The following is a 126654-nucleotide window of genomic DNA, read 5'->3' as shown; positions in this document are numbered from 1 at the left end:
ACTGGCCAAGATGATTCTGCGTTCCTGTCCCTTCCACATTAATGCGGCTGGAAAAGTAGTTCCTTGGCATTTAATACGGCAGTTGTGGTTGCCCCCCTTCCTGAACGTCACACACTGTTCCTTCGTATTAGGTGACCTTTCGCCAGGTATGGAGTGCGAATTGGACACTTAATTGGCGAGTCCGAGGAGGTACTCCTCCTCGGACGCCCCTAAGCAGGCCCGGCCCATCATGGTTGGGATGGGATATCCTACGCCCATGCCTTTTCTTCTTATCGTGGCTGGGCTTGGCACATGAACTACGGCCCAACATCAGCTGACAGATTTTACCCTCCACATATACATTTTTAAAAGGTAAACAAGACAATAAATGATGTTCCCTTAAAAAGTTTGACTTTTCAAACAGGATAAAAAAAGTGGGACGGAGTGAGTACTTAATAATATAAAATTTACAAAAGAAAAAAAAGTGAAAAAAATTTACTCAGTACTTGATTTCTTGAAAATAAAGTACTGTAAAAAAAAAAAATATATATATATATATATATAAAGATAAATCATTCTAGTTCACAATCTAAATACTAATTACTATCTTAAATATTTATAATTTACTTAATAATAAAAAATTTACAAAAGAAAAAAAAGTGAAAAAAAAAAAATTTACCCAGTACCTAATTTATAGAAAATAAAGTACCATACAAAAAGAAAAAGAAAAAAAAAGGATAAAGATAAATCACTCCACGTTCCCCACTCTATATATTAATTACTATCTTAAATATTTATAATTCACTTAATAATATAAAATTTACAAAAGAGAAAAAAAAAAGTGAAAAAAAAAAGAATTTACCCAGTATTTGATTTTTTAAAAATAAAGTACCATAAAAAAAAAAAAAAGATAAATCATTCTATAGTCCACAATCTAAATATAATTACTATCTTAAATATTTATAATCCACTTAATAATATAAAATTTACAAATGAAAAAAAAATTTACTTAGTACTTGATTTCTTGAAAATAAAGTCCTATACAAAAAGAAAAAGAAAAAGAAAAAAAGATAAATTACTCCACAGTTCACAATCTAAATATTAATTACTATCTTAAATATTTATAATCTACTTAATAATATCCAATTTAAAAAAAAAAAAAAAAGTGAAAAACAAATTACCCAGTACTTGATTTATTGAAATTAAAGTACCATACAAAAAGAAAAAAAGAAAAGAAAAATTACTTTGTAGTGACTTTAATAACTGAAAGTAACTTTAATTCATGAATTGATCAATAACTGAAAGTAACCAATCTAATGCCAAATACTTTTAGCATTTAAAATTCATAGTAACCAATCTCACACATAGTAACTTTAATTCATGCATTGATCAATAACTGAAAAAGTAACCAATCTGATGCCAAATACTTTTAGCACTTAAAATTTTATATAATTAAAATACCAATTTTTTAAGGGAAAATTTATGTAAAAAACACAATTGGCAATTTGTGGAACCTAATCGAGCGCCGATTTGGGAGTTTCCTGATTTCTTCTTGAATCAAAGATGAATTCCAATCCTTTAGTCTGCCTTAATGGGCTTTTTTAAAGGCATTGGGCCTATTTCCACAAATATCATTAAAATAAAATTTTTAAACATCACTTTTTCACTTACTAATAACCGCTTACCATATTAGTCATTTGTAAATTTTTTATAAAAAAATTTGTATTCCTAGCATTTCCCTATTAGAGTTATTGAGGAATAAAGAGGGATTTTTGTTTGGTGATGGGTGGCTAGATTTGTGGGAGCGGTTGTTTTGTGATGCTCTTTAGAGAATTTCGTGGGTATTTTGTGGGTATTCTTGCTGCAAGGCTGTTGTTGGCTAGTTGGGGTTTGGCCTGGCATGGTGGCATTACTTTTGCAGTGCATGGCATTGGAAGAAATTGCTAGGAATTAGGAAAATTGATAGTTGATTTCGAGGACAACAAGCCTCCAAGAACAGGGGAAAAGTGAGAATAGAGAAATATAGAGAATAGAGAGAAGAATTCTAGTAAAAACATCAATCAAGTTCATCCCCTTTCCATACACATCTCCCTAGTCTAATACCCCTCAGTAACTAACTCCAAGCCAGCTGTGTAACCACCTTGCTAGCCAATTCCCTCCAACACTTCCTAACTAACTAATTATATTAACAAACTCTAATGCCACACAAGGCTGGTGTAGACATATCACCAATACAAGTAATACAAGTATTTCTATAATAAAATACAAGTATACAATGCCAACTAAGCAAATACAACATTATCTATAGCACAGACACATTATACACTCTGGCCGCACTGGCACATGCACACCTCATCAGCTATGCACGCATGCCTTATCAACAGCAAACACACCCCTCATCAGCAACCCATGCACACCCTGCAGCATCTCACCATGCAGCAACACACACATGCCTCATCAGCACCACACGTACTCCCCATCAGCACCCCACACACACATACAACTACACACTCCTAACAAAAACAAAATCACTATAATTACCCCAAATTTAGATTGTGTGCAATTTGAACTTTGGCCCAGACAAGAGATATTGGAATTTTTGCATCACATAGGCTTTTTTTTCTCTTTTATTTTAATTTATTAATTTGAGGTGAGGGGATTTGAATTCCATATTTATATGTCTCTATTAAAAACATTAGAATATATCAATTAAGCTACATGGTTTTTGGAATTTGCATCACATGTATTTCAGTTTTGGGGAGATGTAATCTAATCAACATCTACAATTTGATATGACATTAAATATGATGTTATCACTTTTACAACATGATAAATAGATTTATAAATTATTTTCGTTTTCTATTTTAAAAATTAATGCATCAATTATTTTATGAAAATAGCAAAATTTATAGTCGGTATGGTTTCAAGTGTTCCATGAAACTAAAAATGCTTTAAAGAGTGCATTATTTGACTTTATATATTATTTGAGAAAGTGCAAGATTTAGGTACAGTACTAGGTGTTATTTCTTAGATTCCCTTCTTAAGATTCTGTCATGTGAATTTTTCTTCATATGATTGAAGTGTATTTTTTAGTGAAGTAGCCACATGGCTCAATCTTAAGTAGGGAACTTAAGGAACAGCACCTAAGGTATTGTACCTAAGTTTTGTCATTTAAGAAAAGTTAATGGATGAGCTAAAGGCATTTTTTATGGAAAAAGAGAAAAAGTAATTAATGTTTTCACAGTTTTTTCTATTTCTAATTAAAATAATACCAAAATTTTCTTAAAATGGTTTATTAATAATTGCCCCAACATGACTCATATTACGTCTATAATGATATACTGATTACTGAGTATTATCTTTCTCAAAAAAGAAAAAAGAAAAAAAAGAAGAGATTACTGAGTATTACAAAGGTAGTAACAACTGCACTACTGATCATTAGAAGGTAAAATTCATGCAATTACAAATTATTGTTTGGTATGTCTTAGCAAAAAACACAAAAAACAAAAAACTCAAGAAACCTTTAATTTTTTTTTTTATTTGTTTGATAATTAACTGAGAAATGAAGAGTCAATCTCACACCTTCTCAGAGAATTCCCATTTGCAGTACAAACCTGGAGAAATATTGGAATCCTAGTGCCTCTTGAAGCATCATTTAGGCTAGATTTATTGCAATGGCTTAAAGTAAACTGCTTGAGCAAGCCTGATTCGATTTCTAATGGAATTCCATGGAAAACTGTGTTCACTTTCACCATCTGGGCTTTATGGAAACACAGAAACAAGGTAGTCTTTGAAAACACTACTCTTAATGCCAAGCTTCACAGTATAAGCACAAGGCAAGCAATTGACTATTTCTTTTATACTGAAAAATCTTTGAGAACCAGAAGATTTAGGACAAATGAAGGTTAAGTGGAGTATGCCCAGAGAGGGATAGTGTAAGCTAAATACGGATGGTGCTTCTCTAAGGAACTCGGGGAAAGCTGGGGGAGGAGGATTAATTCGTGATCACAGGGACCATGGTTGAAAGGTTTCAGTCGAGGCATTGGCTTTACTACAGGTGTAATGGCTGAGTTTTGGGCCCTTAGAGATGGCTTGCTATTGGCAGTCCAGATGGGGATCCCTTATTTAGAAGTTGAACTTGATGCAAGATTTGTTGTGGATATTATTCTATCTAGCTCAATGCCAAATAGAGCTTACTCACCCTTTCTAAATGATTGCATGTCCTTACTCACCAGGTTCCAGCAAGTGCAAGTGAACCATATTTTTCGAGAAGCGAATAGTTGCACAGATGCGTTGGCTAAGAGGGGATGCTTGTAGCAGGAAACTTTTGTGTTGTTTAACAACCCCCATTACCTGATATTTCTTCTTTTGTATCTAATAATGTCAATGGTGTGTACTATGCAAGGCGCTATGCCAATGCTATACCTTTACTGGCTTTGTAGCCTTTTTCTTTAATGAAGCTCCTTTTCACCCAAAAAAAAGAACCTAGTACGTCTATTCAAATATAATAAGTGTATCCTTTCCCAGTGGCGACGCCACGTTGAGGCCAGGGTGTTCCCAAGAACACCCTGACCTTAAAAAAAACAAAATTTTATATATAAAAATTTAAATTTTTTTATTTGTTTACTCTTTAAAATTTAAATCAGGAACACCCTCAAGAAAAATCAGGAACACTCTCAAAATTTTTATGCCAAACAAATTTTGAACTAAAAAAAATTGTAATAAAGAATCTAAAAAAAAAAATTGTAGCAGAGCAAACCCCAAAAAAAAGCCCAACATCAATCCTAAACAAACTAACCAGATTTTTAAATCAAAATAATTATTAACTAAATACCAACAGCCCAACCCAAACATATTCTCAAAAAAATAAAAATAAAAAAAACCAACCAAAACCCAATAGGAATACGCGTCCACCGATTCATCAATCATCAAATGGTAAAGCTAAAGCAAAACCTAAACTAAGAAACCTTACCTAACCTAAAGAAAAAAACCACATCAACGACAACGCCTTACGCCTCCGCCTGAAACCTCATCACTGAGCACAACCCATTTTGGGAGAAAAAGAGAGGCAGAGATTGGAGAGGCCAAAGCTTAGCACGCAAAACGCAGCACCGACTAGGGGTAAACGACATTGTAATGTTGAGGAAGAGAGGAGGGTGGAGAAGGACGAGGTCGCTCTGGATCTGGAACAGAGCGTAGATACCATATTTTGGTTTTGTTGTTGTGTCGTTTTTTATTCTGTTGGGTTAAAGTCCTTTGCTTTGCTTTGATTGATGCTATCGTTGTGGAATTCACAGAGAGAGGCAAATTGCCAGCTCTAGAAGGTACTAATTGTGCTGATGTTGTTTGATTGCGCCACGTAAGAATGAAAGTTTGATCATACAGTGGCCATGTTTCCAGTTGGATTGATATTTTAGTAGTTAGCAAAAATAAAAAATAAAAAATAAAGCAACTAAACGCCAATAATTAATAATTTAATTAACCAATACATTATAGTTAGTTTTGACCCTTCTTGTTGCAGTAGCAATAGTAGAAAAAAGTTTTTCAACAATGAAATATATAAAGAATGAACAGCGTAATCAAATGAGAGATTAGTGGACAAATGATTGCTTGATTGTGTATATTGAATAAGATATAGCTTGTAGGATTGATAATAAGACTATTATACAACAATTTCAAAATATGAAAACTCGTAAAAGACAATTGTAAATTTTATGTATTTATGTGTTTTTTTTATTATTGTTGTTGTCGTCAATATATGAATTTCTCTTTTTATTAGATTGTGTAATTTATATTTTTTAAGGAACACCCTGAGAAAAATTCCTGGAGTCGCCACTGTCCTTTCCTACACACAAAACCAACTCTAACCCATAACATCCAGAACATTGCAGCATCACAAAGTGTATCAAGAACCCATGTGCCTCCTTAAACGCAATGCACAAACTATCAATTTTTGGTAACAAAAGACCTTTACATTTTAAAATTTTAGCAATTGAACCCATGTATCCTTTTTTTTTTTTTTGGGTAGGTGGGGTGTTTTCAATGGACATGCTATGCATCAGTTAAATCCCTCTCTCCACACATTGGGTTAAGGAAGGAGAATTATCTAAGGTCTTTGTTACAGCCCTAAGAGTGTATAAATACTGGCACCTTCTACAAAAAATCTATATCTATCAATAAACATACTCAAACTCTTATAACCAAGAGTCTTATAGCTCAATGACATCACCCACTCTTCTTTAAGAGAATCAGGTTCGAATCCCCCCCCCCCCCCCCCCCCCCCGCCCCCCCCCCACACAAACTATCAAGTAATTAAAATATATATTGGAGATTTTATAACTTATACATTCATTCCTATGAAAATCATCAACAATATTCATGTCTAGTGTGTGGATCATAATATGTGACGTGATTAAGTGAGCAGACACACGCAAGTCTTACTTTAGTTCATGTGTTTTGAGCAAAAAACAAATGCATAAATGCGACTAATAAAGCTGCAAAACTTTTTAAATCGTAAGCATTCAGTAAACAACAGAAGGCTAAAGTTAAATGCCATTGTATAACAGAGGGGCTGAGCATGAATTTTCTGTGGTTAATTCATGCCAATTCAGCAATATGTTTTGGACTAGATACAGTATCACTCAATTCACAGCCCTTGGTTTCAAAAGGGAATGGCACTAAACAAATACATGAAAAGATTAAAATCTCAAAAAGAACCATGGATGCTGTTTAATGACAATCATGTACAAAAACCCACTGCCACAAGAGGACATAACATACCACCAATTCTTGCAGCTGAGATTGCAATTCTGATGCCTGTCGTTCGAACTGAGGTTGGGTATATCTACATTTCAGTGAAATAATATAAACATTAAATTCTTGCCACTAATTGAAACACTTTCAAGGATAAACATGATAAGTAACACTAACAAACAAGAGTAAAGATACAAAGAATCTAACATATTTTTCAACTGCCCATGACTCAATTTTCATAAGAATGTCACTTCCATAGGTTAAAACAATGAGATAAGACAAATTAAAAGTTAAAAAGTTGTGAAGACCTTAAAGCATCTGGATGATATTGGATCCAAATGAAGATTTCAGATGCAATCATCAGAATTCCACAAACAAAAGTAGATGAAAAGAGGTAACTTAATGAGATCCATAACAAAAAGAGTGATGTAAGGGCTACTTGATTTAGAGGAAATGGTAATATGCAGTGTTATGCAGGCAGAGACAACATAAAAGATAAACATTTGTTGTGCCATATAGCAAGGAAAGCAAAGATAAACATTTCCCATGAATATCTTTAAAGATTGTTATTATAAAAATAAAAATAAAGAAATAAGTGAAAAGAATATGCTCCTTGTTCCACATTTGACTGGATGTATTATATTTCCCTCATATTATAATGGGATTTTACCATTTTCACAATTTTGACTATGCGTCATTCAGTCAAGTCAACCGTCTCCATCCACTCTCCATCAAGCAGCTTAGGTGTTCTCAAAACATAAGTATCCCAAGGCACGCAAACGTAGAAGTTGAGTTCGTTAGAGTCGGCTCCCATTATAAAACGTTCGTAAGTCCTCACAAAGTATTTCGTGGGCTTATCTTCTTCTGATTTTGCTATTTCCATGGAAATAAGATACTTGCTCCTGAAAGCGCCAAGGAAAGTCCAAGTGGCCCCAACAACCCTCACAAGTTTGTAACACAAATCAAACTGCAAAACAACAATTATATTTCTAAGAAACACATAATAAATAAAATTAACCAACCAACCAACATGTTAGAGATATATATTAGACATATTAACCCAATATAATAGGCCCAAGCTCCACGTCAGCCCTAGTCCACCGGACCGACCCGACCCGGACCACCCGGATCTGACCCGTAAGGCTGAACCACGTAACCCTCGTGTTCTCAGTGTTCCTCCTCTATGCTTCCTCTTCCGCATCTACTCTAGCATACACAACATAGTATAACACATCGCGTTGCTAATATTTAACATGGTATCAGAGCCAAACTTCATTCTTGGCATCAAACAAATATCTCTACACAATAAAGAAGAATATCACATGCACACCACCATCAGAAGTCACGCATGCTTCTTTGCTGGATCTAGACTCCACGGCATCTCGCAGCCACCGTGGCGCAGTGCTGTGTCCAAGATCCACAAATTCAAGCAAACCCGTGACATCAATCTCAGATCTATGCAACTTCAAGTTTCGCCTGATGAAACCAACACCACAGACGTGCTCCAAGATCTCCTGCGACCAAAACCCAGAAATCCGGTCACCCGAAGCCTTGCCACGCGCCTCCACGCGCCTCCGTAGCCTCTGGAAAATCTCCCACGCGCCGCCATAGAATCCTTACTTCTAGATCGTCTTCTGAGCGCACGCACCGCCCTGTCGGCCTCCTCGTCCGCCGATCTACGAAACCTACGATTCCGGCCCTCATCTGAGATAACACGCGCTCTCACGCGCTTCCAGGATTTCTGGCTTCTCCTCCACGCGTCGGTAACCCTATCACGTGCATTCCACGCGCCAGAAAACTATTGCTGATGTCATCTGACGTCATCGGATGACGTCATCACTCCACGTCAGCAACCACGCAAGCACGTCCACGTCAGCGACACGTCATCAGCCACGTCAGCAGTGTCGTCTCGTTAGCACCACGTCACCTAGCTGACCGTTGACCGGACCGACCCGACCCGGACCACCCGGATCTGACCCGTGAGCACTTTGACTGTTGACTTTGACTCTGGACCAGTTGACTTTGACTTTTTGCGTTGACCTTTGACCAAAAGTCAAAATTTCCAAAAGGGCCTATCTTGCTCAGTTTTTCGCGTAGATTCCGATTTTGGCCTCCGTTTCTTCATTTGAAGCTTCGAAATTGGACAATTGGCACATTCTTCATTGTGGTTTCTTCAAAGGCATTCTACAAGGCATCTTCAAGTGATCTTCTCATGCTTATCCAACCTCAAGTCTTCATCAAGCTTCCGCCTTGAGTTTGAGGGAGGGTGTTAGAGATATATATTAGACATATTAGCCCAATATAATAGGCCCAAGCCCATTCCTGTTTGTACTAGTAGTCTAGGGTTTAGTCGCCTATATATACTCATGTTAGGGTTCATTGTAACACAGGAGGTTATTGTACTACACTCTCATACAATAAAGATGTAGCCCTTAAGGGATTCCTCCGTAGATGTAAGCCGTAAGGCTGAACCACGTAACCCTCGTGTTCTCAGTGTTCCTCCTCTATGCTTCCTCTTCCGCATCTACTCTAGCATACACAACATAGTATAACACATCGCGTTGCTAATATTTAACACAACAGAACAGAACAGCAACCCTAACAAAAACTAAATAAACCTGAATAAACTAATTAGAATATAACAAATTAATTAGAATATAAGAAAAGAGAGAAGAATTCAATTACATTACCTTGTTATTCCAATAATCGAGAGTGGATTGAGCCACTATTCGAGTGTTTGGGTGGTTAGTAGCCCCAAATGTCAATTTACCTCCAATCGGATGTCCAAAACAAGCCTCCAAGAGTTTATGACCTTCGTCGTCAACCATGTCCATCGGCGTCGCCCACATGTGCCGACCTTTGATGTGAGTCGTCGTCCCCATGTGGAGACCTTCGACGTCAGCCGTCGCCCACAGGTGGCCACCTTCGTCTTCAACAGTCACCAACGGCATCGGCGCCGCCCACATCTTCTCTCAATTCTCGCTCTCTTCTTCTCTCTCCGATTCTCTTCAAACCCTAATCTGTAGATTCTCTTTCTCCCTAATATTTTGTATCTGTTTCTGTTTATATATCGCATATGATTTTGCGGAAAGAAAAGTCGGTTCGCTTGGGTTGGGCTTTAGTCATTTTAAATGGATTTATTTATTTATTTATTTTTTGATGTGATTAAATGGATTTTTTAATTGGGCTGGGTTTGGCTTTTTTGTCTTTTGAGTGAAATTCCAAGGTCAAATTAATTTAATTGGTCGGCCTCGGTGGACCCCCTTTTTTTTTTTTTAATGTTAAAGACGAAGGTAGCATTTTTATTATTATTTTATTTTATATATTTTAAATATTAAAGACGAAGGTAGCTGCACAATGGATGGAGGCGTTGACTGAGTTCAAAAGGCCATCTTTAGACAAAAGTTCAATGAACCTTGGAAGCCCAATTAATATTGGGTAATCAATGGATCAATCGAAGGACTTTGTTTCTTCTATTTCGAAACTTGTGGATTAACCAAGTTCTATTTATTGGTTATATCTACTAGGTGTTCGGCAAAATGCCTCTAAGAGCAGCTGGTATTTTTGCATCTACGTAACTTAAAAGTCTATACATGTGTTGGGATAAAAGTATAGATGAACTGTTATAAACTATTTAATGATTACTTACTAAATTATGTATTTACGTCTAATATCTTAAATGTTGCCTTCTGCTTTATGCAAATTGGGATGTGTTGACTTGGGTTTGAATTTTGAAAATTTAATTACTATAATATTTGACAATTAATTTGTCTAATAAACCTTAATAATAAAATGTTGTGGAAGTTTTCTAATAATTATGGTTGCTATTTAATCAAATGGGCTGGAGTTACATGTACTATTGGGTCAGAGTGCTTTTCGGATTGGGCTCATGACCCACAATCCTCTTTACTTCTCAAAATAGGCTCACAACCCTTATATTTTTCTTATCATGTAATGATCTTTTTTTTTTTTTTTTTTTTTTTTTTTTTTTTTTTTTCTTTTTTGCTGAATTATCATGTAATGATCTCATACCTTGAATTATTTCTTCACCTCATGAATTAGGCTCATGCCATATTATTATCAAAATCAAAACCCCTATTTCTTATGGGAGTTGAACTTGTGCAAAAGTAAAACTCTAAACCCTCACTAGAATGAGAAATTATACAGTTCTCATGGTGAACTGCGTTACCTGTCCACCATTTCACTAAAAGACTCATATTTGTTTAAAATTGCCGAGTCAGTAATTAGTTTCTGTTTTAAAAAAATTTATGACTCAGTAATTTTAAATAGGTGAGAGTCTTTTAGTGAAATGGTGGACCACGTCACTTATCCACCATGAAGACCTTATAATTTCTCCACTAAAACCTTCCTCAAGATATAGATATTATGGGGCCAGAGAACTTATGACCCGGCCCACTTTCCATTAGGACCCAAGGCCCGTGCCGAGGAGAGTAGTTGCTGAGGACGAGTGGTGAAAGACCAAATAGCCTAGAGGTGCAGCCGAGGATGACTCTGTCCTCGACATCCCGAGACTTCAAAGGGAAGAGAGGCATGTCATCCAAGGCAGCCTCCGAAGCGCCCCCAGAAGAAAAGGCGAGTAGAATGGGACTTACAAGGGGGTACGAAGTGGGAGGGGTTCAAGGAAAAGACGTCACTTCCGCATTGAATGCGCCCACAAACATTCTGGCCATATTAATGGGAAAAGACTCCTGAACAGTGTGATTTCAGTTATTGCAACTAACAGAAAGTAGGGAGAGGCGGCTGATGGGACAGGTACTCGAATAGGTACCTGCCTGATCAACAGATGGAGGCTCAGGATCAACCGTGAAGGGCTATATAATATAAAAGCTTAGGCACCAAAGAGAGGCGGGATGGGCAAGATCCACGGGCAACCATGGCTCGTCCCTGCGTGTCCACCACGAATACCATGACTAACCACCGTCCGGTGACCAAGGCCTAGCCTTTCAAGCCCACGCTCTACAAATCATATTGTTTGGGCCCTTAACGTGCGAACCCAACATCATTTTGGGGTCGTTACAAATTGAGTCCTTACAATTGGCATCGTCTGTGGGAAGGGCTTGTGCGTTGGCACAGGCGGTGGATCGAGAAAGTCCCTTCATCACTTCCAGCAGCCCGTCGTAGTGACCTAACATAAAGTTCCATCAGGGGCTACGCTTCTCCATTAGGGGCTACGCTTCGAAGCGTCAGTAGCGTGGATGGTTCTAGGGGCTTGGCCGAGGGGCTAATCCCTCCAACTACTTACAAAGCTAAGTTTTGGACAGAACCAAGGTATTGTATGGTCCTCGGACTCAAACCTATGGGGAAACCAACTACTTAAAGAAAATATCTAAATTTTGGACAGAACCAAGGTATTGCATGGTCCTCGGATTCAAACCTTTGGACAGAACCAATGTATTGTACGGTCCTCAGACTCAAACCTATGGGGAAACCAACTACTTAAAGAAAATATCTAAGTTTTGGACAGAACCAAGGTATTGCATGGTCCTCGGACTCAAACCTATGGGGAAACCAACTACTTAAAGAAAATATCTAAGTTTTGGACAGAACCAAGGTATTGCATGGTCCTCGGATTCAAATCTTTGGACAGAACCAAGGTATTGTATGCATGACATCTCGGACAATGCCTATATCTCCCCAGAAGTGTGTTCAGGTTCAAATTCAACGTCCTATGGGTGTGGGTAAGGTAGAATTCCGGGATATGATCCTAAATATATCATATGCACGACCATTCATACATGTTAAGATAACTAGTTCAAAAATCAGGAAATCCGCAATAATAGTAAGCAACAGCAAGGGCAACTAACATACAATTTAAAGGAAGAAAAGAATTTTATATATGTGGTTAATAAGTTCAAACTGCAGTTAACTATAAAATTTTCAAAACTGAAGGGAAATTAGTTAAAAAGTTGAACTGGAAACAAATACGAAGATTGGCCAGGGCTACTACTTCTTCAATGTCGTTTTGCCCACATCCTCTGAAGGCAGAGCAGGACTAGCCTCGGGGCCCTGGGAGACGTCCCCTTCTTGGGAAGGCTGAGCAGGGTCGGTTTCGATACTCTTGGGGATCTCAGTAAGGGGAATTGCCTGTAGGGGCTGAACAAGAATGGCTGGCTCCTCGGCATTAGGGATCAGAGCACTGACCGTAGGCTCGACACCCTCTTTGGGCATCTCGGGATTCATACTTCCAGGTGCTTCTGTCGCATCGTGAGGCTCTCCTCCTTCAATCAACTAGCCAGGAGGGACGATGATTTGTGCAGCTTCTGACTTAGTAACCCCTGCCTCGTGTTGATCGCTCATAGTCTCGGAGCTGGCGGGAGCGGTCTCACAGGTGGCTAGAGGATAAAATATGCTCTTCGCCTTCCACAAGTCAGACGAAGCATCCACCCCAACTCATTTTAAGGCCTCTTCCCAAACCTGGGAGCAGTATAGTCTGCATACTCCAGGAATTTGAGCTTTAAGGGAGGCCTGGGTTTCAACCATCCTCATCTCGTAACCCTCCTCTTCGGCCTTGTCCCTAGCAGCTTCGGCCTTGTTTCTGGCAAACTCAACCTCCTGCTTAGCCTTCACGGCTTCATCCCGGGCAAACTCCACCACGCCCTTAGCATTCTCTGCCATGATCAGTTTCTTCTTCAAATCACTGATCTGCTCCTTGGCTATCTGCAATTGATCCTCGGCATCGAGTAGGCGCTTTGTTTGCTCCTCGGCATGCTTTTGGGCACCAGTTAAACCTGCCAGGGCGCTATCCCTATCTCGGGTAGCCTCCTTTAAGTTCTCCCTAGCCTTTGCGAGGTTAGCCTCGGAAGCCATGAGGGTTTGCGTAGCATTTATGCGTTTGGTGCGTTCATCCTCGGCGGCCTTACTCTGCCCCTTCACTTCATCCTCCATCCTATAGGTGGCCTGGATAGCCTGCCAATAGAGACAAGTATATTATGAATGAAAGTCTGGGAGCCAGAATTGATAGAGCCTTAGGTTTCAAGAGTCTTACCATACCCAGGTACCTCTTCACGCTAAGGTAAACCTTCTGCATCCTCATGTTCTTTAACTCTTCCACATCAGTGGGGAGCAGCATGGTTCTCCCTAATGTGTCGGCCACATAACCGCCATCACCATCTCCAAGTTCCCTCATGGACGCGGTTTCTAGCAATGGCTCTCCGTGGAGCATTGGGGCGGGAAGCCAAGCGCTCGGCACAGATTGGGTTTCGATCCCCTTCCCCTTGCTTTGGGCGGATTGGGCTTCGATTCCTTTACCCTTACTTTGGTGCCCAATCTTTAATTGTTTTTTAACTCATGGGGCTTCATCCATTTCCTAAGAGGATTAGGATTTTCCCCCATCCATGGGTTCCTTCCCCTTAGGACTCCTCTTTCTCTTTGAGTCAGTGGGTTTCGGCCGAGGAGACAGAGCTGATTGAGGAGGAGCAGGAAGTTTGGGGCGGGGAGATTGTGGCTGCGACTTAATGGAGGATGACCTAGTTTGGACGGGCTGGGGCTGAGGTAGTGGAAACGGAGCATTGGATTGTGGTCTTCCCTGTGCACCCTTCCCCGGCTGGCCCTCAATGAGGTCGAACAGGCTAGTTGGTGGCTTTCTCTTAAGACCCATCTCGGCTCGGGAGGATGTTCCCACTGACAACAGTTTCGCTTCGGACAAGGCTGGGTCACCTAGATCACTAGAAGGATCCTCGGATGGGTCGGCTTGGTCAAATGCCTCAAAACCCTCCTCGGACAGACCCAAATTACCTTTGTCCTCCGCTGTGTGATGAGACGACGAAGAGCCTACCAATGGGATGCCCTCTGGAACAGGAGATCTTTCGGAGACCAAAAACCCTTGTTCAACCACGGTAATTTTTGAAAGTCGAGGACGGTTGGCGCTAATCACGTGCTTTGGGTCGGCAAATGACTTTTGAACGGGAGTGTACCCTAAGATTTTGTGAGCGGCTCTGACTTGACCATCCTCTTCATTTACAAAAACTGTCGCTTGAAGAACAGTTTCCAAATCAACCCGATTAACCAGATGAAAGTGTCGGTGAAAGGCGTTTGGATTTGCAAAAAAAAAAAAAAAAAAGACATGTACATGGTTAGTAACTGAACCGCACCAAATTAAAAAGGCGCAAAGGATTGGCACCCTTCTACTCTCCATACCCCACCTGGTTCTCCCTCCACCATCAGGCATGGAAGGCCATCATGCCATTCCCCGGAGACGATAAGAAAGCCCTTGTTCAACCCTTGTTGGAGTCGGGGAGGCACTGGATTAGCCGGACCCTATCGTCTCTCGCTTTCATGTAGTAGGATTTGCCCTTCAAATTTTGGAGATTGTAGCACCAATTTACATCATGAAGGGTTAGTCTTAACCCTATTTTCTCGTTTAAGGCATCCACACAACCCAGAATCTTAAACACATTGGCAGCGCACTGGGTGGGAGCTAATTGGAAATGCCTAAGGTAACTCTTCATTACTGGTCCCATGGGGATTCTCATCCCCCCCTCTACGAAGGCAAGAATGAGAATTACCACCTCGCCCGTTCTTCTCAGAAGATGCCACTTCCCCATCTTACAGTGCCTCAAACTTACGTTGGGGGGAATCCTATAATCGGCGATGAACTTTTCCATCGCCTCTTCAGTGTCAACCAATTTTCTCAATCTCAATTTAACCATCTCTAAGAGTTGCTAAGCAAACTCAGTGGATGACGGGAGAAGGAAAGGAACAAGATAAAAATAAACCTAGAAAAGAAAAAGCACGAGTTAATGAAGGTAGAGAACTTACAGAAAAGAGGAAAGGTGCCTCGGACAGGCTTTTTGTTCTGGAGATAGACTTGAATTTGGATGAAAGTTTGGATGAACCCAGGGTATATACGCTAGAACTCTTAAGTGCAAAAGTGAAGAGACAAATCAGTTCCAAAAATCATTTATACCTCCCATCGAAAATAACTGCACGACTTTTCCCGCCCATAAAGGCAAGGAAATCTCCACCGTTAGATCACCATCGCGCCGTTGAACGTGGGAAGCACGGAGCCGCCTGCATTTAATGAGGACACGTTTCACCTTCCAAAGGCTCTAGGAACGTGTCTCGGGCAGACGAAGAGTCTCGAGAACCGATAGGTGACAAGGATTGACAAGTTTTGACAGAGGCCTGATGTCATCAAAACCCTCCTATTCGGTCGAGGATTCGGACAGCAGGATTTTGAGAGGTTATTGTGGGGCTAGAGAACTTATGACCCGGCCCACTTTCCATTAGGACCCAGGGCCCGTGCCGAGGAGAGTAGTTGCCGAGGACGAGTGGTGAAAGACCAAACAGCCTAGAGGTGCAGCCGAGGATGACTCTGTCCTCAGCATCCCGAGACTTCAAAGGGAAGAGAGGCATGTCGTCCAAGGCAGCCTCCGAAGCGTCCCCAGAAGAAAAGGCGAGTATAATGGGACTCATAAAGGGGTACAAAATGGGAGGGGTTTAAGGAAAAGACGTCACCTCCGCATTGAATGTGCCCACAAACGTTCTGGCCATATTAATGGGAAAGGACTCCTGAACAGTGTGATTTCGGTTATTGCAACTAACAGAAAATAGGGGGAGGTGGTTGATGGGACAGGTACTCGAATAGGTACCTGCCTGATCAACAGATGGAGGATCAGGATCAACCGTGAAGGGCTATATAATGTAAAAGCTTAGGCACCAAAGAGAGGCGGGATGGGCAAGATCCACGGGCAACCATGACTCGTCCCTGCGTGTCCACCACGAATACCATGACTAACCACTGTCCGGTGACCAAGGCCTAACCTTTCAAGCCCACGCTCTACAAATCATATTGTTTGGGTCCTTAACGTGCGAACCTAACATCATTTTGGGGTCGTTATAAATTGAGTCCTTACAGATAGACATATATATATATATATATATATATATATTTTATTTGTGCTTCAAAAAAATAAAATAAAAGAATTAGAAGTACAAAGAACTTTCCCGTGGAAGATTAAAGAAATACTTTTAAAAAATTGTATTAAATTGCTGCATGTTGCACATTTCACAAAAATTCTATGTACAACTTGAGGGGAATGTAGGAAAGTATAATTTACTTTTTATATCATTGAAGACCAAAAATCAAGTTAATGATTGCCAAATAAGATAAAAATAACGTGAATAGTTGCTGGCAAAAGAGTTGTGAGATTGATGTAACTAATTAAATTATAATTTAAAAATCAAAATATCATTGTCTTTTTGTTAGTAATCCACGTTATAAACATATATTCCATTTTAATGTATCATCACATAAAAAAAATTGAGGTCAAGATTCTTACAGCTCAATCAGGGACGGACCCACTAAGGGGCAAGAGGGGTCATTACCCACCCCCCCCCCAAAAAAAAAAAAACCATTTCTTTGAAAAAATTTATTATATTAGAAGACTCATATTTTAGAGTTTATAGTTGGCCCCCCTCAAATTTTTGGATTGATCCAAATAGCTCAAAAGAAATTAATCACCTAACCCTTTCTTTGGGCCATGAGTACTTGAAAACAATACTTCTACAATTCAATGTTGAAATTTTATTTTATTTAATAAGTACAAACATTTTTAATTTTAATTTAATTGAAATAAAACTACAAATGTTGAAAATTTATTGAAGAATTTATTAAGAAATTTCTTTAATCTCATCTTTAGTCTATACAAAAAGTGCGAATAATGGGCAGTTTTGTCGAGTAAGGCGGTTTTGTCAAGCATGTACATGATGTACTATGTAGAATAAAAAAATTATGTAGTTTTTGTGAGTGGTTCTATAAGTACCTGGTTTTTCCATTTTCTTTTTTGTAGTTGTTTTAGTTAGGATTGGGAAAAAAAAAAAAAAAAGATCTTGTCCAATTGGAGCAAATTAAGCTTTAAAAAAATGTTTGGGGTATTTGGTATTTTCAATTGTTTTGCAAGGTTAGCCATAGTAAATCTGAAAGAGAAGCAACAATAGTACACACTTGACAAGTTTTAATGGAAGTATATGTTAGTACTCACACACTCACAGTCAAGTATTTTAATTTGTTGGTCTATTTCTGATACTATCTGTAAATCCTAGAACTTAAGAATATGATTTCTAATACTATTGAATCATGTAGCCCATACTATGGCTAAATACTCCTCAGGTGTTATTATAGGGGTATCAATTCGGGTTAACGTGTCGGGTTTGTGTCGTGTCGAGGTAGGGGTATTCGACTAAATAGCTCAACCCTAACCTGACCCATTTAATAATCACGTCATGATTCTTCAACCTTAACCTGACCTGTTAATAAGACGGGTTGATCTGACTCAACTCATTTGACACGCTTAATAAACAAGTCGTGTTGGGTTGATATGAATGTAATACAACTCATTTCAACCTGCATAATATTAAATATAACATCCATCTAAAAATAATTTAGGGTTTGTAGAGTTTAAAGATTTAGGGTTTGTAAAGTTTCAATTTCCAATTATATCCCTTGTAAGTTTTTATAATTACTCACTTTTCTTTTTAAATTTAAAATATATGTTAGATATAAAAGGTATTTGACAAATCTAAAATAAAATAAATATTTATTTGTTATACGAGTTAAACGAGTTGTGTTAAGTGAGTCATTTCAGGTTGACACAAATAAATTGGCGTGTCAAACGTGTCTATTATGGGTTACGCAAGTTAACTCGCTTATGACACGTTTTTTATCGTGTTACTTTTGGGTCGACCCATTTATGACCCAAACCCATTAAGGCCCAACCCTAACCTGGAAAAACCCGTGTCAGGTTCGCGGGTTGGGTCGAACATTAACACCCATAGTTATTAATAGGCCTTATGGTTGTAATATGTATCTTTCATCTCAGCTGCTGTAGGAAATCTTAGAAGATAGATTTTGCTGCTTGTTCTTCTTTTTATGCTTAATGAATTTAGAGTTTAGCCAAAAAAAAAAAAAAAAGTTGACAAGGTTTTACATATCCTCCTTTCACCGGTGGAAACCCAACACCTTATCTTCAAAAATAATCTTTTTTCATCCCCTAGTTAGTTTCTAGGCAATCAATACTTTAAAAGTAAGAACAAAAAAATTAAAAGAAATTAAATCTCTCTCTCTCTTCCCCCCCCCCCCCCACATCCTCTCTCACATATTCAAACTCTCCTCTTTTTTTTTTTTTTTCTCTCTCATTTGTGTCCAACTTATTTGATGAGCTTTTAATTTTTACTTTTTATGAATAGTTTTTAAAAACTTAATTTTTCTTATTTTTTAAAGTATAAGTATATTTTAAAACAATTTCAAAAAAAATAATTAATAAAAAGTTAAATAAGCTGATCTCTCTCTTTGAGATTCAAAACTCTCTAGAAGCTAGAACATGTTAGGTGAAACTAACATCCAGTATTTATCATGAGATCTATATTTCCCTTGCCCATACAGTGAAATCTAAACCTAAGTCTACTACCTTTTTTTATTTTATTTTTTATTTTTTTTATAAATGAAATCTAGTCTACTAATCTTGGAATAGAATTAGTCATTTATCAATCTAATTGGATTTCTTGCGTAGGCTTCTCACACATAAATTGTTACTATATGTTTGTTGAAATAGCAAGAAATCAAAGAGGTGAGACAAATCACTAAAAATGGCAATAAATCGCTAAAATACATCATTGTTATAGGGAGGCAAACAAATATGCTGACGCCCTTACTAGGCAAGGTGCCTTACTTTCCCAATATTTTGTAATTTTCCATTCCCCCTAGCTGATGTTTTCCTTTTGATTAATCTTGATGTTGTTGGGACTATGTATGAGCGTAAATGCTCTTTTGTTTGATGTTTCTTAGTTTATGAATTTATCATGGTTACCAAAAAAAAAAAAAATCACTAAATAATGACCTCAATAAGTTAACTCTTGCTAGAAAAACTTAGAATCATTGGAACATCTTAATCCAATAAAATCAACAATTAATAATTCATGATATGGACCACAAGAGTTAAAAAGTTGGCTTCTGATAGCTTATATGTATGATATAAAACAAAAGGTAAAATTTGACTTATTTTTTTAAAAATTGAAATTGAAATTACTTCAAATAAAATTGATAAAAAAATATTATGAAAACCACAAACAATAAATAATTAAGGGGAAAAAACTAACTTAGTTTTTATTTTTTTATTTTATTTACAAGATATAAATTCTATTTTAGCATAATCTAAGTGTATATGTGTGTGAAACTCCTTTTTGAAGATTTGAACCCCAACCTTGCCTCCTATACCCCACAAGTACTTATACTTATGAAGTGACCATCGTACCAAGAATGTGCAGTGATAAAAACTAACTTAGTTGATTCTTCTAACTTACGAGTCACAACATCTTATTAAATATATGCTCTTTTTTTTTTTTTTTTTTTTTTTTTTGTGAGATAAATATATGCTCTTTTAAATGTGTGGTGTTAAAAGTTAAAACAGTGACAAGTCAACAACCAAAAAAAAAACAGTGACAAGTCCTAATAAATTCGACAAGCCAAGACAAGTACTGTAGGGTATGGTCTTAAAAGGAGAAAAAGACCCTTACATTACATCTAAAAATAAACTGATTTAGGTACTTTTAAGGACGATCACACATGATCTCCCTCTGCCACTCGTAATAACTACAAGTATTACATCATTTTATGCAGAAAACCTTACTACCATTGAAGAGAATCCAAATTTATTAATTTACTGATCTTGGCAATTTTTTTTTTTTTTTCATCAGTAATAAGTTGCAAGTGAGTTAAATGAAGCTGAAAGTAAGATGTCAGTGAAGATAAAAGTGTAAAATTGCCAAGCTGTTGAAGAAAGCTACAAATGGCTGACACATAATCAATTGTGTTTCAATTTTCAACTCTGAAATCGTTGCAAGGGTTTTATCTGATTTCTAAAACAAATCTCACAAATTTATTGTTTCTTTGTATCATTATTTATTGGGTTGTGTTAACGGGTACTGTAAGATTTCTGTCAACAACAACTTACGGTGTCCGTTAACAACAAGCTTTTTGCACATTTGTTTTCACTTTTTACAGCTTTTTATTTTTATAAATAATTTTTTAGCAATTTTTTTTATCCTTTTAGGCAATTTTTTGAATAACTTTTTGTCCTTTTTGTTAATACAGCCCGGGAAATCTTAACAAGCACTAACATTTCCCTTATTTATATTGTTCCAATCCTTTTTGCTTGTCCACAGGCACAATGACAACAGTCTTGCAAATAGAAAGCTAAAACTTTATTAGTGCAAAAGCAGCATGTCATATTGTGCCCTTATAGGAGGCCTACTTCCTAACATCCATCTTGAACTATACTATTCATCTTCGGCCAACTACTTTTAACTGACATATTTATTATTAAAGGTAGATCATTCTGCAACATAAACAGATGATCCAATATTTGTTTGGTTCCTGTTCTGCATTATTTTGTTAATTTTTTTTTTCTAGAGTTTACTTATATTTTTATTTTATATAATCACTTTTAAAAACACTTATACCATATTATTTATTTTATACTTTATTTTATTAAAATATTAGTACTTTTTCCATTTGTTTATTATTCTCTCAAAGCATTTCTCTCTTTCCCGTATGCAAGCAAATAAGTATTAGAAAATAGATTTAAGTTGTTACTATAACAACATTTCTGATAGGTCAAAAACGTATTGACCGCTTGTGATAAATAAATTAATTAATTAATAAAATTTATTAATTAATCAAATTAACATGCAAAATGCGTGGTAGCACAAACAAATCACCAACTAAAATTAAATGCAACGGAAAATAAATTTGACATGAGTGGTTTGTTTATGAATGGGGAAAACTATCGAGGCAAAACCCCACCGGGTGATTTTAAGGTTACCACTCCTGAAATTTCATTATTATCACAACAAGTGATTACAAGTAAAGGAATCCGAGTAGCTTATACCAACCTACAATTAAACCCTTACCCCAATATCCAATTGGATTTGTTCTGTAGTGATAATTTCTCCTTTTGATGCATAGCTCCCAAGTACGTGACTAACCAATTTGATATGCGGATCCCAGTACGCGGCTTACTCCTTTGCACGAATCCAAGTACTCAACTAACTCCACAACAACCTTTTGATTGTTGTAGTTGATTTGCAGCAGCTTCACATAGAAACACCAATAAGATCTTCAATGTTGGTGCAAGAGACTTTGCTTGGTTATAGAACCTAAAGGCGTACAAGAAACGCAACAAGAACTCTTTCTTCTGTAGGAGGAGGGTAGGGTTTCAAAAAGAAAACTTGATGAAGCTCTCTAGGGTTAGGTTTTTCTTTTTCCACCTCCTTTAAATAGGAGCTTAATAGGCTCTCTTATTCCAAATAGGTTTACACAAACCTTGGGCTTTCCTAGTCTAATAAGGATTATACAAACCCACAAACCTTGGGTCTTCCTAGTCCTATAAGAATTATACAAAACCCATAAACAAATAACCTTTTAAAATAAAAACGTTGTTGGCTATAATCTAAATCCCGTAAGCTCAATAGATCGAGACATCTGTGGAGCTTTAATGAATCTCGACAGATCGAGCTTTTGTCGAGGAGGTATCGAGACCTGCAGATTGCACTTTTCTTGAGCAGTTCTTGAGTAATCTTCGTGTCTTCAATTTAACTACTTGTAATGATCATCTTGAACCTACTTAGATTTACCCAATTACAAGTAAAGTGCATTTTGTCAAAAGATATGCCAATTACATAAAAATATGTTCCTAACAATTTCAAATTTACACAAGTTTACATAAGTTAATGAGGATGATTTTTTTAATTAAATTTGTAAAATTTACCTCTTATGCTATTACGTGAGTGTTTTTAGTGTTTGTTTGGAAATAGTTTATTTTAGCTCTTTATTCATTTTTTATTTATTGAAAATGTGCTAAAATATATTTATACTTGGAAAAAGTGAAAAATTAAGAAAAAAAACGAGATTTTAAAAAGTTATATATAAAAGCTAAAAAGTAATCTGTAATTTACTGACCACGGTATATTTTCCCTTCATGTGCATATGTTGAGGATATGTTTAGTTTACTTCTCTAGCTTTATATTTTTGTACGTATAAATGTGACATGTTTATTAAGGTCTTAAAAAACTGTACATAAAAACTAAAAACTAAGCTAATAAACTTAAGCCAAACGGACCCAAATCTTTGTAATGCTACTTCTGAATTTTTATATAAAATTCGTTCAATATATATATATATATATATAAGAAAAAAAGAAAGAAAAAAAAAGAAGAAGCTTGAGAGAGTTCAGACCTTCAAGGTGTGGAGATAAAGCTTGTTGTAGGTAGTGGGGGTATTGATTATTATTTAGAGTGTGTGCATGGATAAAAATGAAAAATTAAAATTATTTCTCTATTCAGTTTATTTTTGCTATTATTTATGGGCTCCACCACTGCACTTTTTGACACTATTCATGAGCCTTATTGTACTATTTAAACTAATTTTTACCTTTATCTACAGTATTTTTAGCAATAACTTTTCAGTTTCAGTAAAATAAGCGGTATCCAAACACATCCTAAGGATATGTTGGGTTGGTTCAAACGAAACCCTTTGATGTTTTATGATCCAGTACAGTCGAGTTTGGGTTTTTCTTTGAGCAGTATATACAATTTTTTTGACCATATATTACTTTCTTGCTCAAACTTGCAATTACCTTCCTCTTAGCTAAACTTAGCTTTTGTTGGGCTAAACCCCCCAACTCAATGAACTTCCACTCATTTGGAAAATGGGTCTGACGGATTAGATTGGATTTGGGTTAAAAATAAGTTGTCCTAAATGGCTTGCAAGGGTCGAGTCGATTAGATTATGGGTCACCCTGTATTTTCACATGTAGAAATAATAATAATAATAAAAAATATATATTCTTTTTGTCTTCTTTTCAATATAAATAGGAGAAAAAATAACAAAATACTCAAAAATAAGTAATATATAACATATAAATGATTAAGTTTATATAATTCAAAGTTTTACTAATAATATCATCAATATAAAAAAAAAAAACAAAAAAATAAATAAAGTGCAGTGGAACATTTTTTTTTTTTAGGTACAGTATATCGTCACCAAAATTCTTACGTTTACGGTTTTTTATTTTTTTTCAAATAATGGTTTCAAACTCACATATGGATGTAATTCATCAAATAATGGTTCCACCCTAATTTCATTATATAAAAAAAGGGATTTAAAACAGGACAAGTTGTGAACAGATCAAATTTGATATGTTAAGGTGCTCATCTAAGCTTTTTTTAAGACATTTTGGTTGCAACTTCCATTAAAAAAAATTAATATGACCATGTACTTTTGAAAATCTAACCATTGAATCGTATAATATTATGCTCTTAACACATGTCAAATTTTGTACCATCGGATATTATTTACTATATGATCCATAAATTTATTTTTTATGCATAATTTTTTTACTTCAAAAACTTGCAATTTAAATTATTGATTAACGGCATAGTTATTGATCTTTAATCGTTTAAAAATTTTGCAAGTATAAATGATATAAGAAAAAATATAATTCATCGGTAAAATTTTTAAAATTCACACCCAAATAAAAGATAGTGAGTGAAGTTGTTGTCTTAAGTTTTTGTAACCAAGTTTGTCCTTTTTTAAAAGTGGAAACGTTAACGAAGAATTTATTAAAAAAATTATTTCATCTCAAGTTTTACAAAATTTATTACTCCCAAAGTGTAAATGTATTCATTAGTAAATTGTTAAATATATATAGTCTGATGCCTAAGACGCATTCCCAAAGTAGGTTTCTTAAGTAAAAACTTTAGCTATTCCAATCTATCAACTTAACAAAAAGGTTCAAGAACATCATTCCAAAAATGAATGAACTAAGTTGAATATAAGGAAAATGTTAGAGTTATAAACAATTTTACAATATTTTTTAAAAAACTGTTGATGTTGTGAGTATTGTTATTGGTAAGTAAAAAAGTGATTTTAGTGGTGAGGACATATAAGAATCAATAAGAATTGGCCGTAGCAGCAATAATTTGTAAAAATATTGTATAATAGTTTGTGACTATAATATATTGATGTGGTCAATTCTTACTGATTTTCCCACTACTTACATCACTTTTTTACTTTCCAATAACCACTCACTATATTAGCATTTTGTAAAAAATGTTATAAAATAGTTTGTAATTCTAGCGTTTTCCAATATAAAAACTTAATCTCAATATAAGATTGAACACCTCAACTGGTTCACTACTATGTATAGGTGCAGCCAAGAATTTTCACTTGGAGCCTGAGTTATAGTATTAATACAATAATCATAATTCATAAATATGTTGAATACAAAATTATCAATTTTAATATAACCAATTAAGTTAGTTCAATTTTAATGTGTGTGTGTGTTGGGGGAGGGGCGCGTTTCCAATTAATACAATTGTTTATGACTTGTTCATATTTGTTTTAGCTTTAATATGACTCAAAGAATTAACCTAAAACCCATTCTCAAGAAAGAAAGAAAGAAAAGAATCAACCTAAGACGAACTTAAAAATAATTTGTTTCCTCATTTATTTAAATGTTACTCCGCATAAAAAAACAAATTCCACTATTATTTTAAGCATCATCCACCTTGCCATTCGTATTATTAAAATTTTCTTACACAGTTATAAGGTTCAAGAAGATGGTCAGATGAAAAAAAAAAAAAGATAAAAAAAAGACAGATCTTTTTTCACCGATTTCGAGGGTTTTGTTTGTTTGTTTGTGTTGAGATAAGCTTTGATGTGTTGATATTTTATAACAACTAAACAATGATGGCTGGCATGGCAGCAGCTTGAGAATTGTGAATGAGTATGAAGAGTAAAACGTAAAGTTTTGTTTTAAAATAGGCTGACATCTATACCATTTTGGAGAGAAATGAGTATTGTCCGTTGGATTAATTACAAGTCAAGATGGACAATCGGTGGGTTCATCAACTATTATTTTATTTGAGGATACCTTCTACTATGCATGCTATAGAAGGAATTTAAAATTTTGGAGGGCCATCCTCTCTAGGAATCTCTTTGTAACAATGGAATGGAAATCCTTGTAGTTGGGAACACTGCAGCATAGTAATTTACAATGAATGAAGGAACACAACCAAACAAACTGATCTTGGCAGTTTGGCTTCTTTCACGTGTACCTTCAGTAGGAATATTGCAAGTGAATTAATTGAAGCTGAAAGTAAAATGTTCTCACCAACCCTCTCCTCGTCTATTAATTCATATCTTTCTGATATTGACGCATCAGTTTCACTCACCGCCCTCCTGTTCTTGTGATTGTTACTTTCTCAGTGATTAAAGTCAGTGTGTTTGTGTGTCTAATGGGGAAACAGGTACTGGGTTCAGGGTTCTGCACAATTATAAATGCGCATAAATTAATGCACACTTCATGAATTTACAACTGTAGACCAATTAACAATGCATTATGAGTCACGGGTGTAGTTTTTTTTTTTTTGTTTTTGGGTAAAATGTCACGGGTGTCGTTGGTAGTAATTGAAGAATGAGCTGCACTGTTTACGTACGTACTCTCTCAGCTGGCTATAAATAGAGGAAGAGTTGATTAGTTGAACAACACAGAAAACTCCAGGTGAAAACACAGGAAAATCCTTATTACTCCTGTCGTGGAGAAATGTTATTTTCTCATCTCATATTTATAATAAATTTTATCATAAATTTAATTAATAGATCTCACTTATGAATATGAGAGGAGAGGAGATAGTAGCTTTTCTTAAAATATCTAAAAATTACTCGAAAACAAAGCCAAAAAAGTTTGATTTAGTGTAACTATGAGCTTTGAATAAATACCATTTTCTTTATCACCCAGATCGAAGAGAAATGGACATGGAGATCTTCCTCTCTGCACCAGCATAATTTGTACATTTCTCAAAACCCACATCTATTTTTACTTTTTTTTTTTTTTAATCTTGCTTTTGGTGAACTGTGCATGTGTCTGCAAGGTATTTATTTTTTAGTTTTTAACATATCAAACAATAAAGCCTTTTCCACTTCAAAGGGGCATATATATTCAAAAGTAAACTCTGATTCATTCCATCTAGACTAAAATGCAAAATAGTTTTGCATGCACTGTTGCGAGAAGAAAACAAAGCTAACGGCTAGAAACTTAAAAATAAAAGCAGCAGGTTAAGGGAGGCTCTCCAGTGGGTGTAAATTGAAAAACCTTTAATAGTGTTTCAGGAGCTCTCTGGAGTTCATTGAAAATCTTTTGAGAGGTTCTCAAAGAATGGGAATTTACAAAACAAAATCTATAGGAAAATAGCTTTTTCAAAAATCTGTTCCAGTTCATCCACTTTTAATTTTCTTTTATTTCTTTTCATTACAGAAAAAAAAAATTTATTTTGAGCGAGTTTGAAAACATTTTTGAGAGAAAACACAGTCCTAAGGGGAGAGAGATCAAATACCTTACAAAACACAAAGGCTGAACCATGACATAACAGCTGCGGCTGGGTCAACTTTTCTCCATCAGCCGTCACTACAGATAGGGGGACCTCCGCCGGGAAAACACCTGCTGCTACAGCCATACATCACCTCGTTGACCACCGCAAAGTTTTGCTGAGTATATCTCTAATCTCTCTCTGTCTCTCTTACTTCTCTCTCTTTATGTCCACATGAATGGTTAGTTTGCCCTCTTTTTTCTTCCTATGTTTCTCTTTTATACTATTTCAGCACTTGTAGTTGGCCAAAATGGCCCAATACCATTTTTTTTGAAATTTTTAACAACAGAGCACTGTTTCGGAAATAATTTGGAATCTATATCTTTTCATTGGTCAACATCTTCTCAAAAAAAAAAAAAAAAAAAACAGTTGCCCGAAAACGTCACTATAGGGCTTAAAAACGCCACTATAGGGCCCCTTGAACCTGGTATGGAAACTTATAAAAAAAAATTTGCAGGAAAACGCCGCTATACGAAAACGTCACTATAGGGATTAAAAACGCCACTATAGGACCCCTTGAATCTGGTATGAACTTATAAAAAAATTTTGCAGGAAAACGCCGCTATAGGGACCTAAAACGCCACTATAGGTCCCCTTAATCTGGTAAAAAAATTTTGCAGGAAAACGCCGCTATAGGGCCCGAAAACGTCACTATAGGGCTTAAAAACGCCACTATAGGGCTCCTTGAATATAGGGCGACGGTGTAATGGAAAAATGTGGTACTCGAGCTCACCAAGCTCGAGTACCACAAAAAGTGGTAGATCCCAAATTATTTCCGAAACAGTGCTCTGTTGCTAAAAATTTCAAAAAAACATGGTATTGGGCCATTTTGGCCCTTGTAGTTAGTATATAACATATAAACAGTATGTATAAAAAAATTAGCAAAAAAAAAAAAATAAATAACAGTGAAGTTCTTTTAAAATTGATAAAAATATATAATATAAAATAGTAAAACACTAAAGTGAGAAAATCGTTATTTGATTCGATCTATTTTTAATGCATTTAATTTCAAGCATTTTTTTTTAGAGGAACATTTATTAATTTCAAGCATTGATAAAAATATATAACATAAAAAAGTAATTTTTTTATCCATTAATTATACTTAATGTATTATAATTTTACTTTCAAATATAATTCCATACGCAAGTTAAAAACTATTGATGTTTTAGAAAATAACACTATACTTTTGGATTTTAACGCTGAGTTATTAAGTAATTTAAAATATGAATATTATACTTATAAAAAAAGAATATAATATATATAAATCTTGTTTTTCATTTGGCCTGCCAAAGACAAATTCCAAGCTTGGCCACTACTTAAGTTTCTTAATGACTAGTTGCTATTACAATCAAGTTACTCCTTATTTTAAGGACAGAAAGTTGTGTGCAAGTTGTTAATTCTGATGTTTTGTTCCAATGTAACTGTAACTGCATGACATTTCTCTTCTCGTGCAACAAAGCCCTCCTAGTTTCTTCCATACTACTAACTTTTTGTAGCCTTGAAATTCCGAGTTTTCTTGTAACTTTTTTCAGTATCCCAAATATGTCTAATATGTCACTTTAGCTTCTATACATAATAAAAATTCTCAAAGTTAAATGATTTGAAAACTAAGTCAAATATGACATTGATTCAAGTTTAGAATGCACATTTAGGTCAAGATAATTTTCAATTGAACAATTTCTGCTTACAGTGAGCAACTTAGCAATGAAAGTAAAATAGGCTATTGTAGACCAATCAAGTTACTTCTTATAACTAATTATATATATGTTGGCAACTTACGTTTATTCTGATCATTGTTTGGCTTAATGGATTCGCAAATGTTACATTTGAGACATGTCTTTAGAAACTGCAGTTGAGTTGTGGATCTTAATCCTCAAGTTAAGATCGGATGTGTACAAAAATTTCAGAACTTAAAAAGACTTTTCTTTTAGTTGGGAAACTTCAAAATAGTGAATAGATTGATAATATTTCTTTGAGTCTCAAGTCTCTAGATTTTAAAGAAACTATTATTAATTTTTTCATTGTTTTTAAGGTTTCAAGAAAAAGAAAACTCCTAAACTTCATAAATTTTCATACACAATCAATCTTAGTTTATGTATCATCTGATCCATCAAACCCAAGCAATAATCAGACAAAATATGAGTTGTCAACATATGCATAATTATTGACAAGTAGGAACTTGATTGATTTGCAATAGTATCCTCTACCTTCATTGTTAAGCTGCTCACTATGAGCCACATCTTATTTAGTTGAGTTGTCTTGGCCGTGATGTGCATTATAAACTTGAATCAATTTCAGATTTCATTCGGTTTTCAAATTATTTAACTTTTGGAACTTTTATTCTGTATAGAAGTGATAACAACATATTAGTCATGTTTGGAACACTAAGAAAATTTTAAGGGAAACTTGGAATTTCAATGCTAAATAATGTTTCTAGTCTAGAAGAAGTTAGGAGGGTTTTGTTGCACAAGAAGAGCGTTGTCACGCAATTGCACTTACATTGGAGTGTAACATCCGAATTAGCACAACCTGCACAACTCTTAGACCACATGTTACTCCTAAGGATCTGCAAATATTAGGTTATGTTGAAGTCAATTATTCTACAGCCTCGTAAGTATTAATCTCTAGGTTCAATCATTGTCAGAGCCTCCCAGACCTTCAGAAACTTCCTAAACTTTGAGTTCTTTCTTTAGATAGATTGAAATACTTTCTTGTATTGAGTCTTGGTATGACTATAAATTATGGTGTGGCTACAGGGTTTTCATTCTTAGATACAAATTTGATTACGGACATGCTTAAGTTAAGACTTTGGAATGGACTAAGTGAAGGTTATTGTCCTAAGTTGTGAGTGATTATCATTTATGATTGCCCTGAGTTCAATATTCTTCTTCAATTCAATTTGTTTATTTCATTTCAGCACTTGAACATGAAAAATTGTATTCAGCTTGAAATTTTGCCTAAGCTCCAATATAATTCAGTTTTAATGGTGAGTTCTAAGGGAGCTTAGGCAGAATTTCAAGCTAAAAAAAATTTTCTATGTTAAAGTATTGAAGTAAAATAAACAAATTGAATTGAAAAAGAATATTGAATTAAATGCAATCATAAATGCTAATCACCCATAACTTAGGATAATAACCTTCACTTAGTCCATTTCAAAGTCTTAAATTAGGCATGTCTGTAATCAAAATTGTATTTAGGAATGGAAACCCTGTAGTCACACTATCATTTATAGTTATACCAAGACTTAATATATGCAACTATATTTCAATCTGTCTTAAGAGAGAAGTCAAAGGTTAGGAAGTTTTTGAAGGTTTATTAGGCTTTGACAATGGTTGCACCTAGAGATCAATACCTACAAGGTTGTAGAATGATTGACTTTCAATCCACCTGGAAATTCTGAAGCAACATAGCCTAATATTTGCAGATCCTTAAGAGTAGCATGTGGTCTAAGGCCTTTAAGGACAGAGAGTTGTGCATGTTGTGCTAATTCTGATGTTGCGCTCCAATGTAATAGCTTAGTGTAAGTCACCTAGAAGGTGGTGTGAGCATACTTTTGCAATTGTTTCTTTATTTTTCCCCTTTTTATGTTATTTATATCTAAGAATGGTCATTCATGTTGATTGACCCACTTAAATTGCATGTTTTTATTTGAACAGTTCATTTTTTTTCTTATTAGTTGTGAGGACAATGTTGGTGTAATGTGTTATATATGATTTGGAGATAAAATTTCAGAACATAAGGTGAGCTAGTGATTTTTTGTCATCTTCAACTAATTACATGTTAGGTGTCTCTATTATGAAACTTTATTTATTTTATCTAGTTCTTAAGTGGGCTCTTAATTAAATTTAATTTCTTTTCTTAAGCTTAAAATTTCTGGCAAAAATTATTTTAATATAGTCTTCCACGTATTGCTTTAGAGCTGTCTATGTTTTTAAGGCAAAGAACATTGAGGCATGTGTAAATGGTGCTTTGTTTTGTTATTGTTGAAAACATAGATAGTTTTTCTTTTTCTATTCACTATTTTCTTCTTTCATACTTATGTTATTGCAAGTTTAGCTGCTAGCCTAGTATGCATGGAAACTTGAGCACCAATTTGCATTCTGTTAACAAGCAATGGATTTCAATATTTTGGCTGAGTTTAGATTGTTGAGCCTGACTGTATTTTAGATATGATTGAGCTTGATATAGAGCTAGGAAATGACATTATTTTGGGAATAGTTCAGCTTAAAGGAATAGCAAGGAGTGAAACTTTTGAAAATTGCATCAAGAAAGGGCAAAGGCTGAATTAAAATGATTAGTCCTTTTGAAAGCAACATTCTAATTCTAAGTCAAAACAACATTCTCGAAATGTCTCGTTATACACTAAACTAATTCTAGCATAATGAATCAATCATCTCTAGTCCCCCTTTTAAGTATAACAACTCAAAAGCTTGCTTGACCTGGCTACCAAAATAAAGTGTCGTAGCCCGTAGGCATAATTGGGCTGCTGACAATAATCCATGGGCTTAATACACCAAAGAAGCAGAAAAATCTATTCACTCACGCAACCCATCCCCGGGAAGACCAAAAACTCCATTATAAAACGAAGGGATGGGTTGCGAAGAAAGGGCAGCGAAAAAAGAGAGAAACACAAAAAAGAAAAGATTTTCTAGATAAAAAAACTATCAGTAAATCTGTGGTGAAGAGAAAGAAAAACACCAAAGGAAAACGAACATTGCTTCCTGGTATCTTGTAAAAGCCACTATTGCACATACTTGGATTCAAAGAGAATCAAACTTTGCAAGTTTTGAAGGCTGAAATAGCCACTCAAGACTGTAATTTTTGAGCTTGATTGAACCTTGTATCACGTCCTAGTGAGCTTTCTGTAACTTAACAGACAATGTATTAATGAAATATGCCTCATTAATCCCAGGATCCCCTTAGCATTAATTTTGTATCGCTTTGCTAATCCTTCTTCTTTCCTTTTGAATTTACCTTGTTGTTTTTTGGCATTCTTCAATACGAATATCCTTGCTTGTCATTTTTTTTATTTTTTTTTTATTTTTTATTGTTAGGAGCATCCCCTGTACATCACTTGATTCTTAAACAACATGTTAGCTGCGGTGAGTCAAGGCCCGGTTCACCAAAATCTTTTATTTAGGCCCGGGATCCTTGGGCCTGAGTGTCACAGAAAAAAAGGCACTCTTACAGAGATAACTTAGCAAATTGTTAAGTTCTAAAATACTATTAGAACACATTAAAATCTTAGAGTGACTATATTTAAGAGTAATATGTATTAATTTATAAATATTTATTGAAGATTGTATAATTATGTAGGCTAAATATTAATTGCTATCTTAAATATTTATAATTCATTTAATAATATAAAATTTACAATTGGCTTTTTGTTCAAATTTATTTACTGAAAGTGTGTTAAAATATATTTATATTTTAAAAAGTAAGAAAACTAGAGATTTTAAAAAGCCGGATATTAAAGTTTAAAAGCAAAAATCTCAAAACACACTAATCTGTAATTTACTAACCGCAATATATTTTCCCTTCATGTGCATATATGTTAAGGATATGGTTAGTTTACTTCTCGGGCTTTATGTTACTCGCATTAAAAAAAATGAATTCCACTATTATTTTAATCACCATCCACCTTATCATATATATTATTAAAATTTTCTTATATTAATTTTTTTAATGAATTATGAATTATTCTCCCAACACTACATAGCCCCACATCCTCACACAGTTGCAGCTTCACTGACTATTTTAGCAGCAAGGAGATTGTCAGATTGGAAAAAAAAAATTATATATATATATATATATATATTTTACTGATTTCGAGGGTTTTGTTTGGTTGTGTTGAGATGAGCTTTGTTGTGTTGATATTTGATAACAACTAAACAATGTGGGCTGGCATGGCAGTAACATTGAGGAGAAAAAGCAAAAGGCATACTAGCTTGAGAATTGTGAATGTGAAAGGAGTAAAACGTAAAGTTTGGCTTTAAAATTAGTTGACATCTATGCCATTTTGGAGAGAGATGAGCATTGTCCACTGGATTAATTACAAGTCAAAATGGACAATTGGTGTGTTCAACTAATACTGGTGATTTTCTAAAGCCAAAGAATCAAAAAGTTCAAAGTATTTCACCCTTTTTGCGTTGTTATTTCAATAATCTGACACATCCTCTCTAGGAATCTCTTTGTAATAATAGAATGGAAATCCTAGTGGTTGGGAGCACTGCAGCATAGTAAAGTTGGGGAGAACTGATCTTGGCAGTTTGGCTTCTTTCACGTGTACCTTCAGTAGGATTGCAAGTGAATTAATTGAAGCTGAAAGTAAAATGCTCCCCCAAGCCTCTCCTCGTCTTTTAATTCACATCTTTCTGATATTGACCCATCAGTTTCACGCACCACCCTCCGGTCCTTGTGATTGTTACTTTCTTAGTGGTGACGGTGGTCTGGCCATGGTGGTTTTGAAGAAAGAAGAGAGCAGAACAAGAGAGGAGAAAGAGAGAGAGGCGGAGAGATGAGCATCATAAATTTATGATGATACTATAGTACAATTGTAAAAATATTTAATAGTGAAAGACCGGGTAACGGATTGTTTTTATGCCTTTGATGCTAAAATATACCAATATATGGCATATAAAAAACGGGATGTGAATGCTGGTGTTAAAAGTTAAACAGTGACAAGTCCTAATAAATTCCACAAGCCAAGACAAGTACTACTGTAAGATAAAAAGATCCTTACATTACATATAAAAATAAACTGATTTAAGTGCTTTAAGGTCACACATGAATACATGATCTCACTCTGCCACTTTTAATAACAAGAAGCATAGTTGTTAAATCATGAATCGTATCATAAATCGATTTTTAATTTTTATGTATCATATATTGTATCGAATCGTGTATCGTAAGATACATAAACATTTAATAAAATTATAAAATATATGAAAGATATACTCATTATAAATTCAAAATATATTCAATTAAATACCAATTTAATCATTACTTATGCAATAAAATTTAACAAAGCTAACTAAATAAATCAAAGTAACTTATATTAGCAACATGCACATTCAAATTGATTAAACTCTGAAGTGAAAATATATGATATATGAACCAAAATATATTATCTTTTCATCATCTTATTTAATCAACTCCATCTAAGTCAATGTTATCATCATGTTCAGCATCTTACAAAATTATTTTTTCATAGACATTTTCTTCATTATTACCAACATTTACTATTTTTGTTTTGTTTTTTTATTCTAACAATTTATTCTATTTATTTTTTCTTGGCATTCTAACTTTTTAGACTCATAATAATAAGAACAAAATAAAAAAAAAATTTATATTTTCATTTTATTATTAATAGCATAGAAAATATATTTGCATATATGAAAGTGAGTGTTATAAGTATAGTCTAAATTTTGTAGGAGAAAGAGAAGGGAGGGAAAAAAAAAAAAAAACTCATGGGAATTAGAATCAATTAAGTTTCCCAATAAATTTGTGTTAAAAAAGTCTAACAACTTGTTTAAATCAAATAAAATCACATATTTTAACAAAAAAACTCATTTTAAACCCACATGTCTATATATCGTATAATACGTATGATTCACTGATATGATACGATTCATATAATACACATTTATGTATCGGACGATTTATGAGCACTTATGATACGAAACTTTTTGCACACGATACGATACGTATCATGTATTGTACGATACTGACAGTTATGACAACAAGTATTACATCATTTTATGCAGAAAACTTTACTACCCATTAAAGAGAATCCAAATTTAGTGATCTTGGCTGTTTTTTTTGTTTTTTCTTTCACTTGTTCCATCAGTATTAGTAATATGTTGCAAGTGAATTAAATGAAGCTGAAAGTAAGATATCAGTGAAGATAAAAATGTAAAAATGGCAAGCTATTAAAGAAAGCTACAAATGGATGACTGACACATAACCAATTGACAATTATACTTCAGTTCTGAAATCGTTGCAAGGGTTCTAAAACAAATCTCACAAATTTATTGTGTCTTCAAGTCTGTTCAGATACCACTTATTTTGCTAAAACTGAAAACTTATTGCTCAAAGTATTGTAGATAAAAGTAAAAGTTAGTTGAAATAATACAGTGGAGCCTACAAATAGTACCAAAAAGTGCAATGAGCCTATAAATAGCAGCGAAAATAAGCTGAATATTGAAATAATTTTTATTTTTTATTGGTATCCAAACGGAGACTTTGTATCATTATTTATAGGGTTTTAATGTATGCCACATGTTAATAAATTATTTTTGGAAAAATTTTATTGGGAGTTGAAAAAATTGTCACAGGTTTTTCAATTCCCAATTGTATTTCAGCTCTGAAATCATTGCAGAGATTCTAAAACAAATCTCACAAATTTATCGTGTCTTCATATCATTATTTATATTGTTCCAATCCTTTTCACTTGTTCCAATCTAAACTTTTTTTTGTTTACCAAAAAAAAAAAAAAAAAAAAACTTGTGATTTGTGCCCTTTTACATCCATCTGGATCTATTCATCTTCGGCCAACTACTTTTAACTAGCATATTTATTATTACGCTAAAATGCAAAATTGACCATTTAACTTTTCTCAGATTTCATTTCTATCCTCTAACTTTACTTTCTTTCATTTCAGCCCTTTAAATTTCAGATTTATTCAATTAAGACTTTTTCATTAAAGGTAGATCATTCAACAACTGATAAACAGATGATCCAATATTTGTTTCGTTCCTGCTCTGTAACTGATAAACAGATGATCTAATATTTTTTTGGTTAGATTAATGTATGGTATTAGAAAATTATTTAGGGCATACATTAATCATCAATTTTAAGAATTTTTTAAATGAAAAATTGAAAATGCTATTTAAGAAGTTATTCACTTTTTCATTTTTTCTTAAGATTTTTCTTTAAAGACATAATTCAATAATTTTTTTTTTTTGCATTATTTTGTTTAAACTTTTTTATTTTATTTTTATTTTATATAATCACTTTTCTAAACACATATATCATATTATTTATTTTATACTTTATTTTATTAAATTATTATTTCTTTTTCAATTTTTTTATTACTCTCTCAAAGCATTTCTCTCTTTAGTATGCTAGCAAATAAGTATTAGAAAATTGATTTACATATGAATAGTAACCACATATATTTATATTGTTACTATAACAACAATTCAAATTTACACAAAGTTACATAAGTTGATCGATGAGGATAATTTTTTTAATTAAATTTGTAAAATTTACCACTTATGCTATACATTACATGAATGTTTTTAGTGTTTGTTTGAAAATAGTTTATTTTAACTTTTTGTTAAAATTTTTTTACTGAAAAAGTGCTAAATTATATTTTATATTTTGAAAATGTGAGAAAAAGTAAGAAAAATTGAGATTTAAAAAAAAGCCGTATATAAATACTAAAAAGCAAAAATCTGGCTTATAAGTTAATTCAAAACACACCAATTTGTAATTTACTAACCACTGTATATTGATGTGGTTAATTATTATTGGTTCTTATTTGAATTTATTATTAATATCACTTTTTCACTTACCAATAACTACTCATTACATTAACATTTTTTGTAAAAAATATTATAAAATAGTTTGTAACTCTAGCACTTCCCAATATAAAAACTTAATCTCAATATAAGATTGAACACTTCAACTTGTTCACTACTATATATAGGTACAGGCGTACAACCAAGAATTTTCACTCAGAGGCTGAGATAGTATTAATACAATAATCATAATTCATAAATATGTTGAATACAAAATTATCAAATTTAATATATTCAGTTAAGATAGTTCAACCTTTCTAAAAAAAAAAAAAAAGTTAAGTTAGTTCAACTTTATGTGTGTGTGTGTGTGTGGGGGGGGGGGGGGGGGGGTTCCATTAGTACAATTAGAGCATCCGCATTAGTAGATGCAAAATTTTTGTAAATTTGCACATCTAAAACCTAATTTTTCCAGTTTACACTCTCATTTTTATAAAACACCCACATTAGTTTGTCTATTATACACATTATTTTCTTTAAATAATCATTTTATATTCTTTTTTTTTTATTATTTCAACATCCTCCATCGTCAATCCCACTTTCTCTCTTTTATTTTCTGAACACTATTCTCTCTCTCTCTCTCTCTCTCTCTCTCTCTCTCTGTGAATTTTCTTTCTTTTTCTTCTTTCTCTCATCTTTCTTCACCGGTCAAGTTTTCTTCTTTTGCCCCTTTCTTCACCGGAAAACTCCATTAATAAACCATAAAAACTCCATAAACAAACCAAAAAACTTCACTTCAACACAAACCCATGTCAATCTAAGTCCATTTGGGTTGGATCTAGCGATGGTAGCAAGGCAGATGCGGCGGCGACAGCAAGGCAGATGCGGCAACAGTAGGGTAGATCTGGCGGCAGCAATGACAGTATATCTAATTGTTTTCCATTGGGTTTTTCATGTGGGTTTATGTTGGATTTTTGATATGGGTTTTCCATTGGATTTAGTTTTTATTGATTTTGGTTTGGATTTGGAATGAGTTTTTCGGCAGGTATGGGTTACAGTGGTGATAGTTGGGTTGTGCTAAGTTGGGATTTTTCTATTTGTCTTCTTCTTCTTTGTTGAGTTGCTGTGATTGTTGAGAAAGAGAGGGAACCCAATGAGGTGGAGAGTCAGACCAGAGAGAAAAAGAGAGAGTAAGGTGGAGAGAGAAAAAACAATAAAATTTTAATGCATATGCTATAGTAATAGGGCGAAAATAGTCAAATACCACATTTTGGCAAAATTTGTGGCAAACTAGTACTGTTTCTGAAATATGTAGCAATTTACCACTTTTTTAGTACTCGAGTTTCACAAAATAGAGTTCTAAACAGTATTCGAGTTCAGTGAACTCGAGTTTCTAGGTGAATCACCAGCGTGGCACTGCTGACCTGGAATTTGATCAATTAAAAAAATAATGTGGTACTCGATATTGTGGAAATCGAGTACTTTTTTAAGGTACTTGAGTTTTATAAGCTCGAGTACCTTGTTTTTCTTTTCTTTTTTTCTTTTTTTTTTTCTACTTTTTGTTTCGTACAAAACTTATTTCAACTACTTGTGATTTGTGTGCACCAAACAAAATCTTGTGGTCCATGAGCACACAGACAATTCTCCTTTCTTACTGTTACAAAATCAACAGCACTTGACTTCCAACAACCCCTATCAAGGAGATCCACTAGTACAAAAATCTCCTGGCTAGCCCTTAAAAACTTTGCTATGAGAAGTATGCTTTACCAGTCTATCAGAAAGCTTCAATCTGCCACCTCCACAACTTCAGCATTACCTACCCAAATGTGTGGGATGGATTTTGAAGACCCACCGGAAATAGCGGACCTTAGCCTTAAACATGTTTTCATGACAACATTGAGCATACTTTCATACACAATATGACTATGAGAAGCCGACCATTAATTTCAACTGGCTTAACAGTGAAATTTGGACCTTTGAAATACACCCATCTCCATTGAGATGCCTGAGTTTTTGATCTACTGTGATAGCAAGCTACAAGATAAAAGGGATTTCTAGGCAAAAAGTAGGAAAAAAGAAAAGAGAAAAAAGAAAAGAGAAACAAGGTACTCGACTTTGTTAAGCTCGAGTACCTTAAAAAAGTACTCAATTTCCACAATATCGAGTACTACATTGCTTTTTTAATTGATCAAATTCTAGGTTAGCAGTGCCACGTTGGCGACTCACTTAAGAACTCGATTTTGTGAAACTCGCGTACTAAAAAAGTAGTAAATTACTACATATTTCTGAAACAGTATTAGTTTGCCACAAATTTTACCAAAACGTGGTATTTGGCTATTTTTACGACAATAACTGTGCATATATGCATGGTTGCTACATGCACAGTTACTATAACAATTGTGCATTTGTGCACAATTTTACATCCGTTGATGTGGGTGTTTTTTTACTCAAAATGTGTAAAATCAGTTACTTTTTTAATTTTGCACAACTTTGCACATACTGATGGGATACTCTTAGTAAAGTCTTTTGTTATTGAATAAGAGATTTTCGCATCAAAATTATACCCAATAATAGTAGCATCTTTATTCTTAAAGCATACTCTAATCGTTTATGACTTGCTAAAATTTGTTTTAGCTTTAATATAACTCAAGAATTAACCTAAAATGAAATTAAAAATGATTTGTTTTCTCATTTATATACATGTTACTCGCATTAAAAAATGAATTCCACTGTGATTTTAAGCACTATCCACCTTATCATTCATATTATTAAAATTTTCTTATATTAATTTCTTTTTAACGAATTATCCACTCAACACTTCATAGCCCCACATCTTGACATAGTTGCAGGTTCACTCTACTATTTTAGCAGCAAGGAGATGGTCAGATGAAAAAAAAATTAAGACAAAAAAAGACAGATCATTTATTACTGATTGCGAGGGTTTTGTTTGGTTGTGTTGATATTTGATAACAACTAAACAATAGGGGCTGGCATGGCAGCAACATTGAGGAGAAAAAGCAAAAGGCAGACTAGCTTGAGAATTGTGAATGAGAATGAAGAGTAAAACGCAAAGGTTTGTTTTAAAATAAGCTGACATCTATGCCATTTTGGAGAGAAATGGGCATTGTCCATTGGATTAAGTACAAGTCAAAATGGACAATTGGTGGTTCAACTGATATTGGTGATTTTCTAAAGTCAAAGAATCAAAAAGTTCAAAAGTATTTCACCCTTTTTGCGTTGTTATTCAGTACTCAATAAAATCAGTGTGTAAGTGTGTTTGTGTGTCTAATGAAGAAAGAGGTCATAAGTACCATGTACTGGGTTCTACACAATTATAAATTCACATAAATTAAGGCACACTAATTATATATCTTTAAACCTTTACTGGGTTATGCAGAATTACCGGGTTCCGCAGAATTATTTTAAAGAAACTTTAAAAGTGACAATACTTTTATGAGTCACGGATGTGTTTAGTTGAAGACTGAGTGGCACTGCCTTGTCCACGTACTTTCTCATTAGTTGAACAACACGTACAAAGAATGCTTTTTTTTTTTTCTTTTTTTTTTGAGAAAAAAAAAAAAAAAAAAAAAAAAAAAAAAAAAAAAAAAAAAAAAGCCTTGAATGTTTTATTAGTTAGTGTGAGCCTTGATATATCTTTATCCAAAGCCTTGAACACCCTTGCAATCTCTATTCAGTGAGCTTTATCAAACCCAAATATCATTTTCTTTATCACTCAGATTGAAGAGAATTGGACATGGAGATCTTCCTTTCTGTACTAGCTTAATTTGTACATTTCTCAGAACCCAATTTTTTTTTATTTACATTTTTTTTTTATCTTGTGGTTTTTTTCTTTTTTTCCCATGTATTTATATATTTGCGCTTAGGTTTTGGAGAACTGCATGTGCATGTGTTTGCAAGGTATTTATTTTTTAGTTTTTAACATGTCAAACACTTAAAGTTTTTTCCACTTCATACGGGCACATATTCATAGATAAATCCTGATTCATTCGATCTAATTTTAGTATGAGAGTTGACTTTTGCATGCATGCATTAGAGAGAACTCTCTCTTTTTAGTGGTGGCAAGAGGGACTCCGATTGTGAGAGAACTCTCTCTCTGTGTGTCTCTCTCTTGGAGAACCCCTCTTTTGCCGGCCGTCTCCTCTTTGTTTTTCTAATTTCAATTTGTAAATGATTATTTTTTCATGTGTTTTCTTATGATAGGCACATGAGTTATGTTACTCAATTTAACAGAAGGTACTAATTTGACAGATGAGTAAAGTTCAAAGAGTAAATTGGTTAGGGGTGTAATGGCCACTACTAAAAATTCAAAAAAGTAACATTGAATATATGAAGTTATTCAAACTAATGTGGCACTCATTTGGAAAACTCAGCAAATTTCATACTTAGCAATAGGGGGCACAACAATTTTCATCATTCACACGAAAAATGACCACTTTGAAAGTCTTAGTGGCCTCAATCAATTCAAAGGTACAAATATCACCTACTTCTAGATTATTGTCCTTTGCAAATACTTTCCAACGACAGTTGAACCTACATTTTAGATTCTCATCAGTCCTTTTGCAAAACTCAACAGGCCAGTTACTCCCATTGACCCAAAGGTTGACATTGCCATGCAATATATTTGAATATTTCTTCACAAAGTCCTTTGGTATATTCTGTTGAAAAAAGACAATGAAGAAAAAAAATTAAGGAAAGAATATGTCTTTTCCAGTGAAGAATGAAACTAAAAAGTTTGTAGCCCGAAAGAATGCATTGCTACCAAATTTCCTCTCTCTTAAATGTATATCATCATGCAAAGTGAACACTAGAGAAATTTTGATGATTAAGTAGCTATTAAATTGAAAGCTTACCAAATTCCGATCCAAGTACGACTGTTGAATGACAACCTTGAAATACGGATTTTTAGGTTTGAAAGCACTTGCTCTCTGAAGTGCTCTAGCTATTTCATTGTTGTTCAATGGCTGGATCATTCTAACAGCCTTAGATTTCAAACGGTGTTTAGTCGTAGAAATTCCTTTAACGCCTTTTGCTGAAAAATTAAGTTAAACATGATTATGAAAACATAATAAACTAGGGACTTTGACTCAAACATGATTATATGAAATTTACATATTGGAAGTGATTGCAATTTTACCACTTGAATTAGTTTTCACGATCTTGTGGGGTCGAAAATATGGTAATGGTGATTTATCCCTTGTTTTTGGGCTTGGTGGAAAGCTGCCTAAGAATTCAATAGCACTATAACTCTCAATCTCTTCCATATTAGGAGCTATAAATTCATTATGAAGCTTGCCTTTTCCATGATGAGAAGTATTGAAATGATAGTCTATTTCTGTTGCACTCTCATCAAATATGAGTACATAGAAGTGGGAATTTCCTTCGTATCGGAAAACTAAGAAGTGCCCCTGCTTTACTGAGTAGTACTTTGCAAATTCTGGCCAGCCCTTCTGTAAGCAAACCTCACCATCACTTTCTGTCAATTCTATATTCCATTCTGCACCACTCGGAAGTTTTAGAAATGCAGAATTTGACAGCTCCTGTCCATATTTCCTTGTAAACTTTTTAGGAATTCCCTGTGAAGAATGAGTCTATAATTAAGTTTTGCACATAAAATACAATATGAAGTATTAAGCACACACACATACACACACATTGTTCTTAATAGGAAAAACGTGGTTTCTGTTTCTAAACAACAATATTTAAAAAATTAGAGTAATGGTTAGTTGACTTGGTTCCATTCTACTATCAAAATAATTCTTGCATCTTATCTTTATTATAATAAAATGCAAATAAAAAGCTTCATTCCTTTCTACTATTGTACATTTATACTCCATATATCTTTGAGAACCAACCAAAGTTATTCCACTATCTTATGGATTGCATGAATATTTATTCTGCAATTAACAACAATAAAATAAAATAAAATAAAATAAAGAAGAAGAGGGGAAAGGGGAGCAGGTATGAGGAATTCTTTATATTCTTCTATTTTTATTATTTGAATCCCTGTAGTGTTGGCAAACAAAAACCTTTTCTTTTAAGTCCATTTAGTTTTTAACATATTTGCTCATGTACAATTTAAAAAAAAAAAAAAAAAAAAAAAAAACTTCCTTTTCTCTATTTACATTTATACTTAAAACTAATTTTTATTAAAAAAAAATCGAAATGGACTCCTAATCTAGCATAACAAATCTTCAACTGCCCAAAGTGCAAACAAAGTGATAACTAGGAAGGCCAAAACTAGAATAAATATATTTGTAGGTGAAAGGGGAACCATACTGCTACTAAACAGCTGCTTGTATCCAAAATTGTAGAGACTAAAAGTCTGTTTTTCCTTTTCTTTTTCAAAGAATACCAACCCAAAAACTTAAAGACAATAAGAAAATTAAATAATAAAAAGAGTTCTTTAAATAATTTTATAAAATTATATTAAAAAATAAAAAAGAACAAAACCAACAACATCAACTCCTCTTGGACCAGCCTGTCCCAAGGTACTTGCAACTTGCAAGTCGCAAAGCTTAAAATATGAGATGAAAAAATTACAAAGTTCAACAAGCTAGCTAGACTCTTTGGTTCTACATGTATAACTCTTTTTTTGGAGTTATTACCTAACATTAGAATTGTAAATTTTTTCCCAAACAAGAGACCAAGACCATAATCATACATTTGATCCGATTAGTTTAACAAAGTAGTAGTAGCATCAAGTTCTTAAATCGCACACAAAGTGAGATAGATGAATATACTTACAAGCTTCCCATCTCGTAGACAATTGTTGAGAATGATCTTGAAAAAATGTGGAGCATTCGCCATAACTGCTGCACTGTCAATATCTCTATCTCCCGCCTTGTATAGTTCAACAAAGGCTTCTTAGTTTTGTATCTTGAGGTTGTGGGTAGTTCTTCTCACTTCTCAATATCTATACAATATAATTAATGCTTTCTGATACAGAGTAGCTGAACCTTTATAGTAAAGCATTATTATAATTAATGAGCTACCAAGTTCATGGTAGCTGCATGTGTTTTTAATGCCAGTTATAGTCTGTGAAGAAGACGTACAGAGAAAGAGGGATTGAGATCCCGCAATAGCACAGATCTCAGCCGTTGAAAGCATCCAATGGCTCCTGTGAAGTGATAGCTCATCAATCCGCATGAAGTTGAAAAAAGCCCTAACAAGCCGCATCACATTATTGGATCATCTATTTTTTTTTTTTTTGAGAAATTGGATCATCTATTTAATAGTTGCAAAATGATCTAACTTTAATAATAAATATGTTAGTTTAAAGTAGTTGGCCGAAGATTAATAGATCATGATGGATGTATAGGAACTAGGCCGCCACAATATGACATGCTGCTTTTGCACTTTATAAAGTTCAGATTTCTATTTGCAATGTCATTGTGCATGGGGACAAGCAAAAAGGATTGGAACGATATAAATAATAATGATATGAAGACACAATAAATTTGTGAGATTTGTTTTAGAAATCAGATATGGTAAACCCTTGCAACGATTTCATAGCTGAAATACAATTGATTATGTGTCTGTCAGTCATTTGTAGCTGTCTTTAACACTTTTATTATCTTCACTGACATCTTACTTTTTGCTTCATTTAATTCACTTGCAACGTATCACTGAATGAACTAGTGAAAAAGAAATGTTAAGCAGGTTTTTGGTCTATTTTTTGTGCCTTTGTCCTGTTTTCCTGCTCTGTTTTCCTTGTGTGTTCTGATCTGGTTGTAATTTTTACTTCTTGAATGAAAGTTCAGTTTCAAAAAAAAAAAAAAAAACGGACATTTTTTACCGATTGCGAGGTTTTTGTTTGGTTGTGTTGATATTTGATAACAACTAAACAATGGGGGCTGGCATGGCAGCAACATTGAGGAGAAAAAGCAAAAGGCATACTAGCTTGAGAATTGTGAATGAGAATGAAGAGTAAAACGCTAAGGTTTGTTTTAAAATTCTAAGGAATTCAACCCGAAATTCCCAACATGTAAGAAACAAAAAAAATAGAGAAAACATAAAAAAAAAAAAAAAAAAAAAATTACATGCATAAAACAATATTTATGTGGTTTGTTAATTTGCCTACGTTTACGGAGTTATAAGGATTTCACTATTATCAAGGAAAAATACAAAGTGCGGCTACAGTTTTTTTTTTTTTTTTCCTCAAAAACAACAACAAGACAAAATCCTAATCACCAAAAAACGATTTCTATATCTTGTGCACAGGATTCACAATAGACTACAAAATCACGCAACATTATTCGGATCGGGTTGGGTTGTCAACCGGATTAAACATAACTAAACTCCAGAAGACCTAACAAAAATAAGCTGACATCTATGCCATTTTGAAGAGAAATGGTCATTGTCCATTGGATTAATTACAAGTCAAAATGGACAATTGGTGGGTTCAACTGATACGGGTGATTTTCTAAAGCCAAAGAATCAAAAAGTTCAAAGTATTTCACCCTTTTTGTGTTGTTATTCAATACTGTTATATGACACATCCTCTCTAGGAATCTCTTTGTAACAATAGAATGGAAATCCTAGTGGTTGGGAACACTGCAGCATAGTAATTTATAGTTAATGAAGGAACACAAACCAAACAAACTGATCTTGGCTAGCTAGTTTGGCTTCTTTCACGTGTACCTTCGGTGGGATTGCAAGTGAATTAATTCATATCTTTCTGATATTCACATAAATTAAGGCACACTAATTATATATTTTTAAACCTTTACTGGGTTCTGCAGAATTATTTTAAAGAAACTTTAAAAGTGACAATACATTTATGAGTCGCGGATGTGTTTAGTTGAAGACTGAGCTGCACTGCACAAAGAAAGCTCAAGGTAAAAACAAAGCCAAAAATGTTTTATTAGTTAGTGTGAGCCTTGAATAGAGATTGCACCCTTGCAATCTCTATTCAGTGAGCTTTATCAAACCCAAATACCATTTTCTTTATCATTCAGATTGAAGAGAATTGGACATGGAGACCCTCATTTCTGTTCTAGCTTAGTTTGTGCATTTCTAGGTTTCAAAAAGAAAAAGAAAAAAATTGTGCATTTCTCAAAACCCAATTCTTTATTATTTACATTTTTTTTTTATCATTCAGTTTTTTTACTTTTTTTTTTTCCTATGTATTTATATATTTGCGCTTAGCTTTTGGAGATCGTGCATGTGTTTGCATGGTATTTATTTTTGGGTTGTGTTAACCGCAAGGTGTCCATTAACCAAAATTTTTTTACTTTTTTCTGACAAATTTATTTATTTATTTATTTTGAAATTGGTGTCTTTTTTGACTTTCCCTAACAAATTTTTTTGTCTTTTTTGCAATAAACAGTGTACTAGTACTAGACCGTGCCAGCTTAAAAAAAAAAGCCATTCAGTGAGAAGAAAACAAAGCTAACGGCTAGAAATTTAATTCATACAGTATCTTTTAATGTTCTTACCAACCCCTGCCTCGTTTTTTAATTCATATCTTTCTGATATTGACCCATCAGTCCCTTCTGTTCTTGTGATTGTTACTTTGCAGTGATTAAAGTCACTGTGTTTGTGTGTCTAATGGGGAAACAGAGTTCTGCACAGTATAAATGCGCATAACTTAATGCACACACTGAGCTGCAATGTCTACGTGCTCTCTCAATTGGCTATAAATAGAGGAAGAGTTGATAAGTTAAAACTCTCGGTGAAAACAAAGCCTAATATGTTTTATGGATTTTACTAATGTGTGGCCAATGTCTACGTGCTCTCTCAATTGGCTATAAATAGAGGAAGAGTTGATAAGTTAAACAACACAGAAAACTCTCGGTAAAAACAAAGCCTAATATGTTTTATGGATTTTACTAATGTGTGCCCGGAGGGCACACATTAGTAAATTCCATTAAAATAAAAGTAGCATCCTAGGCACTTTTTTTGCTTTTACAAGGACAAAACTTTGGACTTGTCTTGAAGAGCCTTCATCAAAATGTTGTGCTGCATATCTTGAGAAGAGCAAAACTTATCTCTTTCACGAAAGAGGAAGTCTTCTTTTTACATTTTGAAGGTGCAGCAACAGGTTTCCTTAAATATGTAAGACAGACTACATTGGTCATGTCAATAAGAGTTCGGCTTGGGCCTGGGAAGAGCAGAATCACGTGAGTGGTGAGGGATGTACTTGTTTGGCAAGGAATGAATAGTTGCTTGATGCTTTTCCCTTAATTTTTGGTGTTTCCATTTGCAGGTCCAGCTTTGGCTTTCGGCCTCTTCTTGTTTTTTCTCCCTGGGATTCACTTGATTATCCTCTGGACTAAGACTGTTGTCCCATATTCCACCAGCAGGTTGCACTAATGAGATGGCAAAAAAAATCTATTAGAGAAAAATTTAATTTTAAGAAGATGCGAAAATTAAATAATTTGATAATAGAAAATTTAATTCCACACACACATATCATCCTATCTTTTATAAAAGATTTTAATGACACAAAACAACTTTTTTACTAGTTTATAATCATGTTGGTGTGTATATAAAGATTTTAATGACACAAAACAACTTTTTTACTAGTTTATAATCATGTTGGTGTGTATATAAAGATTTTAATGACACAAAACAACTTTTTCACTAGTTTATAATCTTGTTGGTGTGTATATATGTGTATATATATATATATATATATAGAGAGAGAGAGAGAGAGAGAGAGAGAGAGAGAGAGAGAGAGAGAGAGAGAGAGAGAGAGAGAGAGAATGCAAATTTATGATAAAGTTCTTTTGTATAAAATGTAATAATGAGTATCCAATTATTGTTATTCATTTCTCATTATTCGAATTAGTTTTCAATTCTTTTTTACCGGTCTATGGGATTTAGCATTTAGGATTCATTTAATCACGGTTTTTGTCAATTTTTTTCTCACCAAATTTTTAAATAAAGTGCTTTATGCAATATTCATATTACTTATATATCATGTGCTTTATGAAATCCATTATACTTAGAGCATTTGCAGCAGTGGAGCTAAAAAGCTATAATGCTATTTTAGCTCCACTACTATAGCAAAATAAGCCCACAGCAGTGGAGCTAAAGCCATAAAATTTGGCTGATTTGCTACAGTGCACATCTAAAGATAGATGTGCACTGTAGCGCTCATCTAAAAAAAAAAATAATTTTTTAATCTATCAGTCGATTAAAATAATCCCACCCACTCACTTTTTTTCATTCTTTTATTTTATACTCACCGTCTCCTTCTCCCTTACTCTCAACTCCTTCTCACTCTCAACTCCTTCTCCCTCACTCTCAACTCTCAGATCACTCAGCATCACCGTCCCTCACTCTCAACTCCCAGATCACTCATCACCGTCGCCGCCACAGACCACCCAGCCCACGCCGTCCCTCGCCGTCCCAGCCCAGCCCAGCCACGCCGTCCCAGCCGCATCTCCCTCACTCATCTCCCCCACTCATCACCGTCGCCGCCACAGACCAGCCCAGCCCACGCCGTCCCTCGCTGTCCCAGCCCAACCCAGCCCACGCCGTCGCCGCATCTCCCTCACTCATCTCCCTCGCTCATCGCTGTCGCCGTCCGTCGCTGTCGCAAGCTCAGTTCTCACTCATCAAGCTCTCCACGCCGTCGCTGTCCCAGCCCAGCCCACGCCGTCGCCGTCGCCGTCGCCGTCGCCGTCGCCGTCGCCGTCCCAGCCGATCCACTTCAGGTCAGTGCTCTCTCTTTTCTTTTGTAGTGAATTTTTTCTGTTATTTGGTCTCTGTGCACATGATTTTTTTCTGTTTTTTCTATTCTGGGTTTAGTGTGATTTTGTGGTTGGAAATTTTGTGTGGATTATGTGTGGATTATGCAGGAATTGGTTGTGTAGATTATGTGTCTCTGTGCACATGATTTTTTCTGTTTTTTCTGTTCTGGGTTTAGTGTGATTTTGTGGTTGGAAATACCGTGTGGATTATGTGTGGATTATGTGTGGATTATGCAGGAATTGGTTGTGTGGATTATGTGTCTCTGTATTGGAAATTTTGTGTTTGGAAATTTTGTGTTATTTTGTTGAGTGGATTCTGTGCACTCTGTATTGGGAATTTTCTGTTTGCAGGAATTGGTTGTGTGGATTATGTGGTCTCTTAGTGTGAATTTGTGGTCTCTGTGCCCTTGGAATTGGTTGTGTGAATTTGTGCGGGAAAGCTATGTTTTGTTGTTAGTGTAAATTGTGTGCACAAAACCACTTTCCTGTGTTGCATAAAACCAAAATTGACTCATGGCTCATATAAATGTCTCTGTAATATAGCCTATCAAAAAAAAAAAATGTCTCTGTAATATAAATTTAAGTTTATTGTGTAATTTATCTATGTAATTTGTTGTGTCAATATAAATATTAGTTTGGAAATTTTCTGTGTGCAGGAAGTTTATATATATATTTTCTAATTTTATGGAGTCACGTAGGGACACAGAGTTACGTAGAGACCTAACATTTATCACGGGTATCATGAACGGGGATATAGAAATTGACTCTCAATTTTTGGGAACGTCTCAAAATACTCCTACGTCAGTTTCTGATTCTCCACCTCCACCACCACCACAAGTTGAAAATACCTCTTCTACAAAAGGAAAACGGGGCTCTAATTTTACTGTAGAAGAAGATAAACTTTTAGTGGCAGCATGGCTCAATACTAGTGTTGACGCCATAAGCAGTAATGAACAAACACAAAATACCTTTCGTCAAAAAGTTTGGGAATATTTTATGCAGTACAATACATCCGGTACCACACGCACTGTTATCTCCTTACTAAGTCGTTGGGGTACGATTAGTGAAAAGACAAATAAGTTTGCCGGGTGTATGGCTCAAATTAACGCACTTCATCAAAGTGGTATAACCGAAGAAGATAAGGTATAAATTATATTACAATAGTGTTAAAATGTTCATTCACCAATAGTTTGATAATATTAATTATGTTATATTTGTTTTAATTTTTTTTTAGATTATCAATGCGAAGGCTTTGTATTTAGAGAAGTACAAGAAACCCTTTCTTCTTGATCATTGTTGGCTCATGTTAAAGGACCAACCAAAGTTTGCCGATCCTAATAATGCTAGATCGAGATCATATGTGCCTCCAACTTCAGAGCCAATATCTATTAGTGAAGGGGATTGTGGGTCCGGACTTGGTGACACTTCTAACTTGGAGAGACCTATTGGTAGGAAGGCCGAAAAGGCTATTCAAAAGAACAAAGCCGCCGGAAAAGATGTAGGGGAATATTTGAACAAAAAATTGAAATTGATTGAGGATGTAACTCGGTTGGAAGAGGAAAAAATGTCTTTTGAGAGGGAAAAACTTGCAATTGAAAAGGCAAGTAGGGAAGAAAAACTTAAGATTGAGAAGGAAAGAATGATTATTGAGAAGAAAAAATGTGAGCGAGAAGAAAGGTTAGAGGAAGAGAGAATCATGATGATAGATACAAGTGGCTTAACCGGAGCACAAAAAGCTTTTTATGAACAACTCCAAGAGGAAATCATGGCAAAACGAAGATCATGTAATTAATGAGTTTAATTGTATTTTGGATGTAGTTTAGACTTTTATGTATTTTGTAGTGGTTTATGTATTTTGTAGTGGCTTATGTCACTTGATGAATTATCTTAAACTATATGTATGTATTTGTATTATGACTTGAAGTGCAATCTAGCAAAGACTTTGAAGTGCAATCTTTTTTATCTTTTGTTAAGTTCTATTTGATTTTGTGATAGGCATTGATATGATTCTTTAATTCAATGAAATTATTATTTGATCAACTATGAGTATTACAACCACTATGGAGTGCCTAGTATCATATACTTGGTTTTGAGATGACAGGTCTTAGAATAAATCTATGAATAATGAGCATCCATAGTATTTCCAAGTTTTTTATTTTTAGATGTATGTGTTTGTGTTGTGATGTGTTGTGATTTGTGCGTGAATCCATGTCTTGCATCTATAGTAATAATTGATTTTCAATTGTCTTGAAGGTTGCATCCATGAATCACTTTGTGATTCGCAAGTTCCTTCTTGATGACTCAGATGAAGATGAGATAATCGAAGAACTTGTTATGGAAGCATCACAACCTAAGCGTCGTCGTCGTTCTATCAAACGTAATCATTTGGTAGGCCATGAGAGGCTTTTTCTTGATTATTTTGCTCCCACACCAATATATCCACCTACTTTATTTCGTAGGAGATTTCGAATGAAGCGTTCTCTTTTTCTTCGTATTCAATCTCAAGTTGAAGCTCATGATTCTTATTTTGTCCAAAAAAGAAATAGTGCTAACAAACTTGGTTTATCTTCATTGCAAAAGATAACTGCTGCACTTAGAATGCTTGCGTATGGAGTATCGGGTGATTTGATAGATGAATATGTGCGGATTGGAGAAACTACTGCATTAGAAAGTTTGAAAAAATTTGTTACTGCGGTAATTGATGTTTTCTCTGAAGAATACTTGAGAAAGCCAAACAATGAAGACATTGCTAGACTGTTAGCTCACGGCGAACGTCGAGGTTTTCCAGGTATGTTAGGTTCAATTGATTGCATGCATTGGAAGTGGAAAAATTGTCCATCTGCATGGAAAGGTCAATATTGTGGTCATATTCGTGAGCCTACTATTATTTTGGAGGCAGTAGCATCATATGATCTTTGGATATGGCATGCATTTTTTGGATTACCTGGGTCAAATAATGATATTAATGTGTTAGAGCGATCTCATGTATTTAATGAATTGGCTGAAGGACGTGCTCCTACAATACAGTACTCAATTAATGGTCATGACTACACTATGGGATATTACCTTGCTGATGGTATATATCCAAAGTGGGCAACATTTGTGAAAACAATCCCAGCTCCACAAGGACATAAGCATAAATTATTTGCAGCAGCCCAAGAGGGGTATAGGAAGGATGTTGAGCGTGCATTTGGAGTGCTTCAAGCACGTTTCGCAATTGTCCGTGGACCTGCACGATTTTTTCATCTTGAAACACTCAAAAAAATCATGAAAGCGTGCATAATTCTCCATAATATGATTGTTGAAGATGAGCGAGAAGATGAGCGGGATGATAATGGAGTGGTAGATTTGGATTATGAACAAAATGATGGAGTGGATAATCCTCCTCTGCAAATGTTACGTGAACAAAGTGATGAATTTTTGTCATACATTGAGAGGCATGGACGCATTAGAGACCGAGAAATCCATTTTCAACTCCAGTCGGACCTTATTGAACATTTATGGCAATTGCAAGGCGAGTCGTAGGAACTTTCTTTTTTGTATGTGGGTTTAGTATGAGTCATAAGAACTTGTGCGAGTGTGTGAGTTTTATTGTAATTTGGTTTGAATTATGTATGTGAGCAAATCTATGGACTACATTGTTCTTGCTATAATATGTATTTTATTTTCTATGTTTTCTTATAAATCTATGGACTACATTATAAAGTTCCTTCATTTCATAGTTCATATTATTTCAAGGTTGCTTCCGGATAATTGAGACGATAATACGTTATCATGATAATTGAAAAATTGTTTTACTAAAAAAAAAATGTATGAGTATAATTTGGGGTTAAAAAAAAAATAACACTAGACGATTATTTGCTATCACGCGGCGGCGGCGGCCGAAAAAGAGTCGTCGGTGGCGGTGGCGGTGGCGGCGGCGTCGACGGCGGTGGAAAAAAAGTCGTCGGCGATGGCGGCGGCGGCGGTGGCGGTGGCGGCTACGGTGGCGGTGGCGGCGATGGCGGCGGTGGCGGTGGCGGTTGAAGGTGGTTGTGGTTGTTGTTTATTGTATAAGATATATTATTTTATTGTAGTGGATATATTATTTTATTGTAATAGATATATTATTTTATTATGATGTTTATATTATTTTATTGTGTTAAAAGCTAAAATAGATTCACTGCTGCAGCATGTATGTAGGTAAAATAGATAAAGTAACTTTTGGTGGAGCTAAAAAGCTAAATTTTTAGCTCCACTGCTGTGGATGCTCTTATATATCATTAAGCTCATGATATGCGATTTTTGAAATTATATTTACTTTTATATATATATATATATATATATTTTACAATTAAAAGATCTTAAAATAAGACCGAATGGACAGATTAGGACTAAAGTGGACATATGGATTGAATAGGAACAAATAGGGCCATAGTGGACCGAATAGGACCAATATCAACTAAATAGAACCGAAGTGAATAGAGTGGACTGAATAAGACCGAAGTTAATAAAGTGGACTGAATAAGACCGAAGTTAATAAAGTGGACTGAATAGGACCAATATGGACCAAATAGAGCCAAGATGGACTGAATGGATTGAATATAACCAATGTGGATCGAATAAGACTTAAATGGATAGAATAGGATCAATGTGGACCTAATGGACCCAATAGGACCAATGTAGACCAAACAAAACCAATGTGGATCGAAGAGGACAAAATGGACTGAATAATATTTTTCAATATTTATCATTTTTATTGCATTTTTAGGGCTCATATTTCTAATGTATATTTTGTATGTATTTTTTAACTCAAAACTAAAGAGTTTAGCCCAAATATAATAAAATTTCATACTTTTCAACCCAAAAATTAAGAAAAAAATGAATTTTTTGAGCTAGAATTTAAAATTTAACCTACAAAATGAATTAATTTAAGGCGCAACTAGTCCAAAATGGAACCAAGGGGACCGAAATTGACCGAGTGGACCAAATTGGACTAAATATGACCGAAGTGATTTGAAGTAGACCATATTGGACTGAATGGGACTAAAGTAGACCCAATTTGACCGAATGGGACCGAATAGCAATTGTTTAATTTTTAGGGGGAACAAATTATAAATTATATTAAAATTACAAAATAATAATTTATTCTCATGCATCGCACGATTTTGTGATTAGTTTAATATAATTATTAGCTCCGCTCGATTAATTAAGGTAAGAAATGGAGTTGAGTATTACTACTAGTTTCATTAATTGGCATCAAGTGTATCATAACTTTTTTGTTTTCTTTTTAAGGTAAGACATGAAGTGAGTATTGCTAATAGTTTTGTTAACTGGAATATCAACCCTTCAAATCAATTTAGTTGTTTGACATCTTTTTTTACATGAATATTTTTTCGACCACAACTTTTGTAACAACTTAATGAGGTCATACATTGTAAGTGTTGAAAAATTACTTTCACGTGAACTCCCCACTTTTCTCCATTACCTAATCAACCACTATCACTTTTATCTTTCTACATTTATACAATGATGAGTATGTTGAAAGTTGAAACCATCTCTTGTTTTTTTGAATTGGGAAATTTGATGAGCTGACCATATACAAAAGGTTTTCAAAAAATATTAAAAGTTAATCCCATAAAGGAATCAACGTCAAAACAGTTTTGCTTCTGTAGATAAAGGGACATATATATCACATATCTATTGGCAATGACTATCAAACTCTCATTAATTCGTGGCCAAAAGTGAAAAGGGATTTCTTCGCACCCCTAATAACATGTTTGTGTCATCATTAATCCATTTCCCCCAATGTTCATGAATCATGACTCAAAAGAAGGCACTTCTTAGAGTGAATTCTACGGCCCAATTGCCCAAAGACTATATAAAAATAAATGGTAGCATCCTGGACACCTTTTTTGCTTTTACGAGGACAAAACTTTGGGCTTGTTTTGTAGAGCCTTCATCATAGTGTTGTGCTGCATATCTTGAGAAGAGCAAAACTTATCTCTTTCACGAAAGAGGATGTCTTCTTTTTACATTTTGAAGGTGCAGCAATAGGTTTCCTTAAATATGTAAGACAGACTACATTGGTCTCTCAATAAGAGTTCGGCTTGGGCTTGCGAAGAGCAGAATCACGTGAGTGGTGAGGGCTGTACTTATTTGGCAAGGAATGAAGTTGCTTGTTGGTTTTCCCTTAATATTTGGTGTTTACATTTGCAGGTCCAGCTTTGGCTTTCGGCCTCTTCTTGTTTTTTCTACATGGGATTCACTTGATTATCCTCTGGACTAAGACTGTTGTCCCATATTCCACCAGCAGGTTGCACTAATGAGCTAGATGGCAAAACAATCTGTTAGAGAAATTTTTAATTTTAAGAAGATGCGAAAATTAAATAATTTGATAATAGAAAATTTAATTCCACACACACACATCGTCCTATCTTTTATAAAAGATTTTAATGACACAAAACAACTTTTTTACTAGTTTATAATCTTATTTGTGTGTGTGTATATATATATATATATATATATATATATAGAGAGAGAGAGAGAGAGAGAGAGAGAGAGAGAATGCAAATTTATGATAAAGTTCTTTTGTATAAAATGTAATAACGAGTATCCAATTAGTGTTATTCATTTTTTATTATTCCAATTATTTTTCAATTCTTTTTTACCAGTCTATGAGATTTAGGATTCATTTAATCACGATTTTTGTCAATTTTTTTCTCACCAAACTTTTAAATAAAGTGCTTTATGTAATATTCATATTACTTATATATCATGTGCTTTATGAAATCCACTATACTTATATATCATCAAGCACATGATATGCTATTATTGACATTATATTTACTTTTTTTTTTAATTTTTATATACAGTTAAAAGATCTTAAAATAAGAACATAAATATAGGGTAAATACTACTCTAGTCCATAATATTTGAAAAAGTTTGTTTTCCATCCTTGAACTTTAAAATATTTATTTTTTCAATCACTTTTCCCCAGATTACCAAACACTTTTTGCATGGGAGGGACTAACTAAACTACAAGACCCTTGATAATCAGGTGCCTTATATGAATAATACAAAGATAATTTTATGAGTTAGTGTTATATGTTAGAAGAAAACTTTGTGAATATATATACGTACATACGTATATTTATGGCATATTTTAACAAGAGTTTTTAAAGTCTTACATGATATGAAAAATCATACACACACTTATATATCATTTAAAGAATGCATCACATATCAAAATGTTAGACTATTATAGTTGAAGGTTTCTACCGGTCGAAAAACTATGTTATGCTAGAGGTGTATACAACTATACATTTAGCTTCTCAGAGCTTGTGAGCCTTAATAGTGTGTAAGTACAGTAGCATTTTTATGAAATTTTTTAGAACAATCATTAAGAAACTTAAATTATACAGAATCAAATAAATTTTTTTTGAATATATATATATATATATATTTTAGGCAAAAAAAAAATATATATATATATATATATATATTAACATCACAAGAAAAAAAATGTAAATAGAGTTAAAATGTAGTTTCTCAAAAAAAAAAAAAAAAAAATCAAATGTAAAAAGGAAGTTTTTATACAAGAGGTCAAAACTTAGGGCTACGGTTTGTCTGGAAGATCTTTCACCAAAATATTGAGGAGCATGCCTTATTTCTTTCACCAAAGAGAAAGTCTTATTTTTTAAAGTTTTGAAGGTGCAGTAATATCTTTCCTTAAAGATGTAAGTAAGACTACGCTGATCTCTCAATTTGAATCTGGGAAGACCATTATCACGTGAGTGCAGGTTGCTTGATGCATGCTTTTCCATTTGCAGGTATATATATTAGAGAAAGACTGAGAAATTCATGGAAAAGAAGAGATAGAGGAGAAGGAGGGAAACTGATAAAAGGAGTCAAAGATTCACACAGAAACACAACCTCACTCGATCTTTATTGCCAAGTAAGCTCGAGAAGTTTCTTTCTAAATGAGGAAGAGAATATATTTGAAACCCTTTTTTGTCTAATTTTTGTGAAATTTTCCTTTTTTTTTTTTTTTTGTCTGCTTTATTTTTTCTAAATAGTGAATCTAATACTTTTCATTTTTGTTAAATTTGGTTGATTGTCTTGTGGACTTTTGGTTGTTTTGCCAAGTAAATGTAGGGGCTTTACCCTATTCCACCAACCGATGCACTAATGAGATGGCAAAAAAATCGATTAGAAAAAAAAAATCTAATTTCAGAAGATGCATAAATTAAATAATTTTTTATGAAAGTAGCAAACTTAATTAAACACACACATATATAAGTGACCATACTTATCTTGTTTTTCCTCCACAGGCTTCACTTGACTGTCGTCTAGACTTTGATTGTTTTCAAAGGTAAATCTAGGGGTTTTCGATATTCCACCAGCAGGTTGCACTAATGAGATGGCAAAAATATCTATTAGAGATAATTTGATAAGAAAATAGCAAATTTAATTCAAAGCACACACATTATATATTGTCAGCCTATCTATTATAAAAGATTTTAATGATACAAAAACATTTTTTTCACTATTTTATATCTTTGTTAGTGTGTCTATATATATATATACACAATACCCAAACAAATTAAGTCATAATCCTTCGATTATCAAAAAAAAAAAAAAAGTCATAATCCTTCCAAAAATATATTTATCCATTTCTTATTATGCCAATTAGTTTTGAATTTAATGCTTACAAGATTACAGCATGACTGATCTTCAATCCAACTGGGAAAATTCAAACCACAATAACCTGATATTTGTAGCTCCCTAAGATTAGCATGTGGTTCAAGGACTTGAAGGATAAGGGATTGATCAGGTTGTTCTGCTCCTAGTTCAGACGTTGTGCTCCAATGTAAGTGCAACTTTCTGACATCTTTCTTCTCTTTCAACAAAGCCCTCCTGGCTGCTTCCTCACTTAAAACATTTTCTAACCTTGATATTCCAAGTGCCCCTCTAAGTTTTTTCAAATTTCCCAACATGTCCAATATGTTATCTTCACTTCTATATACAATAAATGTTCCCAACGTTCTAAGATTTGGAAACCGAGACAGGTCTGGTATTGATTGAAGCTTAGAATTCACATCAATGCCAAGGCAACTCAACTGAACAAGGTTATATATTTTCTCAGGCAATTCGGTAAGCTTCTCACAATTTTCGAAAATTAAAGCCTCAAGATTCAAAAGAGAAGTTATTGCCACTGGTAACTCCTTTATATTGGTACCAGAAAGATCAATGTATTCTAAAAATTTCAACCTTTCGATGCGATTTGGTATATTGTCTACTTGAGCTCTATTGAGATCTAGCAAGCGAAGCAATTGAAATTTCACAAAAAAACTGTCATTAATTTGTTCACTCCTTTCCAGATTTCCAAGTGCAAGAAATGTTCTTAATTTCTTGAACTTCCTTATAAGGTCAATATCTGCTTGAGGATTGAGAATCACAGCATGGCGGAAACTTCTGGAGACATGTCTCAAATGCAGCATCTTTGAATCCGTTAATCCCAAGTAATTATCAGAGGAAACATGAGTTGCCAAAGAATATATAGCTGGTGGTAAGAAAAAACTTGAATTGTCAGAAAAATCAACAAGTTGCAACAACGACATGTTAAGTAATTGATCAATAATCTCATCTCCAATGTCTTCATATCTCTTGTCACCTTTGGAATGTATATAACCTGCTGCCTTCCACTTATATATGTGGAAGGCAGCAAGTTATATACATTCCAAAGGTGACAAGAGATATGAAGACATTGGAGATGAGATTATTGATCAATTACTTAACATGTCGTTGTTGCAACTTGTTGATTTTTCTGACAATTCAAGTTTTTTCTTACCACCAGCTATATATACTTTGGCAACTCATGTTTCCTCCGATAATTACTTGGGATTAACAGATTCAAAGATGCTGCATTTGAGACATGTCTCCAGAAGTTTCCGCCATGCTGTGACTCTCAATCCTCAAGCAGATATTGACCTTATAAGGAAGTTCAAGAAATTAAGAACATTTCTTGCACTTGGAAATTTGGAAAGGAGTGAACAAATTAATGACAGTTTTTTTGAGAAATTTCAATTGCTTTGCTTGCTAGATCTCAATAGAGCTCAAGTAGACGGTATACCAAATCGCATCGAAAGGTTGAAATTTTTAGAATACATTGATCTTTCCAGTACCAATATAAAGGAGTTACCAGTAGCAATAACTTCTCTTTTGAATCTTGAGGCTTTAATTTTCGAAAATTGTGAGAAGCTTACCGAATTGCCTGAGAAAATATATAACCTTGTTCAGTTGAGTTGCCTTGGCATTGATGTGAATTCTAAGCTTCAATCAATGCCAGACCTGTCTCGGTTTCCAAATCTCAGAAAATTGGGAACATTTATTGTATATAGAAGTGAAGATAACATATTGGACATGTTGGGAAATTTGAAAAAACTTAGAGGGAAACTTGGAATATCAAGGTTAGAAAATGTTTTAAGTGAGGAAGCAGCCAGGAGGGCTTTGTTGAAAGAGAAGAAAGATGTCAGAAAGTTGCACTTGGTGAGAAACACCAAGAAGGTGGTGACAGAAGACACAAAATTGAGCACATTCGAAAATTAAAAATATTTTTAAAAGGTGGGACTCAGCAATTTTTGAAAAAGTAGGGTGCGGGTGCGGTGGAACTCGGCAATTAAAAAATTATTAAAAATATTTTTATTTATATTATTTATATATTTTTACTATTAAAATATTCTTAAAAAACACATTAATATACTTGATTCACAAAACAAAGAAAGAAGAAGGCAAGAAACGCATCTGAGGTCAGAATTTCGGCTTCTCCGGTGAGTTTCAAGTCCGATTTCGGCCTGTTCCGACCTGTTTCGACTGTATCGGTCGCCAGCCGATATGGACCAATATGGCCCGATTCTGGCTGAATCAGCCCGGTTTGGTGTGAATCGAAGCTGATTCGGTGCAAATCGAGTCGAGTCGGCGCGAATCTGAGAAAAAAAAAAAAAAAAAACCTCAGACGCAGCACCGACGTGCAGTCAACCGCGTCGGACGCCGCGTCCCAGGTCGCGCTGCGTCGGACTTGGGTGCGGCACCCTCCCAGCTGCGTCCATGCTTTCTAGATAAAACCCCTACATTTACTTGGCAAAACAACCAAAAGTCCATAGGACAATCAACCAAATTTAAAAAAAAATGAAAAGTATTAGATTCACTATTTAGCAAAAATAAAGCAGTAAAAAAAAAAAAAAAAAAAAAAGGGTTTCAAATATATCCTCTTCCTCATTCAGAAAGAAACTTCTCAAGCTTACTTGGCAATAAAGACCGAGTGAGGTTGTGTTTCTGTGTGAATCTTTGACTCCTTTTGTCAGTTTCTCTCCTTCTCCTCTATCTCTTCTTTTCCATGAATTTCTCAGTCTTTCTCTAATATATTTTCTCTTCAAGTTGTTTTCTTGATTTGTTTTCAAACTCTTTAGTGCTTTACAGTGGTAAGCACAAAAGCCAAAGATCGGTCTATGGAAGAAGTACAGTGACTAGCTATGTTTAGTCACCAAAAAGAAGAAGCCAAAAGTCAAAGCTAGCCTATGTAGCACGGGTGTGTTTCGGGACTCAGGTGCGGGTGCGGTGCGACTCGGCGAATAAAAAATTATTAAAAATATTTTTATTTATATTTTCTATATATTTTTACTATTAAGATGTTTTTAAAAAACACATTACTATGCTTTGATTCATAAACCAAAGAAAGAAGAAGGCAAGAAACACATTAATATGGCTCTGAGGTGAGAATTTCGGATTTTCCAGCCAGATTCAAGGCAGATTTCGGCCTTTTTCGGCATGTTTTGGCCGTATCGGTCACCGGCTGATACGAATCAATATTGCCGATACGGCACGATTCTGGCCGAATCAGCCCGGTTTGAAGCGAATCGAAACTGATTCGGCGCGAATCGAGCTGTGTCGGCACGAATCAAGTCGAGTTGGCCCAAATCTGTGGAAAAAAAAAAAAAAAAAAAAAAAAAAACCTCAGACGCGGCACTGACGCGCGAGCAACCGCGTTGGACGCCGCGTCTCGTGTCGGGCCGCTTCGGACGCGGGTGCGGCACCCTCCCAGCTGCGTCCGTGCTTTCTAGAATCTAGCTATACCTGCAAATGGAAAAGCATGCATCAAGCAACCTGCACTCACATGTTAATGGTCTTCCCAGATTCAGATTGAGAGATCAACGTGGTCTTACTTACATCTTTAAGGAAAGAAATTACTGCACCTTCAAAACTGTAAAAAATAAGACTTTCTCTTTGGTGAAAGAAATAAGACATGCTCCTCAACATTTTGGTGAAAGATCTTCAAGACAAACCGTAGCCCTAAGTTTTGACCTCTTGTATAAAACCTTCCTTTTTAATATACAAGACACCTGAACCAATTCACGCTTATCGATGCCAAGATTAAGCAGCTACTATAGACAAAACTAGATCTTACATTTTATTTTATTTTATATATATATATTAACATTACAAGAAAAAAAAATGTAAATAAAGTTAAAATGTAGTTTTGCAAAATATATATATATATATATATATATATATGTTGTGAAATTTTAAAATACTCGCAAGTGTACGAACCGTACCGAAGTATAGTTGGACAAGAACGAGGTCGAACCCACAGAGACTTGTATGAATGTAGGAAAATTAATTAAACCTTAACCAAATTAATCCTAATCTAGTTTAAATAAAAAATTGGTTGGTTACAATAATATAAACTAAGCAATTAATAAAATTAAGCAAATAGTTAAACTAAGAAAAATATATAAAGTAATAAAAAGATGTAAACAATTAAGAGAAAGGAATTAAGGTTTTGGAATCCACCTTGTAAATCATATCAACATATATTTATGATCATTAATTTTCCCAACCACTGCATGATAATCTAGAAATCAATCTTGCTATCATGGAAAATATCATCATAAAAATTCTTATTTTAAAAATCAAAAGCATGTTCTTCTTCGCTTCTTAAATATATAATCAAATCATCAATTGTATCCGTAGCCAAACAAATCACAAAATATATCCAATTCTAAAAATCAAATCATAAATTGTATCCATTGACAGACAAATCACAAGTGATATCCAATTTTATAATCAAGAATTAATAAACCAAGCATTCAATTAATTAAGACAAATCCTAAATCATGAGAAAAACATGATTGAACTCATATCTAGAATCTCATCTTAGTCAATTGATATGAAGCAAGAACAATTTAAATCATTAAAGAACAACTATTGTGGGAAAAATCAAATCACATAAATATTATTGATAATCCTTAACAAGGTTTCATCCTCAACCCTAATTATAAATTTAGCTACTCATAGTAATTGAAAGAAAACACAAAAATAAAATACTAAACATTAAATTAGACAAATAAAATAAAACTAACCGTCATAGAAGAAAACCAAAGAAGTAGCCGCACTCTCTATACATTCAGACCTCAGCCCTAGCACTAGCCTCCGCCTCAGCCTCCCTAATTTTGCCCTAAAGAGCCCTTAAATAGGTCAAGGAATCCTATTACAAGTTGAATTCTCGTTTGGAGAAAATCCCAGATTTTTAGGCTTCACTTAACCGACTATTTTGGCCCATTTAACATCAGAATTTGGACTTTTGGTAAACTACAAAGTTGTAGCCCTTTAAGTTAACGTTCCAGCCCAACTTGAATCATCTCCATTGGACATCTGAGCCGAAAGTTATGCCAAAAATACTAACTGATGTGTAGTCTGGAATCCTAATCCGAATTGGACTTGGATTTGGAGCAAATTTCCTTTGATTCCTTACTCCAATTGGACTTAAATTTCATTGGGTTGGTCTTTTCTTGAATTCATGCATTGCTGGATGTAAGTTGGCTTGATTCAATTGGCCTAACCCACTTTGCATGTAAAGCCCTTGTTACCTACAACACAAAGATATTATATAATCAGTCACAAAATAACATAAAAGTAAGGCTAAATATGTAGATATGTGAGTACTTTATTGTATATATTTCATGCACATCAATATATATATATATATATATATGATGATGCTGAAAAAATCACCAGTGAGTTACACAATCCTCCCACACTCGCAACTATACCTGCACAACAACATGAAAGGAACTAACAAAGAGCACCAGTGTGGTGCCAACCAAATACTCTCTGAAGGTCAAGTCAGAATATTTTCACAACTCTAGAGTATCAGAGCTGGAGTGAATTATGCATACCTGTTTTCTGAGGGTCTTTGGGCTTTTATAGTGGTGTAGAATTGAATTATTATGTTTGCGTAGCAAGTCTTTTCCATATAGGGAAGATCCTCATTAATGAGCGTATCTTCTGGAATCTTCTTTGTATTAGAATTCTATTCGTATTGGGATTCTATGGACAAGAGTTAACCATGAGGCGCAAGTCATTTCCATTTAGGATTTCTTGCGGCCCATATAATGAATAATTAAGTGCCACGTTGCCTTTTGGTCCGTCCACCCCTTTTGTCCGTCCACGTAGGATCTGTCTATTATTGGCCCATTTGTTTAGCAGGCCGTTCATATAATCTGATCTATCACCTCCAATATTCTTCCTCTTCAATATATATTTAAAAAAAATTATTTGATTAAGTATAATTTAATTTCCTTAATGATTATTCTAAAAAAAATTTCTTAAAAATGCCACTGTATGTTGACATTATTAAGGCTCACAAGCTCTGAGAAGCTAAATATATAGTTGTATACACCTCTAGCATAACATAGTTTTTCGACCGGTAGAAACCTTCAACTATAATAGTCTAACATTTTGATATGTGGTGCATTCTTTAAATGATATATATGTGTGTGTATGATTTTTCATATCATGTAAGACTTTAAAAAATCTTGTAAAAATATGACATAAATATACGTATGTACATATGTATTTTTTTTTTTTTTTTTTTGGTAAACTGGGATTTTATTAAACACAACTAAGCAAAGGAAACAGCAACAGCAATGCTATGGTCATACAAAATTTCAGTCGAATCAAGATTCAAAAGTAAAGACACCTTCGACGAAGGTTCAAGAAAAACTACAAAATCTTGTGACAGATAAGCTCCCTGTCTAGCTAAATCATCCGCACACCTATGTGCCTCTCTATAACAATGCTGAATCGCCATCGAAGGGATCTCTCTAAGCCCTTTCCTGTAGTCAACCACTATATTATCATTGCTATGGCTAAGTTGGTCATCCCTCTTTAGCAAGTCTACAAACCGATTTGGCATCCAATTCAAACACCACTGCCTGGATTTTTAGAGCAATACAAAGCCGGATACCATTTCGTAGTGCCCAAAGCACTGCTGCTACACTTGTGGTTGAGCCAATGGCTCTTGCATATCCTTTGATCCACTTCCTCGTTTCATCTCTAATGAGACCACCTCCCCTAGCAAGATCCAGGTTGCCTAGGGATGACGCATCAGAGTTTTCCTTATACCAGTTTGTAGGGGGTTTGGTCCATTTTACTTGGATGGTGTTGCAGCTAGCTGCATGCTTTTCATTAATTCCAAGGAAAACAAATTCCATCACTTGCAAAATGGTATTTTCCCTTACAGATCCTCGGGTCCTACCATCATTAAACATCACTGCATTTCTATGCAACCAAATATTCCAAATTCCTAGAGGGAAGACAACTTTCCAATCAATATTCTGTAAGGGTATGTTTGGTTGGGGTGAAAACAGGGAGAGGAAAATAGGTGGAAAATGGAATTTTCTTTTGTTTGGTTCAGGAGAGAAAACAAGAGAAACGGAAAATGGGGTGGAAAATAATCCTTTCGAGCCCACATTTTTTTGTACTCCCAAATTGGGAGGAAAACTAAGGAGAAAAGATGATGAATGATGTAATTTACACAAATACCCTCACTTTATTGCACTCACATACTCCTCTCACTTTCCCACTACACCTGTGACTTGATTAACCTTTTGCCTCTTCATCCTTATCACTTTCTAGCATCTTCACAGCACAGCAACGTGAACTCCTGGTTCTCTTCTCTCTCTTTCTTTTTTTTTTTTTTTTTTTGTTGTCTTGTCCTCATTAGTTTCCGTTTGTTTTTTTCTCTAGCCAAGGGTCTTTTGATTTCCTCTCTAGCTGAGACAGGTATGACCTTCTCCACTCTTTTTGCTATTTGATTTTTTTTTTTTTTTCCGTTCTTCTAAGAATCTTTCTCCTATATATATATATATATATATATATATATATATTTTAGTTCTTTTTCCTTTAATACACACACACCATTGTGCTATTTTTATTATCTATTTCTTATTTTTTGCAAACCCATTTGGGATTATTGAATCTAAGCATATAAAGAATCCGTGTATTGTGTGTGAAACAGAGAGGTTCATGTGCTTTGATGAGGTTGGATTTTATTGTTTGGTATTAGTTGTGATTGTTAGAATATGTTGGTGTAAGGTTTTGATTTATTAGTGGTTGTGTTTTGTGTGTGAAAGAGACTATGTGGATTGTTTAATGCAGTTGCAGTTGGTTTTTATTATCTAATTTCACTTTTGCTTTTTTGGAATCTGTTGGTGCAAACTTTTGATTTATTAGTGCAAGTGTTAGTGGCAAGAGCAGCACTTGTTGATTAAGATTCATGTCTTTGGTTATGTTTCATATTATATATATAGACTTATTTCAATAAGCTCTCTACAAATAGATGTAAAGAATGATTTTTATTTGTATTATTATTCATAAGTAGTCTATTTTACATGATTTGTTATGTGTATTAGTTTTTTTTTATAGTGTTTCTTTGCTAGTTATGTTTGGGATGATAAGAACAAAAAATCAAGGGTAAGGTGCTTTAATTAGTAATTATTATGACCAATATGTTGATTATTTCTCACTTGTGATGGATATTTGGTAGAAGGATAATCCAACTAATTGGAATGGTAGTCCAATCTTCCCAGTCTACGTATGGTCATGTGGATATTTTTTTTTTTTTTTTTTTGAAAATGTCTTCCCAATTAATGCATAATCAATTTTTGTTGCCCATAAATTTTAAATTATATATAATAATAAAGAAAAGTAATATAAATGTATATGTATTTGTGTTACTTTTTATATTATTTAATGAGTGTAAATATATCTATTTCTTATATATTATATAACAAGGACATAATAGTCAATTTATATAAACTACATTTTCCATCCTCCCCTTTTTCTCTCTAACCAAACAAAAAAGTTTTCCACCCTCCCACTTTTCCACCCTTCCAACCAAACACACATGAGGGAAAACCAAATATTTTCCATCCTCTCATTTCTCCACTCCTCCAATCAAATGGACCCTAAGTGAGAGTGAAGGGAAGAATAACAATTTTGGCGGAGCCACTCCATGAGATTGCTCCCATAGAAATCATTAGGATCAATTGGAGGCTGAACTATTCCAGAAATTTTGGGAAGAGGGGCAATCTTTGAGCAGGTGAATGATAGTTTCAAGGGCTAACCTGTATAGTGGGCAAAGAGGGTCAATGTCGATCCCTCTTACAGCAAGCAATGCACGAGTTAGGATGCTTTGATGGTAGCATTGCCAAAGGAAGCATTGCACCTTTGGAAGCAATAGGACTTTCCACACCCAAGAACCATGGAAAAGATTATGGTCACTTACTGATTTCTCCGTACATGCAATCTTATAGGCTTCATTGATGTCAAAATCTCCATTTGTGGAGGATATCCAAGAGATCCTATCCTCACAAGTTGATGAAAAAGGAAGAGGAGTAGCTTTAATTTCAAGAGCCAACTGCTTGAAAATAAAGGAAAGAGCGTGCCAATTCCAACCATTAAACCCCACAATGTCCTTGAGCAGTAACTGGTCCTCACCTTGATTCAAAGGCCCTTCAATTAGATTCCTCATTGTACCTCTAGAAAGCCATTTGTTAAACCAAAAGGAAAGGTTACCATTTTTGCCAGCAATCCATTTGGAGCCCTCCATGAACATATCAGCTCCTTTTTTCATTGCCGCCCAAGTGGTGGAGCAAGTTTTGGACTTTAACAAGTGGTTTGGGGTCCTACTGCGCATACAATATTTTTTGGATAGGAATTTGGCCCATAAGGAGTCGTTCTCTTTTTTGAATCTCCAATTTAGTTTAGCTAAAAGCACTACATTTTTCTCTTTGGCTGCTTGCAAACCTAATCCCCTATCTTTTTTTGTTATGGTAATTTTCTTCCAGCTGATCAAATGGAGTTTCCTCTTATTCTCCGATGACCCCCAAAGAAAATTTCTACTAACTCTATCCACGTTTTGAAATATTTTAGGCGGAAGTGATACCCATTGCATACAATAGTTTAGGATAGTTGAGATAACTGACTAGGTAAGGACCAATTTGCCTGCAAACAAAAGAAGATTAGCTTTCCACCCCGTAAGCCGGCTTTGCACTCGCTCAATGATAAAGTTGAAATCCTGTGGGGATGAGGAATGCTTGATTAGGAAGCCCAAATATTTGCCTAGGGTTGGGGTGGATCGAAAACCCAGCAACTCACACATCTACAACCTACTCTCAGAGGATATGTTACGGGGGAAAAACACCCGAAATTTTTCCATGCTCACCTTTTGGCCAGAGAGAGAGAGCAGAATGTATCCAACACATCCTGGACAGCCACACAATTTTTCCTATCCGCCTTTTCAAACAGCACGAGGTCGTCTGCAAAGAAAAGGTGTGAAAAGGCCAGCCCACCTTGTGATGTCTTGACTGGGTTCCAAAGCTTCGCATCACACTTATTGTTGATCAAAGCTCCAAGCACCTCCATACAAAGCATGAACAAGTAGGGGAAAGGGGGTCCCCCTGTCTAATGCCCCTTGAAGGATTGAAGGAGTTAAGTGCTCCCCCATTAAAAAGAATAGCAATCGATGAGGAGGAAACGCATAGCTCATGATCAGAGTGATAAGGTGCTTTGGAAATCTAAAAAGGTTGAGAGTGTCCCTAATGAAACTCCATTCCATTTGGTCATAAGCTTTCTCGAAATCAATTTTAATTGCCATCACCCCACCTCTCCCTTTTTTCCTAGACATAGTGAACCAATTCCTGCATAATTATAGCACTATCAACCCTTTTTCTGCCTAGAACAAAAGTCATCTGTAGTGGCGACACTAAATCTGCAAGGAGGGGTCTTAGTCTTGTTACTATAATCTTGGTTACCACCTTATAGATTGAGTTACAAAGGTTGATAGGATGATAATTTCCAAGGGTCTCTGGGTTGCTTCATTTGGGGATAAGGGTGATGAGAGTCTTATTCAAGTAAGCTGGCATCTCGCCTAATGAGAAAATCAGCTTCATCGCTTCCCTAATTGAGTTACCGACCGTATGCCAAAATCTTTGAAAGAAGCCCGCATGGAGACCATCGAGTCCGGGAGCTTTGTAAGGTTTCAAGGACCACAAGGCGGACCAAATTTCTGCATTTGTAAGAGGGCCTTCAAGATGGGCGACATCGGCTTTATGAAGACCAGCTTGCCAAAAAGGTGGAGTCCATTCAGCCAGTTAGGAACTACAATGACTGGTGGAGAAGAGCTCTAAAAAGCCATTCCTAATATGATTAGCTATTTTAGAATCTCCATGGATCCAATTCCCCATTCGATTTTTCATTGTTGTGATGTGATTCCTTCTTTGTCAGACAAGCACTGAAGTATAATAAAAAGCAGTGTTCCTGTGTCCCTCAACTAGTCTAGATATGCGAGCTTTCATAGCCCAAAATTCCTCTTCTAGTTTCAGAATTGTTGAAAATTCTACTCTCAGATCTTTCTCAAGATTAATGATGTAGTCATTTGGCTGATTTGCCAAATTCTTCTAGATACCTCTTAACCAAGCCCGAATTCTGTTCTTCCTTTGTAACAAGTTACCAAAAATATTCCTATGCCATTCTCTTGCCTGCAAGGTAAAGCTTGAGATAGTAGAAGGTAAGGATGTCATTTGAACCCATGAATCCCGAACCACCTCTAGGAAAGATGGGTGGGATAGCCACATAGGCTGGAACTTAAAAGGTTGGGTAAGCCTAAGCCCAGCGTCATGGTGAATAGACAGTATGATAGGACAGTGGTCAGAGTGAACTCTCTCAAGATGTTGGACAACGGCTTCCGGATACAAAGCATTCTACTCAGCATTAATGAAAAATCTATCAATTCTTTCTTGGATAAGACCAGTGAAAGGCCTGAGGTTAGACCAAGTATATCGTGGCCCTGAGAACCCTATATCAATCATCTTGCATCTATCTAGACATTCCTGAAATCTAATTGCTCTGTTAACATTGACCGGTCGCCCACCGAATTTGTCATCCCCCATCAAAACTTCATTAAAATCTCCAGCGATAACCCAAGGGAGTAACTGAAGAGATGCCACATGGACTAAGTTTTCCCAAAGCAACTTCCTCTCAGCATAACATGGGCTAGCATATACTGCAGAAAGCAACCAATTTTGAGTTGGGGAGTTGGTAGAAACTAGAACATATGTATATTCACAAGGTTTTCCTCTAACATATAACACTAACTCATAAAATTATGTTTGTATTATTCAAATAAGGCACCTGATTATCAAGGGTCTTGTAGCCTAGTTAGCCCCTCTCATGCAAAAAGTGTTTGGTAGTTTGGGGAAAAATGATTCAAAAAATAAATTTTTTAAAGTTCTAGAATGAAAAACAATTTTTTTCAAATGCTAAGGACCTGAATAGTATTTATAGTGGAATTCATAAAGCAAATGATATATAAGTAATATGAATATTGCATAAAGAACTTTATTTAAAAATTTGGTGAGAAATAAATTGACAAAAATCGTGATTAAATGAATCCTCCCATAGACTGATAAAAAGAATTGAAAACTAATTGGAATAATAAGAAATGAATAACACTAATTGGATACTCATTATTACATTTTATACAAAAGAACTTTATCATAAATTTGCATTCTCTCTCTCCCCCTCTCTCTCTCTCCCCCTCTATATATATATATATATATATATATATATATATTATATACACACACCATGAAGATTATAAAATAGTAAAAAAGTTGTTTTGTGTCATTAAAAACTTTTATAAAAGATAGGATGATATGTGTGTGTATAATTAAATTTTCTATTATTTAATTTTCGCATCTTCTTAAAATTATATTTTTCTCTAATAGATTTTTTTGCCATCTCATTAGTGCAACCTGCTGGTGGAATGTGGTTCAACAGTCATAGTCCAGACTCCAGAGGATAATCAAGTGAACCCCACGGAGAAAAAACAAGAAGAGGCCGAAAGCCAAAGCTGGACCTGCAAATGGTAAGACCAAAAACTATGGGAAAAGCATCAAGCAACTTGTTCAAACTTCATTCCTTGCCAAATAAGTACAGCCCTCACCACTCACGTGATGCTGCTCTTCCCAAGCCCAAGCCGAACTCTTATTGGGAGACCAATGTAGTCTGTCTTACATATTTAAGGAAACCTGTTGCTGCACCTTCAAAATGTAAAAAAAAGACTTCCTCTTTCATGAAAGAGATAAGTTTTGCTCTTCTCAAGATATGCAGCACAACATTTTGATGAAGGCTCTTCAAGACAAGCCCCAAGTTTTGTCCTCGTAAAAGCAAAAGACGTGTCTAGGATGCTACCTTTTATTTTTATATAGTCTTTGGGCCATAGAATTCACTCTAAGAAGTGCCTTCTTTTGAGTCATGATTCATGAACATTGGGGGAAATGGATTAATGATGACACAAACATGTTATTTAGGGGTGCGAAGAAATCTAAACCTGGGAGGATAGATGGCTCCCAACTCCAAACACCTTCAAAGTAATGAGTCCGCGGTGTCAATTTCAAGTGTTGGATAGAGTGGAGAATCTAATAGATAGGGAGAAAGGCTCTTGGGATGCAGACTTGGTGAAGAGCAATTTTGTTGCTCATGAGGCAGAAATCATTTTAAGTATCCCTATTAGTAGCACTCTCCCTGAGGACTCTCGGGTTTGGGCAGGAACAAGGAATGGTTTTTTTACTGTTAGAAGTGCCTATGAAGTGGCTTTCAATCTCATTAAGGAAGGAAAAAAGCAAGTGGCATTAGGGGAAAGCTCAGACAGATCAAAAATGAAGTTTTTTGGAAGTTTATTTGGAAGTTGGAGTGCCCGAATAAGGTAAAACAGTTTTTCTGGAAAGCCTGCAAAGACATCCTACCCACCAACTCTATGCTTGTTTCTCGGAAAATCACCGGGATTGATAGTTGTGGGTTATGTGGGCTTCGTGAAACCTCGGGTCATGCTCTTTGGGGATGCAAGTTTGCTTCTGAGGTATGGAAAAATGGGGGTCTGCCAACAAGAGTTAGAGACCAGCTTCGGTACTCAAATGAATTCATAGATGTTGTGTGGAGGCTGAAAGAGGATAAGTGTATCCAAGACTGGGAGTGGTATGCAATCACGGCATGGAAGATATGGAATAACAGGAACTCTTTCAAGCATGAAGGCCTGTGTAAACAGCCAAAGCAAATTGCAGTGGAAGCCCGAAATTACACTGAGGAATGCAGACAGAGTGATCCTACACCTAAAGGAATTCAGGTTCGAACCAAAACTTGCTGGCAACCGCCAAGGGCTGGTTGGTATAAAGTCAACGTGGATGGAGCCATTTTCAAGGATGCTAGTTGCTGCGGTGTTGGAGTCGTGATCAGGAATGAAAAAGGTCAAGTCATGGGAGCTTTAAGTTAAAGAATTCAACTGCCCCTGGGGCCTTTAGAGATTGAAGCAAAGGCTATGGAGGAAGGCATTCAGTTGGCAAAAGATCTTAGTCTTAAGGAGATCATCATTGAAGGAGATGCAAAGCAGGTGGTGATGGCCATTTCCGATTCTTCCTCGGCCCCAAGCTCGATCAAGAAGGTGATTGAGGGAATGCGTCTCTGTTTGCTGCATTTTAATTACTGGACGGCTTCCCATGTTGGCAGAAATGGAAACATGGTTGCGCACCAGTTAGCCAAGCATGCTTTGTTTGAGGATGAATGTACTGTTTGGGTGGAAGATACCCCCCTTTTTGTATCAAATCAGGTTCTTATGGATGTAATCTCTATGGATAATTGTCCAAATCAATGAAAGGTGTATGATGTTTGTTATCAAAAAAAAAAAAAAAAAAGGGTGCGAAGAAATCCCTCTTCGGTTTTGGCCACAAATTAATGAGAGCTCGACAGTCATTGCCAATAGATATGTGATATATATGTCACTTTATCTATACAAACAAAACTGTTTTGCGGTTGACTTCTTTATGGGATTAATTTTTATAATTTTTTGAAAAACCTTTTGTACATGGTCAGCTCAACAAATTTCCCAATTCAAAAAGAGATGGTTTCAACGTACTCATCATTGTATAAATGTAGAAAGATAAAAGTGATAGTAGTTGATTAAGTAACGGAGAAAAGTGGTAAATTCACATGAAAGTAATTATTCAACACTTACAATGTACTACCTCATTAAGATGTAACAAAAGTTGTGGCCGTAAAAATATTCATGTAGAAAAAGATGTCAAACAAATAAATTGATCTGAAGGATTGATATTACAATTAATAAAACTATTAGCAATACTCACTTCATGTCTTACCTTAAAAAGAAAGAAAAAAGTTGTCATTCGCTTTGATGCCAATTAATGAAACTAGCAGTAATACTCAACTCCATTTCTTACCTTAATTAATCAAGCAGAGCTAATAATTATATTAAACTAATCACATAAGTGAGCTAATAATTATAATCGATTAAACTAATTAATCGATTATATTAAACTAATCGAGCAAAACCAAAGATTAGAAGTATTTGGGAACACTTTTAATCTTCATTCTAATTCCACTAATGCCGAAAAAGTGTGGTCTCTCAATTAGTTCAAGGGAGAATAAGAGAGTGGCTTACACTCACATACACATCATTTCACACATGTCATGTGTCTCATACAAAATTATGTATGTTTCTCTCCTTATACATAACTAATTATCTATTTGTGCTAGTCTTTTAGGCCATTCCAATTGGGTTCTAGTATGTGGTTTGGAGTGGGACCAAAAGGGACAAATAAGACACTAGCTCCAATGGATTTTGGGCCTTTCTATCAACTCCTGACAAGTCCAAAATTACCATTAACTATATAAATATAAATTGCCACTATATAAATATAGTTGCACTTAGACCTTATTAATAAATTATATCCCAATACTTTATTATACATTCAATCTCTTCATAAAATATTCGTAGTAATACAAAGTCATGAATGTTGACTGCCCTTTAAAGATTACTACATCTTAATCCTTGAGTACCCGATTTGATCATTTAAGTTATTCATCACATATTTGTGAAATCAAATCTCATAAATATATACTTTAGTAACTCCTTACTAAAGTAGTTAGGCCTAACACTCTAAATAACCAAAACAATTAAACTTATCTCAAGGGAATATTTTATATCTCCTTTAAGAGATTATGAATTCCATCTTGATAATATATGTTCCCTCAATACTAAATGTGGTTGCCCAACATACTGAGGTTTTGATTGTGACTTTAGATCTCACTCTTGATATATCAAAGCAACCTACACTTCATGATTAGGTTCATTATTCTTTCAGGATTAAGAGTTGATGTAAATAGAAGTCATGAGATTTATTATTCATTTGACAGTCGTTAAGAGAATAATAAATCTCACAATGGTTCAGTTCAATATGTCTTAACTCTTAAAACATATCAACATATCAACTAGAAGTTTCTACTTCTATGATCAAGATAAATCATTTTAATTAATATGTTATAGTTTTCGCATATGAAATGTCCAATTTCATCACCGACTACGAACTAAAATTCTATGTTTACAAAGAACTTGTGATTTATATCTTCTGTGACTAAATCACGTAAATCACTTACTATGCATCGCATGAAATATATGATAATGTTCAAATATTCATGTTACCATTATTTTAGATAATAATAAAACAACTTTATTAAATACAACATAATGTCATAGGATTTAAGGACACTAATCCTAACAATCTCCCACTTGCCATAAAGACTATTAATTATGCACTAATCTAACTGTCATTCGCTCCAAATGTGACTCAAAAGTCCTTTGGGGCAAGGCTTTGGTAAATGAATTTGCTAGATTATTTGCACTATCAATCTTTGCTACTACTACATCTCATCGAGCAACAATATCTCAAATGATGTGGTACTTTCTTTCTATGTGCTTTCCTTTCTTGTAATTCCTTAAATCTTTAGATTGTGCAACGACTCTACTATTGTCCCAAAACAATGTGATGGGAACTTGCTCAATTTTCACAACACCAAGATCAGAAAGGAATTTCTTGAGCCAAACAGCTTCCTTTGCCACCTCACAAGCTTTAGTACTTAAAAAGACTTTTCTTTTACTTGGTAAACTTGAAAACGGTGAATAGATTGATAATATTTTTTTAGTCTCGTCTCTAGATTCTAAAGAAACTATTATCAATTTCTTTATTGTTTTTAAGCTTTTCAAGCAAAAGAAAAGTCCTTAACTTCTTAAATTTCCGTACATAGTCAATCTTAGCTTATGTAACATCTGCAAATCCATCAAACATGCACAATTCTCTGTCCTTAGTGGACTTAGGCCATATGCTACCCAAATATTAGGTTTCGGAATTTTTAGGTGGGCTGACAGTCAGTCATTTTACAACCTCGTAAGTATAAATTTTTAGGTGCAACTATTGTCAGAGCCTCCGAGACCTTTAGAAACTTCATAACTGAGTTTTCGCTTTAGACAGTGAAATAATGGTCTAGCTATAAGGTTTTTATTCCTAGATATAATTTTGATTACGGACATGCTTAAATTAAAATTTTGGAATGGACCAAGCGAAGCTTATCGTTCTAAGTTATGGGTAATTATAGATGGTAATCACTCGCAACTTAGGACAATGATCTTCGCTTAGTCCATTTCAAAGTTTTAATTTAGGCATGTTCTTAATCGAAATTGTATCTATGAATGGAAACCCTGTAGCCACGCTATCATTTGTAGTCATACCAAGAAGATTAATACTTACACTATTTCAATCTATTTAAAGAGAGAACTCAAAGGTTATGAAGTTTTTAAAAGTTTGGGAGACTTTGACAATGGTTGCATCTAGAGATTAATATTTACGATGTTGAAGAATGATTGACTTGTATACTACCTGGAAATTCTGAAGCAGGATGTGATCTAAGGCTGCTAAGTACAGAGAGTTGTGCTAATTTTGATTTTGCACTCCAATGTAAGTTGCTTAGAAGGTGGTGTGACTTGTGAGCATACTTTTGCAATTGTTTCTTTATTTTTCCTTTTTTGTAATTTTTTTTTTTAGAATGATTTTTTAATGTTATTTAAATAAGAGAATGGTCATTCATATTGATTGACCCACTCAAATTGTATGTTATTATTTGAACCGTTCATTTTTTTTCTTATTAGTTGAGGACAATGTTGGTGTAATGTGTTATGATTTGGAGATAAAATTTTAGAACATAAGGTGAGCTAGTGATTTTTGTCATCTTCAACCAATTACATGTTACGTGTCTCTATTATGAAACTTTATTTATTTATTTATTTCTAGTGCTGAAGTGGGCTCTTAATTAAATTTAATTTCTTTTCTTAAGCTTAAAATTTCTGTGCAAAATTATTTTAATATTAGTCTTCCATTTATTGCTTTAGAGCTGTCTATGTTTTCAAGGCAAAGAACATTGAGGCATGTGTAAATGGTGCTTTGTTTTGTTATTGTTGAAAACATAGATAGTTTTCTTTTTCTCTTCACTATTTTCTTCTTTCATACTTACGTTATTGCAAGTTTAGCTGCTAGCCTAATATGCATGGAAACTTGAGCATCAATTTGCATTCTGTTAACAAGCAATGGATTTTAATATTTTGGTTGAGTTTAGATTGTTGAGCCTGACTGTATTTTAGATATGATTGAGCTTGACTGTATTTTAGATTGTTGAGTATTTTAGATATGATTGAGCATCAATTTGCATTCCATAATTTATTATTTATTTTTTATATTTTTAAAGTTTGATTACCTATAACTTGATTTTTCTACAAATCGAGTTTTACATTGAAATTCGATTTTGAGAAAATCGAATTTCAAAATAGGGACATTTTCCTATATAGTTTCAAAACATGGACATATCGCTAGATATTTTAAAAAATAAGGGCAAAAGCCCATTTTCTTCAAGTAAATTGGTGGAATCGATCACCTTTTGATTGTACAAGAATATGTGGAAGCCCTCATCCAAACAAGTATTTTATAGAATCGACAAGGAGTTCCATTAATAACTAGCCGTTTTGACCCTTTGGAACAGTTCGATGAACACAGAGTAGTCATGACCTAGTCATACATCTCTCAAACTATCCTCCAAAAATGTTCATACTAGTAAATAATTTGTGCAACCACCTAGCAAAAATGAAGAAAAGTTGGGATTACTAAACCAAAATCTTGCCATAAGAACATCATAAGTCAAAGCAACATTCTTAAAATGTATAGTTATACACTAAACTAATTCTATCATAATGAATCAATCATCTCTAGTCCCTCTTTAAGTATAACAACTCAAAAACATGCTTGACCTGGCTACCAAAATAAAGTGTCATAGCCCATAGGCATAAATTGGGCTATGAAAACTCACTTAGTGTGTAAAACATTTGTGAATGTTTAGACACTCAAATACAAATTTTCCAATGCAAGCTTATATTCAAATAATATATGTGCAGAATATGAAATATAAGCAGTACCCAAATTATCAAAATACTCTAAGCCATTAAATAATCACAATCAGTAGAAATTAAAAGTTAAGAGTAAGGGAAAGAGAGATATAAACACAAGATAATATCGGCACGTGTTATTGAAGAGGAAACCGAAGAACTCAACAAAAAACCTCTCCCTCTTCGCCGCCCTCCAAGAGGTAAATGATCCATTAGAAAATCAGTTGAGATACATGAATAGCAATAGATCCTCCAAGCATAATCTACCCGATGCACCTAAACCCTCCAAGCTTTTTGCTCCAATAAGGTTACGCTGAACTGTGTCTTCTCTAACTTATCGAATCTCGCAATTAGCTCATTGCATCAACCAATATGAATTGGTTCTCTCTTGAACTGGTTTCCAAACAGCAAGAACATTCTCACTACTCTAAATTTGGTGAGGGAAGGATTTGGCTTGCAATCCTCTCATGGGTATGACAATGGAGAGAGTGAGAGTAGAAGAATTTAGAGAATCAAATATATAAGATTATGGTTGAATCAATCTTGTTTTTCTCTAGGGTTTTTTTTTCTCAAAATTCTTTCTAGAAGCTCTCTACATTTCATGGGTATAAGGGTATTTATAGTAGGGTATGAAATGGAATGTGAAAAGTCAGTTTTCAGCAAAACATGGTGCATTGGCAACTCACTTTGCGACTGGGATGAGTTGTGAGTTCCAATCGCCAGTTACTAGACTGGCTAGACTGTACTTTTTGTCTTGTAGTGATCCAGCTGTCTTGACCCTTCAACTTCCTACATGCTTCAAGCCTTCACGCGTGTGCTACATTTTGGCAAGTCATCACTGGCGAGTCACATCTTGTTGCACACTCTTGATCAAATCTTCACACTTTCACACACACAACCCATACATTATTCCCACCTAAATATAGGGTTTCTAAATGTTGAATTACAAGCAATTTTGATACGGAATAAAACTAACACATAGTTGAATAAATTCAACTTTATAGGTTGCCATACTCAAAAGTCACCAAAAAGGCATAAATTGGGTTGCTAACAATAATCCATGGTCTTAATACACCAATGAAGTAGAAATCTATTCACTCACTCAACTCTTGGTACAGTTTAGTTGTTATCCATGAGTGCTAAATCAAAGCTGCCTATTGTCACGTTCAATGCAAAATTAAGGTCTCACGTTTGGTAATCATAAGCTACATGAATCGTGGCCTATCTAATATCTATGCACAGTCTTACCAAAATACATAACTCATATTACCTCATCTAAGGCAAGATAAATTTGTGTCAGCTAACTCTAATTACTACACCAACATAAGGGATACAATGTGTTTGTTACGTTTATGCCAACAAAATGCTATATGATAAATTTAACAATTTAGACATAGCAAAATGGACGGGTCGAGTCGGGTTTGGGTTTGGGTCGGGTCAATCGAGTTGTGGGTCAAACAAGTCACGAGTCAAAATGGGTTATTTTAAGCAGATTAAAAACGGGTTTGGGTCAATTAGGTTGTGGGTCGGGTCGGGTTGACCCGTATTTTTCAACTTTTTTTTTTTTTTTTTTTAATTTTTATAAAGAAAACAACATGTTTTTGCTACTTGGAAAGTTATGCAACAAATTACTTGATGTAAAATGTATTATTTTGAATTTACCATTTATATCAAGAATGAATTCAGTTAAACTTATTAATTTTTATTCAAAAATTTTAAAATTATACAAATTCTAACATTGCTATCTAAAACAAAAAAAATAAGTAAAATAAATACACAAGTTTTATTTCTACACAATATCAACATTCTAAAACATAAAACAAAATTACAAATGTTTTATTGGATAACTCATTTGATAAAGAATAAAAACATATAAGAAATTTACAACCTTGAAAATTAATTTTATAATTTATTATCAATTGTGGTTGATACTCTATTTCAATTTGAGATATACATTAAAGTTTGATTGTTTACTTATTTATACCTGGTCTCTTTTTTGAATATCATTTCATTGTTAAAACAACACACACCCTAGGAAATATCATAATTTATTTTGAAAAGCCGTTTATTTTGAACATAAATTGTTAAAAAATAGGTCTAAGCATTCATAGTTTATGCTAATTTGATACTTTGGCTTCACTATTTTACACTTGTGAATGTTTCTCACACATGCCTATAATTTTAAATCTATGTTTTTAATTCTACTGCAACCAGATTATCTTGACATGTACTTTACTATTTGATATCTAAAAATCTTTACTCATTATAGAATGCTCAATCATTTATCTTTCAATTAATTTACATGCAGTTATGTAAATGTATCAATTGTTTCCTTAAAACTCACAATAAATAATTAAACCAATATTGTCTTAATTTTACTATTTTTTTTTTTACCAAAAAAAGAAGTTTTAACAAAATGGTTCGGATTCGGGTTTGAGTTGTGGGTTAGGTCGGGTCAGGTCATGGGTCAACCCATTTTTACTTCCGGTAAAAAAAATCAAGTTCAAGTTGAGATTTTTGGGTCAGGTTGGGTCGGGTTCTGACCCACTTTGCCATGTCTACTTGACATAAACTAAATACTATGCATTGATACAAATATCCCAAAAAGGAGTGTAGCATGCAATGACTCGAACTCAATTCAAAGGTTTAGATACATTACTTTTCATATAACGTTAAGCTTAAATTAATGCCTATATGGCAGCAAATTGAACCCTATGGTTTTGGTATACTATCTTTTAAGAATTTAACATAGCGTAACTAAATGCCAAAAATATAATCAGCCAGAATGTCATTACAATATTTCAGCATTGATAATTAGTCAGTTTTATTTATTTTGGGCTTTTTGAAAAAGTTTTACAATTCCTGCTCAGAGGATGCAACACGAAAATGCACTTTTTTTTTTTTTTTTTTTTTAAATGTTTATAAGACTAAAAAACTCAATTTCAAGAGTCAATTGCGATTTTGACCCAAAAAGCTCTGACCAAACATGCACTTTAATAGGGAAAATTAGACTACCATATACATCCTAAAATAATTTCAAAATTATCAAATTTAGAACCCCAAAATTCATAACAAATTGATCAATTTAGATAAAGTATTTTCTCTAAAACAATGAAGTATCCACTGTTATAACTTTGACAATCATCAACTAATCTAACAAAGTAGAGAGAGGAATTAGGTGAACATAACCGTTCAATACAAGTCTTCACATGATATTTGCAAAGCAAAACTTACTATTTTCAGAGCATCAAGTAGATTAAATTAAAACAACATTGCTACATCTTTTGATGCGATAAAAAGGTCAGAGCATTAGTCCAAAATTTGGCAATAAAAAGCCATTGTTAGTCTCATATGCTACAAATGAACATATATCTCTTTTACAGTCTTCAAGTAGAACAAAATTGATATTTGAGATGACGAGAATCGAGAGAATGTCATGCTGTTGCTCGATAATGACACCAGAGTTATGAGAACCTACTATTTAATTTTTTATTTTTTCTAAAAATATCTATTTTTTAATTTTATTGATTTTTTGATGAAAGAAATTTTTGAAAAACCAAAAATTACGTCATTTTTTGGTATTTTACAATAAAATCCCCTAAATTTTATGGTAATAAATTTTGAATTGTGAAACCATAAGAATTTACAAAATATTTTTTTTGTATTTTGTTATTTTTGACATTTAATATATTATTTTTCATATATTTAATTATACTTATAATCTGAAATAATTCGACCTGAATTCAACCTAACCCAATCCATTTGCTAGGCCTAAAAATAAAAAACTAAGAGAGTCGGTCAAATTTATATGAGAGTATTTTTGGACTCTTCTCTCTAAATAAGTAAATAAATTAGAGCCTTATCCTGAAATAGGGAGCCCAACCGAATGCTAATTGCTAATTATGGTTTGAGATTTGGATACTAACCTAACCTCAACATGAGGGGCAAATGTGGAAATCAGAATGACCTGTTTTGCATAGGCTGGCTAGCGACCAGTTGGCTTGACTAAAACACTAGTCTACAATAAAGGTTGTCTCTCTGTTTGTGTGCTTCTCACGCTCATCAGCCAAAAGAGTTTGAGATTCAGAGAGAAGTTAGAGAGAGAGAGAGAGAGGGAGAGAGAGAATGGCAGAGTCCAAGACCGTACACTCACCGTTGCTGACATATTTTTCCGTGCTATCTCTACTTACACTGTGTCCACCCTTTGTTATCCTACTGTAAGCTTTTTGTTGTTTCTCTGGAAAATCAGAAAAAATGAGAAATGGGTTTTGATGTGTAATGGGGTGTGATTTGAATTTCAAGTGAAGGGACATTAGAGTTACACCTGAATCTCATTGATCTTTTGATTTTCTGTTTGTTTCCATGAAAACTCTTTTTCTAGCAAAAACTTTTACTTAACTTAGATGTATAAAGGGTGTTCTTTTTTGGCGTTTGTTTCTATGGGAATGAATTTTCTGAGTTAAAAAAGAAATGGGTTTTGATGTGTAGTGGGGTGTGATTGTATCCAAGTTATGTGAAATCCTGATGGATTCATCTGAATATTATCAAATACATAAATTAAGATTAAAACAAAATGTTAAATTTTGTAAAGGGATAAGCTTTGGTTGAGATGTATTTTAGTAGCTGATTGCTAAGTTCTGCTCCATTCATATTGGGTATTGATATCAGAATTTGGCATTTCTTTCAGATGGTATACAATGGTATATGCTGACGGGTCTGTGTCCCAAACTTTTGATTACTTGAAGCAGCATGGGCTTAAGGGACTCATAGATATATGGCCAAGACCCACTGCCACTGCTTGGAAAATTATTGCTTGTTATTCAGCCTTTGAGGCTGCACTTCAACTTCTTCTACCTGGGAAAAGGGTTGAGGGCCCATTAACTACAATGGGAAATCGACCTGTTTATAAGGTACTTGATACTATTTGTTGAATTTTTCTGAGTGATTTTGTCAGTTTTGTCGCATTTATGCTTGTATACTTGATAGATTATCAATTTAAATATTTTTTGCTTTGAATTTTCTTGTGCTCTGCAAAGGGAGGAAAATTCTCTACTTATATATTTATATTATTTGATAAGTAATGTGAATTTTATTCAAATCATAAAAAGAGTTGCCAAAGTATACAGGAAGTATACAAATGGAGACCAAAACTATCAAATACACAAATCACAAGCTTCCATCAACTTCCTTCCTACGATGGGCATCAAATCTAATAGCCTTTTTGTAAACAAAAAAACCACTTTTTTTTTTTTTTTACTTGTATATATTACTTAGTTGTTATATGTTAAAACTAATGTTTTACTTTATGATATTCTTATGCTAATGCATGTTGCAGGCAAATGGTATGGCGGCATATGTAGTGACTTTGGTTACCTACCTTGGACTTTGGTGGTAAGGACTCTCCCCATCAAATCCAGTGTTTAAGCGTGTCCATCTGGTTTATGAGTGTGATATGTTGTGTCTTTTGAAGACTTGGTGTATCTTCTCTCAGCTGCTGCTTTTAGCAGTCTTTGTTTTGTAGTTTCTTTGTGAGGGAAGTGCAGAGTTATTGATCTCTGTGATTATTGTGGATTGCATAGAAAATTTGTTTATTTGTCATGTCTTTAGTTATTGATGCACTAAAATGTTAGAATACCAAGCAAGAAAAAGCAGTATTATTGTCATTCTGGGTTTTTGTGCTGTGTTTTTCTCTTAATGAAAAGTTACGAAATAGTATTTTGGCATCAAGAAATCATGATATGACTTTTTCTTACTCTGATATGGTTAGTACCTGATTATTGATCTTTGAATACTTCGCATCACTAGCCTTACTATCAAATTAGAAATTTCCATTTGCTTCTTTGAGTTCTTTCTCACTTTTAGCAACTTTATATTTCACCTAATACCCTTATCTAGAAGACTATATTAAAGGTTTTGTGGTATCTTACTTTACTGATTCTCTAATCAGTTGATTTTCAAATTGCTTGTTCCTATTTGTATGAACACATTTCTCTTTTTGGATGCCTTGTAGTTGTCTTTTTCAAGCTACATATATCACTGGCTTTGGTTTTTTATATGTCAATACCACTTAAATTTCAAGGTTATTTGATCTTTTTCCTTTCTATGTTCTTCAGGTTTGGGATATTCAACCCCACAGTTGTTTATGATCATCTGGGAGAAATATTTTCGGCGCTTATTTTTGGAAGCTTTGTCTTTTGTATTTTCTTGTACATTAAAGTGAGGATTGAACCTTGATGTAAAAATTCTTTTCAAGTTGCAACACACACAACTTCAGTTTATATTTCTATGACTAACGGTTTATGTATATTAGGGTCATGTTGCACCATCTTCCACTGATTCTGGTTCATCTGGAAACGTAATAATTGATTTCTACTGGGTAAGTGTCTTCAGATATATATGATTTTTCAGATTTTACGTATCTAATTTTTATAATTTGCAATTGATTAATAATGTGGTATACTTTTCTAATCATTATCGTATATGATGTTACATAGTTTACTTTCCTCATTTTCCTTAGTAAAGTTGTCCAACATCTTATATATTCTGACTCGATGTGACTATTTTATTATATTCTAAAAAGTATTTCTGCATCTTTAAGATCCTTTTTGGTTCTAAGAATGTGAGAATAAAGAACTTTATGTATATTCTGCAGCTGTCTGACTTTTTATATATTGTTGTTTCATTAAGTGTCACTCTTAAATTTTAATGTTGCTTTCCGTACCCTTTTGTGTCACATATCAAGACCATGAAATCAAGAATCCACATGTGCTACCATTTGAAAATGAAAAATAATTAAAGGCTCCATCTTAATATCGGCCTTTCAGTTTATCTATCAGTACCATACTATTAATAATCCACATTTGTAGAAAAATGTACTTAAAGAGATGAATTCAGGCTGCCAAATGCTATGCTTAAATTGTAACCTACAAATTCTTTGGTGCCCCTTCTCTTGTACTTTTTTTGTGTGCTTCTCCTTACATTTATTTGATGATTATGCAAGATAAAAAATTTGTCCTCCTTTACATATGATCATGTTGTATTATGGTGTGAAGTATTCTTTTGATAATTACCCCTTTTACATCTGTCCATGCTATAATAATTACTCATCAGCACAAGATTTGTTTGAGAAAACAATGGATCTTCTAGTCTAGGGTATGCTCTTGTGTAAAAGTACCTTTTTAGTTAACCCCGTTCATTCTTGCAGGGTATGGAGCTGTATCCTCGAATTGGGAAACATTTTGATATAAAAGTTTTCACAAACTGCAGATTTGGGATGATGTCATGGGCAGTTCTTGCTGTGACATATTGCATAAAGCAGGTAGGTGCTCCAAGGATATCTCTATATACAAATATCAAAGTTACATATATTGTGTCAGTTAGTATGTTACTTTCAAGGTGTGTGATGTTTAAAGCGTGATTAATTAATTGTGCAATCTAAGTGTGACATATGGGCAGGTTAGGGAAGATCATAAATTGAATCAGTCATTTATTTCCCAGTTTCCCATTTTAACCCATATGGGATATGTCAAATTCCTACTGTCCACCTGTTCTAATAATTTGCATGGGCTCCAACTTGCGGTTAACCTCATTGATTTTCTCTTTTGATAATTTTTTGGCTGAATATTTCGAAAAAATTAAACCATCATTCTGCTTGATTCCTCTCTCTATGTGCAATTTAAAGTAAAAAAAGGTTTTTATTAAAATACAAATCTGCAGTCTCTCTATAGTCTTTTCTATTGGCTACTAAACACAAAAAGATCCAAGCAATCGAAATAAAATGATGGGAGGTAAATTGTCATTGAAACAATGGACTCTATTCCATGATCATCCTGCAACCACTGTGGTCACTTTCCATCTGAGGACTGCGTTTTCTATTTTTTCATTCCATTGCTAAATCATTGACACCATGACTGGCATTGCCACTGCAAAAATCAAAAGCACCATATCAGCTTCAAAGATTTAGAAGTAAAGGAACAAAAAAAAGCAAAAGGCATTAAAAAATGTGATAAAATTTGAGGTGTGGGCTGGTCATGGCCAAAAACTAATTTTGAAGTGAAGCAGTTGGAGGCATAGGAGAAGCTGAAGCACATGGTGAAGGAATTTCTGGTTGAGGTCCTTGAGGATATAGAAAAGACTTTTAAGTTGAACAGTCAATGAGAGAAACAAAATGTTGAAAAGTAGGAGGTTAAGGTGGTGGTGGTGGTGAAGCAAACATGTTTTGTGGGTAGCAGATACCTGCAATTTTGTTTGGTCTACATGGGTACATAATGATCATCCAGGTTTCCATTAGCTAAACCTGATAGGTAAATTCTTAATCCCAACGGGTAACACAATCAGCTGGTAATTGATCCTCTTGAAGCAGAGGTCACTAGTTCGAGTCTTCTACTCCCCATTCTCTTGGGGCCTGAACTAAAAAAAAATAGGGGAATGGGTAGATCTTGCCATTCTTAGTGAAATAAATGAGTTGACCCTTGCCATTATTAGAATAGATTAGGGGCTGCTTCTGTCTTTTTGTTTCTTTTTTCCTTCGTTCACTACCGTGAACTCCTTGTATTTTTCTTGCTTTTCTTTTATTAATAATATTCTCTTCTTACTTATTAACAAAAAAAAAAAATAGTTGACCCTTGTCTAATTTCTTAGGGTGCGTATGAGCAGGGAAATAGGAATGGGTAGATCTTGCCATTCTTAGTGAAATCCTAATTTAATTTATTGCATTCTAAAATAATCTAGTGATGTGGTCAGGTTTTAGATCTAGTGTAGAAGAGGGCTTAAGGAGAGATTACAGCAATAAACTTGATTTAAGCAAAGAATACGATATTAGGATTTCATGTTGGAACACTAAATATTTTTATATGAAATTTCATGGATTAAAAAAGAAAACCCGTGTACTTGGAATGGTCATTTATAATGAAGTACTAATTTACTTGTAAAAAAATAGATTAGATAAGAAAAGGCATCCTACAACGATTCAAAGAGGCTATTTATAATAGCATTTAGTAATTCTAGAATCCTATAGCTTCATTTTACTTATAACAATTAAATCCTGACTATCCAACTGCATTAAAAGTCATATGCTAGCAACTTGACCTTTTAAAATACTCAAATACTCCAGACATAATGATAAATAAAATATAACATAGAGAAAAGAAAAGATAGTCTTATAATAACTAGGGGCTAGACAAAATAAACTATTGGGCCTTCTTTGCTTTTGGCTTAGATGCCGTTGCATAATCTAGGAATTGCTATTGGTGAGGGAATCTCTCTTCAGAATGCCTCATTGAACTTTGATGAATGTCCTTGTTTGGTTGGATATAGTATAGGATTAGGGGGCATTATTTAATTAGGGATTTTATCAGATCATGGTCTGATAATAATCCATGATCTGAGTAATGCAATTATCCAATCATAGTATAATAAAGCGACTTAAGCATATTTGAATTCAGCTTGACACAATTTAATGCGGTTACTTCTGTCTTCATAGCAATTACATTAGGCATTCAGCCCCAAAAAAACTGCAATTATCTTAGGTGAAGTATTACAACATACAAAATCTTACTACTGTCATATTGACCAATCCTCCCTTTCTCTTGTTATACCATGCTAAAATCTCAACTTTTTCTGGCATCACCCCAAAGCAACCCAAATAAAGGTTACACCAATGACCACAATTCCCAAGCCACAAGTGAAATGCAATAGGAAGTGACCAACTGTTTCACTACCGTTCTTATAGTTTTGTGTAATTGATCTTCCTATTTTACCAGGTGTCTTGACATTGTGGTGATTTGCAGCTACCATAAAGTGGATGTCATTGGTCCATCCCATTCTTTTTTGAGACACACAAACATGCACACATAGGAAATGATCTTTTGCTTGTTTCTCTAATATCGATCTCCTTTTCCAGTATGAAGTTAATGGGAGAGTGGCCGATTCTATGCTTGTGAATACTGTATTGATGCTAGTCTATGTTACAAAGTTTTTTTGGTGGGAAGCTGGATACTGGAGTACCATGGATATTGCACATGATCGAGGTATGAAAGTGCTCTATTGTTTGAGTGTTTCACAAGCTACTTTTTTGTCCTTGTGTTTTGTTAATACATAGTTATAAAGCCTGCTTTCTTTGGTTTTTTTTTTTTTTTTTTTTTTTTTTTTTTTTTTTTGTTGATAAACTATGAAGCAATGCTAATAACAAAGAATCACCTGTGCATCTAATATGAAATGTTACCTTGTTGTGTAAAATTTTTAATTATTCTTCCTTGGTTGATTGTAATGTCATTCTATAACCATGAGCTGCTATTACCTAATTGTTATGTTTTGGTTTCTGACTTGGTCTGAAGAGGGGTTTGTGTGTGTGTGTGTGTAGACACACGTATATATTTGATAAGTGAAGAAGGGTATGATTTATGAGAGGAAGAAGAAGGGAGAGAGAGAACACATTCTAGGAAATCTTGCCTCAAGGTTTGAGCACAACTCTACTTTCTTTGTGTAAGTAAGCTGTATCTATAAAGATTCCTAACTCTTCCTTAACCTACTAAGATGGAAAAACATTAAGATGGCACCCTAAAAAGACTGCATATAAATTTTTTGCAGCATTTGCATAAAGAATGTTTCTGCCAATGAATAAAAGAAATAACTCCTAATCATCAATTAAAATTAAATTTTTTTTTGACCCTTGACTTAAACTACTTATGAAACATATTGCTTCAATTTGAAATTGCATGTGGGCTCCACAATATAAATCATGAAATTGTTGAAATTGGCGAATAGCACACATGTAGCAGAAAATTGATCATCCACATTCTGGCTTAGACATGAGCGAGACATTCTAGCTCCAAACTGAGCTCACAAAATAATGGTCAGTAGCATGATCTTTTGATTAGGTTAAGCATGAATTTAAATAAAATACCAGGGGTAATATGAATACGTCAAATTCCAAAAGTACTTACAGGCAGCTCTGTACTAGTAGTTGATCTCATTTTGTTATTTTGGTAAATTGAATTCTTCCATCTATCTATATTGGCAAAATATGGATATTTTAACAGCTAGTATGATTTCAACTATTAGGTTCAATATTCAGTTAACGCTTGAGATCTTAAACCTTATGTGCATTACCCATGCTTCTGTTATTGCAGTTCAGAGGCACTGGTCTCTGTACATGCCTTCACAATATTTAAGCTTGCACCTATGAAAATAAGTGGTTGCTTGAACATGTTGGTAGCCCATCTTATTGATGCTACCATTTGTTATGTGTTGGTGCATGTCTAAACCAACTTAATTATTACTTTTAGCTATCTGTATTCTTAGCTTCTCTTTAATCTTACTCTCATTTTCTAGCTTTCTGATCATTTTATTTTATTTGATAGATAAAAATAATTTTATTAAGAAAAGACTACTTCATGAAGAAGGCTAAACAATTACAAGATAGTAGCATGTACAAATATAATGATCCTACAAATGTCACAATAGAATCACAATGCATAAAACCCCATGCACCAGACCAATCAAATTAAGAGCTAGAGAAAGTTGCTAGCAACTGACTCCCCGTACACTCTATGTTGGCGGTTACGCTCCCTCCATATAGTCCACATCAAACACAAAGGAACCATATTCCAAATAGCCGAGGTATGCTTACCCCCCCAATTCCTCCCACCAAACATGACATCCATCACCTTCCCCAGTGGAACCCAATGGATTCCGAAGTACATGAAAACAAAACTCCATGGATTATGAGCAACCACACAATGAGTCAAAAGGTGGTCCATCGTCTCCCAACTACACTGGCACATGAAACACCATCCTACTAAAGTATAACCTGTCTTTATGAGATTATCACATGGAAGAATCTTCCCCTATGCTGCTGTCCATACAAAAAAAGAGACCCTCTGTGGGGCTTTCACACCCAAAATGCCTTTCCAAGGAATGAATGAATATCAAACGGCTTTCTCCCTTAGGTCATTATAGAATGAATGAATATCAAAATCCTTGCTCTTCTTAAGTTTCTACTTTCTACCTTATCCGATCACCATCCTCTAGGGATATGGGAATTTAAGAGTTGGAGGAATGAGGCCACCAAATTTAACTCCCAATCATTAAAGTCCCGAACATATCTAACATCCCAACTCTTCATCTCCCCCATGGTATGCATCACCAACAAAGACTCCACTAAAGCCTTTCCATTAGTGGAATTTTCATATGATACAGGGTAAACCACCTTAAGGGTTGTTCACCAGACCAACAATTGTGCCAAAAATGAATCCAGCACCATTCTTTTCATCAAACAGAATGTTCTGCAGGAATTTTTCCCATACCATCCTAATACTCTTCCACAAACCACACCCATGAGTACCTTGTGCAGGTTTCGTGGTCCAACCACCCCAATCCTCTCAAAACTTCTTAGTTAAACACGCCTCCATAATCGTGATTCCTCTCCCCCAAACTGCCATAGCCACTTTCCAACAAGGCCTGATTAAAAGTTGTAAGCTTCCTAATCCCCAACCCCCCATTTGCAATAAGAGTACAAACCTTATCCCAACCCACCAAATGATGCTTAAACTCATCACCTAAACCACCGCACTCATTCTTGAACTTCCGTTCTGTCTTTCCTCATTCTTTTTAGATAGATATGCACCCAGTGGGTTCAAAACCATGACCTTACCCCCTCCTCCCTCCAATTTTTGGAAGGAGGAAGTGCCATTTGTGTCAGAGCTCATTGGTTGTTTGTGCTTACTTTTATACATACTAGAAGTGAGAAGATGCAACAAGTGTGTGAAACAATAAGTATATATTATAAATGCAGAGAGAATGCAGGGAGAGAAAAAGGGGGGTGGTGGGGGGGGGGGGGGGGGGGGGGGGGGGATAGTATATCTTTACAAATTTAGTGGAGTCCAAACCACAGAGGGCTGATAAAGGGAGAGGAAGAGTGTTGTCTCTTGTAGCTCAATTCGTAAGGGTTCAAATCCCCCGTCCCCCAATCATCAAATTATCAAAATAAATATATAGGAGGTTGGTAGATGGGCAGTTTTTCTTGTTCTAATATGATGAGTTAGTTACATGTGAGACAGAAACTTGTGAGTGGAATAGACTTTCATGGAGATGAGAATACCAAAAGGGATATAGACATGCCAATGAGCTCTGTCTCAAGCTCTCATTTGGTTAGTGTTTTTTTTTTTTTTTTTTTTTTTTTTTTTTGAGAACATATTTGGTTACTTATAAACATTATAAGTGATGGTTTGTGTGTATATATTTATATACATTTTGAGTTCATCAAGGTAGGCCAACTGTCTTGAGTGAGAGACCAATTGAATAGTATAGGATTTATCTTTGCCTTTTTTATTGTTGACTTATCAAAAAAAGGGCTGATGATTTTCAATTTTTGGTTTTAGATTAGCCTTCATATGCCTTGAACACATCTTTCTTATTTTCTTCATTCAAATTTAGATAGCTTTTGCTTCCATTGTTCATAATCAAATGAGACCTTGTCAGATATCTCCTCTTAATCCACCTTTCTTTAATTTTGGGACACTTTTCTCTTGCTTTAAACTCAATAATTTAGTTTCTCCCACAGCTTAAATTTATTAAAGAACCTTGTATCATAAGGTGCTTCTATTCATTTCAAGTTTTGAGTGTTCACCATCGTGAACATGATGTTCTTTTTATGAAATAAATCTTCGATTACCTATTAAAAAAAAAAAAAATGCAAACTAGCATCACATTAAAAAAATCTCAAGATAAAGTTTTGCTTTCATTTTTTTCTCTTCCATTGAGTAGAAAGGACTTGATTTCAGTGGTTGTCTTTAGAATTCAGATGGATCGCTGAATACTAGTTTTTGCTGGATACAATATAAAGGTGTTTGGTGGTTGAAATTGATTACAAAAGAAGAGAAGAATGTACTACATATAAGCTTAACTCTATTCAGCCTTAATTGACATTCTAATTTATGTGTATAAGTAAATTACCTATTGCCACCCCCACCCCCCCCCCCCCCCCCCCCTTTTTCTATATTACGTGCTATAAAATCATGCATGACATGCACTGCATTATCAGCGTGAATCATGTCTCAACCATGCACCAATTGAATTTTTTCTAAAACCATGGTTAATATTTTTTTTCCCACAAATAATGTCGGATATGTACCAAACTTGCTGCGTACTTTCTTAGAGATAAGTTACAGTTTTTTTTTTTCACACATCTTAGTATGCTTAGTCCTTAAACATGAAAATGTCAGAAACATCATGTTTTGACAGTAGTCTATCTCATTTATCATGGTTTCTTCACCCTGCTTCTAGTGTTATCCATGCTCAATCTCAATATTGTTCATTGTACATATGGCTCTGGCAGCTGGCTTTTATATTTGCTGGGGATGCTTGGTATGGGTTCCATCTATCTATACTTCTCCAGGCATGTACTTAGTCAACCATCCTGTTAACCTCGGAACTCAGGTTTGGTCAATATCTTGGAACTTTGAAGCATACTTTTGTTGGTTATCTTCTTTTGGCATTTGGATTTAAGCTATGTTGTAGTTTTAACAAGATGTTCGCAATCTCCAACATGAAACACGTTCTATTTGCCAAAGTAAAAAGCACTCTTTTTTCTTGCACTCTACATTTTGAGCATTTGCGATGTAGTTATGGTTATTAATTTGATTAACAATTCACCACTCAGGCCCTGGAAGCAAATTGGGGTGAAGGTTGGATGGTAAAAACTATGTTTTGAATAAACAAAGTTACATCAATTTATGAAGTATAAGCACTATGGTTGAGACGAAAAAAGAAAAAAAAAACATTGGTTTATTTGGTTAAAATTGGATGAATTATATCAGATGATTTTGAGATCCATCAGAATAAATGTTTTTTCTGTGGTAAATTTTATTTGTTAAAAGTCAGGTTTTATTAATTCTTTCCCCGAGAATAATTGGATTCTGGCCATAATCTACAGAAGGAACTTCGACTGAGCTCAAATAATGTTTAATCCCAGCTAAATTGGTTTGGTCTGGTGGATCATTCTTAAGCATAAAAAGTACCGAATGGTTGCAAGTTAAAAACCATGCCTGGGCTAAAGTTATCCTATTGGATGAGCTCAAGCATTTAATTGTCCATGTCTTGACAAATTTCTGAAATTTCTATTTCTTGTTCCTTTTTCTTTCCCTCTTTCTGATAATATCCATCTCTTGTTTCAGCTAGCACTTTATATTCTAGTGGCAGGCATTCTTTGCATATATACCAACTATGATTGTGACAGGCAAAGGCAAGAATTTCGCAGAACAAATGGAAAATGCTTAGTTTGGGGAAAAGCTCCTTCAAAGGTGCTCTTTCTTGGCACTCATTACTTGATTTTTGTTATTATGTACATTTTCTAAGACATCTAATTGCTGGATTGGCAAATTTTCCATAATTATCTCCTGAGAAAGAGAAATGATTTAGTTCAATTGCTTACACAGATAGTTGCCTCGTATACTACCACATCGGGGGAAACAAAAAGCAGCCTTCTTTTAACCTCAGGATGGTGAGTTTATCATTTTACCAATTTGAAATTTTATGCACAATGGACTAAGAAGCTCTTTTACGCTGTCCCACAAGCCCAAGGGGGTTGAAGTCACCCTTTTGCTGGTTTTTATTTTTTTGTTTCATATATTTGGGTGAGACAGTCAGATAATGCCAAAATTGACAAATATCAAATGTTTCATGGAAGTTAGTATCTTTAATTCTTTATTGGTGAATTAATTTGTGCATACATTGAGGATGCTAATGAGGGCATGCATAAGCTTGATAGAGAGAACTCTATTAATTTTTTAAAATTTTTTTTAATAACAGATAGAGGGAACTGCATTGCATAATCTTGCATTCATACTGTTCATCTAATGGAATTGAATACTGAAATTTGGCTTTTGACTAAAACTAATTTTGTGATGCTTTTCTGTGGCTCCTGCAGGTGGGGATTATCTCGTCATTTCCATTATGTACCAGAAATATTATCTGCTTTCTTCTGGACTGTCCCAGCTCTCTTCAATCATGTAAGCTCTGTGTGTGTGTTTTTTTTCCCTCTCTTTTTGTGTGTAACTCATTCTTTTATTGTTTTTTTGCAGTTCCTACCTTTCTTCTATGTGATATTTCTTACTATCCTTCTTTTTGACCGAGCAAAAAGGGATGATGATCGATGTCGGTCCAAGTAAGCAAATACAAATTTCTGTGCTATCTTTACTATTCTCTGTCTTGAACTGCAATCATGCACTAAAAATCGTCTTGCTAGAACTTTCTAATACCATGAGAGAGGAATATATATATATATATATATATATATATATTTTTGGTGATTTGATTGGTGTGCCCCTTACTTCATGCCAATGCTCTACGGATGAGAAAGGAATAGTAATGTGATGAACTGTAGGGATAGTAAACCATTTATATTCTTGGATGTTGCCACCCCATGATTTGCAAATGCTTCAAACAAAGACAGTTTTGAAATATTATCAACCAATTGTTTTACTTAGATAAAGATAGTGTGTGTGTGTTTGCATGCGCGTGCAAATTCTGACTAGTTCCTGCTTGCAGGTATGGAAAGTATTGGAAATTATATTGCGAGAAGGTTCCATACAGGATCATCCCCGGGATCTACTGATCATACTAAACCATTCTTGGAATCTACGGAATAACATTGTCTCTATTGATCATACCAAACCCTCTATTTGAGTTAAGCAATATTGTATATTGCTTAACTCATGCTAGGCTTACTTTGCGAAAGTTGCTTTTGGGGTGTACTGGTGATAGTCTTGTAGTACAATGTACGATGTGTATTAGTTTCTCCAAGGCTTTTCTATGATCTAGGGAGGATTTAGCTTTTCTCGGTATTAAAGAGACACTTATGTGGAATTTTGTCTGGATATCTTATTTAGATCACTTTTCTAATGTGTAATGATCAAATTTTAGCAATAAAATCTTCCTCAGTTTTATTGGTTTGGCAGGAAATATTTTATTTTATTTATTATTAAGAGAACAAGAAAAAAAAGAAGTGGTTTTAGCTGGCAGTAGATCATTAGTGCAATCAAACAAGAGTTGAAATAAATGTATTCAAAGCGTAATCTAGGAAGGTGGGGACTGGGGAGTAAATATAATTACATGGTTTCTGGTATTAAGATCTTCTAGATTTACTAAATTAATTTCAAGCTCTTAGGTTGATGAAAGCTCCTAAGTTTGTTTTGTTTTTTGTTTTTTTTTTTTTTTTTTGAGTTCTTAGGTTAAGTTCATCATGGCTAAATTTTTATGCATCTACTTCAAACATAGTAGATGTGACATTAATAATCTATATGATATATAAGAGTAATGGTAGGGGAGGTACATTTTTGTCAATATGCACTTTCTTTCCCATTTTCATATCTTCCTAACTTTAAAAAAAATAAAATAAAAATAAAAGTATCTTATTAAGTTTTCTCAAATACTTTCTAATATCCAAAATTTTGTAATGGTCTTATATGTTTTTACTTTATCTATATTTTAAGCGCATTATTTAGATCTCTTATAAAATTAATAATTTATTTATATTAAATAGTCACTTGAATATAATGCCCCACAAATGTTCTATTCATAGACTCAATTTTTTCATTATTATTTTTTTTTTTGAAATTAAATATTGATATACCAACACAAAGGCACGCCACAAATGTGAGATTATTATTATTATTTGAGTAATATTACAGACACAAATTATTTTATAACATTTTTACAAATTGCTGACGTGATTTTAGTAATTTTCAAATAATTATTGTAAGCATAAATATGATGTTAGTAGTAGACCCATATTAGAATTAATAAGAATTTGCCACATCAATAATTTGTAAAAATGTTGTAAAATAGTTTGTAACTATAGCATTACTCTTAGTATTTTATTTTGGAAAAAAAAAATGTAAGGCTAAATTGACTCGACACGCCTATTCATTTCAAATTTGTATTATATATACATGCTATCTTTTCAACTTGTAACTTTTAATATTTTGTCACTAGATGATGATGCATTGTTAAAAGAGATTATGATTTCGCCAAGTTACTAACTCTAAAAATTTTTATATCATTATTTATAACTTTGGCCAAACATGGTTTCTCAGGGAGAGAGAGAGAGAAGAAAAAAAAAGAAAAAAAAAAAAAAAGCCTTTGGCCATACATTAAATGAATCTCTGGCTTCTCCATTACTTCAATCTAACACATTTTAACCATTGGACTTTTGTTTACGCCTTGTTCCATAATTATCAAGTTTTTAATTTTGTCAATTAAGGTCAAAAGCGTATGAAACAACTTTGTTTTCAAATCTCTATCAATCTTCGATATTCTTTTTTGTAATTCTAAGCAATAATAAAATATAAAAGAAAAATGAAAATTTGTTGAAGTCACCTACATTATCAATTTTGAATCTCTGGCAACCATTTTTCATTCTACATGAACCTTTCTCTTGGTACTCTTTATGTTTTATAATTACGAAACTGATTTATGAACTATTTATAAAAAAAATGATATTGCTTATATTAAATGTAAAGTGAATTAAGTCTGAGTGCCATTTAGTAAGCTAAATTGATTAAAATGTTTACTAATTTCAAATTTGTATACATATAAGATTCTCAAAAAAAAAAAAAAAAAAATTTGTATACATATACATGATGATATTTTTCTACTTATAGCTTTTATTATATTTTCATTAGAATTTGAATTGTTTAAAAAATTATTATTATTATCATCGAAAACGAATTATTATTTGAATAGGTGACTAACTCTATAGTTTTTCATATAAAATTGGCCACCCATTAAATAATTTTGGCTTCTCCAATACATCAATCTAATACATTTAATCTATTGGATCGAACCTTCTTCTCAAAAAAAAAAAAAAAAAAAAAATCAATTGGGTCGCAACTTTTTGTTTTATTAACATCGGATTAAATTTATAATAACAATAAAATCCTTTTTTTGTTTTTTGTTTTTTGTTTTTTTTTTTTTTTGTGAAACCAATAAAATCCAATTTAAAACCCTAGAAGTAGATGCAACCTCTGATGACTTAATAAATATATTATTTATTTTCTTCTAAAAGCTCATGACCATAAGCAACGGATAGGAGTTGAAGGAAAATTCAGTTGGATCTAAAGACATCACATTATGCCAAAAATTACAACTATTTGTTTAAATAAAAAATTAAATTTCTAACAACAATTTCATTACGAAAGCTCATCATGCCTGATGATAATATGTATTATTAAGAATCAGGGGCATTGAACTTTGAAAAAGCCAAAGATTTCTATAATCTATAGAAGAAATATACATGAAAGCATGCTGATAGAATTAGTGATAATGTGGATTATGGTTGTGCTTTGCAGTAGGGCATGAAGATGTCATGTCCTATAATGACCTTAATCGTATCAAATATTGTCCAAGATTTTGTTCTGCAATATGTGGGCAAAAATGGGCAAATACCTCTTTCTGGCAAAATTTCCAGTAATATGTCTCATTTCTGAAACTATTTAGGCATATGCCCTTGTTTTGAAACTCGATTATAATAAAATCGAGTTTCAGTGAAGAATTCAAGTTCCATGAACTCAAGTTTCTTGAAAAATTTCAAGTGGAACTTGTGTTCCACAAATATATATATATATATATATATTTTTTAAGCTTCGAAATTTGCCTATAACTCAATTTTCTAAAAATCGAGTTTCAATGTGAAACTCGATTTTTAGAAAATTGAGTTTCAAAATAGGGGCATAAACCTAAATAGTTTCAGAAAGGGGGCATATCGTTGAAGATTTTGCTAGAAATGGGTATTTGCCCATTTTTGCCGCAATATGTGTGAAAGAAGTAGAGAAACTATTGCATAAAAAAGGAAAAAACTAGAGATGTTATATGATTATTGTAGGAAAAAGATTTGTGACAGCCACGGTAATCTAAATGATGTCTCCTAATTGTGTTTCAGGTTACTAAATCCATGAGATCAATTAGGGATGGACTAGGTATAAGACAATCTATATTCTCTGGAGGCTTTGTTTGTTTTAATGGAATGGTAAGTTTTTGTCTCAAGCAAGTGAAGAAATCCTAATCAAGCCCAAATCATACCAACCTACACAATGAGTGTGTTTAAGCTCCCAATCAAGTTGTGCAAGGAACTCAATGCTATATGTGCCAAATTTTTGTGGAGACAATCCAACACATGAGTAATCCATTGGCTCTGTTGGAAAAAGCTTACTATTCCTAGAAAGAAAGGGGGTGCGGGTTTTCATGATTCCAAGGCAATCAATTTCTCTATGCTTGCAAAGCAAGGATGTCATCTTCTCCATGAGCAAGATTCATTATTCTATAAATGTTTTTTCTATTTTTTTTAGGAAACCATAAATGTTTCAAAGCTAATACTTCATATTAAATTACCAATTGTCCTAAAAGTTTAAACTATTAGAAAATGATATATTTCTCAAAAAGAAAAAAGAAAAGAAGCAGAAGATAAATTCAATCAATTAACTATAATTCTAACACTCCCACACTCACATGTTGGGCCTTAATTCCCTCTTAATAAGTAAGGTACAAGAAGTGTGATTTTCAATATTTTAAATGGGAGATAGAGTAAGTCTAGAGATGGAACACAAGATCTCCTACTCTGATACTATGTTAAATTAACTATTATCTTAAAATTTTAAGTTATTAGGAAATAATGAATTTAATCATTTAAGCATAATTTTAATACTTCGACATAGTCATTTTTAGATGCTATGGAGGGATCAAACAGCTCAATTTTACACTTCTCATTCTCTTTTAATTAAAAAAGAAAAAGAAAAAGAAAAAGAAAGAAATACATTCGGGTGCCAATACCACTGCGAACGGTTTAGAATATTAGTTGTACACATTATGCTTAATTAGTTTAGATTTTGATGGGAAGAAATAGAATTAATAGATTCCATGATTGCATGGTTTAGATTCTAAACTTTAGAATAAACTTCCTCACCCATTATATAATTTTTTGGCTTCTCCATTACTTGAATCTAATCAATCAATAAGTGTATTAAAACACACAAACGCGTATATATGCAAAAATATAATTTACACTGTACAAGTTTGGTGTAAAAAAAAAAAATACAAAAACGATTTTACACATAATTAAGAATATATAAAAAAAAAAAAGATAATTATGTTCTTAAGTTTGAAAAGTAATTAAATATTTGTCAATTTACGCAAACGATATTACGAGTGCGTTTGGGAAGCGCGTTTTGCTTCCCAGACGCACGTTTACGTTTCAGAAATATTTTTTTTTTTTTTTTTTTTGGTCAAGCCGTAACTTTTTGACTTTTTTTGTTGTGAACAGTGCTTTTATGCACTGTTCATGGGTCCCACAAAATAGATTTTTTAGCAACTTTTTCATTAAAAGTGGGTCCCACGATACTATTCACATATTTAAAAATTATTTTGCTACAGTGTTTTTCAGTTTTCAGTTTCAGTTTTCAGTTTTCAGCTGTATCCAAACGGACCCTACAATTGGTTCATATTTTAAATTATTATAATATTGAAATTTTTTATTTTCCGTTTATCTAATGGCTTGTAAATAATTGAATCTTATTCCTCAAATATTATAATATTTAATGAGTATTATTCCTCAAATATTAAACTTTTTCCTATTATAATCTAGTCATCAAATAATTCCTATCAAATATTTTATAATAAATTTATAGCATACAAGCGTATCACATGAGAAGCTCAGTTTAATTATTGGACCGCACCATTTTGTTTTATTAGGGATTGGAATCAGTTCGTGATAATAATAATCCAATTTAAAATTGTAGAAATAGGCACCATCTTTGTTATGTTTAAAATTATGCATAAAAAATAAGTTTGTTAAACGAATGGTAAATAATATCCGATTGTCATGAAATTTAACATGAATAATAACTAAAAAAAAAGAACAAATTATTAAAAAAAAATTGATTTGACCATTTGGGCTATATGTTGGTGATGGGGGACAAGAACAAGCAGTGGTGGAGGTCAAGTAGAAGACGGAGAACAAAGTAAGTAGGTGAAAGACAACTGTAATTGTTTACTTTTTCAAATAGTACAAGAATTTAGAAAACTACCGAAAACACTCTAATTATCAATCATTTTGAGATCTATATAATGACATTAATTTTTTTTTTTTCAAATTCCAAAATTCACTTTTTAAGTTTCACTATTTTTCATATTAGTCCCTAAAGTTTCAAAACCCCTCACTCCAGTTATCCATTAACTTGGTTAAATCCCCCCAAAATGACCCTGTTTTGCCCTTAAATTAATATTTAATTTTTATTTACTTATTTATTTCTTAATTTTTATATAAACCTTAAAAAAAAAAAGAAAAAAAAGAAAAAGCAAGCAAATCCCCAAACGGTGTCGTCCCCTACCCCCACCGTAAAATCAAAAAAAGAACCCACCCCCAAAATCCAAACCCTAACCGGAAAACTGAGAGAGAGAGAGAGAGAATGTCAGGTTATGAGAATGTGGTTGGGGGAAAGCTGAAGCTGAAGGGAAAAGCCCTGGATGTGAAGGCTGGTGGACTGAAGAAGAAAAAGAAAAACAAGAAACGTCAGGATCAGATTTCAGAGGTTACAGAAAATGAGCTTCCACCAGGTTTGGTATTTTCTGTTCATCTCCAATTCAGTCTTGTATTTTGCATGTACCTATTGTCAAAAAAAGAAAAAGGTTGAGCAGTGTAAGCTGCTCTTAATTTTTTTTTTTTGGATAGGTAATAAAAGTAATATTATTCATAACAAAAAAGAAACAGAGAATGAAAGTACAAGATGTTAACAATAACAAAGAACTAAAGGACTCAAGGGACTAGTCTAAGAGAAAAAAGGAAACTCTAGGACAGAAGAGCAATTCGAGGAACCCAAACACCTTGGCCAATCGAAAAGAGTTCTCTGGCATAAATCTTTTAATTAAACCAGCGATTTCTCAGTAGCCTCAATGGAGCGCCAAGTTTGTTTCGTTCCAATTTGTTAGAAATATTTTTTGGTTCATCTGTATTCTGTATGGAGATAGCCAGTGAAAGTTCAGAGTTGCAAAGAATTAGACCAATGCAGTGTTCATTTTCAATAGGCTGGATAAAGCCAGTTACAGCAAATCTTAGTCATGACCATGTTTGCAAACCATAGGTAACCATGTGCACAGTTACTACCTCTGGTTCTTGTGCTGAAAGCAGCTTTCTTCGTACTGTGTACATGGCAATGGTAGTGGTCAACTACTTGGTATTCCTGCACTGAAGTCTTGAAATGGCAGACTTGAAATTTGCTGCAAATTTGATTTCTATATATTTCCAAGAAAGGTTGTTCTTTTCTTGTTCTGAGATTTGGAAACTCTCACTATTAACTTGATTTGAATGAAAATATTAAAATTTGCTAAGAATTGGACTATATATGTTATCCAAAGAAGACAGAGTGAAAAGTATGGAGTAGAGGCTGCTGTTAAATCCAGAGATTGTTTGAACACTGTAACCATTTTGTTTGGTCCATATCTTTTGCACTTTCCATTCTAATTGTTGAACATCATGACTGTATATTTGTCATTCATTTTTCTTATTATTTGGTGCAGGTGAAAGTGCAGAGCTATCCATTGATCCTAACGAGGAAGATGTAGATGATGCCAAAAAAATGAGTGGCGATGGGAAGACTGTTCATTGTGATGATCATCTCACTCCTGCAGAAAGGCGATATATTGAACAGAGGGAGCAAATTGATGTTCATAGATTAGCTAAGGTAGCTAATAAATCTCACCGTGACAGGATTCAGGATTTCAACCAGTATCTGGCAAACATGAGTGAGCATTATGACATTCCTAAAGTTGGTCCAGGATGATTCAAGCAAGTTTATGAGTATGAAGAAGGATCAACCTTTCATGTCAGTGCTATGTATACAATGTGGTTCTTGTCAACAGTATTTTTTATTTGGTCATATTGTGCTATATGGCAGATGATTTTCTGTTTGGTGGTTCCTTTCTGTTCTGGAACTTGATTAGAAGTTGCTCTCTATGAAATTTGCATTTGCAAGAAAAACTCGTATATATAGCCATCTTAATATGCTAATTAGTGCTTGACTGTCATCTGTTCCTGCTCTAGGTTTCCCACTAGTCCCTTCCACTTCTTAGATGGTATTGGTGAATTGACACACTTAGAAGTAGATAGCATTTATCAGCTCTTAAGCATGTAAAAGCATTGGTTTGTTAGAATTTTTCCCGCTTGAAAACTCTTTTTCTTTGTGTGTTCTTTTGTTATTGTATTGAAAGTTGGTCTCGTATATATGATTAGAAGACCCTCTTAATTATCATTGTCAAGATATTCATGAACAATTATGATCAAAGTTGGAGCAGAAGTAATGGAAAAATTGAGAAGTGGCTAAAATGTATGTGAGAAGTGTGCATTATGAGATATACAATGTACAAGAAGATGATAATGGAAATGTGAGGAGCTGATGTCTTATGTTTAAACTCTATTTTATCTATAAATAAAGTAGTATGTTAATGGAATAGGAGTATGTTAACGGTTCCCTGTGCACTCGTTGAGGAGGATAAAAACAGGTCCCACTTGCGTTGGTAAGTAACAAAAGCTAATAAATAAATACCCTTTAAATTTTAAGTAACTTGACCACTAAACCAAAAAGGAAAAAAAAGTCAATATTATATAAATAGCAATGTATAATTCTAAATTATTGATATTCTTGGGAGTTTTTATAATAATAGGTATGTATAATTCTAAATTATGATGTAGAGTTCTTTAAATTTCATTTCATCATTTCAAATACTTGAAATTTCATACTCTAGTAATTGATAAGCAAACATAAGAAAGCATGTTTAACTCACTTAGGAAATTTGAAAAAAATTTAAGAAAAAGAAAAATTGTATTGTTGTCATCTCCATTATTCATCAAGGGTCAGGATATGAACTAGACAAAATAATAATAATAATAATAATAATTTACAAAATTACTTGAATTGAAATGGATAAATTTTAAGTGATACTCTCAGGGAAATCCTAAGATAATTCATGATGTAGAGTTCTTGAAGGCCAGTTTTTGTGAAATTAATGCTTGAAATTACATCGCCTCTATCAGTCACTTAGCAAACATCATAAAGCATGTTTAAGTTTAACACAATTTAGAAATTTTGTCATCATCTTCCCTACCAAAGACTCTGTGGTTGCATAATCTACAATCTTTGTTTTAAATAGTCTATTAAGTTTATTTGGGTGAATTATTATTTCGGGTCATTAAATTTATTTTGTCATTTTAGTCCTTAAATGTAACATTTCTATCAAATTAGTCCGTCCATCCATTAATATTTATAAAATTGTTGAAGTATAGTAAAACAGAGTTGCATCATATATGTAATTTATGGAGTAAAATGGCAATGGATGGAATGACCAACTTGACAAGAATATCAGAGTTTCAAGGACAAAACAAAAAAGTAAATTAGGGAAGAAGATGACAATTCACTCTAACTTGGAATTTTGCCAATCATATACTTTTTGTGCTGACCAAAAGGAGACGTCATTTTTGAGTTTATAATATTCTGCTTGTGTTGCTGCTAACTTCAACCTTGGTTGCTTGCTGTCTTTCAAGCTGGTCATATTCATGCCTTTCCCTGCAAGTAATTTGACAATACCTTGAAGTCCAAAGAAGCTTCTCTCATTGATTTCCTTGTCAAAAGAGAATAAAGGACAATTTGAGACCAAATTACTTTTCAATATAAGAATTTAAAAGTCAGCTTAGAAATGTCAGGATCATTTCTATGAAAACATATTCATCAAAAAATAATAATAATAATAATAAAAGTCTATGTAGAGGAATGGCAATACAAAATTTTTCTAGACTCCACCTTATAAACTCATTGAGGCATCCCACAAAAATTGTAGGAGAGTTTTTAGTGTCCCTCAAGAGCATAAATCTTGTAAAAGCCTTTTTCTCAAAAAATTATTTCAAAATTACGTATTGCCACAAGATTGTGCTCTCTGAAAATGTCCCTAAACCAAAGAATTCCCAATGTTCAAAAACTACTGTCAACAGCAGCCACTGTTGCTGCAACAGCAATGCTGGTTAGGAGCATTGCCTATGATTACATACCAAATGATATCCACCGCTACCTATCCTCTCATTTACATAACCTTTCCAGACTTTTCTCTTCTCGATTCACCATTGTGATAGAAGAATTCCAAGGTCTCTCAAAGAATCAAATGTTTGATGCGGCAGAGGTCTACTTAGGTACCATAACTAGCTCCTCAGTTCAAAGAGTTAGAGTGGGCAAAGACGAGAATGAAAAAAGTTTAGTAGTTACCTTGGATCGAAATGAAGAGATAGTTGATGTTTTTGAAAATATACAGATGAATTGGAGCTTGGTTTGTACACAAGTTGAGTCATCAAATTGCAGAAATCAAAACATGAGTGATCTTAATGCCACTCTGAGGTCAGAGGTCAGATCCTATGAGCTAAGTTTTCACAAGCGACATAAAGACAAGGTATTAAGTTCCTACTTGCCATATATTTTAAGAAGAGCAAAGTCCATTAGAGATGAGTGCAAAACAGTGAAGCTACGCACGGTTATAGCATATAGATCATGTTGGGACCTCAATGCAGTCAATCTCAATCACCCAATGACGTTCAAGACCCTTGCCATGGATTCCGAGCTTAAGAAGGAACTGATGGAAGATTTGAACAACTTTTTGAATGGGAAGGAGTACTACAAAAGAATTGGGAAAGCTTGGAAACGAGGGTACTTATTATATGGTCCCCCGGGTACAGGAAAATCAAGTTTGATTGCAGCAATGGCAAATTATTTGAATTTCGACATCTATGACTTGGATCTATCTGAGGTCAGGTACAATACTGAACTCAGGCTTTTGTTGCTCAGCATGCCTGGCAGATCAATACTTGTCATAGAGGATATTGATTGCTCTATCAAGCTAGAAAACCGGGAAAATGAGAATGATCACAATACTGGAAACAATAAGGTAATCGTCATTATATACTACAGTTGTCTGTGTTTCACCTATAAGACTAGAAACAAATTATAGTGTTAATTATTTAAGACTCCCACAAATTTTGACTAATACTTCTTAAACTATGCCTTTTAGATTTTAAGCAATCTTACATGGATATAAAAGAGAGGAATTGGTAACAGCTAGTTTCTAGATAATAAGGGAGGCATGGCTAAAAAGAAAATGGATACTACAAATTAGGCAAATCGATTTTTCTTACATAGGTGCATTATAGCCTTGAAGTAAAATTCTCTCTAACATTTGCTTTGATTTATAAACAGATGACTCTCTCAGGATTGGTCAATTTCATAGATGGTCTTTGGTCATGTTGTGGTGATGAGCGTGTCATCATTTTCACGACCAATTACAAAGAACAACTCGATCCTGCTTTGTTGAGACCTGGTCGTATGGATGTGCATATTTGCATGTCACATTGCACCCCTTCTGTATTCAAGCACCTTGCTTTGAACCATCTGGGGCTTTGCCGTCACGGTCTCTTTCAACAGATCGAAAGGCTCATAGAGGATGTAAAGGTCACTCCTGCAGAAGTTGCAGGGGAGCTGATGAGAAACAAAGACACTGAAGCTTCCCTTCAAGGACTACTGAACTTCCTCCAGAACAAGATGAATGAAGGAGATAAAGTTATTAGTAACAACATCTGAGTAAATAAAAAATAATTAGATCAAGAAAGCATATTTTAGGCTAATAGAGAAGGGCCTTTTTTCATTGTTATCCAGGATTTATGTGATAAACCAGATGAATTTTTGTCCAGAAGTTTCTTCAATTCAAAAATGCCAAGCATGCCACATGCCATTTCCCTTGCTTCATAATAAAGTGATTATTTGCATTGGTATCAACAGAGTATGCTAATTCATTTAAAAGATTATAAATGCGCTAGCAAATTGTCAAATGCCTCACATTAATAAACCAGTGTTTCACACATCCGTATGATTCATACAATGAGTTGAAAAGGTCACAATGACATTCAAAACGACCCTTCTAATGGGGTGTTTCAGAATTTCACGTACTTTTTAATTTGGGTAAAGAGAGTGTTTTTCTGGATATATGTTGGGATACCTACATTCTTCGGATTTTGAGGAAACCAAAAGCCAAATAGTTTCTCAAAAGAGAACCAAATTAGTAAATCCATCTTGGTTCATGAAAAAACCAGATATGCTTATTGACAATGTTCATGAGTTCAATCCTATTTGCAACACCTGCCTTGGCTCTTAATGTCCTTAATATTCTATCACTGTCAAATAATGCTTGCCATATTTATCTAAACACGAAATTGAACTCATGAACATGGCAAGCATTATTTGTCCCACCATTTAACAAACCATTGTCGAGTAAGAACATCATCTTCCTTAACATATTGCCATTTTAATATCCACGGGATCTCGTATTTTTTAACAAAATGAAGTGTAGCAAGAAATTTTGCACCATGTGAATTTGTTTTGTAAACACTTGTGAAATATTTGAAAGAACCAGCCAGAGGTCCTAGAAATATTTCAGTAATAGAACCAAATTGGATCCACCAGTGGTTGAACCAAAGCGGCAATTGAGCATCAAAATTTTTATCAAAGGAAACAAACCCAGAGTGAGTCATATTACTATCTTGGTGTAACATGAACTTGAACAGAGAAGGGATATATATATATATATATATATATATATGGGGTATCAGAGCCATTCTTTTCTGGCTGGTGATAGTGGTGTTGTGTTATTGATAATCATGTCTTGTTCCATCCAAACTTTTAATACTCCCTTGTTGTGTTCCTTTTTACCATCATTGACACCACCTTAGTTGTAAAGAGAAGTCCCAAAACCGAATAATAAGGCCCGTTTGCTAGGAGAGCATTAGGGCATGAGAGGTGTAACACCCCATAATTTTGATATCAATTTAATTATTGTACGTAAATTATAAAGAAGGCCTACAATTAAATGGATTAAATTGATTTGGGCCTAAGATATAAAAAATAAGATAAATACTATGGGATATGAAGCCCAAGTGAGATGACATAAGTAAATATATGGGCCTTGATTTTACCTTTTTTAAGTTACATGGGTATGTACATAAAAAAGTTCCTTTTGTTTTCAGCTGCAACACATGAGTGAGCTGTTTCTTTTCTTCTCTACGGCTGTGCACAAGTAGTTCAGGTATGGTTTGTCTTGCTCTAAATTTAAGAAGTTTGAATAGTCAATAGCTAGCAATTGTCATGAACCTAGACTATCATTATACTAATAGAAAAGGGCTCCTATAATTGTAATATATTAGATAAGGAATGGTAATATGTCAGGAAAGGGCCACAAGCTTTATGTAATAGGCTTGGACTTTATCATGTGAAAGGAAAAAGGTTGCTTCGTGGTTTTATATGTATATCCGTATATGGCCATCTTGGATCTAAAACTATGATTATTTTAATGGGCAAAGGGTGCTTGTGGTTAATATGTAATCGCATATAGCCTCAATTGTTGATTGTCAAACCATTACACTTTTGTTATGGTCCAAGTACTAGTCTAGTGGCATCAAGGGAAAAATATAGGCAACCGGATTGATAAATTAAGAATACTATAATATGTGGCTTCTACTTTTGATTAATAGATATAAATATTAGGTTGATCAGATAGGTATATATATCATGTGGCTTCTAAGGAATAGTAGAATATATGATGGCTAGACCTACAGTGGATTGCTAGAGTTTTATTGAGTTGCAGTACAATTATGCTTATTAATAGATAGTAAAAATGCGAGAAATAAAACAATTAGATTAAAGCTGAAAGTAAACTAGAGAGTTACGTAAATAAATGTGAAATTTTGGAAATATTAGTGTTGTCTAAGATTATATTGTCTAAGTATGAAAACAGATTTTAGTGGGAAATTCGTGTATTGATGGACCTATTTTTGGTGTTGCTAGGCTTTAATTCTACTGATTCATTGTGACTCAAGGGCGATTGATTCCTTTTATTTTGCAACTAAAGGTAAATGGTGTTTACTAATTTTGGGGGTTTTCCCAAAACAGTGTTGATCATTAAACTATTCTATATCAAAGAAATATGTTACTATTCTATATCAAAGAAATATGTTGATATTCTATATATAAATTGATATTTTATAAATGTTTGATATGCACATTGACTATTCGTTTTATGAAAAACTTGTGGGACAACCTAAATTTATTTAAACTTGTATGTGTGAATATATCTTTATATTTTGAGAATTATGAATGGATTATTTTTGTGAGCATATTGAAATGTGTTTTGAAAACCTATGATAAGTCGTGATTAAAAACTCAGTATTATATTTAGTCCTTAGTAAGGGACCATCATACTGCAGCTAGTTCTTAGCAAGGGACGGTCCTAGAAAAGGGAACAGTGCACATTTGATAGCTCCTTAGCAAGGGAGTAAACTATTGAGGATCCAAAAGAGAAGCTCCTTAACAAGGGAGTGCACCTTTAGATTCGAAAGGAGCCATCCTTAAGAAAGAGGATGAAAAGGAGGTTCCAGTCCCAAAAAGGGGACAGCACAACCTTGTCAACGGGGTGTAAATGTTGACCACGAGAAAAGCCTAGGAAATTGTTTATGTGATGATATATATATATATTATGATGGCTCACAATATAAAGATATTTTATATATATATATATATATGAAGTATTTGATGATAAATATTGATGAGTTACAAGTTATGAAATTGTTGTAAGAATTATTTATTTGAAAGGTTTGTTCCCACACCCCAATGTTAGTGAATTCCACTTATTGAGTTATCTCACCCCCTTTATTTCCTATTACAGATACATTAGAGGGATTATTGGAGTAGAGATTCTTGAGAGACAGCAATTATGAATTATTTTGTGGAATTGAGGATTTTATTATTATTTTTATGACATTAAACATTGTATTGGAAAATTATTTTGAGGATGTTTTTTCTTTGGTGGATTAGAGCTCTGACATTTGTGATGAGATTTGAGGTTGCTGGTTTCTTTCATTTAATATTTTTATGGATTATTCAGATTAAATAGATTTTTATTGCTTATGATTTTGGGGCGTTACAATTATGGTATAGGGTTGATTAGGGTATGCGTTACGAAATGCAACGATGATAGGAAAAAAAAAAAAAAAAAAACATGATAATTGAGTGTTAAACCTCTGTTAGCTCCAGGACTAGTATCCCTCCTGATATTATAAATGAAGATGACCACACTGTTGAAGAAATTGATCTCCCGGATTTCCATAAATGGAATATTCCTAAAGTTGAACCTAAGTCCATCTATAGGACTAGTTGGACTGAAAATACTTTTTGTTCTCAATATAGAGTTAGAACTATGGAACAAACATATTCTATTTCAAAAACTCATGAAAAATGTTGCCTATTTTCTAAAATAAATATTAATGATTTCCTTGCTAAAAAATTGAGTTATTTACATATTGGCCTTGTTCAAGTTGCTGTTAAATCTCTTACTAGAAAAGGTATTAATGCTTCTGTTCTCATGTGTTTAAGAGATGCTAGATTTAAAAAGTTTTATAATAGCATTCTTGGCATGATTACTGCATCTTTGTACAATGGTCCTGTTTACTTTAACTGTTATCTTGATATTTCTCTTGCTTTAGATGATCCTAATATTGTTAAAGCTTTAACTCTAAATATTTTAACTTCTGGTTATGATATGGATGAGGGCAGCAAACCTATTGCTCTCATTTATCGTATTTATTACAGACTTCTGAGTACTCAACTTAACCCTCATGCTAGGATAAAAGACCCTGATGGAAAAACTGTTTTAATCCAATGTTCCACCCCTGATGCTAAGATTCAAGTCCCAAATATGATTCAATGAAAAGATATTAATCTTCCCAAAGAATGGTTGTTGGAACAAGAATCTCCACCTACTAAACCTATTTTTGATGAATTAAACCTTGATCACATCCAACAATATCTTGATGGAATTGTTAAAATAAGTTTAAATAAACCCCTGATGATCAATGAAAGAAGACATTCCTTTCTAGGATCTAAAGATATTTCAAAAAGAGACTAAGATCTCAATGAATTTCTACAAACGAATTTTGAAAAACTTGATTTAAAGCTAAAAGGAGTTTCAAGTAACAACTCCCAAGTTAGCACTACTTTTTACTCCACAAAAACAAAACCTCCTTCAACACATAGATTGAAGAAGAAGAAGAGACCGAATCCGGATCTCCAATTGCTTCTGATTTTCAAATCCCTATTATTCATAGTCAACTAAGAGTTTTAAACAAAAGCTTTGAAATTGACATGGTTGCTTTGTTCAATGAATTTAAATCTATTAAAAACAAAGATAAAAGAAAAACCTACCAAACTACTTTTGATCAAAAAGAAAAAGATCGTGTTAAAAGAAAATGGAAAGAAAAAATGAATCAATTACAAAAGCATATTTTGTTTTTTGATTTTCTTGAAAATCACTTTGTTTCAAAAAATAATTTGAATATGGTAAGGAAATCAAATTTTGTTAAAGAAGACAAAACCATTGTTAGGTCTAGTCATCCGCCCCTAGATGCAATTATTATTAACTGTAAAGGGATTGAGATAAATGCCTCTCCTTTTAAAATTGAAGTTATTGATACTAATGCTCCTATTTCCACTGAAACAAACAAAATTATTGAACAAAAAAATTTTGTTAACAATTCCTTACACATTATCGGTCAACAGTTTGACCATATTGAAGATAAAATTGTTGAGAAACCTACTTCTTCAAACCTGAGACACCTTTGATTGATCTACCCAGTCAAAGAGAAAAGTTGAGTCTTAAAACCTCTTAGGCTAAAACCATTGAAAAGGTTGAACAAATGCTTTCTAATTTAAAAGTAAAAACTGAGCAAAGTACTTCTACTAGTACTGCTTGGGCTATTTCAAGAAAAGAGAAAGAAACTGTTTTTGATGAAAACACCGACTCTGACTCTTCATCCTCTGCTTCAGATAAAACTATTTTTGAACTACCAGAAATTAAAAGATTTATTGGAAAAACCAATCCCATGTCTTTTACAAAAATTGGTATTCAAAACCTACTCCTCCTGATATGTTGTTTGAAGAAAGAATTTTTCAAACACAATTTTTTGTTTTTGCTGATAAACTTTATGCATGGAACATTGATGGTTTGTCTGAACAAGAAATTATTAATAAAATGGGCCACATGTCTATGGTTGCTAATGCTTACCTTTCCAATCATAATCTTGACCATGCTGAGATTGTTGATCTTCTTACTACTGGTTTTTCTGGAACTCTTCGTGGATGGTGGGAAAAATATCTCACTAAAGAATCTAGAGAATCCATTAGAAAATCTGTCAAAAAAGATGATGAAGGTCTACCAATCTTTGATGAAAGTATTGGTTGAGGTATTCCTGATGGAGTCAATACCTTGATTTATACTACTATTAAACATTTTGTTGGTACTCCTTCCAATATTTCTTCTAGAATCAGTGAGATTTAAACAATTTATGTCCTACTATGTCTGATTACAGATGGTACCAAGATGTTTTCATCTCTAGAGTCATGCTTAGGAAAGACTGCTTAAAACCTTACTAGAAAGAAAAGTTAATTGCTAGTTTGCCTCCTCTCTTTGCTCATAAGGTAAAAGAAGAATTAATTGGTAAAAATGATACTATTAATTATGATAATTTAACTTATGGTGTTATTTTTGCACTATTAAGAAACTTGGTATTAACAGGTGTAATGACAAAAAAATGTTAAAACAACAATTGAAAAATAGTAAAAAAGCTAAATATGAAATGGGCAACATTTTGTTAGAAGCAGCACAAATATAGAAGAAGTGCAGGATGCGGAAGCACAAACAAATAATATAATGTAAGTATAAAACCAGCCAAGTAGGCGGTAGCACAAATCTATATATATCTAAAAGCTGAAGTATAGAGTTTAATGTTGTTGTACTTTTGTTGAGCCACATTAGCGCCACATCAACAACCTATTTTCAATATTTTCTATCTTTTTAAATTATTTTTCTCCTTATTAGTATGCCACTTTACAATTATACCTTCTCTAACATTTATTTACTTTTACCTTTTTATCTCCCCACTACTCTATACCTTAACCTTACAATTTCTCCATCCTTTCATCTTCCTTTTATTTTGACTCTTCTTTGCCCCAAATTTTTTTTACTATAAATTTTTTTTTATTTTCTATTCCATTCAGTCCATATTTTGCTCACACAAAAAGGTGAATACTCTCTCTCTCTCTCTCTCTCTATTTGTATTATTAATTCTATCTTGCAACTCTATTTTAGATTGATGATTTTTTTTTGGATGATACACTTTGGTGGTGTGTTTTTTGAGTTATATATCACATGTAGTCTCCATCCCTCTTATAGTTATGGTTTGAGTTAATTTTTAGATATTTTAGAAGTGAGATGATTATGTATTTGAATGTCTCTATAAATTATTTGAGTAATAACAATTGTAAATATGTGATGAGGTTTGGTTATCATGATAATCTTCTTAAAAGAACGAGAAATTCAAATAATTAATTTTGGAACTTAAAAATTTTAGTTGTAGAAAAAAAAAAAAAACCATAACACACTATATAAAAGTTTGAATAATATAGACCACTTGAAAAAAAGAATACTATTTCTATCTTTTATCTCAAAAAAAAAAAAAAAGGAATAATATGAATCAAATGCACCTAAGTTAAAAAAAAATAATAATAATATAATGCTATATTTGTAGAGATGGAGAGATGAAAAATAATTTTAGAAATAATATTTTCAGTACATTTTTTAGAATAAATCATACATTATACTACATTATAAAATAGTTGCATATTCCCACGTATTGCGTGAATCTGCGACTAGTTTAAGGTTAATTTGCCAATCATGCATGAGTCCTACAGAAGATATTTATTCTATTACGCTTTGCAGCAATTATCTGAAAGCCTGCAGAAAACTGAAATCAATAATAATGTCCATTTTCAGTGGAAGTCAAGGCGTAGAAGTTGGGAAGTATCAATAATAATGTCCATAATTGATTGATTTTAGCTGTGCCACGAGGCCCCAACCTTCCTATGCATCATATGTAGTCCCAATGTCCCATCCCACTCTATTAACATTAAAAAAAAAAAAAAAAGGGATAAAAACATTGTTTTATTCAGTGATAGGCAATTTCGAAGTGATAGACAATTTTGTCTTAACAAAAGGACTTTCTTCAATAGATGACGCGTGAAAGTGAACTTGTTTGCAAATTTAAACTTGGAGAAATATACTTCCAAATGAGGGACTCCGATTCCTGCAAACCACAAAGAATACAATTTTGGCTTACATCCTCTTTTTTTTTTTTTTTTTTTTTTTTTTTTTTTTTTTAATTTCCTTCAACTTGCAAAAAACGTCCTAAATAATATAGGTCAGTCAATGCATGCCTTAATGGTCTGTTTGGAAGTTTAGAGAGGGAGGAAAGTAGTGGAGAATAGTTTTCTACCACCTTATTTGGATGTTTTTAAAATCAGTAAGGAAAAGGGAGTAATTAGCTCTTCCTCTTGTTTGGATATTTTAAAAATTATGATAGAAAGGAGTGGAAATGATTTAAATAGACAAACTTACCCCTATTTGAAAATAGACTTGCAACATTGGACTATGATTAATTTGTTAGATTAAATAATTATGACTATAGCATGCAATATTTTTTTTTGATAATTTTTTTTTCTAATGTGAATTAAATAATCAACATTGGTCTATGATTAAATATTTTTTCTGCTTTTTATTATACTAAAAAAAACCATCCTTAATTGGTAATAATTAAAATAAGAAAAAAAATGTTATTTAGAGATAATAATTAAACCATCCAAATATTCAATATATTCATTGAGTGACAAAATTATATAAAACTTTGAATCAACATTTTTCAACATCTGGATTCACTTTGCATAAATTATTCCATTTGCAACAGTAAAATGGTTAATTTAATTCCCAATTTCCGATGATTTTAATATTTAATACTTATTTTGCTATGTGTTGACTTTCTTGCTTATGTGGCAGCTATTGATAGGACAGTCTTATAATTTACCAAACCGTCATGTGCATTAACCAATGAACTCAAATAAACTTCTCTCGTAAGCGTTTGGTTTTCAAGAAAGTGCAGGTCAAAATTTTTTTTTCAAACATTATTTTCTCAAGAAAAAAAAAAAAAAAAAAACCTAGCCTCCCAAATGAGCCGCCATAGTAGTAGCATCAACAGAAGAAGAAGTAGTCGTTCTCCTTCATCATCTTGACTGTCTTTGCATCTCCGAGGATTAGATGTAGTCGGAATCGACAATCTGACCAGCGAGAGATCCGATTCTTAAAAGCTGGCAAGTACGCCGAACGTGTCGGTGCCGGAGCTCTGGTTTACCTCTTTGCTGTGCTCGAATACCTTGTTGCGGAGCTTAGCCTTTGATTTTTTTTTTTTTTAGATTCGATTTCGTGGGGGTGTTTGGATGCCGAGAATATGTGGGAAACTGGGTGTGACTGATTTTGTGTTTTGTGATCGTTGCTATGTTAGTTTATGGATTTGGGTATTGGATCTTTGGATCTATGCAATTAGAGACTTTGTGTAGTATTCAGCTTTGGGTTTCTCTTTTCTGTTTGGTTGCTGAAAAAATGTTGGATAGAAACTGTAAAGATATTAAATTTAGTAGAAATTGTGTTTGGTTTGTAAGAAAGCACTAGGAAGATTTGTCATTTGCAGTGTTAAATTTTGCCAAGAAACAAACAAAGATTATTTATATAATTGGTTTGTAATTTTGTTAATTTAGAAAGTGTAAATTGAGGAATTCATTTGGTCAATAATTTATCTACTCTATTCTCCTTCCAAATCTCTCCAATTTGGGAGAATTAAAAATGAGAGGTTAGAGGTAGTTGAAACCCTTCCAAACCCTTCCTCCTCCTTTCTTAAAAAATTTCCAAATAAGGTAATTGAATTATTCTCCCTCCCTTTACTCTACTCCCCCTCCTTTTTTTAACTTCCAAACAGGCCATAAATTTCCACATTGAAGAACACAGATTCACATTCATATTTTGATTAGACCCATTATCTTTTGCAATACGATGCCGAAAACAATAATCTTATGCAATAAACAATACTTGCAAACTGGAAAAAGAATGCGCATGAAAGTCTTGAAGGAAAACGCAAAACTTGACTTAGCATTTAGCGCATGGATTTAGTAGGCCTTTACTTATTGTCTGCATTTCCTTGCTAAAACCAACCAATGCATTATTAGAGGTAACTAAGAAAATTTCTAAATTTCCACATTCACATGAATTGGTGTAATTTTAAACTTTGATGAAGACATGCCATTTAGTTTAATCCACATTGCAATTTTAAGTCTCAACTAATAATTCTATGAACAAGAATTGCATCTCAACAAAAATGATTGAAAAGTGAAGCCAAAAAAATGACTAAAGTTTAGGGGTCTTTAAATTTTACATCCTGAAGTTTCCGAATTTGGATTTTAACTCCTAAAGTTACATTTTGTTGGCATCAATAGTCGTTTCATCTATATTTTCTATTAAGTGCCACATAAACTTGTCACACGTATTTAATTTATCCAATAAAATAATTTTACGTCATTTTCATTATGTAACATGATATTATTTTATTAGATAAACTAAACACGCATGGCAAACTAGCTTCTGCGTCACTTAAGTGAAAATATGGACAGATGAGCTATTGATGCAAATAGGATGTAACTTTAGTGGGTTAAATCTTAATTTTGAAAATTTCAAGGTGTAAAATTTAAAAACCTCCAAACTTTAGCCATGTAATTTGCACCTTTGCTAATTTTTTTTTTTTATTTTAAATTGTGCATATTTTACTTAATATAACGTTCTATTTAGAAACATTGTTGTAATTTAAAATGCTTTTGTAGTATTATACTATGACCGTTTATGCCTAGGAGAGTAGTGACTGTACTTAGAGATGGAGATAGCCCTTGACTTGGTATAATCACAAATTTTTTTACAATATTTTTTACAGACTATTGGGGTAGAAAATTTTTATTGGTTTGCATTTAGACCCAACACTTACACCACTTTTTACTTACCAATAATCACTCACCAAAACATTTATAGCTCTAGCATTTTCTTCTTTTTAATGGCCATAAAAAATCTATAAATTTAAATTTTAAAACAAAATATACAAGCCCAAAAAAATGAGCTCAACAACAAAAATTACCAATAATAAAACTAAAAAAAAAAAGTTTAATCAATCAATTTTACCAAAAACAAACATCCTGCCCTTTTAAAAAATTTCAAATAAAATATTAGTCCTTACCCAATTACACACATCAAAGTCACACACACACACACACACACACACAACACCTCAATGGCTAAGCCACCACACACAATTAGCAGCAGAGTCACCCCTTACATCTAACTGTACTTTTGTTACATTAAATAGCTCCCTTATTTTTTACTCATATTTGACGGTTCCATTATCACATTAAACAGTACTATCATATATGACCATACTTTTGTCATATTCAATGGTTTTGTTATTTCAACCAATATGGATATTTTTATACCTATAAGAGTATTAATAAGGCCCCAAATATTAGCCAATAAATTTCTATAAAAAAAAAAAATTTAATGCCATGGACACAACAAAATGTTATAATAATTTCACAACATTCCTAAATTAACATGTCAACTCATTCATGGGTTAACCAAAAACTTTTTTTTTTTTTTTTTTTCTTTTGCTATGCTAATATAGGAATGTTGTGAAATTGTTGTGTTCTTAGCATTACTAATTTTTTTTTTTTTTTAATGTAATACAATGTCTACAACATTTTCTAACAAATCCTAGGTGGCAATCCGCTAATAATAATTTAACATTGACACAAGTGGAGAGCGAAAATTAGAACCAATAGAATTCTACTATCTAAAATTTGTTGTGAAAATGTTGCAGGGTTATCAAAAACCAAAAAAAAGAAAAAAGAAAAAAAAAAGTGTTGGTGGACCACTATCCACTCATTTCTTTGCTTTATTTATTTTTTAATTTTTCTAATATTTGTAGCTTTATATATATATATATATATATATATATATATAAAAACTAGTATAGTAATAAAACTGAAAGTAGATTGATAGTATTGAAAATAGATTGAAACACTTACAGTTTAACAGTTACAAGATTACAAGGCTTAGCAATAAGGCTTGAAACTGGTTACGAGCTTTGTGAGTAACAAGGGGTAATATTGTGTTCTGAATAACATGTGTGGGAAAGGAAAGATGGGGAAGAAAAAGCATGATTTAAACAGTGAATAGTGACTTTTTACTATTAATAACAGGTCCGTGAGGGACTGCAGGGAGCAAAACCCGGAGCTTTAACAAAAGTATCAGCTTAGCATTTTTGGCCTTGTGCCAAAAGTAACATCATTTCCCGTGGGAAACAGCCAGAGAAATAGTCGGAGCTTTAACATGGGGTAACATTTTAACATTTTGGCCATTTGAGCTAGTAGAATCAATTCTCCCCTAAATCAGGTGTGGAGTCTTCATCATGACCAAATAACTCCTTATTGTAAGGGTAACAGGGGTTATCATTTGCAACAGAGGCCTCAAAAGATGCTTAAGAATCTTCTTCTTCTGAGGTAGCATTTTCAGCAGCTTCTTCCTCCTTCCACTTTTGTTTTAGGAGGGCATAAAGAGCATCTTGCTAAGATCATCAAGAGGAGACTTTTTCTTCTTGGACTTGGCAGAGGATTTAGCAGATGAAGTAGAAGGTGCATTTGCTGTAAGTTGAGGTACAGCTGTTTGCACTAGAGGGTAAGCCAGTGATTGGGCTTTAGCATTGGAAGTGGCATTAGCAATTGGGAATTCCCAGGTAAGAGCATTAGCATCAGCAGATGCTAAAGCTATATCTAAGGGTATTTTAGCATTTTAAGCTTCAAAACATGCTACATCCTGGAATGTCAAAGGCAAGTATTGTAAATTTTTTACAATACTTGCTACAGTGCAATTCTATCTTTAGAATTGCACTGTAGCAAAATTCTAAACATAATAATAATATTTTAATCTATTTTCCCCCGAAATTTCTCTCTCTCCCTCATTATTTCTGTTATCTTCTCTCTCTCTTCCTTTCTCTCTTTCTCATCTGCTCTCTCCTCTCACCGAACATCTTCCTCCTCCCACCATCAACATAACACATCACAGTGGAGGAAACATTGATCTGGGTTGATCAACGATGGAGGAAACGTTGATCTAGCGGCGGCAGTGGCGGCGGTTTCTGGGTTTTGATCGGGCTTGATTTGGGTTTTTTTTTTTTTTTTTTTTTTTTTTTTTTTTTTTTTTCCTGTTGTGATCGGGGTTGATCGGCGGTGTCTAGGTTTTTGTTCCGGTGGGATTTTGGTGGTTGATTTGGGTTGATCAACGCGGCGGTGTCTGGGTTTGGGTTGATCATCGCGGCGGTGTCTGGGTTTTGATCGGGTTTATCTGGGTTTTTTTTTTTTTCCTGTTGTGATCGGGGTTGATCGGCGGTGTTTGGGTTTTTGTTCCGGTGGGATTTTGGTGGTTGATTTGGGTTGATCAAGCGGCGGTGTCTGGGTTTTGATTGGGTTGATCTGGTTTTTTTTTTTTTTTCCTGTTGTGATCGGGGTTGATCGGCGGTGTTTGGATTTTTGTTCCGGTGGGATTTTGGTGGTTGATTTGGGTTGATCAAGCGGCGGTGTCTGGGTTTTGATTGGGTTGATCTGGTTTTTTTTTTTTTTTTTTTTTTTCCTGTTGTGATCGGGGTTGATCGGCGGTGTTTGGGTTTTTGTTCCGGTGGGATTTTGGTGGTTGATTTGGGTTGATCAAGTGGCGGTGTCTGGGTTTTGATTGGGTTGATCTGGTTTTTTTTTTTTTCCCCTGTTGTGATCGGGGTTGATCGGCGGTTTCTGTGGTGGTGTGGTGATTGATGATGGTGGAGCCGTGGAGGTGGTGGTGTGGTGATTGCTGATGGTGGAGCCGTAGAGGTGGAGGTGTGGTGTGGTGTGGTGGTGGTGGTGGTGGTGTGGTGATTGGTGATGGTGGAGCCGTTGGAATATGAAAAAATGTGACGGTTGGAAAGTAGTAGTAGAGAAAGATTAAAAAATAATATTTTAATAAGAATAGAGTTTTGGGATGTGGAGGTATTGTAAAATAAGATGGTATAATGATAAAGTGAGTTTTTAGAATGGTAAAATAGGATAGCATTAGCATTTTCCAATGCTAATGCTCTAACATTATCAATAACATATTGAGTGTGAAATGAAGCATGCCTTATGAAGCATTCTGATTACAAATGAAATGAAGCATGCCTTATAGAGGTAATAACAGGCACTATTTGCAGTGTGAAATAGCGGCAGCAGCAATCTCGGGTGAACAGTAGCAGCAAAGTCACGGAGTAAATAGTAACAGTGAACAATACTTTTACTATTCCTTTCACAAGGGTAAATCAGCCGAAAGCAGCCGTAAAAACTGTTGGTGAACAGTAACACGTCTGGAGGTAGCAGCAATAATTTGGTACCAGTTTTGTCAGTTTGTGCTGACGTGGCAGTCTTCGGTATTCTGAGGACAAAAACAACAGATCAAGGTGGCAAGGGCCTGGAAAAGCCTAACAGCAACATTGGCCTAGGATGAAAGGAATCAGATTTCGAAACAACATTGATATCATCAGAAGCATTTGTCGAGAAGGTTTTTCCTTCTTTCGGATCAGGAAACATTTTACTATCTATCCCACTTTGGGAAGAAGCTGATTTTATAAAATCAACAGGATCAGTTTTTGAAACAATAATATGAGGGGCAGTGGTTGGAGGACCAATTTTTGTGAAAACAGCATATTTTCTAAGTACACGTGTTACTAGAAGAAGGTGTTTCTTATTTTTCTTTTATGACAACAGGTTTCTTGGTAGAAACAAGAGGCTTTGAAACAGGAGTATTAGCAGCTGGCATTTTTTCTTTTTGTAATTCAGCAAGCATTTTATCAACCAATTCAATTGTAGAAGAAACAGGTTTCTTAAAAGAATCAACAGGAATAACAGGTTTCTTTGCAGAAACAACAGGTTTCTTGGTAGCAACAAGAGGCTTTGAAACAGGAGTATTAGCAGCTCGCTTTTTTTCTTTTTGTAATTCAGCAAGCATTTTATCAACCAATTCAATTGTAGAAGAAACAGGTTTCTGAAAAGAATCAACAGAAGTAACAGGTTTCTTTGCAGAAACAACAGGTTTCTTGGTAGAAACAAGAGGCTTTGAAACAGGAGTATTAGCAGCTGGCATTTTTTCTTTTTGTAATTCAGCAAGCATTTTATCAACCAATTCAATTGTAGAAGAAACAGGTTTCTGAAAAGAATCAACAGAAGTAACAGGTTTCTTTGCAGAAACAACAGGTTTCTTGGTAGAAACAAGAGGCTTTGAAACAGGAGTATTAGCAGCTGGCATTTTTTCTTTTTGTAATTCAGCAAGCATTTTATCAATCAATTTAATTGTAGAAGAAACAGGTTTCTTAAAAGAATCAACAGGAGTAACAGGTTTCTTTGTAGAAACAACAGATTTTGAAGTATAATAATTTTCAATAAAATCAAAAAATAAAATGTGCTTTTGCAAAGCATGCATCTTTTCTATCCATTTTTCTCCGATGCGAATCTTCTCCATTCGGTCAAAAGAAGCATGGTAGCAATCTCTCTTTTCCTTGTTTTTTGGAGATTTATATTCATTAAACAAAGCAATATAATCAAATTCAAAAGGTTTTGGGGGAACCTTTAGAGTAACAGGAGTTTTGAAAATAGAAGTAGTAACATCTTCTCCTTTTTTGGGGGGATTTTTTCTCTTTTTAAAATAATTTGGAAGTTTTCCAATGACACGACTTTCAACAGAACGATTACTATTATAATAACAAGACTGATTACTATTATAATAGTCGTCGTCATCATCATCACTATCACTAGAATAACAAGAATGATTACTATTATAATCAGGGTGAGTTTGGTTCAGTTTTTTGAAAAAGTGCATAATGAAAAAGTGGAGTTTTGTAAAAGTGCATAATGAAAAAGTGGAGTTTCAAAAAGCTGAGTGTTTGGTAAAAACTATTAAAAAGTGCATAATGAAAAAGCTGAGTGTTTGGCTAGCACTTATAAAAGTGGCTTTTTGAGGGGTAAATGACCAAAAAGGATAATGTATATATAAGGGAATTTATTTCATACTTTTTTTTTTTTTTATGTGAGTTTGTTTCATACTTAAATCAATTACTTCATCATACTTAAATCAATTTTTCTTTTTCTAAAAAAATTATTTTTTTCTTACCAATATTAGCTAATAATAATCTACCACTTAAGATTTATTGTGAAAGTATTGTAAAAATATTGTGATAAAAATTGATACTAATATTAATTTGAACGTACTATTAAATTTATTTTTTTCTCTTTCTAAAAAAATTATTTTTTTCCGACAAGTGTTAGCTAATAATAACCTACTACTTAATATTTATTGTGAAAATATTGTGATAATATTTCCTTCTTTTTCATTTTTTTTCTCCTCCACTCACTTACCGCATTTTCTTCTTTTTTTTTCCCTCTTTTTTTCCAGTCCACACACGTACCCACTGGCCACTCTTTTCCTTTATTTCCTTCTTTCCTTTCTTTTTCCATTTCACTTCTCCAAGTTTCCAGAACGTCCCAGAGAGCTCTCCTTCTTCCTCTTTTTTTTTTTTTTTTTTTTTTTTTTTTTTTTTTTTTTTTTTTTTTTTTTTTTTTTTTTTCTTAGCTCTTCGTCTGCATGATTCTTCCTCTCTTTTTTTTTTTTTTTTTTCTTAGCTCTTCGTCTGCATGATTCTTCCTTCCTCTTTTTTTTTTTTTTTTTTTTTTTTTTTCCTTAGCTCTTCGTCTGCATGATTCGTCCTCTCTTTTTTTTTTTTTTTTTTTTTTTTTCTTAGCTCTTCGTCTGCATGATTCTTCCTTCCTCTTTTTTTTTTTTTTTTTTTTTTTTTTTTTTTTTTTTTTTTTTTTTTTTTTTTTCTTAGCTCTTCGTCTGCATGATTCTTCCTCTCTTTTTTTTTTTTTTTTCTTAGCTCTTCGTCTGCATGATTCTCATCAAACGAAGATAGATGGGAAATCCAAAAGGGAAGAATGGGTCAAATCGGTGCTTGATCTCTGCCTTCACCGCTGCCTGTCTTCCTCTCCACCGTTGCTTGATCTCTTCCTCACTGCCAACGACATGCGGCGGAAATGGGTCAGCTCGGTTTTTTTTTTTTTTTGGTTATGATTTCATTATTGGGTTCCTTTGTAAAATTGTGTAAAATTGGTTTGATTTTGTTGATTTTGTGTTTGGATTATCAAATGTTGAAATGGGTTGTGGTGGTAGATCGGTGATTGTTGGGTGGTGCTTTGTTTGTATTTGGTTGATACTTTCTTGACCGGTGTTGGTCTGTAACAGAGGAGCGGAGAAGAGAAAAGGGCAAAGTTTATTGGTGATGGGTATTTTAGTATTTTCACTATTGCAACGGTAATAATACGGCGAAAATGGCCAAATGGCCTTAAAAACCAAACTATCTAGTTAGTAGGCAAGACTTAGAAACATATTTCATTTATAGCATCTCGAGTCTCAAAGACTCGATTTTGGGCTTCAAAATCGAGTCTCTAAGGCTCGGTTTGTATGCTTGACCACGTCTGATGTGGCAGCGCTGGCATCTGGCATTGACATGGAAATCGAGTCTCTTAGACTCGATTTCTAACCCTTATATATATCACTCGCACCAAACACCAGAGCATCAGAGGAGGAAAAACCCAGAGAAAAAAAAAAAAAAAAGAAAAAAGAAAAGAAAACCAGAAACAGAGAGGAAGAGAAGATCGAGATCGGAGACCCAGGCGCGCGCGGCATGACCAGAAACTGACCAGCGACCCAGGCGGCCAGAGGCTCGCGCCGGCCAGCGTCGAGCGCGGCCAGGGGCTCGCGCGGCCAGGGGCTCGCGCGGCCAGGGCCGCGCGCGAGCTCAGGCCGCGCGCGACCCAGGCTCGCGCGAGCTCAGGCCGCGCGCGACCCAGGCTCGCACGAGCTCAGGCCGCGCGCGACCCAGGCTCGCGCGAGCTCAGGCCGCGCGCGACCCAAGCTCGCGCGAGCCTCAGGCCTGACTCTGATCTGATCTGGTGAGGTTTGGCAGTGAGGTTCTCTGTTTCTCTCCCTCTGATCTGATCTGAGCTGTGTGTTTCTCTTTCTCTCCCTCTGATCTGATCTGCGTTTGGGTATTTTGGCATGTAGAGACTTAGAATTTTTTTTAAAAATTTTGGAATTGAAATCGAGTCTCTTAGACTCGATTTCCATGTTAATGCCAGATGGCAACTCTGCCACATCAGAGCCTCAAAGACTCGATTTTGAAGCCCAAAATCGAGTCTTTGAGACTCGAGATGCTATAAATGAAATATGTTTCTAAGTCTTGCCTACTAACTAGATAGTTTGGTTTTTAAGGCCATTTGGCCATTTTCGCCTAATAATACAAAACGCGCTCTGCGCGTTTTCATTTATGGACCCCTGAGGGTCCATAAGCCATTCCGCGTTTTCCTTCAGTTTTTTCTAAAAGTTCAAAACGCAACTTTTGTATAAAAGTTGCGTTTTGAGCTTACCAAACGCAAAACTGGTCTGAATTTTTTTGAAAAAGCGCTTTTTGGACTTCAAAAGCTGAACCAAACGGGCACTCACTATCACTAGAATAACAAGAATGATTACTATTATGATAGTCGTCGTCGTCGTCGTCGTCATCATCACTATCACTAGAATAACAAGCAACAGAGTGAGTATCATTATCATCATAACAACAAAGAGAACAAGTATTTTCATTATTAACAGAATAATGATGATGATACTCACTAACAGAACTAGCTTCTAAACACTCACTTGTCATGTTTTTCCTTCTTGACATCGTTGTGTGACAACCGAAGGCAATCCTACCGCTCATACCCTAACGCTCTCCTAGCTTGACGGGAATTACTGTTTGGTTCTGGGGATCTTTTACGCTTGTGTCAGGAACAACGGCAACGTATCCAAAAAAAAACACAACAAGCAAGAGTCAAAAGGTCAGAAGACAATAGACCGCTAAAGGGACAAGGTACAAAGACACAGCAACAGCTATCAACAGACAGGGACTAGTAACACAACAGACCACCAGCAACTCGGGAAGGCGGAACACTGTAGAATAAACACAACAACCCTTCCAGGGGCGAAACAACAATATATGGGAATGCACAACAATAATGTCAAATTTAAAGTACATAAATATACGAATGTATATATATATATATATATATATATATTAAAATCACAAGAAAAGAAATGTAAATAAAGTTAAAATCTAGCTTCTCAAAAAAAAAAAAAAAAAATCAAGTAAAAATATATTGCTGGTTCATGCTTTGGGTCTCTGGAGGTTTTTTTTTTTTTGGAACTGGGACTCTGGAGGTTTTAAGCTTATAGAAGTCTTAAACTCTAAAATGAGATTTTGATTACAAATGAAATGAAGCATGCCTTATATGGGTAAAAACAGGCACTATTTGCACAGTGTGAAACAGTGGCAGCAGCAATCACGGGTGAACAGTAGCAGCAAAGTCACGGAATGAATAGTAAAAATAACAGTATTTTTTTTAGGGCCGGTAAATATAAGTCATCTATTTTTAAAAATATTTTTTCAAAATTAAAAAAGTTATTAATATTTTTTTAATTTCAAAATTTTTTTTTTCAAAAATAATTAATTATTGTGTACAGATTAGTTAACTCTTTTTACTATTCCTCTCGCTAGGATAAATCAGCCGAAAGCAGCGGTAACAACTATTGGTGAACAGTAAGAGCATCCACAGCAGTGGAGCTAAAAATTTAGCTTTTTAGCTCCACCAAAAGTTACTTTATCTATTATACCTATACATATGCTACAGCAGTGGATCTATTTTAGCTTTCAATACAATAAAATAATATATCCTCTACAATAAAATAACATATCCTCTACGATAAAATAATATATTACACTACCCAAAAAACACCCACAACCATCAGCCACAGCCACCGCCACCACCACCGCCACCGGCCACAACCACCACTCTATTTTGGCAACCACAACACAACATAGAAAAAAAAAAACCAAAAACAAAAACAAAAACAAAACCACAACCACAATCACAACCCCATTACCACCGGTCACCACAAACCACCAGCCATGACAACTGCCACTGCCACAACCACCACCACCACTACCATAGCCAAAATCAACCACCACCACCACAGCTACCAAACCCATATGAAAATACATTAAAAAAAAAAAAAGCCTCAATCACAGCAAAGAGAATAGAGAGATGGGCGGCAGCGATGGATCGGAGGCTTGGGAGGCGTGGGCCGATGGATCGGAGACGTGGATCGTGGTGACCTTGAGGCCGGCGGAGGCGTGGGTTGGAGGCAGGGGGCTTGGGTCGGCTTGGGCCGGTGACGAAGTGACTAAGGCGGTGACGTTGGGCCTGTGACGGAGTGACTGAGGCCGGTGACGGAATGACTGAGGCCGGTGACGGAGTGACAGAGAGAGAGAGAGTGACTGAGAGAGAGAGAGAGAGAGGCGAGAGTTGTTGAGAAAAAAGAGAGAGCTTTTTATTATTTTAAGTCCAGCCGAATAAAATAATAGTTTTTTTTTTTAGCTCTCATGAACAGTACACATCTATTTATAGATGTGTACTGTAGCAGTGGAGCTAAAAAATATAGATTTAGCTCCACTGTTGGAGCATCATTTTAAAGTTTGTGGAGCTAAAATTTGGCATTATAGCTTTATACCACCTCTGCTGCAAATGCTCTAACACGTCTGGAGGTGGAAACAATAATTTGGTACCAGTTTTGTCAGTTTGTGCTGACGTAGCAGTCTTCAGTACCCTCTGATCCGTTCACTGGCACCATCGTTTGGTCGGTGACAGGACCGGTCCAAACGTTTCGAAAGCGACGAAATCTTTAAATGGGGTTTTTATATTATCATTTAAATAATATTTTATACAATAATTCTTTTTTTAAAAGATCTATTCCTTTTTCTTTTTAATATGATTTTTTTTGAGAAAATACTAAAATTATAATAAATTTTACTACAAATTATTATTGTAATGAATGTGATCAATGACATAAGGCATACAAAAATACTAGAAAGATTATAAAATTTATAACGTGAAAACTATAAAGAATAAAGATACATCACCAATCACAAATATTCATTCAAAAATATATTCAATAGTTTGTTGAAATTTTACTATCATATTCATTGTCACATCAAATTATAAAAGTTATGGAGACCACCACGCACTCTTGGTGCAGTGATCACTCCACAAGTATAAGTTTTTGTAGGATGTGGGAGGGGTCATGACTAAGATTTAAGTCTCTAAAAGAAAGTTTCGCACATATATACACTTAGATTAGATTAGAGTAAAATTTTTATTTTGTATAAAAATAATTAAATAAATAAAATTTATGTAGTAAAATTTATAGTATTTTTAACATTTTTCTATTTAAATTACTTGTAATTAGTAACACGTCTATTTGTAAAATCTATTTATTTAAATTTGTTTTATCTTTATCTCTAACATTATTTAACTCTTTCAGCCTTCTTAATAGTGAAAAAAAAAATGGTAAACTAAAATGTTTTAATATCTCAAAAAAATATTTATATAAAATAAATTGCCCCCAAATATGGGCCTTCTCTAGTAAGGAGGCCCTAGGCAATGGCCTAATTGGCCTAAGCCTAGGGCCGGCCCAGGTTGGTGAATTCATTACCGAGTTTCAGAACACATATTTGTTGAAAAAAGAAAATGCTGAACGCTTCTTCTATGTGGAGAGGCTCAAGGAGTGTTTATTGATGTTAAGGCCTGGGTTGATAACTGCGCACAGGGAAATTGGCAGTGGCGCACGCAAAAACAAACGTCCATTCCGTGAGTGGTACTGCAAAGTGAAGGATTTGGTATATGAAGTAGAAGATTTATTTGAAGACATTGAACTGGAGATTAAAGCGGAGTCTTCTGAGTCTCAAAAAACATTCACATTCTCCACTTCCTCCTCCTCCTCCTCGTTCACAACCATTAACATTGTGGTCTTTATTGCTTCAAAGGCAGCGGAGGGCAAATGAGTTTCTCTTTCTTAAAGATGATCTACCTGCCCATATTCTTTGTACGGTAAAAAGAATGTCCCTCATTATGGAACATCTAGAAAATCTTGTAGCAGAAATGCTCTCCTTACCCTCACCCTTACTGCCTCCGTTCTTGTCCCCCTCCTCCACGTGTAGTAACAATGAAGACCCAGGATATAATTTACTTCCTTGGTATTTGAAAAGATGCCTGGAATTCTGCTTCATATTCACCCCTGGTTTCACCTTTTACAAGAAGGATTTAGTCTTATTATTGGACGTAGCTTGGAGGAGGAAGCAGGGCATTACTTTGATCTAATGGTGTCTTGGAACGACTCTATGCTCGCATATGGTCTTACATCATTGGACCTAGACCCTCCTCTGTACGAACTAAGATTTGACTTGATAAACATTGATCCCTTTACCATGGATCATGAATTCGTGCGGCACTGTCTGTTTGATGGTCTTGTCTCAGAGAAGGCACGCCATGCTTCTGTGGGTCGCTGTTCCATATCTGAGGATGGCTAGAACCTTCAAGGGGTTTACGCACAATCTTCCTTAGGAGGAGAGGCACCCACTGTTACTCCAACTCTCAATTGAATGATGCTGGATTTTTGTTCCTAAAGGCAAGATACTTGCGCATACTTGATCTCTCACATGCCGGGTTCAAAACTCTTCTGGATTATGTTTGTGATTTGCTGCATCTTAGGTCTCTAAATCTCTCTTATAATCCAATCGAGACATTGAGTAGATCAATCATCAGTCTCTTCCGTCTTCAAACCTTGAATCTCTTTTGTTGTCATTAGTTGACCAGCATTCCCGACAATCTGTACTTGTTGTCTAACCTGCGCCACCTTGTTATTAGTCCTGTTAAATTAAATTTGATGCCTAAATTTATTGGGAGATTGACCTCTCTTCAAACACTACTTCAATTCACTGTTCTAAGGAAAGATGGATGTCAAATTATAGAGCTAAGAAACCTAAATAACCTTTGTGGGGAACTTAGCATTGAAAATCTTGAGAATGCGGCAACTTTGGATGAGGCTAAGGGGGCAAGGTTGCATCTTAAGACTGGTATTCACAAATTATCCTTGGTTTGGTCCGAAAACAACCCTAATGCGAATTTTGACATTGTCCAAGTTCTTCGACCTCATTGCAATCTCAAGGTTTTGAAGATTTTCAATTATAATTCCAAGTTTCCATCTTGGGTGTCAGATCCTTCATTCACAAAGTTTAAATATATCACCCTGACCAACTGTTTAAGTCAAGAAATCCCATCATTTTGTCCATTGCCTCTCTTGAAATCTCTTCAAATTGTGAATGTTAATGGGGTTAAACATATTGGCCCCAAGTTCTACCGATGGGGAATTGTCAAAATTGCTTTCCCATCTTTACATACATTGAAAATTTGGCATATGAATGATTTGGAAACTTGGGCTCGGTGCAAATCCAGTGACTTCCCAATGCTAAAAGAAATTTATCTGAGTGATT

The 126654-nt window shown here is 34.1% G+C and overlaps 11 protein-coding genes across 19 annotated transcripts; 6 read left to right on the top strand and 5 right to left on the bottom strand.

The window, feature by feature from the left end:
* Nucleotides 1-6519: 6519 nt before the first annotated feature.
* On the bottom strand, nucleotides 6520-9781 carry LOC126727568 (uncharacterized). 2 transcript variants are annotated; one of them, XM_050433301.1, is made up of 4 exons: nucleotides 9648-9781; nucleotides 9423-9581; nucleotides 7403-7699; nucleotides 6520-6823 (listed from the first exon to the last, which is right to left on the bottom strand). In XM_050433301.1, exons 1-3 carry the CDS (start codon nucleotides 9696-9698, stop codon nucleotides 7427-7429), a joined length of 483 nt encoding a protein of 160 aa, XP_050289258.1. In that variant the 5' UTR covers nucleotides 9699-9781; the 3' UTR covers nucleotides 6520-6823; nucleotides 7403-7426. The 2 variants fall into 2 exon arrangements, with proteins under 2 accessions (XP_050289258.1, XP_050289257.1); XM_050433300.1 differs by having other exon boundaries at nucleotides 9423-9698.
* Nucleotides 9782-41072: 31291 nt separating this feature from the next.
* Nucleotides 41073-43684, bottom strand: LOC126729206 (B3 domain-containing transcription factor VRN1-like). The gene is made up of 4 exons (XM_050434884.1): nucleotides 43464-43684; nucleotides 41854-42292; nucleotides 41570-41748; nucleotides 41073-41374 (listed from the first exon to the last, which is right to left on the bottom strand). The coding sequence occupies exons 1-4, from the start codon at nucleotides 43524-43526 to the stop codon at nucleotides 41102-41104; spliced, it is 954 nt and encodes a 317-aa protein (XP_050290841.1). The 5' UTR covers nucleotides 43527-43684; the 3' UTR covers nucleotides 41073-41101.
* Nucleotides 43685-49319: 5635 nt separating this feature from the next.
* LOC126727565 (glutathione S-transferase T3-like) lies at nucleotides 49320-50278 on the top strand. The gene is made up of 2 exons (XM_050433288.1): nucleotides 49320-49561; nucleotides 49653-50278. Exons 1-2 carry the CDS (start codon nucleotides 49415-49417, stop codon nucleotides 50208-50210), a joined length of 705 nt encoding a protein of 234 aa, XP_050289245.1. The 5' UTR covers nucleotides 49320-49414; the 3' UTR covers nucleotides 50211-50278.
* A 397-nt stretch (nucleotides 50279-50675) lies between these two features.
* LOC126729204 (uncharacterized) lies at nucleotides 50676-52254 on the top strand. Its single transcript, XM_050434883.1, has one exon. It carries the CDS (start codon nucleotides 50681-50683, stop codon nucleotides 51941-51943), a length of 1263 nt encoding a protein of 420 aa, XP_050290840.1. The 5' UTR covers nucleotides 50676-50680; the 3' UTR covers nucleotides 51944-52254.
* A 2397-nt stretch (nucleotides 52255-54651) lies between these two features.
* LOC126728899 (putative disease resistance protein At3g14460) lies at nucleotides 54652-58020 on the bottom strand. The gene is made up of 2 exons (XM_050434652.1): nucleotides 57112-58020; nucleotides 54652-54744 (listed from the first exon to the last, which is right to left on the bottom strand). Exons 1-2 carry the CDS (start codon nucleotides 58018-58020, stop codon nucleotides 54652-54654), a joined length of 1002 nt encoding a protein of 333 aa, XP_050290609.1.
* A 5595-nt stretch (nucleotides 58021-63615) lies between these two features.
* Nucleotides 63616-66374, bottom strand: LOC126728898 (uncharacterized). Its single transcript, XM_050434651.1, has 2 exons — nucleotides 65866-66374; nucleotides 63616-64018 (listed from the first exon to the last, which is right to left on the bottom strand). The coding sequence occupies exons 1-2, from the start codon at nucleotides 66372-66374 to the stop codon at nucleotides 63616-63618; spliced, it is 912 nt and encodes a 303-aa protein (XP_050290608.1).
* A 3802-nt stretch (nucleotides 66375-70176) lies between these two features.
* Nucleotides 70177-71450, top strand: LOC126728897 (uncharacterized). The gene is made up of 3 exons (XM_050434650.1): nucleotides 70177-70508; nucleotides 70595-71046; nucleotides 71101-71450. The coding sequence occupies exons 1-3, from the start codon at nucleotides 70177-70179 to the stop codon at nucleotides 71448-71450; spliced, it is 1134 nt and encodes a 377-aa protein (XP_050290607.1).
* Nucleotides 71451-80111: 8661 nt separating this feature from the next.
* LOC126727563 (7-dehydrocholesterol reductase) lies at nucleotides 80112-93038 on the top strand. The gene is made up of 13 exons (XM_050433286.1): nucleotides 80112-80296; nucleotides 80767-80989; nucleotides 81415-81470; nucleotides 82193-82295; nucleotides 82390-82455; nucleotides 83284-83397; nucleotides 85981-86107; nucleotides 90415-90515; nucleotides 91253-91378; nucleotides 91514-91578; nucleotides 92005-92086; nucleotides 92159-92241; nucleotides 92625-93038. Exons 1-13 carry the CDS (start codon nucleotides 80205-80207, stop codon nucleotides 92689-92691), a joined length of 1305 nt encoding a protein of 434 aa, XP_050289243.1. The 5' UTR covers nucleotides 80112-80204; the 3' UTR covers nucleotides 92692-93038.
* Nucleotides 93039-98424: 5386 nt separating this feature from the next.
* Nucleotides 98425-100104, top strand: LOC126727564 (uncharacterized). Its single transcript, XM_050433287.1, has 2 exons — nucleotides 98425-98684; nucleotides 99645-100104. Exons 1-2 carry the CDS (start codon nucleotides 98537-98539, stop codon nucleotides 99905-99907), a joined length of 411 nt encoding a protein of 136 aa, XP_050289244.1. The 5' UTR covers nucleotides 98425-98536; the 3' UTR covers nucleotides 99908-100104.
* A 196-nt stretch (nucleotides 100105-100300) lies between these two features.
* LOC126727562 (AAA-ATPase At3g50940-like) lies at nucleotides 100301-103884 on the top strand. Of its 2 annotated transcripts, XM_050433285.1 has the most exons (3): nucleotides 100301-102657; nucleotides 102748-103049; nucleotides 103358-103884. In XM_050433285.1, exons 1-3 carry the CDS (start codon nucleotides 102060-102062, stop codon nucleotides 103736-103738), a joined length of 1281 nt encoding a protein of 426 aa, XP_050289242.1. In that variant the 5' UTR covers nucleotides 100301-102059; the 3' UTR covers nucleotides 103739-103884. The 2 variants fall into 2 exon arrangements, with proteins under 2 accessions (XP_050289242.1, XP_050289241.1); XM_050433284.1 differs by having other exon boundaries at nucleotides 100301-103049.
* Nucleotides 103885-117303: 13419 nt separating this feature from the next.
* On the bottom strand, nucleotides 117304-122513 carry LOC126727561 (uncharacterized). Of its 7 annotated transcripts, none has more exons than XM_050433283.1 (4): nucleotides 121730-122513; nucleotides 118433-118980; nucleotides 118220-118249; nucleotides 117304-118057 (listed from the first exon to the last, which is right to left on the bottom strand). In XM_050433283.1, the coding sequence occupies exons 1-4, from the start codon at nucleotides 121987-121989 to the stop codon at nucleotides 117924-117926; spliced, it is 972 nt and encodes a 323-aa protein (XP_050289240.1). In that variant the 5' UTR covers nucleotides 121990-122513; the 3' UTR covers nucleotides 117304-117923. The 7 variants fall into 7 exon arrangements, with proteins under 7 accessions (XP_050289240.1, XP_050289235.1, XP_050289239.1 ...); XM_050433278.1 differs by having other exon boundaries at nucleotides 118088-118381; nucleotides 118544-118980; XM_050433282.1 differs by having other exon boundaries at nucleotides 118220-118381; nucleotides 118544-118980.
* Between the last annotated feature and the right edge of the window lie 4141 nt (nucleotides 122514-126654).

Source organism: Quercus robur, chromosome 5, assembly GCF_932294415.1.
Source record: "Quercus robur chromosome 5, dhQueRobu3.1, whole genome shotgun sequence".
NCBI classification, from domain to species: Eukaryota; Viridiplantae; Streptophyta; class Magnoliopsida; order Fagales; family Fagaceae; genus Quercus; species Quercus robur.
The sequence above is the reverse complement of the archived record's forward strand: the minus strand, read 5'-3'. Positions and strand labels throughout refer to the sequence as shown.

What these genes read in the sequence shown, in the direction of transcription:
- LOC126727568 (XM_050433300.1), bottom strand. Translation starts at nt 9,698, where the DNA reads ATGTGGGCGGCGCCGATGCCGTTGGTGACTGTTGAAGACGAAGGTGGC. An exon ending in TCGATTATTGGAATAACAAG is followed by an intron (nt 7,700 to 9,422) that starts GTAATGTAATTG and finishes GTTGTTTTGCAG; the next exon opens with TTTGATTTGTGTTACAAACT.
- LOC126729206 (XM_050434884.1), bottom strand. Translation starts at nt 43,526, where the DNA reads ATGGCGAATGCTCCACATTTTTTCAAGATCATTCTCAACAATTGTCTA. An exon ending in GTCTACGAGATGGGAAGCTT is followed by an intron (nt 42,293 to 43,463) that starts GTAAGTATATTC and finishes CATTCTTCACAG; the next exon opens with GGAATTCCTAAAAAGTTTAC. An exon ending in CGTGAAAACTAATTCAAGTG is followed by an intron (nt 41,749 to 41,853) that starts GTAAAATTGCAA and finishes TTAATTTTTCAG; the next exon opens with CAAAAGGCGTTAAAGGAATT.
- LOC126727565 (XM_050433288.1), top strand. Translation starts at nt 49,415, where the DNA reads ATGCAGTACAATACATCCGGTACCACACGCACTGTTATCTCCTTACTA. An exon ending in GTATAACCGAAGAAGATAAG is followed by an intron (nt 49,562 to 49,652) that starts GTATAAATTATA and finishes ATTTTTTTTTAG; the next exon opens with ATTATCAATGCGAAGGCTTT.
- LOC126729204 (XM_050434883.1), top strand. Translation starts at nt 50,681, where the DNA reads ATGAATCACTTTGTGATTCGCAAGTTCCTTCTTGATGACTCAGATGAA.
- LOC126728899 (XM_050434652.1), bottom strand. Translation starts at nt 58,020, where the DNA reads ATGTCGTTGTTGCAACTTGTTGATTTTTCTGACAATTCAAGTTTTTTC. An exon ending in ATCAGTCATGCTGTAATCTT is followed by an intron (nt 54,745 to 57,111) that starts GTAAGCATTAAA and finishes TTTCTCTAACAG; the next exon opens with ATTGTTTTGCCATCTAGCTC.
- LOC126728898 (XM_050434651.1), bottom strand. Translation starts at nt 66,374, where the DNA reads ATGAAAAAAGGAGCTGATATGTTCATGGAGGGCTCCAAATGGATTGCT. An exon ending in CCTCTTTGCCCACTATACAG is followed by an intron (nt 64,019 to 65,865) that starts GTTAGCCCTTGA and finishes TTGGTTGCATAG; the next exon opens with AAATGCAGTGATGTTTAATG.
- LOC126728897 (XM_050434650.1), top strand. Translation starts at nt 70,177, where the DNA reads ATGAGTCCGCGGTGTCAATTTCAAGTGTTGGATAGAGTGGAGAATCTA. An exon ending in AGTTGGAGTGCCCGAATAAG is followed by an intron (nt 70,509 to 70,594) that starts GTAAAACAGTTT and finishes CGGGATTGATAG; the next exon opens with TTGTGGGTTATGTGGGCTTC. An exon ending in CGTGATCAGGAATGAAAAAG is followed by an intron (nt 71,047 to 71,100) that starts GTCAAGTCATGG and finishes TGGGGCCTTTAG; the next exon opens with AGATTGAAGCAAAGGCTATG.
- LOC126727563 (XM_050433286.1), top strand. Translation starts at nt 80,205, where the DNA reads ATGGCAGAGTCCAAGACCGTACACTCACCGTTGCTGACATATTTTTCC. An exon ending in GAAATCGACCTGTTTATAAG is followed by an intron (nt 80,990 to 81,414) that starts GTACTTGATACT and finishes TGCATGTTGCAG; the next exon opens with GCAAATGGTATGGCGGCATA. An exon ending in GTATTTTCTTGTACATTAAA is followed by an intron (nt 82,296 to 82,389) that starts GTGAGGATTGAA and finishes TATGTATATTAG; the next exon opens with GGTCATGTTGCACCATCTTC.
- LOC126727564 (XM_050433287.1), top strand. Translation starts at nt 98,537, where the DNA reads ATGTCAGGTTATGAGAATGTGGTTGGGGGAAAGCTGAAGCTGAAGGGA. An exon ending in AGAAAATGAGCTTCCACCAG is followed by an intron (nt 98,685 to 99,644) that starts GTTTGGTATTTT and finishes TATTTGGTGCAG; the next exon opens with GTGAAAGTGCAGAGCTATCC.
- LOC126727562 (XM_050433284.1), top strand. Translation starts at nt 102,060, where the DNA reads ATGTCCCTAAACCAAAGAATTCCCAATGTTCAAAAACTACTGTCAACA. An exon ending in ACAATACTGGAAACAATAAG is followed by an intron (nt 103,050 to 103,357) that starts GTAATCGTCATT and finishes ATTTATAAACAG; the next exon opens with ATGACTCTCTCAGGATTGGT.
- LOC126727561 (XM_050433276.1), bottom strand. Translation starts at nt 121,989, where the DNA reads ATGAGCGGTAGGATTGCCTTCGGTTGTCACACAACGATGTCAAGAAGG. An exon ending in TGTTATTCTAGTGATAGTGA is followed by an intron (nt 118,981 to 121,729) that starts GTGCCCGTTTGG and finishes TTCTAGTGATAG; the next exon opens with TGATGATGATGACGACGACT. An exon ending in TGTTGATTCTTTTAAGAAAC is followed by an intron (nt 118,382 to 118,543) that starts CTGTTTCTTCTA and finishes CTTTTCAGAAAC; the next exon opens with CTGTTTCTTCTACAATTGAA.